The 116,155-nt window shown below is 25.8% G+C and overlaps 7 protein-coding genes across 7 annotated transcripts; 2 read left to right on the top strand and 5 right to left on the bottom strand.

Annotated features, from left to right (window-relative positions):
• The first annotated feature begins 9,078 nt into the window (after positions 1-9,078).
• On the top strand, positions 9,079-23,289 carry LOC145842445 (large ribosomal subunit protein mL65-like). The gene is made up of 12 exons (XM_082949895.1): positions 9,079-9,286; positions 9,657-9,726; positions 9,946-10,036; positions 10,664-10,800; positions 11,264-11,396; positions 12,801-13,001; positions 19,232-19,370; positions 20,215-20,350; positions 21,046-21,217; positions 21,745-21,870; positions 22,429-22,589; positions 22,846-23,289. Exons 1-12 carry the CDS (start codon positions 9,082-9,084, stop codon positions 23,036-23,038), a joined length of 1,764 nt encoding a protein of 587 aa, XP_082806021.1. The 5' UTR covers positions 9,079-9,081; the 3' UTR covers positions 23,039-23,289.
• An 8,304-nt stretch (positions 23,290-31,593) lies between these two features.
• LOC145842498 (dynactin subunit 6-like) lies at positions 31,594-35,761 on the bottom strand. Its single transcript, XM_082949952.1, has 5 exons — positions 35,693-35,761; positions 34,633-34,809; positions 34,192-34,310; positions 32,969-33,111; positions 31,594-32,224 (listed from the first exon to the last, which is right to left on the bottom strand). Exons 1-5 carry the CDS (start codon positions 35,704-35,706, stop codon positions 32,153-32,155), a joined length of 525 nt encoding a protein of 174 aa, XP_082806078.1. The 5' UTR covers positions 35,707-35,761; the 3' UTR covers positions 31,594-32,152.
• Positions 35,762-35,983: 222 nt separating this feature from the next.
• LOC145842634 (ribonuclease H2 subunit B-like) lies at positions 35,984-39,360 on the bottom strand. The gene is made up of 3 exons (XM_082950109.1): positions 39,067-39,360; positions 38,612-38,791; positions 35,984-36,436 (listed from the first exon to the last, which is right to left on the bottom strand). The coding sequence occupies exons 1-3, from the start codon at positions 39,348-39,350 to the stop codon at positions 35,998-36,000; spliced, it is 903 nt and encodes a 300-aa protein (XP_082806235.1). The 5' UTR covers positions 39,351-39,360; the 3' UTR covers positions 35,984-35,997.
• A 5,733-nt stretch (positions 39,361-45,093) lies between these two features.
• On the top strand, positions 45,094-51,518 carry LOC145841985 (regulator of microtubule dynamics protein 1-like). The gene is made up of 7 exons (XM_082949312.1): positions 45,094-45,224; positions 47,306-47,420; positions 49,044-49,119; positions 49,231-49,495; positions 49,808-49,982; positions 50,502-50,635; positions 51,139-51,518. The coding sequence occupies exons 1-7, from the start codon at positions 45,150-45,152 to the stop codon at positions 51,178-51,180; spliced, it is 882 nt and encodes a 293-aa protein (XP_082805438.1). The 5' UTR covers positions 45,094-45,149; the 3' UTR covers positions 51,181-51,518.
• A 9,031-nt stretch (positions 51,519-60,549) lies between these two features.
• On the bottom strand, positions 60,550-69,321 carry LOC145842077 (lysosomal alpha-glucosidase-like). The gene is made up of 6 exons (XM_082949452.1): positions 69,178-69,321; positions 67,877-68,027; positions 67,311-67,631; positions 66,100-66,364; positions 62,621-62,811; positions 60,550-62,422 (listed from the first exon to the last, which is right to left on the bottom strand). Exons 1-6 carry the CDS (start codon positions 69,255-69,257, stop codon positions 60,794-60,796), a joined length of 2,637 nt encoding a protein of 878 aa, XP_082805578.1. The 5' UTR covers positions 69,258-69,321; the 3' UTR covers positions 60,550-60,793.
• Positions 69,322-73,390: 4,069 nt separating this feature from the next.
• On the bottom strand, positions 73,391-89,417 carry LOC145842998 (glycoprotein-N-acetylgalactosamine 3-beta-galactosyltransferase 1-like). Its single transcript, XM_082950467.1, has 8 exons — positions 89,404-89,417; positions 88,900-89,024; positions 83,029-83,157; positions 82,659-82,807; positions 82,290-82,447; positions 81,386-81,514; positions 76,322-76,544; positions 73,391-73,489 (listed from the first exon to the last, which is right to left on the bottom strand). Exons 1-8 carry the CDS (start codon positions 89,415-89,417, stop codon positions 73,391-73,393), a joined length of 1,026 nt encoding a protein of 341 aa, XP_082806593.1.
• A 562-nt stretch (positions 89,418-89,979) lies between these two features.
• LOC145842437 (MAP kinase-interacting serine/threonine-protein kinase 1-like) lies at positions 89,980-100,840 on the bottom strand. Its single transcript, XM_082949884.1, has 10 exons — positions 100,492-100,840; positions 100,211-100,383; positions 99,845-100,024; positions 99,361-99,517; positions 97,140-97,300; positions 96,382-96,584; positions 95,126-95,233; positions 94,762-94,909; positions 93,683-93,829; positions 89,980-93,482 (listed from the first exon to the last, which is right to left on the bottom strand). Exons 1-10 carry the CDS (start codon positions 100,601-100,603, stop codon positions 93,246-93,248), a joined length of 1,626 nt encoding a protein of 541 aa, XP_082806010.1. The 5' UTR covers positions 100,604-100,840; the 3' UTR covers positions 89,980-93,245.
• Positions 100,841-116,155: the final 15,315 nt, after the last annotated feature.

Below are 116,155 nucleotides of genomic sequence, written 5' to 3'. Positions count from 1 at the left end.
TTGTTTAAATCAACCAAGTTGATCATTTGTGGTGATACTTATTTTAACACATTTTTAATTCATACTGTATGTATACTATTTTAAATTCTACCCTAGTATTTAAATAAAAATACAGAGTTAATCGGATGTATTGTGTTGTACATACTTTAATTTTTTATAAGTTTTCATTTGTGATAAGTACAGATATATTTATAGCATAACTACATACAATAATCTAACTTGTTTCTTTTATAAACGTCTAAAAAAATAAACTTTTAAATTTTTATAAACTTAACCTTTTTCCGGTAAGATTAAAAATTATGAAAAAATCATAAAGTACTTGTATTTTATTAAAGCTCGTCAGTTTTCTTATTTATAAAAAAAAATTACTACAACTTTCAAAATTGTAGGAACCATGGTTTTGTTTAATTTAAGTATGGCAGAATTTTTACACCTAAGTTCAAATATTTTGAGAACATAAAAAATAAACAGAGGCCAAGTAAAGCTGCGTTTTCTATTTCAAAAAAAAAAACTAAGTAAAGAAAATAAAATTAAAAAACCGTAACAAAAGATTAACTAAGCTAGTTTCTCAATTAATGGTACAGTAGTAAGGTTCTTTTACCTTTTCGATGTTATACAAATTGGTAGCTTGTAAAACAAACCAGCAAAGACTTTAGGTAACTGTAAGCTTTTTTTTAAGTAGTAAAACTTTTTTTGATTCAATAATATTTTTAGCAAAAACTATGTTTGAATTAAAATTTTTTTAAGCAACCAAGCTTAAGTCTTAATATTTTATTTCGTTCATTATGTGTTGAAAAAAGTTTTCTGGAATTTTACAAAAGCAAAAACTGTAAATAAATCATTACAATCTTTAAAATATTGTAACTTACATTTTCACCTATAACAAATATTGTAGTCTATTATTTGTGAGGCATAAACTAAAAATATGTTTAAAAGTAAAATGCTAATCTTGTACTTTTATTTATTATGTTAGTTCAAAAATGTTCTATAATGCAGAACTAAATAAATTCAAAACGTTAAAATTCTCAAATACTGTTTTTAAAATGATTTTAAACTTTTCATTAAAAAAAGGATTTTCTGTACAATAACTTTATAGGTAAGAACATTTATTTTAGTTATGTTTATACAAAATTACAACTAATGGTTTATTTTATTATAAATTATTTTACAAAATATTTTTTTATAATTACAAGGGTTACAAAAAGATTTTGCAAATTTCTTCAGGGTTTTTAACAAGCTTTTCGATTTACTTTAAGTATAATATTAAACTTATGGTAAAAAAACTGTCTATAATAAAGTAAGTTATTTTACAAAAGCAAAATCTGTAAATAAATCATTACAATCTTTAAAATATTGTAACTTACATTTTCACCTATTACAAATATTGTAGTCTATTATTTGTTAGGCATAAACTAAAAATATGTTTAAAAGTAACATGCTAATCTTGTATTTTTATTTATTATGTTAGTTTAAAAATGTTCTATAATGCAGAACTAAATAAATTCAAAACGTTAAAATTCTCAAACACTGTTTTTAAAATGATTTTGAACTTTTCATTAAAAAAAGGATTTTATGTACAATAACTTTATAGGTATGAATATTTATTTTAGTTATGTTTATACAAAATTACAACTAATGGTTTATTTTATTATAAATTATTTTACAAAATATTTTTTTATAATTACAAGGGTTACAAAAAGATTTTGCAAATTTTTTCAGGGTTTTTAACAAGCTTTTCGATTTACTTTAAGTATAATATTAAATTTATGGTAAAAAAACTGTCTATAATAAAGTAAGAACATATAAAATATACTGTAAAGCTACTTTATATTATTTTTTTAATCAAATTTATTAAATTATATTTGAATTTTTTTGCCCTTTTGATAGATTTTTTGTATTTAGTAGAAACTACGTTACTTTACATGTAAAAATACTTTAAAATTCCAAGTTTTGTAATGGTTTTTGTTTGAAAATCCAGGTTTTTTCAAATTTTATCAAGTTCCAGATTTTTTTGCCTAAATTGTCAATTTCCAGGCTTTTCAAAAATTTTAGAATTTTTGACAATCCTATAACTAAACATTTTAAGCTAAAACTTGTTTGAACACGTTATACATTCAGATAAAAACCATCAAAACAAAAATTTTATTTTTATTTACTATCTGACTATCTTAAAATGAACTAAAATATTTCAAAAAAAATTAATTTGAACAATAAGTTATTTATTGAACGAAAAAAAGCGCTTAAAAAGACTGGTCCAAAGACCTAGTGTACTAAAAACTTTCGTTCTGATTATCGAATCCTACAAAACTTGGATACAGTTTAACAAGTATAATAAGAAGTTTTAGAAACAATCTTAAAAACTTTTTATTTCTCAAAGTGAGTGTGTTAACCAATTCTTACGACATATTTGCTGTTGCTTAGATGAAAGGGTCGCAACTCCTTACCTCTCTGATTAATTCTAATATTACATTACAGAAATTCATAAAACATCAAATCTGAAAACTAATAACTTTTTCAAACTAAAACATAACCTTATGAAAATGACTACTAAATTAAATGCTATTTTAGAGTCTATACAGTTAATTTTCGTAAGAAGGAAAAGTTCTGTTAATCATAATTCATAACCTTTAACAAATATAAAAGTTTATTTACAGTAGGAATATTTTCATGACTTGCTTTTTTTCACCTCTTTAAAACTAAAATAAACCAACAAAAAACATATTTAAGTAAACACCTCAGATGTTAATGTAATGACATATAGTTGAATTATTTTCTAACCACCAAATTACTAAAAACCAAATAATGAAGAAAAATCATAAAGCTAAAGTAACATTTATATTTATGCAATAAGTTATTAAATAAAGAGTTTAGCTGTGTGACTACAGCAACCTAAGTGGTCCATAAATTGACTGCTACAGCACAAAGAATAGTTTTCACCTCATTAAAACTTATAAACAAAGCTGAAGAAATGAACACTGCGTTTAACTTTTTTTAATAATGTAGACTTTAAACAGTTGATACAGTTCTTAATAACATTTAAAACACTTTACTTGATATTTTAGTCATTAAGAAGGTATGTTGCTAACTTGCACACATTTCAGCAGAAAAATTGAAAAAACATTTCGGTTATTGAGTCGTACACCAGGTCCTTAGACCAAACTTTTTGAGCGTTCAATAAACAATAAGTCTATAATACAAGGGGACTTCCCAAATAAGAGATAGAATACAATTGTTAACTTTAAAGACTATAATATCAAGTTAAGTTATGGATATAACATATGCTGTTTCTTCTCATTTAGCTAATAAAAAGCGCATAAGATTGAAAGAAAAAAAATGTGAACACTCACAACTAAGGTTAATGGACCTTTCGGCCATACTAACAGTTATTAACTAAAGCTCTCTCTTTGATTTGTAATTTGATGCTTAGTATAAAAGTTAATGTACAATCTATAATATGTTCATATACTTATATTATTATACATTATTGAACGAAAGACTGAAGCCAAAATGATATGATTATCACAACAGGTAACTAAATAATAATATGAATCAAAATGGAGTCAAAAGTAACTAAACTTAGAAATTATGATATTTTTTTTAATAATTTTCCTAAACAAAGATAAAACCCAGAGCTAAGTATTTAAATGAGTTATAGCCAAGTCTTGTTTTAGGTCTTAATTTTGCAAAAAAAAAAAAAGTTGCTGCCCAAAAAACTGATTTAAACACCAATTATCACATATTTTTTGATTTTTAAACAGTAATAAAATTACTTATATATGTCCTAAACTTATAATTTAAATTGTAAATAAAAGGTTATAATTATAGGCATAAAGAAATTTAAACTGCTTTTGTTGTATTATGACATCATTATTACACTCAATACGCAAATTTTGTCTGTAAAATTGTACTTTTCAGGAATTGTGCGCTTCAGGCTAAATCAGTTTTTTTATTTAAAAATTCGAGAATCTCAGTTTTTCTCAGTTCAAATGCTTCAAAGTTTTGATTAAAAAAAACTGAGAATTCTTTTTAATATCAAATTTAGATGTGAATTTATTTCTAAATAATGATTTAGTTACTAAAGACAAAATCAGTCTATAGTTGTAAAAATAAATGCTTAAAACATTTTGTTGAATCTTTAATAAATATTTGAGAATCTTCATTATTTTGTTTTGAGTAGATTATATACGTCATAGTTATGAAAATTCATAAAAAAATACAGTTTAAACATTACAGTTTTGTTCAACAACTTAGCTGTTTGTTTGAATTTTAATACTCGTGTAAGCGTTTCATTTTAAGTTTTAGTAAAACATGACAATGCAACTTCATTTTATTATAAATCTTCTGGTTATAATGTTTTTACTTAGTGTTTAATTAAATTGATCAATTGTGTTTAGTAAAATATATTAAATTTTTTACAATAGTTATAATAATTATAGATTAGATATAACAGTTAATTTAAAACTTTTCACTGAATTTGCTATGTTAAGGGGGGAGGGGGGAGTCAATCACTTTTTTCACAATTTAGTCTTATTTTATTGAGTTGTAACTAAGCTATGAGTTGTTTTTTGCAGATTTTTAAAGTTCTAAACATTTTTGAGAGAAAGCTAGCTGAAGTCGGAGACTACAATAGTACTAATTAAGGGCATAGGGGGGCGAGGGGGGGGGGTAAACCCCCTTTTTGGTTTTTGATCTTATTTTATATAACTATTACTAAGCTACAAGATGCTTTTTACAGATTAAAAAAATTCAAAATAATTTTTGAGATATAGCCGGTCAAAGTCAGAGGCAACAATAAGTTTCTTATGGGAGGCTCAAACTAAAACGGTAAAAATAGACTATTTCACTAAAAATCTATCTTCTCCTAAGTTTTTAGAGATAACTACCTCAAACTTTCAGGAAATGTTTCTTGATATATTTAGAAAATTCTGTCGGAAGGAATTTAAAAAAAATTAAAAAATAAAAATTTTATATAAAAAATCAACAAAAAAAACAGTTTTTTTTTAGTTTTTTGTTATAAAATTTTTGTTTTTTTATTTTTTCAAATTCTGTTCCGACAGAATTTTCTAAATATATCAAGGAACATATCCTGAAAATTTAAGGTAGATTTCTTAAAAATGTAGAAGGAGATAGATTTTTAGTGATTTCTAGTTATTTGGTGTTTTTGTTTGCGCCTCCCATAAGGAACTTATTGTTGCCTCCGACTTTGACTGGCTATATCTCAAAAATTATTATGAATTTTATAAATCTATAAAAAGCATCTTGTAGGTTAGTAAAAATTATATAAAATAAGATCAAAAACCAAAAAAGGGTGTTTCATCCCCCTATGCCCTTAAGACCCCCCAATATCTAAAATGACTTTTTTAGAGGATTTTCCTTACTTTGAAAAAATGTCAGGCTAAATTGGTCCCAGTCAGGCTAAATGAAAAAAATTTTGCGCACAAACCCTGACTTTTTTATAATATGAAAAAGAAATTCTTCTGCTGTTTTACTTTTAGTTTTTTGATTTAGAATTCAAAAAGTGTCGAGTCAGCTAGGCAGAAAGATATCACAATGTAATGTCTTTTCAATTGTATGTTGATATATATATAAAATAAATTTTAAATCATTTTCCGTTAATAGAAATTATAATTTTTGAGAGCATTTTATATAAGTAAATACAATAACAATTAACTGCTATAAGTTTAAAACTAAAAAAGATTTGATAAAAAGCTTTCAAATTAGAGAATTAAAACATTTAAACAAACTATCAAATTAAGTTATAACTAATTTAGATGTACAATAACATACTTCAAGCTAAAAAAGATTAATACAAGTAAAAATTAATTGTATAATTAAATAAAAATTCTTAAATTTAAAGAGTAAAATTACACTAATTTTAATAAATTTACATGCACTTTATATGATATATAAGCCTAGACCTTTTACTTTTAGACAGGTGATCTCAATAATCATAATTTCTTATAACAGAAAGTGATTTAAAATGTATTTTATATATATATATCAACATGCAATTGAAATGACATTACATTAGTAATATCTTTCTGCCTAGCTGACTTGACACATTTTATATTTTAAATCAAAAACCAAAAGTAAAACGGCAGAAAAATTTGCTTTTTATATTAAAAAAAAAGTACAATTTTATAGATAAAATTTGCATATTTAGTGTAATAATGATGTCATAATACAAAAAAAGCAATTGAAATGTCTTCAATTTATGCCTATAGTTATAAGCTTTCATTTAAGATATAAATAACAAGTCTAGGACATGTTTAAGTAATTTTATTACTGTTTAAGTCAAAAAATCAAAAATTGGTTATTTTTGGCGTTTAAATTAGTTTTTGGGCAGCAACTTTTTTTTTTGTAAAATTATAATTTTTTTTAAGATTCTTTTTAAGTAAACTAAAACTCATCCGAACCATATGTACTTATTTGAATTTTACACTATAACCAAAAAAATGTACTGTACTACCTACCCCTACATTTTACAGACAAAATTTGGACATTTAGGGTGATTATAACGTCATAATACACAGGGTTGCCACTTTACCTGGAAACCTTGAAAACCTGGAATTTGATAGTTTAAGCAAAAAAAACCTGGAAAAACCTGGAATTTGAGGAATTTTGCAAAAAACCTGGAATTTTAACAAATATCACTAAAGAAACCTGGAAAAATCTGAATTTTAACAATTTTCTCATGTTCAGTAGTAAAATTTCGATTTGACTCAAAATATCTATCATATAAATAAAAAACTTTTGTTATCATCAAAATTTTTTTTAGTAAAAAACATATTTTTAGTAGTTTTATGGTATCTTTTGAATGTTTTTATATTATTTAACACAGTTTCTTACCTTAAACTTAACTTTTAACTAAAAATAGACCCAAAAATGTGTACTTTTAAAAACCTGGAAGAAATTTGGAAAACCTGGAAAATTTTTGAAAAAACGAGTGGCAACCCTGAATACATCACAAGCAGTTAATATGTCTTTAAAAAAAAGTATAACCTTTAATTTAAGACATAAATTTTAAATCTAGGACATGTATAAGTGATTTTATTACTGTTTAAGTCAAAAAATTAAAAGTATGTTATTTTTGGAGGTGAAATTAGTTTTTTGGCCTGCAAACTTTTTTTTTTGAATTTTTTCTTTTTTAGATTCTTCTTAATGAAGGAAAAACACATGCGAATCAAATGTACTCATATGAACTTTACAAAATGACCAAAAAAATGTGCAGTACTCCCTACCCTTATATTAACAAAAAAATTAACTTACACTTGATGTTTCACAATAACTTAGATAATTCCATATCACACAATTATTAAAATAAATATAATAAACATTTGAAGGCTGAAGATTTATAGAAAAAATGTTATTTAAGGGCATAGGGGGGGGTAAACACCCTTTTTTGGTTTTTGATCTTATATTATATATTTTCTACTAAGCTACAAGGTGCTTTTTACAGATTTAAAAAAAAAATAGTTTTTGAGATAAAGCCAGTCAAAGTCAAAGCCGACAATAGGATCCTTATGGGAGGCGCAAACTAAAACGGCAAAAATAGACTATTTCACTAAAAATCTATCTTCTCCTATGTTTTTTGAGATAACTACCTCAAACTTTCAGGAAATGTTCCTTGATCTATTTAGAAAATTCTGTTGGAAGGAATTTTTTTAAAAATAAAAAATAAAATTTTTATATAAAAAATAAACAAAAAAAAACATTTTTTTTTGTCTTTTTGTTATAAAATTTTTATTTTTTAATTTTTTTAAATTCTGTTCCGACAGAATTTTCTAAATACTGCAAGGAACATTTCCTGAAAATTTGAGGCAGTTATCTCAAAAAACATAGGAGGAGATAGATTTTTAGTGATTTCTAGTTATTTGACGTTTTAGTTTGCACCTCCCATAAGGATCCTATTGTCGGCTTCGACTTTGACCGGCTATATCTCAAAAATTATTTTGATTTTTTTTAATCTGTAAAAAGCATCTTGCAGCTTAGTAAAAACTATATAAAATAAGATCAAAAACCAAAAAGGGTGTTTACCCCCCCTATGCCCTTAAATTTTGTAACTTAATAAACTTTAGGACATATATAAGGGCATAGAGGGGGGGTAAACACCCTTTTTTAGTTTTTGATCTTATTTTATATAGTTTTTACTAACCTACAAGATGCTTTTTACAGATTTTAAAAATTTAAAATAGTTTTTGAGATATAGCCGGTCAAAGTTGGAGGCAACAATAGGATCCTTATAGGAGGTGCAAACTAAAACAGTGAATAACTAGAAATCACTAAAAATCTATCTCCTCCTACGTTTTTTGAGATAATTACCTCAAACTTTCAGAAAATGTTCTTTGCAATATTTTAAAAATTCTGTCGGAACAGAATTTAAAAAAATTAAAAAATAAAAATTCTTTCCAACAAAATTTTCTAAATATATCAAGGAACATTTCCTGAAAACTTGAGGTAGTTATCTCAAAAAATGTAGGAGAAAATATATTTTTAGTGAAATGATCTATTTTTGCCGTTTTAGTTTGCGCCTTCCATAAGGAACTTATTGTTGCCTCCGACTTTGACTGGCTATATCTCAAAAATAATTTTGAATTTTTTAAATCTGTAAATAGCATTTTGTAGCTTACTAAAAACTATATAAAATAAGATTAAAAACCAAAAAAGGGTGTTTACCCCCCCCTATGCCCTTAATTTTTATTAGTATCATTACTTTAAAAAGATTTACTATTAGATATAAACTAACTTAATTAATTTTAGATTTGTTCAGAAAAAAATTAAAAAATAAAATCACTTATTTTGCATTTGATTTATAATAGTTCCTAACAATTTATTTATATACATTTTTAGGTTTAATCTATTATTATTGAGAGCCCTACAAGGCAAAATATTGTTTGTAGTTAAAATCTGATTAAACAAAATCTAGTTTAGAAATAAAAGTATTGTATAAATAACATTTTTTTCATTATTTGTTTTTTAACACTTCATTTGTTACTCTACTAATGTTTTTCTCTGAAAAATTAAATGTTAGTTTAGCTTTTTCTTTTAAAACTTTCATACAACATTTATACAGGTTTAAACATGATTAATTGTTTAAATAGTTGTAATGCAAATTTAATCCAACAAACAAGAAGGTTTAGTTTGTCATGTAAAAGTTGCTATCCTTTTAGAGGAGATTTTACAGATCCTCAGTTTAAAACACCAGATGCAAGGCGAGCACATAGACCGTTAAATAAAAACGTTTATGAAGAAGTTATTAAAGCTCAGCGTCAGAGAAAACCTTGGGGTCTGTTGAAGTCTTTTCTTAAACTTTCAATTTTTACTTATAGTATACAAAAATATTTTGCACATATAAATGTTGATGCATTATATAGTCATTTAGTTTAGTGTATTAAATAGTGTAATTACTAAAAAAAATTATTAAAAAAAAAATTTTGAGATTATTAAATTTTAAAAACTACCGAGGTATTGTACTGTTTTATATCATTATGTTTTGAAAGTACTTTTGTATAATTAAACAAAATTAGAAATAAGGTTAATTAAATTTTATAGTATTTTATGTGTTTTAAAAGAACCTGAGTTTAAATTAATTTTTTGAATAACATATTTTAAACTTTTATATATGTTTTGTTTACAACTTTACTAATTTTCATTAGAATACACCGTACAGCCAGATCAAAGGGCTACTTGGAAGCATAGCAAATGGATGGAACCATATATAAAAAAGTCAGGATTTTGTTTTTCATAAATTATATTTTTATAAGCTTTATTTCATTAATTCTATCTAATTATTCTCTACTAGTATATTTGTTGTAGTATATGATTTTTTAAGTATATTATATATTGCATTTATTAAAATTTAAGTAGAAATTCATTATTTTTAATATTGTCATTTTTATCTCATCGACTTTTTTGTAAATACAAATTAACTTTGAATTCTAATAGGTGGGTATCAACTGCTCCAGATGGATTTAAAGACAGGTATAAGGATATACTCACAAAAGAAGGTCGAAAACCATTGAAAAACTGTGACAATGTTAGATAGTGTTTATGCTTATTTAATTACCACATTAAAGTGTTATACTTTGTTTTCACCTAAATACCTATACACTTTCTGAATAGTTTTTTAAGCGTACATAATTTTTTTTATGATTACATTTTTAAGTTTTGTAAATTTTTCATATATTTTTTATTGTAAATCATTTAATAAAAATAAATGTATAAACCAAAACATTTAAATAAGTTTTCAGTCTAGTTTATTGATAAAACGAAATTTATAAAAAAGGAGATATAAAACAAGTATATTTTCAAAATTTACAAAAAATTCTTATTCTTTTATTTAGTTAACTGGTAGTTATTTCTGCAATCTTCAGTAACGCTGAGTTTTTTTACAATTATTCAATAGCTACTAGACTACACCGCAAGGTCGTCAACAATTGTTGATGATCCACTGGTGCAGTATATATCCTTTTTTTGATAATAGCTTATTTAATTATTTTATAAGAAAAAAAAAATTAATACAAAATAATAAATGTAAAAATCTTGAACGTTAATATCTGTTAAAACTACATATGTAACTTAATATTTAATAAAAATAATAAACTTGATATTTTAATATTTTTTAAAAGTTTTTTTTAAGTGTGATATAAAAGCAAACTTTTAGTTGAATGAACATTTTAAAATACTTCTTGACAATTATCTGGGAGAAAAATTTGTAATTCCTGCATTTGATCAAGATTTTCCGCAAACAAACCAATCTTATTTGTATCAAAACTTGACTCACACAATTTATGTTCATGGGTTAGTGAATATCTTAATTTAAAATATATTAATTAAGGTTGTATATTTAGTTTTTTTTTTTTAATTTAACTAAAAAGTTATTATATTTTACTATGTGCACCACATTAAATTTAATGTGTTTCTACTCACATTGATACTCATTAATTTTAAAATTGTTTTTTTTTTGTACTATAGTAAAATATTAAACTATTATTATTTATTTTAGAAACTTTATTGTTATCATTAAATGTTTTCTTAATAAAAAAAGTATTTGAGTTTTCTAGTTTGAATCATATTATAATTATGCGCATTAAGTAATTATTAATTACTAATTATTAATTAAGTAAATATTAATAACCAGATATTTTATTAGATTGATAGCAGTTTGCATATAATTAAAAAAAAGAGGTTTTTTTATTGAAAAACAAAAACTTTTTTGATTAGTGTATTGTAGTTGACAAACTGTCATTCTAAAAATAAACAGATTGCCGTACAATGTTGAGAATGCTGAGGTAGGTGATGAAAAATTTAACAACTTTGTGAATTACTTGCAACATTTTCTAGAAGTGCAAGAAATCACCAGTGAAAAGTTTGCCAACATTGAAAATCCTTACGAGGTTAGCTGTAATCAACAACTTATTTTATAGTATTTTATTGTTTACTAAGATTCTTTTTTCACATTGAGATTTAATCTAGTTTTTCCATACTAGATACTAAATAAGTTTTATAACTATATGTCTTATTTTTGATGTTGTTTTTTATGTTTATTTTTTGTGTAATAGATTTTTATTGCAGATGTAGTTATATGAATGCAGTTTTACTATTAGTTAACTAAATTAAACAGTATATTAAACATTCAGCCAAAATAATTTTGTATTTTGATACAGATAAGTTTTTCCATTCAACATTTTTGAAAAACTACTCAAATTACAAAAATTTTTAAATTTTATAAGTTTACTGCTTGAACACTGATTAAAACATAAAGTTAATTTTTTGTGAAAAAATCTTTAGTTTTACTGTAATCCTCTTAAATAGAATAAAATACTTTTTTATTTTTGAATCCTTCTAACTATACTCATACTAACTAAAAATTTAACAGTGTACTAAATATGTTGTAGATCAGTTATTAAAACATAGTTTTTCTCAATGTTTTTAATAAATTAGTATTAGTTTTTAACTTAAATAGAATTTACAATTGTTTTAGGAAAACAGTAGAAATTTTACTTAAGGCCATAGGGGAGGGGGTAAGCCATGTTTTTTACAAATTTATCTTATTTTATAGAATTTTTCTAAGTTTTAAGATGCTTTTTATGGTTTTAAAGAATTCGAACTGTTTTTTGAGATATGACCAGTCAAATTTGGGCCGCATAATAGGTTCCCTATGGGAAAGGAAAACTAAAACAGCGAAAAAAAACTATTTTGTTTAAAATCTATCTTATCCTACATTTCTCAAGCAATCTTCTTCAAACTTTCACAGTCTAATCTTTATACAACACCAAAAAACGTTACTTGTGAATTTAAAAAAATTAAGTAAAAATATATTTTTTATAGAAAAACAAGACTTTATTTTTTATTTTTTGATAATATTTTAATCTTTTAGATTATTAAAATTCATAAGTAGCGTTTTTTTTTTCCTATAATGTAAAGAACATTTCCTGGAAATTTGAAGAAGATTGCTTGAAAAAAGAAGGAGAAGATAAATTTTTAGTGATTATAAAATTTCCGAGAAAATTGACCCCAAAAAATTTGCGGTCCATACATTTGTATCGGAAATTTTTTACAAAAAATAAAATATCACAAAATTTAAATGATATTTTTGAACGCTATAAAAACTGACTTATAGTTTGTAATTAAAGCTTTCATATAAAATCCAAAGTTTATTTTGTAAAAAAAAATTTTTATCTCCCCTATGGCCTTAATCTGATATTTTTCATAAGCCGTAGAATACAATTTTATAACCAAAACATACTAAAAAAGTAAGTTGGAGGGACCATTGAATTATAGCTGAAAAATATCAACAGAAAAAACAAATGAAAAACGAAGACTTGATCAAACACATGACAATGTATTTTTCATCAACACTCTCTATGAACAAATCAGTTCAAGTAAGTTACAACTGTGAAAATTCTATGATGTGGTTGAATGGTGAAGGACACTGGAAAGAATACTGGCCTGAGGATGTGTCAAAAGTTTACCAGACTCATGACAGAGCATTTGTGCAGGTATGTAATAGCTTTCAAATTTTAATACTCTATATTTAGCAATAGACTTAATTGTAAATTTTTAAAATGTTGTATGTTAAGTAAAATTGAATAACATTTTAGGAACAATCTAGCCTAGTAGTACCATTCTAGTTTTACGCAAAACTATGGTGTAATTTTGTTAAACTTTGTCCGAAACTAAGTAATATATTTCTTTTTTGTTTTAAAGAAATCTTTATATATTGTCAGCCAAAAATTTTAGTTAGAAATACGTAGTTACTGATAATACTAGTTAAATTACTTCTATAAAAAGTTTCTACTGTTCTTATGAGCAAACATTTTTAACTAATTTCCTGCATAAAACTAGTACTTAGAAACTTTTATCATAAATTCTTAAAACAAAATACTATTGAAGTTTTTGTTTCAAAAAATATATATCTAAATTAACATACTGCACAGCTGAAAACGGGGATCAAGCGGCCATTGACATAAAACTGTTATAAAAAGCACTATAATACAATTTAAACCTACACTTAGTGTTACAATAAGAATAGTGTTTGTTTTTATTTAAAAAATAGTTAAAGTTTTAATTTATAATGAAACTTAAAAGAAAGAAACTTAAAAAAAAAAAAGAAAATAATAATTGGCTACCTCAAGAGAGTTACATTTACTAGGGGTAGGGAGTACTTGGGTGGTGTTTGCTAGACACATGAGGAGTCTTGATTCGGATGTGTTTTAGTCTAACTAAGAAGAATTTAACAAAAAAATTAAAAAAATTCCTAAAAAAAAAACTGCACCCTAAAAAACTGATCTGGACCCAAAAAATCACATAATTTTTGATTTTTCGACTTAAATAGTAATAAAGTCACTCATACATGTCCTAGACTTATATATTATATCTTAAATGAAAGCTAATAATTATAGGCTAACTTTAATGACATTTCAACTGCTTTTGATATATTATGACATCATAATTACACAAAATATGCAAATTTTGTCTGTAAAATGGAATTTTTTTTATTATAAAAAGAAAACTATACAAAGAACTCAGCAATGGAATAATGAATACTTTGGATGCCTATGTTGTACATTATCCACATATAAAGTGTTAAACCCAACTTCTGAGATATGTTGTAAAATTTGAAGAAGATGTGTCTCCATGCCTCTCAAGTTTTTGATCGCCAAACAGGTAGAGAATATGGTTTTGGAAACTTTCGTTTGTCAAACTCACCACGTGCTACTGTGCTCAACCTATTAAGTAATGAAGAACTGGTTGGACTCATAAGAAACAACTTGGAATCTGAAAGACACCTTGCTGGTTTTGGAAGGCGAGCAGCAGTGGCAAAGTTTAGGAACCAACGATTCACAGCAAAAGGGATAAGAAATGACTGTACATTACTTATATCTGAATCTTTTCAAACTAAACATAAAAAAAAAACTTAATAAAGTTGTTCAATTTCTGAATGAGATGGAGCAAATGTGGGTAGCAGATCAAAAAAATTTAAAGCTCAAACAGATAAAGGAAAAAATTGAAAAAGGGAAAAAAGGGATCAATATGTGCAGAAACGTCTCAAACTGTGTAAAAGTTGGGGTGGGCCTGTAGTGAGCGTGGAAGAACTGCGTTCTATTTTAAAATCTCATCCTAATCGAAATGAAGTTATTGTTCGTAATGAGTTAATTTACTTTAGAGCAGGGGTTCCCAACCAGGGGTGCTTGCACCCCTTGGGGGTGCGAGACAGCATTCCAGGGGGTGCGAGATGGCTTTTAATTTTTGTATGATAAAGAAGGATATTTTCACTCTCTGATAAAGTTTATAAAGTTAAAAAGTACAATTTGTTATAAAAAGAAGTTGGCGCTAATTTTCTGAATAAATAAATTTTATTAATACGTCATAGAGCAAGAGCGCTTTTCTAGAAGTAAATTCATTTTACTATTTTTATTAATAGCTGTTAGTTTATAACTAAAATTTCAGTAAAGCTTTCTTAGAGTTTTACACCTTAAATTTTAATCATTTATTCTTTAAATATTTTATTTTCTTAACTGGCCATTAATTGTTTAAAACATTTTATGAGCTAGCATCTATTTTAATTGAAATATTTAGATAAAAATTAGTATCTTCAGCAGGTTTTTTATTAGCTGTTAAGTCTATTACATTTATAATGTAATCTTTTTTTAAGCTTAGTTGTGCAGAAAGTGGTGCTTAAAGATTTAACATCAGTAAATTGTAAAATTCTCAGCAATTTCTGTGTCTTAAACCATTTAATAAAACTTGTTTTTAGCTTTAGTGAATCCAATTTTTATAAATCAGCAAAAGTTTTCAATACATCAACTTTATTTCTATTCATTCCTTTTTTGAACTTAAACCGTTTACCTTTTTCAATCTACTTTTTTCTATTTATGTTGTAAGCATACAAACTTTTTTTGTATTTGCTTTTATACATATCTTTTGACAACTTAAGACTAAGCACCTTTTAATTTTTTAAAATCTTAACTCAAACCTTTATTATTTTGAAACCTCCTAGCTGCTAATAGTTTTGAAAATAAAAGATTACATAAGCTTAACTTAGAACAGCTGATTTTTATTTTTTAAGTACATATATTCATAACAAAATGTATAAAAAGTTTAGTTTTAAGTTTAAGCCTAATATTTATTACTTTTCTAGTGCTTTTTTCTCACTTCTAGTACTTTTTCAAATCTTAAAAAACTAAATGATGAAGTCATAGGCTGAAGCATTGTTTTTGTATAAACTTTATAAAAAAAAAATTCTTAGTAATTAACTTTTTTATTTTTTTTAGAATACAGTTTATTTAATTAGTACTCAATCATGTCAAAGATAAGGAATAGGATTGATAGTTAATTGATAAATAATTATAGCATATAGTGTTAGGGGTGCGAGATCAAATTAACAGACTTTAGGGGTGCGGGACATCAAAAAGGTTGGGAACCACTGCTTTAGAGAGTCTCACAAATCTGAAGTGTTATACAATCCAGAACTTTTTAAAGTTAATGGTAATACTCACGAAGAAAGACTTCTAAACTTATGTGCTCTTGTTGCAGAAGATGATGAGTGCTCTCTATGTTCTTTACCAACAAACACTGATGCATTATTCATTGTAGGGGGTTGTTCCCCCAATATACAGAAAGAAAAAAATGAAGATATTATGGAAGGGAAATTTTATGTCACATTAATTAAAAAAGGGTCATCAGACACATGGTATATTGCTATGTGTGAAGGTAAAAATGATGATGGGACTTATAAGATGGACCACCTAATGAGAGTTCAAGACAGAAGTAATTCGAAGTGGAAACACCCATTTAAACGTGGTTTGCTAAACTTGCATTTAGATTCTATTCTTGATTGTAAAGTTGATGGGGAATGGGATGTTTCTAATAAAAGATTTATTACTTTTTCACTGAGAAACCATGTCCAAATAGATTTAATAGTAGAACAGATGTCTTGTACATAAAGTTAAAAAGTAGTTTTTTATGTATTTTTATGAGTATTATGTACATATAGTTAGTTAGATTTTTATCAATCATTTGACAGTTATTTTATACTAGCATTTTTAAAAGTATCAGTCATTTTGCAGTAATGTTAAGTTTTAATACTAAATGATACAGTGCAATGTTCGTTTTATCATGCAATGTTCTTTATTTCTTTATTATACTAGTCTCTATTTATTTTGCAATCATTAACTTAATGTTTAATGCCATACAACATTATGTTGCCTATAATAAATTATAACTTTTTTTGTATTTCGTTATGTTGTTGTAATGCAAATTGAATAACATTCTTGGGTTATTTTTAAATACTTATAGCTAAATGAATTATGACATCAAATATCTCATTAATATACATACAACATCACCTAAATTTTAAAGGTAAGTAAGTATATCTACAAAGTTTTATTTTAAAATATTTTGTTTTAATTAGATTAGACAACCAGCTATGCTTCTTAATTTTTCAAAACGCACCATTTTACAGATAAAATTTACATATTTTGTGTGATTATGACATCATAATATTCCAAAAGCAGTTGAAATGTCATTAAGTGTGTGCCTATAATTATTAGCTTTAATTTAAGATATAAAATATAAGTCTAGGACGTGTATGAGTGACTTTATTACTATTTAAGTCAAAAAATCAAAAATTATGTGATTTTGGGGTCCAGATCAGTTTTTTGGGGTGCAGTTTTTTTTTACGATTTTTTTAAATTTTTTTTTCGAAATTCTTTTTAATGATACCAAAACACGTCCAAATCAAGACTCCTCATATGGATTTTACAACATGACCAAAAAAATGTGCTGTACTCCCTACCCCTACATTTACTCCCATTTTAGTTTAAATATGAATGAATTTTCAATATCAAGCCGGGTGAAACTATACTCTAAATACAGTTTATTTTTAATTTAAGACTGATCTTTGTATATCAAAGTTTGTATTATTAATAACGTTACATTTGTACTAGTTTATCAAAAGAAAAATACCACAAACATTTTGAACAATAAAAACATTTATTCGTTGCAAAAAACAAAATAATTTAGCCTGTGATTAGAAAAAAGTACTTTAAATTTACTAAAAAATATAAGTCAAACAGTAAGTTCTTAAAACTTCTTTGAAATTAAGTTTCTAAAATAAATAAAACACTCTCTCTATTCAGTAGCACAAAGCATATGTAACAACGTTTCCCATTCTGAACTACATGATGAAATTTTACCATATAGCTGCAAACAACTTCACGCAGTATGTCCAACTTCTCTACAGTAAGTGCAATTCAGTCTGTCCAAAGTGTTGTTAACATCAAAGTCACTCTTGTCCCATAATCGATTTAAACAGTCTGTTAAATTTTCATACTGAGAAGTTTTCCTTGAAAAGTTCATTCTGTACTGTCTTAGAAACTTGTTGTTAGCTTCCAATCCACTTTCGGTGCAATTTAGCAAACCTCTACCGTTGTTTTGCTCAATTAGTTCAGCACTATGTGCAAAAACAGTATGTACAGTTGGTGTAAAGCGAATCCATTTAACCGACATGACCAGCATCATTGTTTTTTGACATAAAACTGAGTATTTCTCTACATTAATCTTTCTGTTAGAATTTATGACGCATAAAATAATGGAAATATACAAAATAATTTTGTCAATCTTTTCTTTTAAACTAACATCAGAAATATGCTTCGTCAGCAGAGTCCTATTATTGGTGTTTAGCAAAGTTTTAACTACGTTACCTGTTGTAAAAGTTCCACCATGGCCTGTGGGATCTGGTTTTTCAAGAGCAACATTATTTCTTCTTCTACACATTTCTGAATTTTTCTTTGTGACTCAATTAAATTATTTACACCTTGACTTTTAGATATTCCTTCAAACTTCGATTCTGACCAATTAAAATGTCCAGCCACAGCATGATAAGAACCTTTTAGAACATACAAAATGGTCTTTTTTGTCATAGTGAAAAACCAGGGATAGGATATTATATCAATTTTTTAACAGAAATATCGCTTGTAAAAACATAAAAAAATAGTTATATTTCACATGATAGATTTGTCTGTAAATTTGTATATAGATTTCTTGTCATTTTTACTAAATTATTTAAAAAAAATTATGTTGGTTCTAAGGTGACAAATTGAGAAAATTAACCCTGAAGAATGCCCTAAATTGCCAGAAAATCCTCAATGGATTTTTGGCGAGAATAGAAGATTTTTTAAATAAGAAATAATACACTTTTACATTTAAATATTCAAAGAATTTTGACTTTTTTCAATTAACACTAAACCAAAGAAATGAAAAAACTTAAAAAAAAGTATTTGTGTAAATGCTTTAAAGGTGTTTTTTAACAGTAGATGTAGACCTTAATTTTGACAAAAATTTAAGCATTTTTCGAGGCTTTTTTAAACTTAAAAAAAGCAAACTTTGGCTACATTTAAGCTTACATAACTTTTAGTATACTTTAAGCAGAACAGAAACAAAACCAGTTTTTAAAAGACAAAACCCCGCTCTAAACAATTAAATAAAAATCTTGCTTTAACTGTTTAGTCAAGAAAATAGTCAATGGCCACTTGCCAGCCCACTGTGTACTGTCAACATTTTATTTCATTGTTTAATTTATACAAAACCGGTTTTTTCTACTAGTTAAAACATTTAATTTCTTCACACATTATTTATAGTTAGTCCGTCTAAAATTAAGTATGTTTAAAGTTTATACTTTATAAGTTGAACTAAGTAAATTTACTTTTATTTTAAATTTACATAATAGATCTCTACTGATCAAGAACAACCGAAATTTACTGATTTTCATAGCCAATTATCAACTAACAATGAGGTGCCTTCATACCAAATTTCACCATATCTATATGGTCATGAAGAGAAAAAGTACAAAAATATGATAAACACAGGTAAAATTAATTTTTTAATTTATATAATAAGGTTTACTAAAGTTATATAAAAATAAGTAAAGTTAATTGAGTATAACTAGGAAAAAATGTTTATTTTTTTTGATAATTGCCATTTTAATGAGATTTTTTTTTACAATTCGGTTGTATTTTATAAATTTTTAAACCAAACTACAATTTTCTTTTTATCCTATTTTAAGATTAAATATTACTGTTATATAACGTATAAAAGTTGAATAGTTCATTATTTTATTTTTAAATTTTTCAATAGTTCCTAATCAATCTTTTTAGAAAACAATTTGACCTCCTATAGCCAGCTTAATGTTGAAAATAATATTCAAAATTAAATGTATTTCATAAAGTCTAATTTAACTATTGATTCTTTTACTGTTAAATAAGTTATAATATTATTTACATTTAGGAATATATTATTTAATAATTTATTCCAAGATCTTACAAGTTTTAAAACTATTGTAGTTTCAGTGTCATTTAAAAAAAAACTTGCTACTTTTATATTTTATTATTGCATAGCTAAAAATTCTTATACATTATACTTTTTGTATTTTTAGAAAAAAATTGTTTTTAGGTTATTCAGGATTAAATGTATTTACAAAAAAAAAATTAAGTTGTCCGAAAACTTCCTTAGAGAAATTAAAATCACAACTTTTTTATGATAATTTTTTGTAAAAAAGTATCAAGTTGATAAAAACTTGCTTAAGTTTTAAGTAAACAAATTAAAGATGTACATAATATAATAATTAATTTTTCATGATTTTTAGACAATTTTTGTTTGTTGAACAAATCATAGTAAATAGTTTATCATGTTTATTGATAAGTACTATTGCAGGCCAAAAAATGTTCTGCGGTGATCTGGACACGAACTACCAAGAAGCATACGAACAGGACAAGTTGTTGGAGCTGAACGCACCGAAATACACTAACAAGTATCACGGAATATCGCAAGTTTGCCTCCTTCCTCCTACGTTAGTTGAAAGTTGAAAGTTTAAACTAATTACAATTTTTAATGTTTACTGCGAAATACGTACTTAATTTAAGGTTGCTTTGAAGAAAATAAACTGATACTAAAGAAAATTAAATTTTATTATATAAATAGATAAAATATATAAATATGTTAACTTTTTAATTTAAAATAATCTAAATGCGTTTTGGTCGTATAAACTATACCAGTTGTTAGCATTTTTATGGCTTGTTTTCTTGTATCTTGAAATTGAAAATATGTTTTCTTTAGTTTCTAGAATGATATTGTTAATAGTTTTGCTCGGTGAACACTGTACATTTTTGTTTTAGTATACTTAGTTTTCTTGTTGAGTCACTGAATGTAATTTTGTTTACTAAAGAAGCTAATTTTCAAATTATTTTGATAGACTTTTTAGGTCTAAAAAGTAAAGGTTTTTTATCACTTTTGGTTTCTAGTAAGTCTGGAACGTATGTCATAAAAACTTTCTATTTTTCTTCTGAAAAAGTATTGATTTCAGTTATTTGTTCAAGCTAAAAATTTAAACGTTAGTTATGTGTTGAATCTAGAAACATAGCGTGTTTACCTAAACTTTTAGTAAAATATTAGTTGACATCGAAATAATGTGTTACAAAAAGTAACCCATTAAATTCTTAAAACACAATGTTTGAACACAATAATAATTTTCAATTTCCCTCCCAGATACTCGAGAGAGTGGTACGAAGAGGGAATGGAGCACGGAGACATGACGAGCGAGGTGGAGGAGCACCTGAAGGCTTACGGCATCATGTCGGGATTCTGCTGGACCTCGGCGCAGGCTTCCTACGCGGGATTTTACATGGACAAGGACGTTTCGAGGCCTTTCTGCTCGAATGTTTGTTTTAATTTTAATTTTTCAATTAGGTTTTTTTCAGTGTTTTAGTTTAGGTTAGTTTTAAACTTTTTATTTTAAAACTAGCTGTTTGTTGTTTTTTGAAACCTATATGCTTGTTATACTTAATTAAATTAACGTAATCTTGACTTAATTTTGCTCAATACTTTTCAATTATAAAAAAATAAGGTTTTTATATTATTAAGATACGATTTTATTATATTTAAATCCTGTTAATGTTTGTTATTGAAAAATATTCTTATATAAATCAATTATAAGGTAGTGATTTAGATTTTTTTATTTTACTCATTATTTTTAAACCTATATGCTTGCACTTAACTCAGTTATTTTCTTCAGAATTCTTGCGTATAAATTAAGTTATTAATTCAATTTTGTATTTATATGTACACTTCAACTTTTGATATTTTCTTATTTTTTTTAAATATACTTTGAGCTGATCAACTTATTTTATATTATAGGGATGTTTTTAAAATTAATAAGATTTGATACGTTTTAAATTAATACAACAGGTTGTTGTTTTTGATGGGGATCATCTTTCTTTCTTTTCATACCAACTGAACACATTAGCCATTGACAAAGAAAATCTTGAAGAAAACTGCAAAAATAATCTGTGCTTTGGTAAAACAAGTGTTAATGTTAGTACCAACATTATAGCACAAACTTATTGTTTTTTATTAAATCTGTTTAAAAGTACAAAATCGTACATTCTATAAATTTAGTGTTAAAAGCTCTATATTATATATCTTCATGACTAACAATATTTTAAATAAAATTTTGTTGATCACTTGAGATACTTCAACTATTTTAAAACTATTTTCTCTTTTTTCAAAATATGTATATATACCAGTTTTTATTTTAAAAACAAATATGTAGTACTTAAAAGCAATAAAGATTTTTTTTTTATGAGTTTTTTTTACTTTTTTATTCCTTATTTGTAAAAATACGATTGCGATGGTTATTGTAATCCAAGGCCTTTCTAAAACATTGTTTTTTAATTATTTTGAATATTGTTTGTGAATTGAATATTGCCTATATGTGACTTAGTTTTAAAAGTGACTGTTTTTTTTCTAACGTCTTGTTTACAGATAGCTCAAAGTTATCTTCTTAGAATTGTTATTAAACCTTGAACATTTCTAAAATTGTTGCCATATAAAATAAGATAGTGTTAAATTTTTATGCCATACTTTTTACAGTTGTTTGAATCAAATGCTGATGGTGAGAAAAAGTTCAACGTTGAAGCTTTGAAAACTTTATACAAAGTCATGATGCAAAGCTACAACGACATTGAAAATTATCAAGCTGATGAGGTGAATAAGTACGAAAGTGGTCTGCATTTGCAAGTTTCAGAAACAAAGTGAGTTTTCAAACTGCTAGGTTTTTATAAATTTGGTACTTAGAATAAAGTGAATCCTTTATGTTTAAATTGGCATACTATTTTTTTTTTATTTTTATACAAAACAAGCACCCTTCAATATCAACATATCAACAAGCACCCATTAATATTGTCAACTAGTTTTATTTTTATACCAGATTGTGGTAGTAAAGTTTAAAACTGTATCTTTAAAACTTTTACACTTTACAAATGAAACTTACGATACAAAATTTGCCAGCAACGAATTGGAAAGCGAGAAGCCGCTGCATGTGAAGGAAGCAGAAGAGAAGGCCAAGCAGCTGCAGCTTCTCAAGGAGAAAACCGAAAAAGAAGAGTGGGAAAGACTTCCCATTCAGAAGAAGGTCATGACGTACAGCATCCCAAAGAAGATTGCGTCGTACGCAAGAAATATCAGAAAAAAAGGGGTGTAGAAAAAAGTTTTAGGTAATTTTAAAAGCGGCTAGAAGCTTGTTTGTTATGTTAGTTAATGAGATCTGTTAAGATTTTTCTTCATAGAAAATTAATTTACAAGTATGTTTTTCATATTCAATAAAATAAAAATCGATGTCTCTTTTTTTTTCTGTTAGTTTATATTAGTTTGTTTAGTGTTTTATTCAAAAATAAGCAACTTTTTTATTTAATAAACTATATTAATGCTATGGCAAAAAAAAGTAATACTTCAGTGTTCATTTTGTTACTTGTTAAAAATATAAATTTTGTTTTATTCTTCTGAAAACGTACGATCTTGTCCTGTAAATGATCCTGAATAAAAAAGTAATATTTTAATTGTTTGATTTATTCTTGTTTTTTCTATTTACCACGTAAATCTTTGTATGCGTTATGAAAAAAAGTATAAATTTAGAATATTTTAACCACTCAATGTGGATAATTTGACAAAATATTTTTTTAAAACATAAAGTTGTTGAACTATCAAAGTTTTACGTAGCCTTCATAATAATACATTACGACCAAAGTTTAAATACTTTTCTTAAGTATAGTACTGGGTAGTTAATATTATAAAAGAAATTAAGTAAACTGTTAAGTTTTGTTTTTTTGCTAAATTATTTGTTTCATATTTTAACGACTAACTTTTCTTTTTCATTTCAAAATCGATTTTAATTGTACCTTATAGTCTAAATAAGTGTTTGTAAATGTTTTTTATGTCTTTTATATTTAAAGGGTTGCCAAAAAAACCTTAAATTAAATAAAAAAGCTAGAATTTTGAACAAAAATCACTAAGTACTTGGAAAAACATGAAATTTTAATCAATACTTACATGTAAAATTAGTAAATTTCGATTTGACAAAAAAATTCTTTCATATGAATATTTTGTTTTTCATTAAACTTAATTTTGTTCTAAAATTAGACCCAAAAAATTGTATCTTTTAAAACCTAAAGAAATTCTTAAAAACCTTTGGCAACCTATGTTGCCAAAAATAATTTAATAATTTAAAAGTTAGTTTAATGAAAATACCGTAATTAATTTTTTAGGATCCTTGGCAATCATGGTAATAGAACATAAAACAAATCTTTATAGAAAAATATTTAAAAAAAGATTGCATTTTACGCAGGATAGTTTAAAGGCTAATTTACTGGAATAAATGTTCTGTGACATTCAAAAAAATAAAAAATAGCACTAAAAAATTACCTTGAAATAAAAGTCTATAATTACATTTTACAAAATTTAGTAAACTTTTTTTAGATTGTGGTTCACTCGGTTTTGTTCCGAATTTAGTCTTATAATTTCTTTGCAAAAGTTTAAAAACAATTATTTTTTTCCTTTATATATAGAATCGATCGAGATGTTTATGAAATTTTATAATTGTAGAGTAAATATAAATTGCTAACAAAATAAAAACATTAATTACTTTATTCAAATGTGATTAACAGCTATTAATTGTACATAGTAACTTTTAGTTACAGATGTAAAATTTTCGAACACCTTTTTTTTCAATAAATCGAAAACTAATTGTATTTAATCATGCACACTTAGTAGATATCAAGAAAATGAGCGTCCACAAATTACTACAACATTAAAACAACCAAAATTAAGTTTACTTCTTTTTATAAATTGAAAAAATAGTAAAGTAGCGAAAATCTTAGAAGACTGATATAATTTCTGACCTAGATTTTTTCAAAAAATATTTATATTAAAATGGTAGGCCAACCTGATTAAATATAAATCATACTAACTTCTTCTTCAGTTTAATAATTCTACAATAGCAATATTTAGGTCCACTACGCTAATTATGCTTTCATCTGATATCAAAAAAGTATTTAACAAAATTTTCTAAGGTTTTTTGTTGTCATTTTTTTTGAAGATTCTATTTAAAGTTAATTTGAAAGAAAATTTATATATTTTTTATTTGCTTGTTTTGTATTTTTCTTTTATAAAGTGTCAGTTTAAACTTTAAAGTTTACACTATTGATTTCTAATTAATGAGTTAGTGTTAAGATAATGAAACAAAATAAAATAATTCAGCTTAATTGTGAATAACATGTTAAAAACTACATAGTTCATTATGTTTAAACCAAAAAAAAATTATTATAAAACGCTAACCAGGTAATTACTAGAATTTGAAGATTTTAAATACTGAAATATCATTGTTTTTAGCATAAAATGGCATGTTCGAGTAATTTTGTTGTGATTTTCTGATAAATATATGAAAAGTACTCCGATGATATGGCCTAAATGCTGTACTTTGTAAGGATGTGAGAAAATTCGAAAATAAAGTTCTTTCAATTTAAAAATTTGTTTTTAATAATGAAAAAATTAGATTTTGTAATATTTTGAATCTTCATTAAACTAAATTAACGTTGATGTGTTTCGAAAATAAATTTTAATCGTTTTGCGCCAGTAAAAAAAGTCTTACAATGTTGAATTTTTAAGCACCATAAGATAATTTTTGTAAACAAATGGCAAAATTACTTATTAATATCATGAAGTAAGTTTTTAATTAATAAGTTAATACACTTTTTAGTTAATTTTTAAGCTTCATTTTATTGTTTAGTCATCATTGAACTACATGACTAAAACATTTTTGAGTGCTTTTTATCATTGTCTTCTTTTCAACATTTAAAAAATTTTCACAACAAACTATTACCAATCGAATTTAGTGTTATTATTCTGAAAAAGTACTGACCTATAAAAATTCAAAGCTCTTATACAATTTTTATGAACATTACAAAACAGTTTTCTTCTAAAATTTTGTTTGAGTTTAGATAAAAAAGATAGTTAATGGAATTCCCAGTTATTTACCGTCTCAAGTTTTTTATTTGTTTTTGTGTACGAAATATTTAAAATCAATTACTAATATGAACAAGGAATAAATCAAATATACTATAATTTCTTCAAAAATTTTTTCATACTTTTACTTTTGTAGATAGAAAAATAAATAAAACATTTATTCTTAAAAATAATTATCTTTTGTCTATTGTTTAGGTAAACTTGATTAGCACACGAAATCGCCTCAACTGCATATGTTGTTTACCTAGTTTTAAAACTCTCTTTTGTTAATTTTTTATTGAGAAAAAAAACCGCACAAAATATGTTGGTCATATGACCAGGTGGACAAAAAAATTCAAATTATCGGTTATTGAGTCACACACCATTTGGATACCTTGTAACGTCTTCTCCAGGACAGATGAACGATGAAACTCTATAGTTCTGTATAAAAATTCTATATGATTAAATTAACAAAAATTTATTTTAGTAAAAGTAAAAGTTTTTGATTGGTAATTTATTAGTCATGTGTTTTACACTTTTATATCTTAGTTTACAGCTATAAAACTATAAATAACTATCTTAATTAAAATATATTTGTGTCATATATAATCACCACGCTCAATTTATATAGTTTTATTAAAATCAACTACTTTGTGATATGCCCTGTTTTATTAGAAACTTCTTGAATTAAAAATGAAATAAAAAACATTACATTTTTATAAATATTAATCAATACTAACAATAAGTATTACTTTTACTTAATAAAACAATTACTAGTTCAAAAAATATTAATAAAACAGTTATTAGTATAAAGTTATGATTATCTAAAGTTTAATAACAGGTTAATTACTTTTATGAAACTAGGATAATTTAGGTTTTGCTACTTTATGTTTAGCAATTTATCTTTTATAACTACACCTAGTTACTAAAAACGATACTTTTTGGATATATAACTTTATTATATATAATGACTAATATAACTTTTTTATAATTAAAATAAGGCTTACTTTTCTTTTACACCTCTTTTTTGTTTTACCAGTCTAGTAACTTACGAAGCATAAGTTTAAACCTTGCAAAAGAAAATAAAAACATAAAGTTTCAAAACGATTCACTCTAGTTCGATAAAAGTATACAAAAAATCAATAAAACCTTAAACTGTTACTTAAACCTTATACAAAAAATTATATGTATCATTAGAGTTCAAATTTGTTTACATTAATATGTTTTGTAAGAAAAAACTACAACCTCAGTTGTTATTTATCCCTAAGCTAATTTGTTTTAAACTTTAGTATTGCATAAAGCTTTCGTTCATCTACTAGGCTATTTGTAATAAAACCTAAAGTTGTTAACTCATGTTTTTTAGTTAGGCTTAAAAAACTAAAATAAATAATATACATTATCTAGATAAATGTCTTCAAACGGGGCAACGTTTCCGGAGAAAAAATCCAAAAAAAGTCAGTAAGTAATTATAAACTTTTTATAGTCTTAAATTTACTGTTTATGTACTATTTTAGAGGTACAGCTTGAAAATTACATTTAGATTACTAAAAATTAATAAAAACAAAATTGGAAAACAACTTCAAATTACCTGTAACTTTTAACGAAAGTTCTTTTAAAATAGTAACAACGTGTAAGATTAATCTAAAATATAGTTTAAATTAAAAAATTTTAATTATATAAAGTGTTTTGACTTCAAAATTTTATCTTGTAGTCTGTTTTTTGCACAACGTTAATTTTTTTCTATAGGATTAAAAATATTTTAACATTTCTGGTTGACAAAATCTTTGTAAAGAGTAATCTAACTTTTGAAAGACATTTTTTAAAGTCTAGAAAAACTTTATTTTAGTAAAGTCATATTTTGTTTGATCATTTTCAGTTTAAAAAATATATATAACAAAATAGCCATACTTGAAATATATAGCTGTATTTATAGTTGAATTTTAATGTTCTAATTTTGTATTCAACTTTTATAACTATAAATAGTTTAGTTTGTATGCAAAAAACTGCTACAGTTACAAAACAGTACAATACCTATTGCTGAGAAATTTTAAAGTCTTATTCAACGCAGCCTTATCTTTGCAAGGATTAAGGTTGTTTTTATTTGTATCAAATGAGAAAAAAAGTTACTTTTAAGGAATTAAGTTTACTTTATATAAAACTAAGATAAGGTAAGTCAAAAGACTAATTTAAACTAATAAATTAATAATTTTTATCAAATTTTTTCACTCAAATTATATTAAGCTTGCTATTTTTTAGAATTCAAGTGTAATCTTAAAGCAGTGTTTTCCAAACTAAACAACTCAATAACCTTTTTTTCAGGTTAAAAAACTAAACATGCCCCTGAAGGAATGTACATTTAGCTGAATACTAAATATGTATTTACAGTTTTTTTTACTGTTTGTTTTATAATTATGATAAATAGTAAAATATTTCTTCTATCTTTAGCAAGACTGGATTTTTCCGCCGTCATTCAAATCTTTACCACAACACCATTAACAACAGTTTTTTTAAGACAATAATTCCGCTTGGAAAGAATAAAAATGTAGTTTTTAACGAATATGCCTGTTTTATTAAGAAAAATTTGGTCGTATATAGTTGAAGTAAATGTTTTAAATAGTTTCTAGTCATTTGGTTCAGTTAAATGCTTACTTTTGTGCAAAGAATGTCAGTTTTTACGTACAGAAGGCTTAACTCTATGTTTTTTGGTTAGCACGAATAGTTAGAATGAGTGGAAATCTTGGTAGCAATAAAATATATATGTTTAAGGTTTAATTACTTTACTGAGATTTTACTATTAAGAAGTTACCAATGTTTATTAAAATAAGCACATATTTGAATTTGTTCTATGCATACTATATAGTTTATTGAACAAAAAAAGGAAGCTCCAAATTTTTGGTTCTAGGAACTGGTGCACGGAAAAACCTTTCGGTTATCGAGTCGCACACCACGGATACCTTTTAACGTCTTTCTAGGACAGAGATAACAACTAAAAAATTTACTTTCTCAAATTTTAAAAAATTATAAATAAGTTTATTTGATGATAAAAATATACACGAAGTTGCTTACTATTACATAGTTTTGCGCGTCAGGCTAAACAAGGCCAAATCAAGCTAATTATATATTTTTATAATGTCAAAATATCAGTTAAAATACTTTTAAACAGAAGTTTTCTTTTTTGAGTAAAATATAAGTTGAGAATTTTTACAAACAACCATTTGCTTTTAATAGCCTTTATTTTACTAAAATTAATTCAATATCTGCAAAAATTCATTAGAAATGTATTAAAATTTAGGAGCTAGCCCTGGACAAGGCGTTAAAAGGTATCCAGGTGGTGTGCGACTCGATAACCGAAAGGTTTTTCGTGCACCAGGTCCTATGACCAAATACTTTGAATTAAATACTTTGAACACTTTTTTTGTCATTTAATAAACTTTAGCTTCAAATAAACTTAAGACTTATTTATTTTGTGTATAAACTATAACTTCCTTACCAGAATGTATTTTTCTGATAAATATACTCACTTATTTGAAAAAATTCCTGTATGCATTAGTTGTACGACGATAATATCATAAATTAGGTGTATCAGTGTCGTTGTATTTGAAGTTATTTATAACAGTTAAGAACGGGTGAGTTATTAATGGAAAAATAAATTATTAAAAATGTATGTAGCACTAAGTAACTGTTCTAGTTCCTAAAACTAAAACTTCTATGATACTTTCATGAGGTCATATCTAATTAAATGCATATTTAGAAATTAAAAAACAAGTATGTTAAAAAAATTTTAATATTGATAGGTTACACAATTAGAATTTTTTATAATCTAGTATGTTATGCTTTATCTGGTTATAAGCCCAACTATAAACCAATTGATAAAGATTTCAGTCTAAATTTTAAAATTTCAGTTTTACTTTATAAAGTTTTGCGTGCTAACCATGATATCTGCAGCAGTTACACAATAATTTGAGTTACGTAAACTGTAACTTTATGATATTTTTCACGGACCATATCGTTTTAAATAAATTAAAAATGTACTAGAAAACTCTATTATTAATATACTACACAACTACAATCTATCTAATAGTTTATGTCTTTTCATATCTTTATAAGACTAACTGGGCGCCGAATAATAAAGACTAGCGTAGGAATTTGCAAAATTATTTTCATAACAGCCCCTTTTGTATAAATTTAAAAAATCATTTATTTTCATTGCTTTTGCCCTAATACTACTTAGTTACCAACTTAATTCTTTGTCAACTTACTTTTCAGCCTTACTAGTTAACACCCCCTGATAACCAAAATCACCCCTAAGAGTAATATTGCCTACTTTGTGGGAAATGTCAGTCTAAATTTGAATAGTTGTGCGCACTACCCTGTATTAGTGAGCAAAACAACTTTGTAGATTTTTCGTGTTAACAATTTTCTGTAAATTTAAAGGATAAATACTTAAGAAATTAATAAAAATACTTGAGTTCTCCGGGAGCTTTGTTGGGAGTAATTTTTATATAGATAAATTTGCTAAAAATAATGTAATTGCTTTAAAAAATTACTTTAAAGTAACATTCCCTAACACTTATTAATAGTGAAATCTACAAGAGGGGGTGTTATATCGCTTTCCTTTAGGTAAAAATGTTATGGTTTAGTATATTTTAGGTTGAAATAAGTTCCCTCTTGAACATAATCTGCAAATATACGTTCTTTTAGTTTAAGAAATTTTAAATGTTAAATAATTAATAATTTGATTGTTAAAATTTTATTATATTAACTCAATTCAAAAATTTTTCTAATAACTCATAATTATGTAGTTTTCGTGAAATCAAGTAGTAATTTTACAGTTTAAGCTTTTGATTAGAAAAAGACATGTGGTTTTTTATAGTAATACGTCACACATAGCCAATTTTAAAACAGTCAAAATTACATTTTAAAAACTATATTCATTTTAAAGTTTTTTACATGGTAAAAATTTCACAAACATTATAATTCTTTTCAATTACCTTTTCAAGAGAAATTGTTATAATTTATATAGCAAAAAGATACCTTTACTTATTAATTTAAGGTATTGTAATTACCATCATTTACCGAACAGTCTTTCAAATTTATAAGGATTATTAGAAAAAATCAATTTATATAAATTTTGAAAACATTTTGAAGTAGTTATGACAAGCTAGTATATATGTTTGTCATAGTTAAAAAACTATTTATTTTTGAACTTATTTAGAACTTTTCTGAAGATTAACTTTCTAGAATATTCCTTGTGTTTATCTTCATTTTACTTGTTATTCTATTATTGTGATAGTTGTACAAAACTCAGTTTAATTGAAGTATGTTTTCAAATTTGAACAGTTTTTAATTATTTCAAAAGTTAACTTGATTAATTTTTAAAAAACTAGGTTATAAAAAGTAATTTAGACAAAACTACGAATACTTATTAAATAGGTTATCAAAAAGCTTTCATATTTAAACCAAGAATCTAAAAAAATTTATTCTCAAAACTAATTTCAAAAAAAAAACGAAATACCAAAACTTCAATTAAGCTATTTAATTAATCTACTGTAAATTTCAACATTTTTATATTTCATTGTTTATATGTTACGTTAATTTTTTCAAATTTAATAAAAAAAGTACACAGAAGAATATACAAAAGAATTACATTATTAAAAATTCAAGTTATTATTACAGAGAAACAAAAAAGATGACTAAAATAAGTAAACATCTTAAATAATTAAATATTTAAAAAATATATAAAAAAAAAATGAACCACTTAAAAATAATGTTTTTGAGTTTATTCAAAACTAGACCGATATGCTTATTTGAATTCAAACTTCATCAAAAAACTTATTATAAGGTATTAAAATTTGACTGTAGAAAATATTAGTTAAAACTCACAGAAAAATGCTTTATTTTATGAAATTTTATTTAATCAAAACACTATATTCATGTTTGATCAAGTTTGTCGGTCAAATCTTGTAATTCTTGGTCGAGGTTTGAAACAATCTTTGAAATTAAGCTGAAGCTATCTTAACCAAAATTTTATAGTATGTTAACTTTTTAGTTAAACATGTGGTTTACAATAAAATATCAGTTTTAAATGGAAATATATCAATTTAGAAGATGCAAAAAAGTCACTTTGTTTAAAATATATAAGTATTGTTTTAATGGTTAATTAGTAATTAAAATTCTACAATATATTTTAGTCAAAAAATAACATAATCTTTTCTTTTTTAGAAAGAAACAATACAAACGTCGTTTTCATGCCAACAAATATAAAAACCAAACACTCATTAAAAAAATACGGTAAAATAAAAAGTACATTTATAACTATTTACGTAGACTGTTTGAATCTATGGTAGTTTGGTAAAACTTTTCTTAAAAATTCTGACTGCTCTCGTTGACTCTAAAAAATATATTTGTTTAAAACTTTATGCAAAAACACGTTTGTTTTAAAATCTACATAAATTATGTCAATTTTAACAACACCTAAGTAAGAAAAACAACTACTTATTATTTTATACTTGTTTATGAAAACTTAAGTTTAAAATATGTTAACGACAGCTTTTGACTAATTACTTTCTTAAGAGTCTCTTTGGAAGAAAGTTTATTTATTTAAAAATAGTTAATTTTATTTTTTTTAGATACTCACTTATTTTCTATGAACAAACATAATATTTAAGCTTAGTTAACTTATAAAATTTCGAAAGTAATTCCAAAAACTTAATCAATACCTTACAAAACTTATAATAGACTTTGTAGAAAAATATTAAAAGTTAGAATAATTAATGATATGTAATTTTTTGTAAAAGGCCAATAAAGCATCTGAATTTTGGCAAAAAGAAGTGTAGCAAAGTATATTAAATTCTTAATTAATCAACTAGACAAAAATAATCAATCACTTTAAAATATCCTTGTAACATACGGTTTATATACTCAGTTAAGCTTTTTTTAAATAAAGTTTTTATTTTATAATAATAGTAATAATTTTTAATAAATAAAAGAAATCATTAACCTTATATTGTTTAGTATAAAGCGCAAGTTCTTTTACAGTGAATAAAGTTAAAGTCGAACAAATTTTACGATTAAATATGACATGTGAAGTCATCGTAAGGTTATATGCCATTTTTCCTTAATGTTTAAAACTTACAAGTGGATCTTGGGCCATCTTTCTCACTTGGCAGGTATCACCGTACACACAAGTTCTGTCCGGTAGTTTTTCTTTGATGTTCATTTGGCAGTATGTCGCGATCACGGTGCCGTTTCCTATTTCAGTCAGAGGTGACACGCTGGCTGGAAAAAGTATGTTTAATTTTAAATAAAAAACTAACGCTTAATATTAATCTATTGTATAAAAATACAACAAGGAATTTATTATTTTATATTTACCAATTTAAAAAGTTCTATAAAGTTAAAAATAGCTAAGCGAAAAATTGATATAAAATCATTTGTACAACTTATTTTAAAAAATAAAGAGTGTATAGTTTTACAGTGGCTTCAACTAAAATGTAAATATGAAAATTTATTGAAGTTTTAATAATATATAGTTATCTAAATAATGTGCCTCTACTCACAAGTAAAAAAAACATCGGCGAAAATATAACAGAGCATACACTTGAATATACATATACTGTGAGACAACCTCAAGTTAACATAAAGGTTCAATCACACCCACTTCAATCATCAAACCACAAGCTTTCAGTAGTCTGAGACCAGAGTTTCGATTTTATTGAAACTCGTCAGTCAGTCGCAACGGACAGTCATGGTAAAACACGATAAACCATTTGTAGATTGAGGACTGCAGGTTTTCGGTTGCGACTGACTGACGAGTTTCAATAAGAACGAAACCCAGGTCTCAGTCTACCAAAGGCTTTTGATCTAATAATTTAAATGGTATGATCAAATATTTGTCTTTACACGTATTGGATCTGTAAAATACTTTTTACAACAAATTAAGATAAAATGACATGTGATTATTTTAGTATGCAGTTGTTTGACTTAAATATAGCCTATACATATTTTTTAAGGTACAAAATAAATATGGTTATATACTTTTAAATATCTAATTAATGAAAAGTTTTATTTTTGTATTTTTTGTATTTAAATGTTTCAAATACATTGATTCTACTATTTTAATCACTTTGTAGGTAGTAATAAAATTCACAAGTTAAATTTACCCACAGTAAAAATTAAAAACTGCTATCTAAAATTATATTACCAAATAAGTTAAGTTCAAAAAATAAAATTGTTTAATAATTTAATGGAACAAATAGTCATTTTATGCATAAAGGTGAAATGTGAAACAACTTCACTTTTAGACGTTAAACTAAAATTTTTTAAAAAGTTTCATATCATTATGTTTAACTTAATTACCTTTAGCTTCAATGACATTGTTATCACCCATGCTCTTTCCCTCAAATGTGCATCCTACTCCAAACACGTTGTTATTACCAATCACAAGAGGGGATTCACCTTCTACACCATTACCATTTCTGTACATATAAATAAATTAATACATTTTTATATATAACTAAACTTTTAATTGTAGTTAAAGTCGAATTTGTAATAACTTATCAAAAACATTTAGTCAAAAAATTGAAATGAATAAACAGCTTATATAGTATTCAATTTTTTTTTAAATATAATTGAAACTAAAAGAAAACATTTCAAAAATAAGTAAAAATAATTAGCATAAGTGTTTTTGAGATTAAAAAACATTATGTTATTAAATGTTTTTTAACATTTTAAAGCTTTAAATTAAAAATATTTCATATAACTTAAATACAGTAAGAAAACAACTCAATTTCTACAAACTTATTTATGATTGTACTGTTTTCTTCAATTAAGCAATCGTTGCCAATAATTATGGGTCCGTCTTGTGCTATAATCTTTGCCCTTGGATGCACAATAGTTTTACTGCCTATAGTCACTTCACCTTGTATTATTGAGGTTTCGCACACTAAAGCGTCAGCAGCAACTTTTAGCTGGTAACTTTTTAAAATGTAGATGGTTAATTTAAGTAAACAAAGTTAACTTAATTGATAAGCAAATTTAGATTTCCTTGTATATTTTACCTTAAATCTACAATAACTAAATGCTATTAAAAAATTAAAACAGCTTAAAAGTTTAAACTTGTTAAATCTAGTTACAATTTCTTTATTGGCTATATAACACATGCCTTTATGAAGTACAAAAAGTATTTAAAATAAATATTTAAAACTAAATATTTAAAAATTTATTTTCAAAATATTTTTTTAATTAGTAGTTAAGTAAAAATACTTTAATGACTACTTTAGCTTATAATAATTGTGTTTTACATATATCAATGAGAATTATATAAGCACTTTTTACTTTTTCTAAAAACTTTTCTGGTAAACCTTATCATATGCATTAATTATACTTATAAATTAAGAACTAAAACAAAGAATTATAAACATTGTGGACTAAATAGAAACATCAGAACAAAAATTGATTCTTTGTTTTTAATGAAGTGTTAAATTATTACAAAGTTTTCTATTTATACTTTAAAGATTATAAAAGTGTTAAGTATAATGAGATACAAAAAAAATAAAACTGATTCATTAAAACAGTTTTTTAATAAGTACTTCTAAACAGTAACAAGTTAAAACACTTTTCTAAAAACACTTAAAGAAAACGTATAAAAGTATACCATAGTTTTTTTTACAAGTTTTTTTTCATTAGCTTATTGTTCTTCTAAAAATCTATAATATAACTACTTCAACCTAGCTTAACTCTGATTTTTCGAAAAAGTTTTGGAAAAATCACACTAATTTAGTTAATGTTCTACGATTAATCAACAAAAATATCAATATCTTATTTAAATACGGTTAAATGTAACAAACAATAAACTTACTTTTGTTGAGACATACCAATGAACCAGTTATATTATAGAATTATTACAAATTAAATATTTATATAGTCTGAAAAACGAACGTATAAAAATTACTAAACTAGTATATTTTCCTAATAAAATACAATTTAACTTTAATTTGCTCTTGAACATTGAAGAACTTTTTATCTACAAAAACTAAAACAAATATTTTAAAAACACAAACGTAATGACAACAAAAAAGTTTTGACATCTACTTATTTAAACCTATTTACACAATCCTTGTTCTATTTTCAATTATCACCACTTTTTTTTTTGATAGCTAATGATCACTTTTTAGCTACTGGTTTGAAAAATGACATCATACTTCTAGTCTTTTTTGTGGCTTCATCAGGTTTTATTATTTTTTTAGGTGCCTTTGATTTGGCATCTTTCCTTTTTAAACTGCCCTCCTTCACAACATACTTCTTTGTTTCAATTGTGTTGGAGTAATCTTCAGTGGCAGTGACTTCTTTGCACGCTTGTTTTGACCCATTAGCTATTTTGCATTTGTTGGATATTTCCAGCTTGGATCTGAGTTTTTCGCTGAGATCAACAGATATGTAGTCACCAAGCATTCCCCAAGCGCATCTCACCTGACTTTTGCTGTCTGTTTCGTCGTTTGATGGTCCGTTTAGTTTCAACACAAGAAAATTGCTGTCGCTCAGCGCATTGGCTATGTTGAGTGCTTTGGCTTTCAACCATTCCATCGTTTTTTCTTCACTGTACCTGTCATGTGCAGATAATATTACCAAAAATTTATATTTTGTTTTAGAAACTCCTTAATATAACTTTATATACTTGAAGTTGTTTAAAAGTTTTTATTTTAAACTGCCTGATGAGAATGCATTTTATGTAATTTACTTTATCGTTTTTGAAAAGCTTTAAATATCAAACTACACAACCTTCTAACTAATCGATAAAACTAAACAATTTTAACTAATCTAGGTAGCTAAAAATGAGTGATAAGGTGTTTGGATGTTTACTTTTTAAAAACTAAAATTGGTATTTTACTCTAAATAATGAAAACCATTTTCTTTCAATACAGGGTTGCCACTCTTTGAGCCAAAAAATCTTCCCTGAGTGACCAAAAATTTCCCTGAGTAACCTTAAATTTCCCTGAGTTTCCCTGAGTATTTTTCAGATCTTAAAAAAAAAATTTTCTCTTCTAACACAAATTATTAATACCTCATTCTCATTTTTCTTCTTTAATAATAAAAGGAAGGTTGTATGTGTATGCTTCTGCATTAAGTTTATGAAAAAAACCACCAAAATAAGAAGTAATTGCATTATTTTTACTCTTAGAGGCTTTCAATTTAATATGTTTTTTTGACATACTGTGCGATTTCAATGCCCTTATACCCATGTTGGATAAGGCCATTGGTGTATCATCACCACACCACTTACATTTAAACTTCTCTTTGTCTACATCCCCAAGTAACCAATCTTTGAAGTCTTCATGGTTAAGCCAACATTTTTTAAACAAGGTTTTAAACTGTACTTTACTCATAATACTTATAAAAGCTTTTAAATTAAATCTGCAAAAAAGTTGTAAAGTATATTAAAACATTCACACTAAAAAATTAATTACCATTACTGCTACTACTTTTGAAATTATTATTTATAAAAAAAAATTAACCTCTATTTTTTTAACAAAAGTAATACAACACTAATCTGTATTCATTTTAATTTTTTTTACTGAAAACAAGTAGTTGTAAACAAATAACAAATAACTTTATTATTTAAAAAATAAGAACTAATAGTACAACATAGTGTTTTTTAAACTACATAAGTAACTAAAAATAAAAAGTTTATTAGAACTTTTCAATGAATAGTTAACAACAACTTTCATTTCTCTAAACTGTTTGATTTTACTTAAGTAAATATAAATTTAAAACTTAAAAAAACTACAATGTTAATACTAAGAATATTGAAGAACTAGCTGCAAGGCTAAAAAAATTCTAAATAACCACTTAAATAATAAAAAATTACTACTTTTGAACAAAATATTGAAACTAGATTAACTAAACCTCATTCTAGATCTAGAAAAAAATTTCCCTGAGATTTTCAAAAACTTCCCTGAAATTTAGAGAAAAAATCAAAACTTCCCTGAGTTTCCCTGAGTTAAAAGAAAAATGCCAAAATTCCCTGAGTTTCCCTGAGATTCCCTGAGTTTCCCTGAGATTTTCTACAGTTTGAAAATTCCCTGAGATTCCCTGAATTCCCTGAGTTCCCTGAGTGTGTGGCAACCCTGTCAATAACCGAGTTTAATTATACACAGGTGTATATGTAATTTAAACTTGCTACAGAAAAAATAAATGTGAAAAAAAACTAAATATATTTTTAATCAAAAATTTTTAAATCAAATGTATTGTCAAATCTTTTTTTGAAGAACAAATTTATTAAGTAAAATTAAAATAAGTAAACTTCAGTTATACTATCTTCAAAAAGATATAATTAGTGATATACAAAATTATTTGTTTTATTTCAAAATTTAAACAGACTATTTCTATGTATAATTTATTTCTAACTCCATTCCAGGATGCAGTCAGAATGTTTTTATTTTTTTTAAAACTTTTGTAAAATAATTGTTAAGTTAGTTCTAAATTTTTTTAAACTTAAAGATTTTTGCACATTAAAAGCTTAAAATTTTTGAAAATTACTCTTATGTTTAGTAAACTTTAAATAATTTTAAAACTAAAAAATTGATCAAATAGAAGCTTAATAATAACTCTTAATAAGATTTCTGGTAATTGCTTAACAGAAATACTAACAAACAGTGTACATAAAGTACTTTAAAAGCTTGATGAAACTAATTTTGTTCAATTAAACTTCTAGTTTTGTATATAAGTAATGTATGTGATGTATACAATCAACTTTATAAGACGTCTTTTGGTATCCTACCTGTAAGCTCTGTATTCACCAGCTTCAGATAAGTCACAAATTTTTTCAAGCTGTTTGTTTGACTTTAAGCATGATACAAGCAGCTCAAAATTTTCAGACTCAATTTGGTCAATCAAATGGAACTTTCCATCTTTTGAGACTTCAATCATTTTAGGAAGAAGTAAATAAAGCGGATCATATCTGTTGATGATTTCTAAGGATTAAAAGAGCTTAGAATTTATTTTATTGAAATTAGAGTAGTTCAATAAAGTTCAACACACTACTATTTATTTTTATTGATTCTTTTAGTGACTTTTTTATTTAGGTTGCATATGGAACTATCAGGTTCAAAAGTGTTTTAAGTGTCCAACTAATTATCAAATCGCTTGCAAATATATATATTAGTTTTTATAAATTTAGTACTTGTGTTTTTTTTTAACCTATTAAGTTGTTAACACAAGCTAATTTATCATTACCTTGTAACAATGTTTAGGCTTCCATCTGACTTTACAAGAGTGTTTCCAATAAACCAGCTAGATGGCTCCTCATATTGCTTTTTTACTGCATACAAAGTAGTTTGTTCTTCAAATTTAACAGTAATAAAAAAGCACATTTCCTTGGTCTTGGGATGTTTAAGTTTTAATAATTTAGCTTCTGAACTTTTATGAAAAATGTTATCACCATCTGGCAAAACAAACATCTTTAATTGGTCACCTTTGATGTTTTCTGGCAACATTCCTACTGGTTGTAACTGCTTCATGGATTATATATTTTTTATCTATAAAAATTGTTTAAATATTAAACAGTTAAGTTACAAACTAGTTGTGAATAAAAAACTATTTTTATAACTTATTAACGCCAAAACTTTCATTTCAACTATCAAAGTAGTATCAGTCTAATTAATAAAAACATAAATATTAATTTGTGGTATTTTAACTGAATTTGTACATATCTTATTAATTAGGTATTAAAACAGTTTTGTACAAGTTAGAAGAATTAAAGGGCATAGGGGGGTGAAACACCCTTTTATGGTTTTTTATCTTATTTTATATAGTTTTTACTAAGCTACAAAATGCTTTTTACAGATTTAAAAAATTCAAAATAATTTTTGAGATATAGACGGTCAAAGTCAGAGGCAACAATAGGTTCCTTATGGAAGGCGCAAACTAAAACGGCAGAAATAGACTATTTCACTAAAAATATATCTTTTCCTACATTTTTTGAGATAACTACCTCAAACTTTCAGGAAATGTTCCTTGATATATTTAAAAAATTCTGTCAGAAGGAATATTTAAAAAGTTAAAAAATAAAAAATTAAAAAAAAAAAACAAAAAAAAGTTTATATATTTTATAAGTTAGTTATATTTTTTAATCTTTTTAAATTCTGTTCTGACAGAATTTTTTAAATATTGCAAGGAACATTTCCTGAAAACTTGAGATAGTTATCTCAAAAAACGTAGGAGGAGATAGATTTTTAGTGATTTCTAGTTATTTGCTGTTTTAGTTTGCACCTCCCATAAGGAGCCTATTGTTGCCTCCAACTTTGACAGGCTATATCACAAAAATTGTTTTGAATTTTTAAAATCTGTAAAAAACATCTTGTAGCTTAGTAAAAACTATATAAAATAATATCAAGAACTAAAAAAGGGTGTTTCACCCCCCTATGCCCTTAACAAACATTATGTGAACTTTTTATTGAAATAAATACCTGCAATTAACAGGGTTGCTACTTTTTGAGGAAAAAAGTGCCTGAATGATCAAAACTTGGTCTTAGTTTATGATAGAATTGACAAAAGTCATTAAAACAAGCCAAAATCTGAGAGAATACTGTTAATCTGTTAATCAAGCTTAAGTTCCTAAAAATACAATAGCAGCAACACAAGGACAAAAAAAAAATCTTAAATGTTAGAAGTCAGATTCATATTAAAAATATCAAAACTAGCGTGAGTTTTTCAAAAGGGTTTAAGGGCATAGGGGGGTGAAACACCCTTTTTTGGTTTTTGATCTTATTATATATAGTTTTTACTAAGCTACAAAATGCTTTTTACAGATTTAAAAAATTCAAAATAGTTTTTGAGATATAGCCTGTCAAAGTCGGAGGCAGCTATAGGTTCCTTATGGGAGGCGCAAACTAAAACGGCAGACTAAGGCTTAGAAAAAATATCAAAACTAGCCTAAATTTTTCAACTTAGCCTCAGTTGGTATAAGAATTTTAAATAGATTCAAATTAGCTTGAGTTGAACTAATTATTTTAAAAATTTAACCAACCTGAGTAGGTTGAAGGCGCTTTATAAATTTGGTAACATAAATAGTATTCATTTTTTATCTTAGTATCTTACCCAAAATTAATTATTTTTAACAAACAAAAACTGTTTAAAATTCTAGTTTTTTTTTTTGGTTTTTTCAAAAAATATCAAATACTAGGTTTTTCAAAGTAAAATAGCCAAGCCACCCTAATTTAAATACTTTTTATATACAGTTTTTTAGATATAGTTATATTGTTGGTTTTCCATTAAATTATTTAAGTATTTAACTTTATAGTTCACAAATAGTTTAGCTATCTTTGTTAAACATCTTGTAAAGACAAATTGAATATTGGAAGGCTTTCAAGATTTTAAAAACAAAATATGTTTAAAATTTGATGTATTTCCATGCCTTTTGTTTAGTAAGTTTTTTTCAATAAACATCAAATTCCAGGATTTTAGGTTAAATGTTCAACCAGTATACAGCAAATTTTAAAAAGTTAAATTGAATGTTAGAAAACTTTTTTTTTTTTGATTTTTTGTCACAAAATTTTTATTTTTTTAAAATTTAGTTTTGACAGAGTTTTCTAAATACTCCAAGGAACATTTTCTTAAAGTTTGAGGTATTCATCTCAAAAAACGTAGGAGGAGAAAGATTTTTAGTGATTTCTAGTTGTTTGCAGTTTTAGTTTGCGCCTCCCATAAGGATCCTATTGTTGCCTCTGACTTTTGACTATATCTCAAAAGTTATTTTGAGTTTTTAAGATCTGTAAAAAGTATCTTGTAGCTTATCTAAAACTATACAAAATATGAACAAATTGTGAAAAAGGTGGTTTTGGTAAGAACTAGTTTTAGTCATAAAAAAATGAATACCTAAAGAAAAATATTGTTCCAGGAAATACAATAATATATTTTATTAAAAGTATATATTTATATACAACTCTTCTAATTTCAGTATATATTTGTGGTACAATAAATACAACTTTTGTAGTTTAGTTTTTTTATTACATAATATGTTTCATTAGGCAATTTCCACAATAGTATACTCACTTGTTTAAACAGGTAAACATTGTCATGAGAACCATTTTGTAATAAAAAAACTTGTAAAAAATAAACTTAATACTAAATTTTATATTGAACAACAAAAAAGGAGCTCAAATTATACAACAAAAAAATAATAATACCAAATTATACAGTATCCTTCCTATATTACACTAACACATGTTTCTATGTGTTAACTGATTAAGACACTTCAACAGAACTATGAAATCAAGGAAGTACTTCATAATTTGAATACTGTATAATTTATTATTATTATATATTCCAGTGAACTTGTTTTGTTAGGACCTTTTGTTATCAAACCATTAAATTTATACTTTTGAATAGTTATACTAAATTTTATATAAATTAAATTAGGCTTCTAAAATCAAGTGAAACTCTTTTTTAATTAGAAGCAACAGTTCATATTACTATTAAATTTACCATAACTTTTACTACTCCAAGGGTTGCCACTCTTTGAGTCAAAAAATTTTCCCAGAGTGACCAAAAACTTCCCTGAATAACCTTAAACTTCCCTGAGTTTCCTAAAAAAATCTTCAAATCTTTACAAAAAACTTATTTATTAAAAAATTACCATTTTAATTCTAAGAAAATTAAAGAATTTGCCTCAAGGCTAAAAAATTTCTAAATAATCACTTAAATATAAATAAAATTATTTTTTTTGAACAAAATATTGAAACTGGATTAACTAAATCTCATTCTAGATCTAGAAAAAAATTTCTCTGGTATTTTTCTTTTAATCTTAAAATTGCCCAGAAATTTTTAGAAAAAACCAAAACTGCCTTAAGTTTCTCTGAGTTAAAAAAAGAGAATAAAAATTCCCTGAGATTTTCTAGAACTTGAAAAATCCCTGAGTTTCCCTGAGTGTGTGGCAACCCTGTACTCCTCTAATTATTCTTTAAAAACATTAAGTTTAGTGCTTTGTACTTTCTAATATATTAAAACCTTATAATATATAATTTAATTATAATTTATATAAATATAATGCACAGTACACTTTTTAATAAATATTTTATTAAAATGAATTTTTCTAATCACTGTAATAAATCTTACCTGAGTTTAGTTTTTATAAAAATTTTCATAGTACAAGGAACTACAAAGTTATTAAGCATTCAAATTGAATTCAAAATTTTATTTACAAAACAATGCTTCTTTTGTTTGAACCAAATCAAACAAGATCATCATTTGTATAAAATCTGAATAAATTTTACAATCACATGCAAGATGACATTATGCTAAACTTGAAATAAAAAACTAAAACAAAAACCAAATAAAACTTATATTTTAAAGCTATCAGTGTAGGAAAATCATAGTGTCACCAGGTAAGTCGAGAACTTTTATTGTTATCTTTAAAGTAAAAAGTACACAGGCATCCAAATTGAATATATACTATAATTCACAAACTTGAAATTATTAAGTTCTTGACTTAACTATTAGTTTTTGCTTAGCATTTCTGCCTTCACTATGCACAATAATATTTATTGCATTAATGAACACAAAAAAGTGTCTTAATGTAGGGTAAGTTTAATAAAACAAACATTCCAAGTTCAAAACTAACGAAACTATGGTATTGATTTCAAAATTTTTAAATAAAAAACTATTATAATTCATAGATAAGCTATAAAATCAAGACAAATGAACCTGTTTGAAATAAAAATGGAAACAATGTATTTACGAATTGCAACGAACTAGTTTGAAACAATTGTAAGAGCAACTAAATAAAAATTGATCATAAACTACACTTCAAAACTGTCTTTGAAAAGTATTATCAAAATAGTATCAAAGTTAATGTTTTTAACTTCTAAAGCTGTCTTGAAAACTTTTTTCAGAAAATTATAAAATTGAAACCTTTTTTGTTATTAATATTATTGATTAAAAAATCCAAGGCAATTTATGAAAAAAACTGAGTTAGCAAAAAAAAGAACCTTTTTTCAATATAAATTAGTTAGTTTTGACGTCAACTAAATTTAAAAGCCTAAATGAATATAAGATTACTAAAAAAATTAAGAATATAGAATAAGAAAAAAGCAATTATGATTCGCAAAAACAAAATATAAAAATTATTAATTTTAATTAAAGAGAAAAGTTTAAGATAGTGTAATTTTAGTTAGTGTATGTTTGGTAATTTGATATTTTTTTTTGATCAACATGTACTTAAAACTCAAATTTGGTAATAAGTACATTAGTTTGAAAATTTTAACTTTAACGTTTGAAAAATAAACATACTTCAATAAAAGTCTTTATAGCAATACTTATACATGTTTTTTGTTCATTTTATATTTTTTAACCGCTCTAGTAAACGATTAATGTTTTAAATTACATTTGTACTAGCTTTTAGTATCAAATAAATTAGAAAACTTTCTATTATGTGATATAAAACTGACTAATTGCTACAATGTGCTCCGTTATGTAGAAAAAAAAGTTGTAATAAAATTATAATAAATTCTCTATTTGGTTCTTTAGTGAAAAAACAACAATAAATTTATAAAATAACTTGATATTATGATCGTAAATATTATCTTTAGAAAAATATTTTTTACAGCAAGTCTATCAAAATTAATTACAAATGTGCAACAGTTATAGAATCTCAATTTTTTAATTATAATAAAATAAAACAATAAAACTAAAGAAAAGTATAAAAGAAAAAAAATAAATGTTTTCAAATTGTAGAAAATAGGTATGCTAAGTAATTGGAAAGTTCCTAAAAAAAGTTTAGTCAAGAGTTTCAATTGTACTTGACAAAACATCAAATTATATCCAAGTGGTTTACGACTAGCACTCGATAACCGAAAGGTTTTTTCGTACATCAGGTTCTAGGACCATTTTTTTTGAGCACGTTATTTTGTTTTTAAACAAACAATTTACACATAAAAAAAACAGGCATATTTTTGGCTCAGTAGAATCAACACACATTTAAATGCAATATTAACTTTTAAGAGCATATAACTATAACTGTTATTTACTAACTGTTTTAGTTTCATTGTTATTTAGCTTGATTTTGATTACGTTATTAAAAACACTTTTGTTCTTAAAATTATCTAAAACTACATGTTACCTTTAATATTGAGACATATTACAAAATTGATTTCTTTAAAAAATGACTAAAATTAAAACTAAATTTTTAATTTAAAACTTTTTTGCGGTGTAGGGACTAAAGTTAGTTTATGTACATCGTTACACATGAGTAATTTTTTTATAGTTAATCAAAGTGACAAAACACAAAATTACTAAAAGAACTTACCAAAAAAAACCTACATATGAATTCATTAAGGTTGGTGTGGAACAATTCCTTCCGACTTCTAAAAACTAACTTCTTAAAAAATAATACACAGGTAATAATTTTAACAATACTTTTGTTTTATAGAACTAATTATAACTAGTTCCTGTCATTATAACTATTAAAACCATATTATTTGTTATGTATAGTTATATACTTTTAAACTAATTTGTTTATTATTAGTTTTAATGTTTAAAAACAAAAAAAAATATCTACATCAAGAAGAGAATTAATAAAATTATGTAATCACTTTGTTTACTTATTAAAACTTTGAAATAAAATAATTGGTTAAAAAAGTTCTTCAAAGTAACTTATTAATGGTTAAAAAAACTTAAGAAAGGTTTAACTGATAACCTAATGTTCTGAAAATGTTTTTTTTTTAGTTTTTATGGTATAAAACAATCAATCTTATACTTCCTCTTCAAAGATAATAAATTTTTTGGGACTCAAGCAAGTTTATAAGTCATGTGTAATTATAACTGCTTGAAAAAAGTTAACATTAAACGGACCAAAAATAAAAAATATTTATATTAACTAACAAAAACAATACAAGCATAAAACCCTTGTAATTGTATTTTTTCTAAACCCTTGAGATTTATTAGAAATTTCATTTAAAAACTTGAAGTTCTAACATTAAAAAAGGTAGTTAAAAATTGTGGAATATATGACTTAACTTAATATTTAAGTTGCTAGTGATAACTGAGAAATTAAGTACTTTGCTGGTCTAACAAGTAGACACCAATCTTTAAATATGTTTCTTGTATGAACATTGTAAAACTTACAAATATTTTATTTTAAGTATTTGCAAAAGTTAAATTAAAAAGCTATTGTATTTGGTATTGCTAAACAACAGTTTACCAAAGTCATTAACATTATTTCCCATTTGGCAGGAACTTAAAAAATAACCTCACTCTATTAAATATTACCTCTTTACTAGATCGTTATATATTTACATGTTTGCCTTCTTACTAGTTACTGACTCTGCCTCTGATTGTATAAATAGTTCATAAGAGGGTAATATTGCCCATTTCGGAAATTCTTTTCTAGATTAATACAATATATAAATCTAAGAAAAATAAATTACATATTTTGAAAGCTATTTTAGTATTAACTAATTAATCAAACACCAGTGATACTTACTAACACATAAACTGCTGGTGTATGATTAGCAACTTTAAAAAAAAGAATGTTTATACTGTTTACTTTATATTTCTCTGTATTTTTGTACTTGTTTTTGTTTTAAAAGTTTATATTATCTTTATTATTATAATCTCTAGATATTATTGTATATATAACTTTTGATAACTGTTATAACATTTGATTAACTGATTATAATTTTTATTTATTCAAGTAGCTCTGTAAATTCATATAAAAAAAATTAAAGAAAAATCATCTAGCAAGTCAGTAACAAGAAAAACTAAACATACTTTTTTTTTTAATAAATTTATATTTTGACTAGGTGTTAAGACTTAATGTTTAAACAATGCTATGACTTAAAAGCAGTATTGATACAAGAACTTTAAAGACTTGTTTAATAAAATAATACATATTGAGATAGAACAGATTACATAAAAAGTATCAAAAGTCAGTAATTTTAATAATTAAAATAATCTTCATTATTTAAATTTTTATTTTCTACCAAATAAGTCAAGAAGCTTGTCTGTATATATCAAAAATAGAATAAGATCAGAGAGTTGGGAAAAAGTTTAAAAATGAATGGATAATAAAATAAGTTTAAAGGTTCAAGAATTTTTGGTAAAACTTAGTTTTTTTGAAAGCCTAAATATAATACAAGACATACTATGTTTTCAACTTAATATTAATATATTTAAACATCTTATTAACACATAACACATAATAATATATATAAATTGCTTTAGACAAAATCCTTAATTTTTCAAATTTTCTAACTTACCAAAGTTAGTAATAATTTTTAATAGGATGTTTATAAATAATCAAACTTACATTTAAATACTTTTTTATATATTTAAAGTTTAGAACAACCAGGAAAAAATTTTCTTAAGTAACTTAAACTTTTTAATTTATTGAACTGTAGGATTACTGTTTATTGAACCCTTACTGTAGGCTAATTTTTTATTAATATGTTCTGACTAACTCATAACAGTAATCTCTTAGGTCATTGTGGACAAAAAGAAAAAGCTCAAATTACTTTTGATATCAGCTGTTGGTATAAATTATTGGAACTATAAAAGTAGCTCCTTTGAAAGTTTTGCACTTAATGACAACGAAGGTATGCTAAGTTAAATGTAAACTTCAATAAGTTAAGTACAAAGATGCTTCTTTTTATATTTATGAATAATTTTATTTGTTATGTGTTTGATACAACTTTATTCTTTAAGTACTGTTTTTTGAAATTTTTATTTAACATTTACTACTTCAATAGTACATTAAAAAAAGTTTCCCACAAAAATGTATGTTATAGATCATTTAGCTTAGACTGTTGTTCTCTATACCAGTGGTCATCAAGGTGTACACAAAACTTTTTTTGGGGTGCATTAAATTTTTAGGGTACACAAAACTTTTTTAGGGGTGCACGAAATATTGAGCTTACACGTAAAATACATAGAGTTAGATGAAGTATGTAGTTAATATTTAATAAAGTATTTAATAATACTGAACTGGGGATTTTGTAATGATTGTGGAGAAGTGTTCAATTAATAAGTATGTAAGACAAAGCCATATCACTAAAATATCATTGTGAAAATAAGGTAAAACAAATAAAGAGGTCAATTAAAAAGAAGATCAAATAAAAAATTTCAGCTTCAGTTGTTAAACGGTTTTGGAGTTATGACTTTTAAGGAGAAATGCACTAATAAAAGTGTTTACATAGTCCTACCACTAGCCGCTCTTATTAAAATTAGATCTTGGGGTGCACCGATTTTATTTTTTGCAGCTTGGTGTACACAGAATTTAATTAGCTTGACCACCGCTGCTCTATACAATTTTCATAATGTTGAAAAAACTTATTTTCACTTATACTTTATTAAAATTGTGTTAATAAAATGTTTAAATATATTAATATTAAGTTGAAAACATAGTATGTCTTGTATATCTTATTACATAATTACTGATAACTTATGTTCCAATAAGTATTTCTGGTATTTTCTGTAGTTTTAAACAAGCTAATTTTTGGCAAACATTATAAAGAATCTTGACATTTTTTAACTTAAAAACAAAAAAAAAATTTTTGGATTTTTTTACTTGTTGGAAAAACTTGCATAACTTCTGAAATACTCTAAGCAGAAAAAAAAAACAAAAACAATTTTGAAACAAAGAGACAAAGTTCTATCTAACTATGTTAAAACACTTAATTTGATTTTCTAAAAAGCAAAGTTATTTTTTAGTCAATTGCCTCTTGCCCCCCTTTTCAGCCCACTGTGCCAGGTTTACTTAAAATTTTCGTCAAATTAAAGTCTAAAAGTTTTATGCGAACCATAGTAGTTATGAAAAGTTTGTTTTAAAGTCATAAAATACTTTTATCAGCTAATACCTAATCAAAAAAACATAAAGTAGGCAGAACAGTTTACTCACAACCATAGAACACATAGTATTATTTATCAACAAATTTTACCTTTACTTATAAAAATTTTTGTAGTTTTCTAAAACTATTAACAACTTTTCTTCAAATTGATCGAAAAACCTAGTTTTTGTTTTGCTTAAATTTACACTTGTATTTATATTTAATGTCTTTAGATATTATACACAGTTTGAATTTAAGTGTATAATAACATGAATAATCAAAAACTGTTATGATATAATTACAGCTTGGTCTCAACTTAGTAAGTCAAGTTAATTACACTAACAATGAATTTTTTATATAATAATTATAAACATCAATTATAAATTTTTATAGATATAGTGGATATCAAAAAAGCAGACTTATTGTATGAAGAAGGAAATGTATCTGAACTATATGGCTATTTAAAAAGGTACAAGTTTGTTTATAAAAATTGTTAATAAAAAATTTATTTAAAACTTAGTATACTTACAAACATGAAACTAATATATAACTTTAGTTTTAACACAAATATTTATTTTAGTTATGAACTACATGAAAATGCTGAAGTTTTATGGAGGTTATCTAGAGCTGCAAGAGATTATGCTTTGAAGGATAAAACCCTTGACAAAGCAAGAAAAAAAGAATTGCATTACGAGTCATTTGAGTTTGCAAAACGTGCTTTGAATGTAGACCAAGAAAATTTCGGTTCGCATAAATGGTTTGCCATAACAATTGGTGACATTGGAGACTATGAAGGAACTAAAACTAAAATTAAAAATTCGTTTTTAATTAAAGAACACTATGAGGTATACATTGCTAGTCTTTATGTATTTTTTTCCTTACTGGATGTTTAATACTTACTTTAAAAAATTATTCTGTTGAAGTATAAATTTAAAAAATATTTTTTTTAATAATAAAATAAAACTAAACACAAAAATATGAGATTTAACATTTTAAATCAATAAAATTTAAATCGGTAATGTTTTATACAAACTATTTTTATTCCATATCTTTCAAAACAGAACAATCATTCATATAAGTTATTTAATTTATCTCGAGATGCTGTTCACACAAACTGTAGCTTCATTGGTACTTTGAAAAAAAGTTATAAAACACAGAAAGCAATAGAGCTGAACCCCAGTGATGCAACCAGCATATACTGCCTCGGAATGTGGTGCTACACGTTTGCAGACATGCCCGGGTGGCAGCGCAGAATGGCCGCCTGGATCTTCAACACACCTCCCTCTTCCACTTACGATGAAGCTCTCGCGCACTTTCTCAAAGCTGAAGAAGGTAGGTTTTGCCTGTAACTTTTTACTTAAGATGTAAAGCAAATTTATGCTTGAGCTGTTATTATTTATAAATGCAACTTTACAAAGTCTTTTAATATCAAATATAAAATAGTGTTTGTTTTTATGAAGTTTATTTAAATTAATTACAAGTAAAAGGAAAAAGAAAACTTCATAAACAGAAAATTGGCAAAAAAATTAATTATGAAGTTAAACAATGTTCTTCCACAAATTAAGATGCCATTGAATACAGATCTTTTTTTAATCGATATCCAGTCTGAATCCAACTGATTAGAAATTTAAACAACTTTAAATATTAGATTACACTTCGAAATTAATTTTTTACTTGTTTGTCACCTAAAACACGGGCTGGAAAACTTACTTGTCAATGGGCCAGATATACCAAGAACGTTTTTGCTTGCGATAAGTTTTAAAATCTTAAAACAAAAACTTTAGACTGCTTATCACAACAAAAAAAATTCCTAAGTATAAATATTTTAATTAGTTTGATTATTTTTTTCAGTCGATCCAAACTTTTACAGTAGCAACTTATTGATGATAGGAAAAGTTTATATGAAAACAGGAGAAAAAGAGAAAGCAAAAAGTTTTTTGTTGAAAACTTTAAATTACAATGCAAAAACGGAAGAAGACTCTGATGTAAGTAATGTAAAAACTTAAATTAATAAGTAAATAAGCAAGCACTATTTTCCTATATAAAAATACAAACTTTATACAGTTTTTACAGTATGTTTTCTTCCTAACATTACTGTTGTCTTAGAGAATCATCAATTTTTGTTTTTTAATTTTTAATAATATCAGCTATTAATATTAAGTAGAAAAGTAAAAAAAAATACTAAAACAACAAAAAATTGTGATGCATATAAAGCTACTTTTTTTTAATTAATATTTTTTATCATTGTTTAATAGGAACTGAAATTTTAATCACTGCTATTTGTTACTATGCTTTTAAATATTGTTGTTTTAATAAAAGTTTTAAAAACATTAACAAAATCTTTATGTAAAATAATTTTAATAAAAATTTGTAATTGCAAACATTACAACTATAGTCTTTATAAAAAGTGAGCAATTATAAATAAAAAAAAGTTTTCATTAAAACTATGTAGTTTTTACACCTTAAAATTTGCCTTATAATTTTTCAGAACATAGAAGAAGCAAAAAGTCTCCTTAATACTCTTCAATAAAACTTTTTGTAGTTTTAACAAAGTTTCTATACCTAAAGTGGAATATTCTTTGCCTTCATTACATCGTTTTTCAGTAATATATATGTTTTTTCGAAAAATTTTAAAGGGAACATAATAATGAAAAAAAACATTAGTTAATTTTACATAGGTTTAGATAGAAATTTTACAATAATCAAATTAAAAATTAAGAACACATAAAACATTCATGGTTTTTAGGTGCATTTAGTATTTTGTTGACCGAAAATATTTTCTATTTTGTGTTCGATTAAATCATTGTTTTCAAGTTTTTTTAAAAAAAGAATGTCATAAAGTTTGTAGCAATTTAATTTATCATTGAAACTACCATTTTATGTTGTTAACAACTTCGATTTTGTTTTTGAAACCATTTTTTGACAAATTATGTATTTGTTAACCGTAAGTGTTCAGTTTTTGTTATATATTTATTTTTTTTTGTTTTACATATTATCTATTAAAAGTTGTAAACAAAGTTGATTACAAGACTATTTAATTATTAAAATACCATATGCTACTTAACATTAATATAAAGAATTTATTTATCTTTTATTATTTTCTACGTAGCTTTTTATCACAAACTGTGTAACCTTTACAGTTTAAAATAAAGTTAAATTAAAATTAAAAGATAATTACAGGTGTGTATATAAATACAACAAAAAATAATATTTTTCAAGTAAAAAGTAGAGTATAATTGTTCTGTTATATTAAATTTAAGTTTGAAACTTTATTATAAAGTTTGTCTTTAACAAGGTTAGGCGGTAAAATGCTTTCTTTTTTAAAACATAATATCTAATTTTACACACAAAAATGTTTTTACGAAGAAACATTTAAGATTCTAAATTGGTGTTTTATGATAAGGCTAGAAATTTTTTATATATTTTTTTTTATCTATCAATTTTTTCCGAACTTGTACTTTTAAGTATTAAGGATTCAAGTTTATTTTTTTCAAACTTAAAAAAAAAAGACAATTTGAACGATGGTTATACATTAGTTTCTTTGATGCAAGCAAACAAAAAGTAGACAGTTTTAATTTCCTATCTATTTTCTAGCGTGAGAATTATAAACTAGTTGAAAAAATAAAGATAGATCTTAAAATCGATAAAAAACAAAATGCTAACTTACCTTTCAAAAAAGCTTCAAATTATGGCTATTTTAGTCCAGTAGAATATTTGGAACCGGATAATGTAAAGATAATCCACATACTGCTTTTATTCGTAAAACTAACAAAAGTATTTCTCTAGCGTAGGAGTTCCTTGAAGTTGTACAAACTTCTTTAAAAATGCAAAAAGTCAGTCTAATCTGGTTTGTGATTTTAAAAAGTAAACAATAAATAAAATAATTCTGTTGATAAAAGCGCAATGTCAACTTTTAAAAATAAGGTACTGAGTTTGACAGTTTCTGAGAAAATTGTTGTAATAATAGTTTATTGGAACAAGTTAAATCTACTATTTAAAACAAAAGTGGGCCTAGAATAAGCAAATATTATCTATTTGTAATGTTTGAGTAACAATGATAGAATTAATATTGTCAATGTTTTCTTCATTTAGTGATACTAAATTTATTTTTTGTAAGGAATGCAACAAGATTTAAATAATTGTTCATTCAGACTTTGGCCAATTTTTGTATATCAGTATGTTTATGTTCCACGATAATATGTTAAACCTTACAAACAGAACATTAGTTTTTTACACTGTAAAGTCTATATTTATGCTTAAACAGTTATAAAGTTAAACTGTTTAAGCATAAAGGTATTTTGAAAAAATAAACTTAAAGTTTTGGTAAGTTCTAAATGATGGGTGCACGACTATTCAAATTCCGACAATTCAAATTCTTAATAAAATATTGAAACATTTAAAATATAAAAGTAGTCTATATTTGTCTAAAATAAAAAATGTATATGTAAACCATATTAATATCTACAGACAATTTTTTCTTTTTGCAAAAAATTAAATATTTTTTGATATATGATTTTATTAAAGTAAAAAATATAGTTATTTTTAGTATTTTTGAAATATCTTGAAAAATATTTTAGATTAAAAAGAAATATAAAAGTGGCTTGTAGATATTAACAAAATAAAACATTTTTTATTTTTTTCAAATTTATATTATTATTTGAGATATAGTCTTTTAAATATTTTTTTAAGAATTTGAATTGTCGAAATTTGAGTTGTCCGAATTTGAATTGTCATGTAACCCTAAATGATATATAATTTTATCATTTTCTACGTGAAAACTGTGTAAAGTAAGATTGTTTGTCTTTTGTTCACTTTTAACAAATCTAAATAAGAAAAAGCTTTTCATCTTAGAGAAAAACACTTTAATAAGTTTTATATTGTCCGGGACAAAACGTAAAAAGGTGTCCGTGGTGTGCGACTCGATAACTGAAATGTTCTTCCTTCACCAGGTCCTAGGACCAAATATTTTGAGCGTCTTTTTTTGTCGTTCAGTATATATATATATATAAAATAAGGTTAATGTTCAAACTTAAACACCTTCTACTGAGCCCACTTGAAGGGCTTTTAAATAATTTATTGAAATGGTGATTTTAAAAATCCTGGAACATATGTTTTATAAAGACAAAGAAGATTGTCTCTAATCTTCAGCCAGTTCAAATTTAAAATAAAAAGCACTTTTGTAAACAAAGATGCAAAAGTTTACAAAAAAAAACAAAAACAATATGACGTAATAATTGAACATTGTACATTACAAATATTCAGTACAAAAATCGATCTACCATCTAACTAATCAAACAACCAAAATTAACAAAAACAACAGTTAATTAACTATAAAATACTTTAAAATTTGTTGTATTTTGAGAGGAGCTTTTTCATATGTCGACAAGACGATATAAATTTGCTCCTCTTATTTAAACAACCTTCCTTTTTTTAACGCATACATAACGGCTGTAGATTCTTTTAAGCACAGCCTACAAACAGGGTTGTTACCATCTGCTATTGGCTGTGCTCTTTTTATCACCTCCCAAGTTAGTTTAAAATCAATGTTTTTGCGCTTAAGGCCGCAAACATACTTCGAAAGCTAAGTTTCATTTTCGTATACACCACCTTTAAAGGATTTTTTATGGTTAGCATACCGAAATCTGAATTGAGTGGAGCATAGGCCAATGTAGAACTTCTTTTCAAGGTCAGAGTTAACTGTTGCCTTGTAAATAATGTTCTCTGACCGGCAATTGCCCCCCTTCAAGTTATATTTACAGCCACCAGCGCAATTATACTGATTTATGATTAAATTACTTTTGTTTAATATCCTTTGGTTATGTGACTTAATTAATCTCTCCAAATTCGCCATACATAAATAACTGATTCGCATATTATGTTTGTTAAATATCTTTGATAATGGGTTATTTTTGTTGAAATGTTTTTTTACTAGATTTATAAATTCTCTGCCGATGTTTGTTTTAACTGAAGTACAGAATGGGGGATAATACCAAATTATATTTCGCTTTCTTTTACTTTTATTGTTCGTTTTGTTTTTTTGCTCCGTTGTTTCAAAATTAAGTTTATCATTGTAACCGCATTTTTTCATTATTAGTTCGTAATCTTGTTTTGTCTTTAAAAAGTTTTCTTCGTTGCTTGATCTTTTATTTAAACGTTTATTAATTATTTTTGGTGTTTGGTTTATAATATTTTTTGGGTGGCTAGAATATTTATTTATATACATAATTTTTTCATTTTGCTTTTTATAAGGCATATAGGAGAGATCATGCAAGTTGAGCTTCACATCCAGGTAGTCAGTCGATGATTATATATAGTCAGTATGATAATTATACATAGTCAGTATGATGATTAAAGCTTTATGAAAAATTAAAGCTTTATGAATCATATGTTCCAGAATTTTTAAAATCGCCATTTCAATAAATTATTTAAAAGCCCTTCAAGTGGGCTCAGTTGAAAGTGTTTAAGTTTAAACATTAACCTCATTTTATATATATATATATATAAGTTTATTTAAAGATGCAAAACTCAAAGGACTCGAGTTTCGTGACTATTCACTCATCAGCTTCAATTATTATGACATGAGTGAATAGTCACGAAACTCGAGTCCTTTGAGTTTTGCATCTTTAAATAAACTTTTTTATTAATAAAGCCCTCAAGGTGGGCTCAGTGTGAAAAGTTTAATTTATTAAGTTAAATAACTTAATTCTATATATATATATATTAAGTTATAAAGCATTTTATAGTCAATTAACTGTTGTTTTCGTTAATTTTAGTTGTTTGATTAGTTAGAAGGTAGATCGATTTTTGTACTGAATATTTGTAATGTACAATTTTACGTCATACTGTTTTTTGTTTTTTTGCATAACTTTTGTATCTTTGTTTAGTACAGTGCTTTTTATTTTGAATTTAACTGGCTGATGATTAAAGCTTTATGAAAAATTAAAGCTTTATGAAATATATGTTCCAGAATTTTTAAAATCGCCATTTCAATAAATTATATATATATATATATATATATATATATGTACTGGTTTTAAGTTTCTAAAAAATTACTGCAAGCTTACAGTAACAAAATTAAATATTGCTTAACGAAATACAAAGTTGATATTTTTTGTATGCACTAATTTTCTATTAAGATTTTTACATACTGCTTTAAACTTTAGAAGGTTGTATTTTTTTATTTTACAGCTTTATAAAAAAATTGTTTACTTTTAGTTTATATAATTTTTGTATAATCAAGCTTAAAACTTTTTATTATAATAAAGTATGTGTTTAGAGTTTTTGAAACGGAAACAGCAACAAAAGCTTTTAAATACTAATGTACATTTACTAAATTTATTATTTAATTTTTAATTATTAACTAAATTTAAATATTATCATTTTATTAATTTTAAGTAGTTTTGATAGATTAAGTTCCAATTGACCATTGCATCATTCTAGCTTTATAAATACAAATTTTTTACGATCGTAAGAGATAAGATAGTAAATTGAGTCAAAGACCACATAAACCTTGATAATGTATTAGTGTAATTTTAGATGGTAGATATTTGAAAATGCCAAAACTATAAAACTTTATTGATCTTTATGTGTCATTTAACAAGATTTTATAAAATAAAAAAATTGTTTAGGGTTAGATTTACGTTCTGTGTATAAAATGCTCTCTGAATCTAAATTTAATGAAACCTTAGAATTAAAAGTCTTTAAATCAGCAGATGCGAGGTTCATTTCAATAGTAAATAAAGAAACAAACTTGCGAAAAACCTTTTTCTTCAAGTTGGTAATCCTCCATCTAGTACGCCTGCATTAAAAAAAGTTTCAGGCACTTCATCGTATTTCTAAACGACTAAAGAAGGTATTTTCATAAAAAACAAAATCGTTCAAGACAACTCTGGCTTTTATGAAAATTAACTAAATGTATATTTTGCTTCAAGGCACTGTGACCAAAGAATGTTTGTTATACTGGTTTGTGGGGATTTTGGTATCAAACTTAAACGCTATAGTAGAAATATAAGCAGAAAGGATAGTGCAAATTTTAAAATATCTAATGTCTTTGTATTGTCCAGGACAAGACATTAAAAGGTATATGTGGTGTACGACTCGATAACTGAAAGGTTCTTCCTGCACCAGGTCCTAAGAAAATATTTTGAGAGTCTTTTTATATCGTTTAATAAGCTATAGTAACAGTAAAACTAGAAACAAGTTTGAAAGCTGTTTTCATTGACGCTGAAGTTTACTTTTTTGGTACTAAAGTCTGCAACAAGAGAAAGTTAGTGTGCATCAAAAAGAGTTCTATTGTAGATTCTAATAAGTTGGAGTTAGTTGCCTTAAAAAACTGTTACCACATCACTGGCATTTGCATCTGCGCTGTAGTGGACAAAGTTTACGTCATTGGCAGTGGCAAGAGTCACGACTCCTGCTCGAACGGATGCTCGAACGGCGGTTTCAACTCCTGCGTTGAGTTTTGTGAAAACTGGCAGATAGAGAAGAGGCACGCGGCATGCTCTCTGTTTAAAAGAAGAGCTGTCGTTTCGGGGGATCTCCCGACGGAAGTCCCTATATAACGGACACGGTAAGAAGCAAGCTGTTATAATTGACTTTCGACTTAACAAGGTCTTCGACGGTCTCTGCAACCGGTTCCAAACTTTAAAGCCGCCTTTTTTGCTGCAACGTTTAAAGTGCAGCATTTCCGAAGCTGTGTACTGCGGCTGTAAAGTGTTTGTATTTAGAAACGATTCAGAGTTTGTAATTAAGTACGACGTTGAAAAAAATAAACGGACAGAAAACTTTTCGAAGCTACTGAAAGTATTTCTTATCCAGCTTTTTTGAAAACACCTAAGTTCTTATAAAAAGTCAGTTTATGGATTGGTATTTACAGTAGCTTACCTATTTTTTTTTACAACTAGAACAATTTTTAAAGACTTCTAATAAATGTAGGTTTTTTGTTGACTGTATTTAATACGAGCGTACCAGATGTCTTATCTAAAGGACAATGCATTTAACGTTGCACGGCAAAAGACAATTCTGAAGTCACTGATAAATACCAGCAAATGGTTGCTTTATGTGAAAGCATCATAAACCGTTTGTAGATTGCAGACTGCAAGGTTTGCGGTTGTGACTGACTAATGAATTCTAACAAGGACGAAACCGGTCTCAGCTTGTGGTCTGATGATCGAATTGTTATGATCAAACCTTTTGTTAATCTTGAGCTTATCTCACGGCATACAAAAAAGCCTAGACTTCAGCTCTGCAGACTTTTGCCGATGTCTTTGTTGAGTCATGATAAATAACAGCAAAATTAAAAAAAAAAAACATTATAAAGTATAAGTTCAATACACTAATTTTTACATAACAAAAAAAAAGTAGTATATTGTGTTAGGTAATTAGACTTTATAGATTAAAAAGTCCGCAAACTAAATTAAAACTATTAGTATTAGTTATTCTAACTCATTACTTCTAAAACTTTGTTTAAATTTTTAAGCAATGTAAGAGTTTTTCATAATTATTACAGATTTAAAAAATAGAACCTTAACAAAATTTAATTGTGCTAACTTTTTATAATGCAATCAAAAAAATGATCTTACATTAAAAAAATAAGTAGTCATTAAAACTCTATCAGTTTTTTAGTTAGTTTTATTAAAACTGATGTACATATAAACTTATACTAAATTATATTTGTATTAAGGTATTTACATTTGGATTAATCTAATACTGTTATTAGTCTTTTTATATTAATTATCTTCTGATTATGTATGTAATCTATATTTAGAGGTCAAGTTTAAGTCTAAAATAATTGTTTTTTAGTCAAAAGTAATTTGCTTTTAGAAGCCAACGTCCTTTAAAGCTAGATTTTTTCGATGTTTAACAATATCATTCTGCTGTAAATCTAATTGACCATGGTTTACAAAACTGATTTTCATAGTCGCATACTTTGCAGAACTTAAAAAAAGCGTCGAATTATTATTATCACCCCGTCACTACCATTACCCATTTACTTTTTTAACTAGTTATTGCATCCTAACAGCCAAAACTTATATCGTCCTTTTTAGGAAACTCTTATCTAGAAAATGCCTCAAGATCAAATTAACATTTTCTTATGCTGACGAGAACAATAGATTTTAGTTATTCATTTAGTTTATGACCAGTTACACTAATGGCTAGATAGATCTTTGTTGAAATTCAAGTGATTATTATACCTTTCATCTTGACATGTTTACTTCTAAGTAATACCTAAACTTTATAGCAGATCTATTATAGAGTTATCATCTTTAAAAAAGCTTAAAAAACTAATTATTGTACAAATCTTTAGTTTTGTAATTTTAATTATTGTTAGATATTTGTCTTCGAGGAGAACTACACAGCAAAAAAACAAAGATAAACATTAACAATTATACTATGTGTTAATTATAGACTGAAATTAAATTACAAACTTAAACACTTGCATTGTTTTTGAACATGTAACAATATGTAAAATTAAACCTCTAAATTGATAAAAAAAGCTTACAAAAAAGTTTAAATAAATTAAAGTTTATTTAGTATAAATTTTAAAGTCAAATCGAGTGTTAACTACAGATTCACTTTGATAATGACAATTTCAAGCATGCTGAGTTGTTATGGTTTGGTTACGTTAACTTTTCTAGCTTTAACCACAAAGAAACAATTCAGTACTAAGGTAGTTGATGTTGGTGACTATTTTTTAATCATAACGAAGCTGAAACAAGGTCGAAAAGTGTATTGTGGACTGTTGTTGTGAATAAGCTTAGTGTTCAATTTCATTCAGTAATTAATACTGTGTTTAAAAAGTCTACTTTCACTGCATTGAGTTAACAAAGCAGTTTAGTAAAAACCATGAAACTCTTTAAAATATGAAAGGTATAAGAAAGGAAAGCTTAGCTCTATACAGAACCAATTTTCGTAAAATAAGTAACTTACTTGAATAAATGTCTAAAATTTTAGTAAAATGAAGTATACTGTTCTATCATATAAAAGTGTATTACTTTTTACAAAATGGTAGCTAAGTTTATTTTTAGCTCCATATTAACTATTGAAGAATATATGTGCTTAAGTTATAAATTTAGATAAATATTAAATTCTTAAGTCTGCAGAAGCTATTTGTAAATTTATAGTGAAAAGAAGGTGCCTGGTTTACCAAGTAGTGCAGAACTACATAAATAAGTTCTACTGTTAATCATTTTACTTTACGCTTTCAATACTAAATTGTTTAAATTATATTTTAAGTTTTGCTGATTATGATGTATATAGTCTACAAATTATAACCTTAAAACTAATTTAAATGGTATAAAAAATATTTTGGTTTAGGTCATATTTTTAAAAACTCCAGCAAACTTACTAGTATCTTGTTTCGTATTAGGTTTCTATAATTAGGACATGGCCATTTAATTTGATTACTTTGCTTGCTCATCAAATAAGTTATTACATAAAACAATAATATTTTTAATAGATAAAATTTATTATATGTATACTAATCATAACACTTCATCGTAAGACCTTTACTTATGCTTTTTACAAATGTAATCTTGTAAATAATTAAGTAAAAGTAAAATTAAAATTTATTTTTATACTAGAAAGGCTTTGTTTGAGTAAAATTCAAGTTGCAGTGTATGAACAGTTTATCTATACAATTACACATGAGTAATTAAAAAAGATTAACTTAAGTAATTAAAAAAGAACTTAATAAAAATAATTAATTAAGAAAAATTAAGTTAAATTAGGTTTTTTATTTTTAGTATAAGTTGATACTACTAAATAAAAATGATTAGATTTTAAAGACTACAGAAAATATTTCATTAGTTGTAACAGTTATAATCATTAAAAATATAAAAATTGCATATACAGTTATATTGAGTAAATATAGTATGTCGAGGTAAATTTACATGTAAAATATTGTGTATTAAAAAAGTTATAAGTATAAAACGTCACTTAAAATAAAAATAATAATAGAAAAACAGTCAAAGTTCTAAAAATATGCTGAAATTAGTACGTAAAAAAGCTAAACATTACATTTCATCACAATGAAAAAGAATTTAAAGATTCACGTTTTTAGTTATTTAAAATAAAATTCGTAAGCGTAGATCTCTTATGAAATATGATTATCAAGTTTACTGAATTTGTAACTAAAAACTATTTTACCAATCGATATAAAACTCCTTAGTTAGATCGATTTTTAACTTACACAGTTTCAAAACATTATTTTGTAGTACTTCAAACTCTACTGATTTCGAAATAACGTTTAAGCTGGGCACTGTTAACGTAACTCTGAGTGGAATGATGGGCAATCCGTATACTTTAATCTCATCTAACACTGCGTTAAAGTCTCCATAAGACTCTTTCAATGTCGACCTCATTCCTTTCAAGTTTGCGGAAAACCTGATTAAAACTTTTTCATCAGTGAAACCATCACCCTCGTCCCAAAACAAGCTGCCGCCGGACATCATTCTTTCGTCCATAGCAACCAGCAAGCCAAACGGGTTTTTGCGACTTTGAGCGGTCGTCATGGAAACTTGTTGCGTTGGCACAACTCGCCCGCCCCTCAAATGCACCTTGAGAGTTGAAAGGTCGACCTGAAACTTTTTCCACACTCCTGAACTGCTCGATACTTCATCACCCGTCTCAGGATCAAACCACCTGCTCTGAGGGAAATACGCCCACAAGCTGGTAGCAGACGGTTGCAGAACTGGAGATATAATTAGGGAGTCCCCCCACATGAACTGACTATCTATAATTTTAGCGGTTTTGTCGCGGGGAAACTCTAGGTAGAGACCGCGAGCTACCGTGTAGCCGTGCGTATGAGCTTCGTAGAAGAGCGTGTACAAGTAAGGCAGAAAAGAATATCTCTTCTCAATTGCCTTCCTCATAATTTTCATAACGTCAGAGGGAAAATCTGTGGGAGCTTGAGCCGTTGCGTCCAAGGTGTTGTGGTTGCGCATGAAAGGGTAGAACGCGCCCAACTGGGTCCACCTTACGCACAACTCTGGCGAGGTGTTCCCGCCAAAACCGCAAATGTCGGCGCCAACAAGCGGAATTCCGAACAAGTTGAAATTGCAAATTCCCACCACGGACTGCCGCAAATCGTCCCACGTGCTTCTCACGTCTCCCGTCCAGTGGCCGCCAAAAACTCCGCTACCGGCAAATGTCGACCTGGATATAATAAACGGCCTCTTGTTCGGGTTCATACCGAGCAAAGCTTTATGGGTCGCCCGAGCTTCGAAATAACCGTACAAGTTGTGCACGTTGTAATGGATCGTGTCCTCATAATGCCTCGATGTCATGCAGATTGTTTTGTCGTTCAATTTACCGCCGGCAACTCTCGGCAGGTAAGGCGGGTTTTCGTGCTCATCTTTTTCGTCGCAGCCCGACGTCGAGCCGGAGACGAAGTTGGAAGGCTCGTTCATGTCGATCCACACGCCGTCAAACTTCACTTTTTCGCGGTAACGCCTCAGCTGCTTTTCCCACCACGCAGAACTGTTCGCGCTCATAAAGTCAGGGTACACAGTTTTCCCCGGCCAGACCACCCCCTCCAATGGCTCATCCGAGTCTGCTTGTTTGACGAAAACGTCCATTGAAACGCCTTCATCGTAGGGGGGATAGGAGCCGGGCTTTTGCTGGTTCGAAATGCCAGGGTCGATTATCATGACGTACTTTTGGTGGTTGGAATGGAGGTTTTCAACTAAGCCAGGCAGTGTGTCGTATGAGGTATTGTCGTAAGTGAAGTCTAAATCTTTGTCCATATACTCAATATCATTCCACTGGACTTCCTTCGAAATTATGTTATTCAATTTTTAGGTTAAATAAAATAATTTAAACTACAAAAAGTGATTTATAAGTAATAGTAAATTTTTTTTTAAGTTAGTTCTCGTACAGTCTGTGTAGATTATATGTAACAAGATAAAAAAAAGTTTAAAAAAAAAAACAAAAATTTAAATAAAATTTTGTTATGATAATAAACAACAAACTTGTGGGACACCAGCGTCTCTCATCTGTTGCACAACTTTCAACGTGTTGTTGGCTGAACCGTACCCCCACCGGCACAGGTGGTAACCCAACGCCCAGTAGGGAGGCATGTGGGAGTTGCCTATCAGCTGCAGGTACTGCTGCACCACCTGACTGGGTTTCGGACCCATGAAAATGTAAAAATCCAATATTCCTATTGAGTTAAGTTATTTAAAGTTAACAATTCAAAGGCTGTATTTCAAAAGTACTGTTTCGAAAAAACATGTAAATCTTTATTACTATATGATAGTTGATTTCAAGCTAAGTTTTATATACTTTTGTTTATTTACATTTGTTGTAATTTTTTTTTCAACTCTTTTGTATGAACTTTTAAAAGCACAGTGGGTTAAATTTATATTGTTTCAAAAAAGTTATTTGAGTACAAGTTAAACAAAAGTTTTATATTGCAAAAAAGTGCAGCAAGCTTTGTAAAAACAAACAAACGCATAATCTGTTGCTTACTTTAAATAATGTTATAGCTAGCACTAAGTCTTTTAAAACTATAACTATTTAAAACTTTATATTAACAAAGATGTGTCAAAATTTATTACACGGACAAATAAAATGATAACTAAATAAAAACTGTAAGCATAGTTTCTACGAGCTTTAGTATAAAAATGTTTAAATTGCCTTAAAAAAAAACCAAATACATTTGTTAAACTGTATAAGTATAATAACTCTTGAAATAGAATGTCACCGGTCTTATAAATCCGGTTAACTATTAAAAGTTGTATTAGTTTTCAAGCTTTAAAGGTATTTGTACTTTTTCTTTTAGGATTTTTTCTCTGATGAATTTAACTTGACTAAATCATAAAAATACTTTAAATCTACGGTCATTTAACTTAAGCCTAGTTATTATATATTCACAATGGTGGACGTGGTAACATATCTCATTGGTTGAAATTTATAAAAAGATTTTTTTATGTTAATTTCAATGGTTAATTAACATAAACTTGAAAATAAAGAAATGCAATGCTTCAAAAAATAAATTAAATGCTGTTTTGTTTATTTTACATTTTTCTAAACTGAAAAATATATCGTATTTATAGTTTTTTAAATATAAAACAACTACAGTGCTTCCTCGCTAATCCGGTCCTCGCTAATCCGGTTCCTCGCTAATCCGGCCGGTTTTAGTCGAGAAGTCGACTTATTTACTTTAGCGTTTTAAGCGTTTAATTTCATTTTACTTCGAAAAAGTATTCAATTTACGTTTTATAAGTATGCAAGCAATATATTGTTACGTCATAATAAAGTATTATTTGTATAATCTTAAGTTTTTTTTCATAGTTTTCCTGCTCAGTTGTAACAAACTTGTTTATTATTCATTTGCAATTTTTCTGTCTTTGCTAAGCAAGTTACACTTTAATATACTACAATCAACATATCTGGTTAAACAATGGATAAGACAGCAAAGAAACGAAAACGCGTTCAACTAACAATTGAAAACAAGTTAAAAGTTTGCGAAATGGCAAAAAATAATGTGCATAAAGCTCTTATAATGAGCCAGTTTAACATTGGTAATTTAGTTAAAGTGTTAACAGTGTAGTTTTTTTCCATTAATTTTGAACTTATAAAATTATGTTTCGTTTAGTTTTGTCTGTTTTAATTCTTTTTTCTTTGAATGAAGTAAAATAAATTTAATTGACAGAAATTTTATAGTACGTTTTGTTATATACATTCATAATATAACTAAGGTATATAATTTGTAAAAAAGCGATATTTTGTTCTTATCCGGCCAAAGGCAAATCCGGCCAAAGGCAAATCCGGCCGTATTTTCAAAAAAATCTTGCCCAACTTGGCCGGATTAGCGAGGAAGCACTGTACTACTTTGTTTTAATTGTGTCATTTTTATGAAGTTTAATTAATCAGACATAGAACATAGATAACAGTCTAATTTTTAACATAAAACAAAAGCATACTTTTAAAACTTGTATAACATTTTTAGATTATGCAGGCTTTAACTTAGCCTAAATTTACAAATTAACTAATAAAACTAGAATTATATTTATTTTGATGTTTAATTTGTGCCTTAGAAACAATAAATGTTTGTTTTTAAATATTTTGTTTTTATTAACTTAAAATAAAAAGTAAACCCAAATGCATAGTATAGTTTATTACTAACTTAAGCTTTAAAACTTTGAAAATAAAGTTATAACCTACAAAAGAGTCAGTACAATAGTTACTTACGTATTTTTATTTAGTTTAGTTAGACTACAGGTGATAAAATTTCTAATCAGCAAGGTAAATTTTTCAAAAAAACTTTCTACATGCAGGCTACGTATTTTAGAAAACTTATACTATAAGACATAAAAGAGCATTAACATCAGCATTTAATAATAACTACTGTGCAATTAAATTAAAACTAGGAGCGCTTTTAAAATCTTTCTTATAAAACTACCTAAATTTTACTTTTCACAAGTTGTTTTCAGTTCACTGTAGATGAGAAATACCATATATATAGAATTTTACCTCAAGACTAATTAAGATAAATTAAGAAATTAACAAATTTTTAAATAAGCAACACTTTTTACTCACAATTAATTAAAATGCATATATGTAAACTTTCATTAAAAAATTTTGCATAACTCAATATCAACTAAAAATGTGTGGCATGTCAGAGATTTTTGCTTGACTGTAGTTTACCAACAATTGGGTTAAAAAAATAAAAAGCCCACCCTTAATATATGTCTGTAAAAACTTTCTATGCAGTTTTTAAGACTTATCAATATATCAAGGTTATAAAATTTATACTCTAAAAGTGAATTATAATATGTATCAAAACATACCTACATATCAGTAACATTCTAAGGTATAATATAGAAAGAATAAATATGAAGAAGATTTTTATAAACACTTCATTTGAAATTAAGTTTAGGTTTTTATTACACATAAGTTTGGTCATTAGAAAAAATTTTAAGTTTCAAATTTAAAAATACAAATACAAGTATTACTTTAACTACTTTTTATTCTAAAATTTTAATTAATATCTAATACAAAAAGTTGTTTGGTTGTTTTCTTTTATTATAAAACTTTTTTTAATGTGGTTTGTTTCGTTAAGATATTATTATTTAATATAATATTAAATTTGAATCTATTCAATTCTAAACTAGTATAAAAGTACTTAAGAATTAAAAAGTTTAAACTTTATATACAAAGTTTTTTTAAAACAATAAAAGATTACAAAAATTTGAACCTTTTCTGTTTACAATAAAATCTATAGTTCCTAAGTTTTTGTAAAAACAAACTGTATTCAATACATCTTTTTCTAAATTATCTAAAAACTTTATAAGTATTTTGTTTAAAAAAAACTTTATTATTACTTAAAATCTTTTGTATCAACAACAGAACCAAATTTGTATTTCATTACAAAAATACTTAGATATCAAATTATGAAAATGAGAATAATAATTAAAAACAATTAGATAATAAAAATTAAAAAAACCTCCAATGGTCCTCCAGGTAACTACAGGGGCGGGTTGCAGCACGACCTCCTTCGCGTTGCTGTTCAGCAAAAACACTCCGAAACTGTCTCCCTGGTCGTCTATGCAGATGAGAAACGGGTGGTCCCCGTACAAGTTGTCCCCTTTCGTGGGCGGTTCGTCTCTCGCCCACATCACCAACCTGTTCCAATTTGTGCTGACTCGGGATGAAGAGTGCCTCTCTCCGAGTCCGTATACTTTGCAAGTTTCTGGCAGCAAACTTGATATCTGGTTTGATTGTGTGTTTAGCAATATATCAATTAGTTTAACATACTTCTATTATGTTTTACTGAGTATTTTATTTTATATTTCTTTTTAATAAAAATATAAAAGGTTTATTACATAAAAACTTTCAACCATACAATACATTTTTATTTATATGTTTGGAAAACAGTACAACACAAATTTGTTTAAGAAGCTAGTTTTCTAAAACAAAGTCATTGCTATATTCATTACAATTAAATAAAAAAAAAAACTTAAAACAAAGAGAAACTTTTAAAACTTTCCTATTTTATAAGCATTTTTTATAAATTAATGTTTAATTAATTATGGTTGTGACAACAGCACTGAATTTGAAAAGTAAATTACTTAATTAATAAAATTTATTTCCTAAAAAAATCACAATTTCGTTAAAAAAAATTTAGAATTTTTTAATTTGTTCATTTTAAAGGTTTAACTCTATCTGTTACCTAAAATTGGAGTAGAAATAAGAGCATAAAAAAAATCAAAAAAAGTACTTATTTAAATACTATTTTTCTTATTTATAGTTCTGTTCAATATAAAAAAAATGTACACTTTGTGAAACAGTGATAAATTTTATATCATAGTTTTATGTAAGTCTAATATAAAACTTCAAATTTTTAAACTAAAATTAGCGAAATAGTATTTATTTTTACAGCAAAAAAACATTTTAACATAAGATCAACAATGAATTTAATAAAACATTTTTTATAGTCTTAAGTAAACTTGTAACAAAGTTATTGACTGAAGAGTTTAATCTTTTTTGAAGGTTAACGTTATTATATATTTCAAATAATAAGTTATATTCAAAAAAGATCAATTTACTAAAAAAATAAGTAAGAAATATTTTAGTTTGTATTCTAGTTATTTAAGTTTTACTATACTAATTTAAATATTTTCAATTTTATTACAATTTATTTTATCTAATAATCACCTGCAAAAACTGGTTGGCAAAAACTAATGGACCAAGTGTAGTATCAAAAATAGTTTTTTTAGTAAGTTTGTTCGAAATTTTAATTCCAAAATTGCTCTTTGTGATGGTAACTCCATAGTTTTTAACTTTTGGAGTACTATTAGGGTAATAAGTTTTCACTGGTACCATAAAACGTTTTTTTCTAGCATCAGAAAGAGTTACTCTTACACAGTTTTCAGTCTGATAACTTATATTGAGATACAAGCTTGTGATTTCCTCAGTGATTCTTGGTCGATGGTTATTGTGTAACTCAAGTAATCCTAAAAATCCTCTACCTGTGTCCTATTTGTGTATTACAAATTTAACAAACATATTTAAGAGTAAAAACAAACTTGCTTCTACTATTTTTGTATATGCAACTTGTTACTTGTATTTTTGTATACTATTTTGAAAATTATAAATGTTTATTGATGGTTTTAACTGACAACTTTTACATGTTCAGAAAGCTTCATTTAAATGAAAATTTTACTAAATTTATAACACTAGTTGAAAAACTTCAAGGCTAGTTCATAAAACCTTCAAGTAACCTTTAGAGATGTAACATTGTAGGACGAATAGTTTCTAGCATAATAACACCATGGGATATTCTCATCAGAAGTTAATACTGGTTGGTAGCAGCAACCTCTTTGTCTACACACATTCTCTACATCAGAAGTCCGTTCTGGACAGCAGTCTATTCTATAAAATTGAGTGTTTAAATTAATAATGATTTATAGAATGTTGAAACTTACATCAAAAATTCTTAACAGATTTATGTAAAAAATTAGTAACAGTAAAAAAAGGAAATAATTTATGAAAATACTTTTGTTTTAGTTTAAATATAGCTATAAAAAACAACACTACTAAATGACAAGAATGACTTTGTAAAATTTGCACATTATAATTTACTTAGCTATCTTTGTTATTTACTTATTTAAAAGTTTTCTACTGTTATTTAAAAACTAGTATAATCGAAAATGCAAATCAAGGTTTGAAAAATGATATACTAAATGTTAATTAGATTACATAGTGTCTAGTCAATTATCTAACTAAAGAGAACTTAATACAATTTCCTTATTTTAATTTCGAAATTTCTATATATGATTTAAAACTAAATTTCACAAACATATTATAGTTTTTTGTACTACAAATTTACAGCTAACTTAGTTCTAAAACTTTTAAAGAAGTTTAATAGGCAGATTTTACTTAGATTAAATTATATTTAAACAAGCCATTTATTATATATAAGTTATAAACAATTTTCAATTCTAAGTGATAAAACTTTTATGTTAGAGAGATTAATTAAAATTAAAATTAAGTTTTAAGATACTCTTAAAAAAATGTAGGTAATTAATCAAATTTTATTTTATCAAAGTAATATTTTGAAAACAAACTTCATAAATTTGTATTATGTCATTAGCTTTTGATTGACACTACATTTGCAATAAAACTAGTTGTAGTAATAATATCTTAGTTAGAATATATTGTTTGTAAAGCAACAAACTAATTTAATTATTCATTAGAAGTTCTCTAAGAAAAATTACAATTACAAATTTTTTTTTTTAACTCAAAACAAATTAAAAAATAAAAAAGTTTCAACTTTGAATATAATTTGTATATATACTTATAATACCATACTTAAACTTCAAAAACTATTGAGATAAGTGTTTATAACATTTTTTATTAAAGTTTTGGATTAACTATTGTGTAAAGATGCAACTTAGTCTTTTAAAATTAAATTATCTAAAGATCTCATATATTGTAACATCATTATACATGCCTTAATTTTTTATTACAAAACATAATACCATTAAGTTCAACAACAATGTTTAATATTTATTTATTTTACCTTAAGTTTGTTTGTACTTCACAGTCTCCAACCACATCAGTGAAAAGTTTCAAAAACAAGATGAAATATAAACTCTTCATTACGTAAAGCTTCTAACATTAAAAGCTTTAAAGTCTCTATACTATTTTTGTTTTTAATGTATAATATTTACTGTTAAAAAAGTATGAATATTGGATTATATTTATTAGTTTGAGTATAGTTAAAAGACAAAATTATTTCAAGGTACTTAACTCAGTTTACAAAAAATAAAAGGTTTAACATTATATATTTTAGTCTAGATACAATTATGTTTGTACTATTTACAAACTTATAAATACATTGTAATTAAGAAAATAAGCTATTATATAGCTGCATGTTAAGTCAAACTAAACAGTACTTTAGCATAAAATTAAATATAGTAGTTAATTATTATTAATGGATTTTTGATAACTTTATTTTGTTTTATGGTCAATAACTGAAAAAAAATTATAAATGTTATTTAAAAAGTGTGGCTTGATGGCATAGGGGTCCTCTTGACAGCATTGAAAATTGTAATAGTTAAACTTGCTAAATTGAAACCTAGTAGTTGAAACATATACAAAAAAAATATACTTGATCTTAAATAGTTTGATTCAGGGTTTTATATACAAAGATAGAGACTATATAAGGGCATAGAGTAGAAAAAGGTAAATCACTTGATTTAATCTTATGTTTATGTAAATGCAAAACTACAAGTTATTTTTTATAGAATTAAGAAATTAGAATAACTAAAAGATGTCAAATTCAAAGCTTGAGAGTTTCATAGGTAAAAAATTAAGTTAAAAATCATAATCAAAACTACTTAAATAAAAGTATGTCTTCACCTACAATTTTTGATTAATCGTTTGAAAAATTCTTGAGTATAATTTTTTAAATAAATTAAAAAATCTGTTAGAAAGAACTTTATAATTTTATACAGCTTAAGTTATAATTTATAAAACTTTAAATTTATTAAATTAATAACATTCAAAAAGTAAACTTTTTTGGTTAAAAAACTTTAAATAAAAATATATTTACTTATATGATTAAAACCCTTTATTATGTTAGCATTCAAAAAAAAAGCATAAAAAAGTTGTAAAGTGTAGATTTATGTATCTCACTATATAGAATTTCATTATTTCATACTATTTCATTCATATATTTTTAGTTATTTGTAAATAAACAAAATTCACTTAAACTAAACTTATTATTATTTTTTTACTTTGTTGTTTAAAAGAAAGATAATAAGTATCAAAAATATATAAAATTATTAATGAAAAATCTACAAGGTAAAAGTAAGCTTAAACTTTTTCAAACACAATCCTATACTTTTTGAAAAACCAATTGGCTTATAAGCTAAAATTAAACAAAATAAAAGTTTTACACAAAAAAAATCATTATTAAGGAGCCATAAAAACTTTTACATAATTTTTTTTTTACATAGTATTAAGTGCTAAAGTAGAGTTTGAATTGTGCTATTTATGGTAAACTGTGTTATTGCTTTGTAAGGCAACTTTTTACAAAAAATTTCAATGTATATTTATGAATAATTTTAAAGACATTTCGTTTTTTTTAATGGTATATTAAAAAAAAAAAAGATTTATCTAAAAAGTATACAAAAAACATCATGCAATAATCTTGTTTCTGCCTTACAAATTAATGAACATTTCATTTCATTAAATACTAAGTATTGCCACACATATGTAATTTTATGTTGCTCATTACATTGTATTTTATTGTTTACGTAAACGTATTTGCAAACTGTTCGTTTATAAACAAAAACGATGACCTAATTTTATACAATATTGAATTTAATTACTTTTATTAAACATATCAAATTTTAATATTTTGCAACATTCAATTAAACATTGGTCAAAAGAAGCTAGCAAGGGTAATTACTAAGTATTAAAGCTTTAAATTTTGTTGCTGTAAAATAAAAAAAAGTAGGCAAAAACACATTATTAACTTTTAAAGACACTAAAACTTTGAAAAGGAAACTTGATAATGCATTTATTAAAATGTTTTAATTATTTGCATCTATATAAATGGCATTTAACATCATCATATGCTATTGGTTTTTTGTGTGGGGAAGTCCCTAATGTATTGCTTTATTTAATTTTAGCCAAAGACAGACAAACATTTAGTATTACTTTAAAGGTGCACGACTATTAAAAATCTGACAGTTCAAAATTATTGTTAAATATATCTTTTAGTAAATATTGAAAATCAAAAAAATTACCACTATTATCTTACTGACCTATATGTGGTTTTTTTGTTTCCTAAGAGTATAAAATATTTTTGGAAAGTAAACCACAAGGTCAGTCTGGTTTGCATATTTGCTGAGTCAGCAAATTTATTAAAGCTTAAGCTTTTTTTTTCATTTATACCGTTATTCCTAATCCACATGAATTATTAATTAGTACTTTCCACATAAATCCACATGTATTCAAAGCTACATAAGTACTTTTACAAATAGATACTACTTTTTGAAATTTGGCTACTTTTTTTTAAACTGAATTATCGGGATCTGAACTGTCAGAATTTAAATTATCATGTTACCACTTTACATATATTATTAAACATTAAAGTATGCTATGCAGAAATTAGTGTGTATTCACCAAGTGTTCAAACTTATATTAAGTACCTAATTTTTCTTCTAGAAGTTTCTTAAAAATAATTCAAATACTACTATATGTCTCTACAACGTCTAAACTTTCAAAAAAAAAGCTTTTTATTTTAATTTTTTTACGAAACAATATTAATCAAGTTTTTCAGAAGTAAAATGTCCTAAAAAATTAAAAAAAGCTCTTTTATAAAATGCAAAAAATATTTTTAGAAATTAGTATAGGCGTCTTCCTAAAGGTTTAAGTCTTTTAATTTAAAATTTATTAGTCTTTTTTTTACTATAAAGTAAGTATAAATTTCACAAAAAGTAAACATAAATCTACTGATTGAAAAACTAGTTATGTTGTGTAAGCTCATACTAATCTATGTAAATATTTTATATGAGTAAGAGATTTTTTTAATATAACAATTGTTTCACTGTTTTGTTCAAAAGAACAGATCCTTAGTCCTTTTATTATAATGATTTGTATTTTATGGGTAGCTGGCAAATTTGCACGAGCGTACAAAAATGAACGAGGGGACAAAATTTCAAGAGTGCACAAAATTGCACAAAGATAATTTTCCACAAAGACACTTTTGCACGAACAGACAATTTTGCACGGGTTTGTTTTTTTTATTTTAATTTTTTTGATATTTAGTTTTTTTATTTTTACTATCAAAGAACTAATCAAACCCTAACCCTTACCCTCGGTCGGTAAGTTTTTTTTTATACTAGCTTTTTATTTTGATATATTTTTATTTCTTTTTTGTTTTATTTTTTCTTAGTTCTTTTTTCTTTTTATTCATCACAATCATCCCTAACGCCTAACCTTTCCCTCGGCCAGTAACTTTTTTTTTTTTTTTTCTGTTTTGTTTTTTATTTTATATTTTTCTGTATTTTTTACTCTCGTGCAAAATTGACCGTTGGTGCAAATTTGGCTTCGTGCAATTTTGTGCACTCGTGCGATTGCAGTTTTGAATAATATAAATTTTCAAATAAGGTATCTTAAATGTTACATAAACCGATAACAATATCCGTTTTAGATGTTTGTTCGTTTTTTGTTGTTTGAAATTTTTGTTGATTAATAAGTAATATTGACTTCAGTTTTGTACTTACAAACACAAACTTTACAAACTTTTGATTTTACACAAACTCTTAGATTGTTTTTCCTTATGATTGTACAATACTTGTAATAAATAAAAAAAAAATTACAAGTTGTTAGTTCTATATTTAGTAACTTACTATATAACAATATAAGTTTAAAAAGTTAGTTCTCTTTGCAAACACGTAGTAGATATGGAAAAAAAATATGCTTATTCCTTTTAGCAACTTAAAACGAACATCTTGGATACTTTAAGTTTTAAATATTTATTTTAGAGATATTTTAAGTAGCTTACAGCTCAAAAAAGGATCAAATCTTTATCATTTTTCTATGATTATAATATGACGTGAAAACTTAGTTTTTCATAAAACTTATGTCAGACAATTAGATTAGACTACTAAATCACAATACAAAATGTTTATTTTGATTTAACTTTAAACTTGTTACTTATAAAATATATTTTTTGGTTGTAACTAACAGAAATTTACTTTATAAAAAGTTTTAATTTTTTATGGGTCGCGAAATGTTGAAGTCAGAATTTTGCGTACAAAGTTATTTGCTTTGATCTTTCCATTGGCTTTGCTCCATTGGATCTCCAGGTTTTGACGCTTTTAATTATTTTGCGTGAATTACTATAACACTTAAAGTAGAATTTATTCTAAATTTATTTTAAATTACATTTAAACGATCGTTAAAAGAAGAGTAGTTTAGTGTCGTGAAGGTTTATATTTTCATAAAATAAGTAACATTTCAAATAAAACAGATTATTAGAAAAGGCTTAATCCTAACACAAACTTAATAAAAAACATACAGGTTTTGAAGCTCTAAAATTTTGAAGCTATATCATGCAAAAAACTCAACTTATGTATTGCTTAATTTTTTTATTTATTTTAGCTTATTTTGTCTTTTATAAATATTTCAAGCATTATTAAGGGTAATCTTGTTTTGTTGAACAGAATATCTAATAATGTAAATAGTTATAAAAAAAATGAATTTAAAAACTTAGTATTTCTTACCATAAAGTATATTTTAGTTTATTTAATTTGATTATCAATTTGAATTGAAGTATAATTAGTTTCAGATAAATCTTATCTTTGAGAGTAATTTCTTTGTTAACAAAAAATAATGTTTATTATTACTTTAGTTTAGATATATATTGTAAAAAAACATCAAAATAGTTTTTATTTCTTATTATGACAATAATATTGTAGTAATTCTGATAACAATGACATGTGCATGTTGTTTCTGTATATAATAAGTTTTTATATATTAAGTTAATGTAAAGCAATTAAAAGTAAGTTTAGTAACAAAGTTTATTGGATTTGTTCTTCAAGTTTAAATATGAATTATGGTTTTAGTAATTTTTAAAATTTGTTTAAAGAGTAGTAAAATATTTGCTATTATATTTGTTTTTACTTTTTTATAAGAACATTTTGATATAAAATTGTAAAAGCTTGTAATAAATAGATTTCATGAGAAAACACTACATGGTTAAAAAAAAAAATTAACATATAAGAGTTTTTAGTCTTTTTTTTATCATTTGTTATCAATTTTTTTTTTCTTATCTTATTACTTTAATTTGAATTTCATTCGTTACTAAATCAAGTTTGATAAATAATGATTTAGTACTTATTTGTTAAATTAAAAGAGTAATAATAAATTATAAACGTAATTTTCATTGTTTAACATTTTTAAACTGCTTATAAATTTGAATCTATTAACCTACTAAAATTTTATAAAAAGTGTAATATGTTCAAAAACATTCAATTAAAGTTCTAAAACTTTAACACACGACTTAAATATTTTTATTTGGAAACTTTTGCAGATAGTAGTAACTTTTCAATCGAATGTTGGTTTAAAAGAAAATCGACCTGTATCTTATACTTAAAGTTTTTATCTACTTATACTTAAAGGTATCAACACTTACAACTCTATGAAATAAAATAAACACTAAATTATTTTTAATAAAAGTACATGCTCTACCTTAATTAACTCCTTTTTATAATAGTAGCTAATATTATTTTCCTCTATTCATCTTTGAGCACTACTTTATTTCAACAACATCTCCCATCAACAAACGTTGAAATTTATTTTTTAATATTTTTATGCAATGAATGTTATATAATAATTGTTCATGTTTTAGTTATGAGTTCCAGAAATTTACATATCAAAAAGTATTTATAAACGTATCATCGAATTTCAAGGAAATAATACATTAACAACCTGTTTAAACTATTTATCTAGTCTAGATCTCCCTTAAACTAGCTTTTATATTTAAACATTTATAAAATTTATGCATGTTTATTATACATATTTCAGTTTACTTAATGTAGACTTCATTATTATAAGTAATTAACTACGAATCAAAAAGTTTACTATATGCAATTTGAACTAAACTTAAAGTACGATAAGACTTCATTAAAAATACTAGTTTATTTTCATAAATTTTATGCTTTAACATTATGAAATAACACTTTGTTAAGTTATGATTTTAAAAATTAAACTTTACATTTAAAGTTTTTTGTAAAACAAAGTACTTTTTTACTTGAAATTAGTAACGAAATTTAAAATATCGGGCAAATTATATGTACACTTTTCTATAACTAAACTAGTGTTTAAAAGATTTTTAGAAAAATCGAAAAACAAAGAATGTACAACAAAATTACGTATGTATATTTTTGCTTTTAATTTTCTCGTTACTCAGATTTCGTAACCTTGTTAGCTACGCCTTTAATAATTTAATAAGAAGCAAAAAAAAATATTAAGGAGAAACAAGTTTAAAGTCATATACAAAATAGTATAATACATGCATCATCTCAGGAGTGATATAATGGAAAGATATTGTGTAACTTGAACAGCAGTCTTCGCCCTAGAAATTTTTTTATAAGTTACTTGCGTGTAAAATTTATAATATAGTATATGTTTGAAAGAAAACATTTACTTAGTCAAAAAACAGGATGAAAGTAAATCGATATCCTAATATTTTAACAAGCAATATAACTTTAAACCAACTTTAAAAATACACAAAGCTCACAAAGTTAATAAAATAACATTATACTACACAGCCAAAATATATACTATGTAGCTCACCATATTGTTTTTTAATACTTTTAAAATCATTCTTTTGAAATTAAGTTTTAAAAATAATTAACTTAAAAATTCTATTAATGCTAATGTCTTTATTTTAATTGAACCACTATGACAATGATCTGTAATGTGTTTTATCGTCATTAACTTCAATCTCAATTTTATTAATTTATAAAACGACCAATGTAGTCTTATTAAGATAAAACAGGAACCTTTTCTATTTTAAGTTTTTAAAACTTTTAATAACATTTATAACAAAATTACTTAACTTAAGAAGTTTTAACTTAAGTAAAACTAGAAAAGTAATTATAATTTTCTTTGGGCTGCTTTACGATATAAAGTTTGTAAGCTACCGTTTCAGGAGTGTAGTAGCTGTGATCCCAGAACCAGCTGTTTCCGTTTAAAAGTCCATCTATCAAGTGATATTTCGGCTGAAATGGGAAAAACCTCTGTTTCATTTTGACATCTCTCGTATCAACAGCGCGTACATTCATGCGCTCCAAACAAGCACCAACCAAAATGTCTTCGGGAAAACTAGAAATCTCACACTTACTCTGCTCGATTCCTTTGACAAATCTGTTACAATTGTTATATAAAGCTTCTTTTTTAGTAGTAGTACAGTATTGTGCTAAATGTTTTTATCTTTAAAGCTTGACGGTTATTTGGTGATTTTAAATATTTTAAAACTCTTATTTATATGTATTACTACAATCATAACCTCATTGTATCAGATAAAAATCATTATGATAGTGTAATTAAGGTACACTTTTTGTATGGTATAGCTCTTTGAAAAACTAATTAGGTAAAACATTTTGAATCTGTTAAATTTTTTATTCTAAAACAGTTTTTGTAAAAACCTACAAACTTAGGTAACGAAACAGTATGTTTAATATTATATGGCTGTAATACACGATTTGTATTAGTAGTGTCATAACTTTTTTCTATAAAAGGCTTATTATTTTTCATAACTACATACAAACCTTCAAACTTCTTTTGAATTACACAAAAATTAATCATAGTGTTAAAAAACATATGCTTGCTTGTATTAGTAGTACATTCATTACCATAAACCTATAAATATTCGAACAGACGAAAAAAGCTACACTTATGTAAAAACATATTAATACATGAGTTAAGATTTATTTTTTTTTTAAAGATAATCATACGATAATTTCAAAACCTGTATACAGTTATTAATAAGTTAAATTATAATGTATGAGAATAATTTGTCTTTGGTATTATAAGTATATATTAACATTAAACTACTTCACTGTTATTAAACCAAAATAAAAGGCACTTAAAACTTAAAATTACAACTGAATTTAAGGTAACTTTGTTTAGTTTTACATGGTTTTACGTAAAAAATAAAGTTTCAAAACAGTTCAAAACACATTGAAAGATCAAAACAACTTTTTTTATACGCTGCTATTTCATTGTTTTGAAGTCTCACTACCCATAAAATGTGAACACGTTTATAGTGTATACTGTATTATGTCAAAAAGTGTGCCAATGCACGTTTTAGATTTTAAATTCTTTTTTTGTTATATACAATTATTTAGAACAGAATAAATCTAGCATTTACAGATATAATACTGAAATCTTTGATTACGTAGTTTAACTACCAAAGTTTTCATGTTGCATTATAGCACATATTTATGTAACATCCATTATACGGTAAAAAATTAGGTAGTTTATACGACTAAACCTTATTTGAAAAATATATTATTGAAGGTATTTAGTTATAGGTGCTAGAAGGAATACAGTTTTTTTTATCCTGAAGTAATTGCGTAAGAAACCAGGTGTTCTATTTCTAATATTTAATTAGTCACCAAAGAAACAAATTACAATTTTAGAACAACTTCACACGTTTATTAGTACATTATTTTAAGTATTATACAACCACAACTAAAAACAAAAGGAGTTAGTAAACAAAAATAGATATAACTAGAAACAAAAATGTAAATAATACTTATAAAGCAACAAAAAAGTAGAGTAACAAAAAACGAGAAGAGTTGTTAGAAAAAAGGTTCACCGATTGGAATGAACTTCAAAACATAAGATTGGACTTAAAGCTGTGTTTCAAACATTTGTTTGTGCACCCAAGTATTAGCGTTTTGAATATTCTCCGCACAATAAAATTCACAACGCGTTCGACCTTTTCCAAAAAATATTTCATCGCGGCTTGACTCCAAAATGTAAAAATACTTTTCTTTTCCTTCTTGCATGAGTGACACTTCTCTGTAACGTCTTTTTAAAGTAGAAGGCCACGTAAACTCAAAATCGTTTTCAGTGTTTTTTGAAAAATCGTAGACGACTCCTTTGAAAGTAGTTCTATCAGATTGTTTGAATGCAAATAACTGCGGTTGATTTTCAAAGGCAAAGAACCAACAGTATAAGCCATGCCTTTTCAAAAACGAATTAAACTTTGCTGCAGGTAAGACGTCCAATGTTTTAATATTTACAGCTTTACAGCACCATATTCTGTTATAACCGTCATGATAAATGACATAAAATACTCCTTTGACACAGTAAACTGCAAACAAACGAAGAGTTCCACAAGTTATAAAACTATCAATTTTCGACATAGAGCTCCATACACCATTTGAAGGGTTGTAAACAGCAATCTGAAGAGAAAATGATTTACATTTTCTCGTTTCTGGCTCACGAGAGAAACCAAACACGTACAGCTTTTTCTCATACACACATGATATTGTCATATCACTGTTAAGTTTTGGACAGTTTATACTTTTCCAATGACCAGAAAAAAGATCATATTCACTTAAACTAAATTGATTATACATAGAGTCGTTGTATAAAAGAATTTTGTCATCAACCGTTACAAGTTCACATTCTTTAGCTGAAAAGCTGCCTTTAGCTGGAGCCTCTAAGTCTACCATTTTGCCAGAATCTTTATTGAACATCTTAAACGAGAATCTACGTTCTTCAACAGGATAAAACCATTTTTGCAGACGTCTATTCTCTTCTAACTTAGTGTCCGGTACTTTTCCTACAACTTCATCAACAAGCATGTAAAATCCATTTAAAGACGGCCTCTTACTCTTTTTGAATTCTAACGCTTTCTCTTTAAAGGAGTATAGGCAGTTATCTTCTTGGAATAACTTTATCTGTTTATTAAGCTGCTCTTCTTTTAAACTATTTTTGAAGTTATCCCAACAAGCCTTTTCCAACTCAGGAGAAGATATCTGTAAATAGCAGGCAAGCCGGTAAACATCAAATGTGATTTGCTCCTTAAATTCCCATTTATCGTTTACCATACAAGTTAAAACTTGTTTGAATACGTCATCGTCAACATCATAGTTCACTTGTATCAAATCACCTGAAGACTGTTTAAACGAGTCACTCAGCATAGCTTGAAAGTACAAAGAATTCATCATAACACTCTCTTTGTCAACATTTATGACAAGGTGATTATTGAAGAGAACTTTTAAATTGTCATTGCTAGCAGTATAAGGCGAAATATTTATTTCCTCTGTTTTTGAACTACTTTCATTTACACCCATAATTTTTAAAAGTTATATACCTTCAAAACACATAATTATAAATATGATTCAAAAATAAGCAGTTGTAAATCAGTTTTTATCAAGTCTATTCTAATTCAGACTTTAAAAATCTAACAACTATTAATTAAAGTATAAGTATCACTAAAAATATGCTTGATTTTTAAATCCTCAAGCTAATATTGTCTAGTTAAGGATAAAACTTTTGATTACAGCATATTATTTTGAACATCACCCTTGTTAAAAAAGTTTAAAAAAAGCTCAATTTTTACATGATAAGTATAGATTAATGAAAACATATATTGTTAAGTTATTAGTTATTTGAAATTTTAGTTCAATACTTATACACTTTGTTAATATGCACTTATCTTTATTACTAAATTTTATCCAAGTTTTCATACCAACTTTATATCTTTATCATACTTAATTTGGTCTTTAATAAAGTAAAATGTTATTAGTAATTCAAAAAATAATTGTTTTTTAAAATTTCCAAAAAGTTTAGATAATTAACAGATAAACAAAACCAGATTTTAAACAAATCTCAGTTGCTAAAAATAACTTTGAAGTATGTTTATATTTTTTAAGACCTTTTTTTTCTTCAATATACCAATAGTGTTGTAGATAAGTAATTTTAATAAATTAATTTTAGAAAGTAGTTTTATTTCAATCGAAACCAAGTTAATTTAAAAAAAAATTTAAGAATGAAAATATTGGAATACAAACGTATATACATTTATGAATTTACATATTAAAGCTAGTTTTTTAATCAATAGTTTAATATCTACTTTTTGTATTTTATACTTATAAAAATTAGTAAACTTAAAATCAAAGACGAAACTGCAAAACCACAGACCTTTAAGAAAACTCCCATACTAATTTTTAGGACTCCTTTGATTCTTTATGAAAGAGTTCTATGGAAACATGCTTAGGGATATTTAAATTGTAATAAAAATACTTTTGTTTCAAAAAAAATTTAAATCTAAAACTACTTTTTTTAAATATAGAACCTTGTAGAAACAGATAGTACTATTTAAACCTGTTTTTAACAACCTTCGGTAAAAGTTTTGTTTGTATAATATAAGTTTAAATACTTGGTGAATGCTACACTAAATTCCTCATGTACTGCAATTTATGACGAGTAATAATATATAAAAAGCGGTAACACGACAATTTAAACTCTGACAGTTCAGATTCCGACAATTCAAATGCTTGAAAAAATCTTAAGTTTAAGGGCCTAAATATTTATTTTTTTTAAGTTGTAAAAAGTAAAAATACTCATACAGGTTTAAACAAGGGTTTCTCAAACTGGTTTAATATTCTAGGGGGCCATTAGCAGCAAAGGGGCCACAGGGGGCTATGAGGTCATGAATTAAAACTTACACTAAGTCTTAGGCAGTCTTAATGGTAGTTTTTTGAGAAATCTTGTTTGGGCCATAGATTTTTTATTTTTTTTAAAGGGGGCCTTTTGAAAAAAAGTTTGGGAAATCCAGGCTTAAAACAATTAATGAGATAATTATGGTACAGAAAAAAAAGTAATTATAAAAACAAAAACTAGTAATTACCAAATTTTTCTTTTGTTTAAATCTTTTTATATTTTAGCCATATCTCAACAAACAGTTTAAAACAAAAAAACAACAATTAGGTCTACCACAAATAATTTTGCAAATTGCGGCTCGCGAGGTACTAATAAGCTCATAACGTACCTTTTTAATAACAGTATTAATTTCATAAAATATTTTCTGTAAAATAATTATGGTTTAACATATTTAAGTACGAATCTTTAAACTCCGTTTGAACTATTTTAAAAGAGTTTTTACTTATAAAAAACTAGTTTTCGTTTAGTATTCTTAAATTTCGTCAGCTTTATTAATTTATCTTTTATAGCTTTATTAGGCTTACTGATGAAGTGCTGTGTTACTGAGCACGTATCCAGCTCCGCCGCTCATATAACCTTGCTTCACATACTCACTTTTGAAACGGTGACCAAGATACAACCCGTCATCGCTTGAGAATTCGTTTAGCAGGAACCTTGAAAATATAAGCAATGCTTTACAAAACTGTAATTTCAATGACGTTAAAACAAACTTAAGTTATGTTAAATATTCGGTTTAGTTTGTACATACTAACAAACTACAACCATTTTGTGTTTAAATAACTTTAAAGTACATTAAAGTTAAATTTATTACTCAGTTTTACTTTAAGTTAAAAAAATATTGTATTTTCAAAATATGTACAAGTAGCAACTTCATTTAGTTTTGTCCGTAGTTGCTATAATTTTTATTTTTGTTTAAATTGCATACATGACCAAAAAATTCTATAAGTTAGGGCATTTTTGTTTTGTATATAATCAGAAACTAATTCTTATTGTTCAAGTAAAACATAATGAACCTTTTTAATTTCTACTTTCTATTTTATTTTTCAACTAGAATTATTGATTTCAGTTCTAGTTTGTAATACTGAGTTTTAAAAATTATATAACTTTTTGTTTATTTATAAAGTACTTATACAACTGAAATATTTTTTTTATGCTTACGTAGTAGTCAGTATATTAAAAAGTAGTGTTAAAGTAGAATCACTACTGTGAAATATAAAGTATAGGTATCTAAAAACGCTGTGATTCAAATTAAAAATAAAGTATTTAAATCTTAAATAAAAAATCAAATTAGTTAATACATCTACATTCATTAGCAAATACAAAACTATTAAAAGAAATCAAAAATATAACTGTGATATTGTTTACATAAAGCTTTTCTTTTTTTTTTAAACACTTAGTTCAAATGTACTTATATATTACTTGACATACCTCAAGTTTTCAACTATTATAAATGTATCATCATCAGCCTTAACAAACCAGTCCGCTTCATCTTTATGATTTTTTAACAAATATTTTAATGCCAGCTGTGTTTTCATAAACAAGTTATCTCTACCTTCCTCAACAGGTAGTCCTATAGCTGGTAAAACCTATTTAAAAGTTGCATAACTTAAAATGCTTAAAGAAGAAAAATTTTCAATGTAAATTATTTTTAGACTTTTTAAAATTACTTGTATAAAATTTAATTTTTAGATTGAGAATTTTTGTAAACAATCTTTTTTTACAAACAAAGAGGTGTTGACTCAAAAAAACTTGAAGACTAGAGTATATTTTGTTTTTAATAGATATTTTACTGCTTACTTTGTCATGTTTTGAGCTAAAAAACAATGTTTTATTGCACTTTTTCCCCCATGTATCTCTTACATGAACAGCTTTTGTGAACAAGGTCTTAGGTGAAGTTAAAACAAAACACAGTATACGACCTTTTAGTTCATTTTGATTCGAAATATCTGTTTGTTAAAAAATTTGGTAAAATATGAAAAGAATGTTATTGACATCAAGTTTAATAGTTTATTAACAATTACGTAAAGTTTGTTATTTACTTTAAAAACAAAACGAATTTTATTGTAATTTTTATTTAAATTATAAGTATATTAAGAAGTACCATGATTTTATCATCTGCGTTAAAAAATTAGTTTAAACAAACTACATTTATTTTAACTTAACCTACTACTAAGCTTTGTTGTCTCTTTGTTTTTGAGCTGATGTTCAACTGAAATTCTGCGAAAAAAAAAGTAAGTAATCGAATGAAATTTAAATATTAGTTTTAAAAAAGCAGAACTACTTTTGTTGAGCTTTTCTATTGATAAGAAACTTTTCTAAATTTATATTAAACACTATATACGAAACTATAAGTCCCGAAACAAAGCCATATAAGTATGTTTGTAAAGTTTTCATTTTATATTTAGTTACACAGTCAAAACGTTAAACACAGTATAAAGTAAATTATTAACCTAATTAAAATAGTAAAAAATGCATGTTTTAGTAAACAAAAAACTTTGGTAGTAAAATCTCAAATAGAAATAATGTTTACTTAAAAAGTTATACTATATTTCTATGAAGAGAATAAAAGCTGTATAGAAACAAAATAAAAAATTAATTGGTTAATTTCAACTATTAAACTACTTTTCGAAAAGTTCATAAACAACAAAGCAAAAGGTTATTATACATAATCTTTAAAGCTTTTGTTAGCTACTGTTACCTTAAATATTAAAACATAATTTAAAATGTGATATCTTGTTGTCCAAGCTTTTTGGCATAAAGTTAAAAACACAGTGTTATACGAATTGAAAAAGTAAAGTGAACTTCTTAAGTCATAAATGAAATTACTAAACAGCTATTTGTTTTCAAAATATGATTAATTTCGTAAAGTGTTATATAAAACTTTTGAGCTTTATAATAATACTATAACAAACTAAAGATATGCATAAAATTTAAGTTTAGTTAATACATTTAGAATAACTCTTTAGTCAAAAATTATAGTTGTTTAGACCTTGTAGCATGATTTTTAAATGAACTAACTTTTTTTCTATATGTTAAGTAACGAAGTTGCTCGAGAATGAAATAATTTTTTTTGTAAATGATTTTTGACTCTTGTAGTAAAATATTTGTCTTAAAACTAATCAAATTGTATATCTTAAGTTTACTTATATTCTAATTTTGGGATATTTAGCATTGGTGTAAAGATTATTTTATAAAACAATACTGTTTTTTTTTATACAACTTTATATTCCAGGTAAATTATTTAAGTTTGTTCTGATAAACGAAAATTGTTGTACAATAGTTATTTCTTAGTGTCCTGTATTTAAAAAAGCAAACTATTATATAAAACAAATTTAAAAAGTTTTAGTTTACTTAGAAGATTTTTAAACTTTGAGAATGTTACAAAATACATAATAATGTATTGTTATAGATCATTTTTGCTAAGTGTTAAACAATTATTAAAGCTCTTCAAATATATATTATTTCTTTCATATTGTAAATATTCTAACTATATTATAAGGTAAAACAAGCCAAGAATACATTGACTTATTTTTCTACGAGATGCTTAAAATACTTCGCTTAATTAATTTTTGATAAATAATTTTAAATAAATCAATGATCAAAGATTTTGACAGCCTTATTTCTATTATTTTTGCACTAAACAAACAAAAGTTACAAAAGAATAGCAATCAAATAAAATAAATATAACGAAATCACGCGCTAGTGAATAAAAAAGGTCAATTTATTTGCTTTAATAAAAAACTGTGTGTTTTATTTTTACAAAACAAAACTATGTGTTAGAGAAAACCTTCCAAAATAAAAACTATGTCTAAATAAGTTTACAAAAGTTTTTTAACAACACAAATATTTTTCTTAGTTAAACAAAAATCAATTAGTTAACCTTTTTCAAAGAAAATAGTCACTTAACAAAACTTATATGTATAAAAAGTTTATATATAACTTAGTCAAATTCTTACGTGAACTTTTATATATGTTAAATTAAGTTTTTCAAAGCTCAATTAAAACATTAAAGCAGATTTTGTGGTTTTTTTAGACCTTTTTTTTATTGTTAAAAGTTTTTGAATAGTTTTTTTTAAATAAAATATTTGTAAACATAATCGATTTATCCTTTATTACTACTTAGATAAGGAAATTCAAAAAAAAAAGAGATTACTGTAATGTTCCATCAAATTTAATTGTCATTATTTTTTTAAAGGTTTTGTCTAAATATTTTGATAAAAAAAGTGCAAGTTTTATTAGGTTTTTTTTACATGCTTCGACAATTTCATAATTAAATTGTACCAACATATTTTATATTTACTACTTTTTATTTTACTGTCCAAAATTTTTTTATAAAGTTTTTAAAGAAAGTACTTTAAGTAAATGTATAGTTATAATTAACCCTTTTTTATGCACATATAACCAACTTTATTAAATTAATTGAGAACATGGTAAAATATTCAACTACTGTAAGAATTTCAAAAAAGTGGTAAAATTTTCTGTTATGATAAAAAAAAAATTAGAAAAGTTTAATTAAAAATAGTTAAAACTGTTGCTAAAATGTATGATGTTTTATACTATGTAAAACTAAATCATTTTAATTTTTTTCATTCATCTTAAATTAATTAAGTTAAAGAACAAAACTAAATGTTTACTTAGAGTTTTGTAATCTCCGCATTCTTTTGAAAAAAATTAAAAAGAAACTTCAGAAAAAACGTTCAAGTGACTTGTTTAGATGTAACCAATCTTAAAATATTGTGTAATTTAAAAGGAAAAGTACTAAATAAAGTACAAAAAGAACAAAAAGCTCTAAGGGCTGCAGAGGACCATAGAAGGATGTTCTCGAACACAAGTGTTTTTAGGATGTAGTTCAAAAAAGTTCTTTTGCTATTTTAATGTACCGCACAATAAACTTTTCAATGCTTCTTTTTGTAATATACATTTCTATGCTTGAATTTGTTGAACTTTTAAGTACAGAAACATAAGAAGCATAAAAACTTAAACTGTTATTCGTAGAATTTTTCACTTGTTTAAATTAATAACTTTTATAAGTACTTACTGCTATATCTGTTTAAACAAATTATTACTTTAACTTAAGTTTATTAAGGTAAATCATTACAATAAATTACTTGAAAGAAAAACCACTTTTTAGATTTAGCTTTTTTATCATAATTTAGTTATCTTAATTTAAATGACAAAATAGTTTATATACGAGTCTTATACTTTTACAATTTGTCAGTCAATAATAATATTTTAACTGCTTTATAATGCGTCCCGATAGTTATTGTTATATTATTTGTATTTTTTTTCGAATTTTTAGATCTAGTATTTTTTCAAAACTTTTTCTTAAGAAAAATGATCCATCCTGTATTGATTTAATAATTACAACTACCCTTTAATAATTTGAAGTTTTGTAAAACAAAGCATGTAAATTAGTTGTGCGTGAGAAAATTTATTGTTTTTTTTTTTTTGCTGTAACTAAAGTTTATCATATTTGATGAAAAACTAAAACTAAACTGGGTGTTTAAGTAAAAAAAAACTTGTAAACAATTAAACGTAACTCAATAAGCTATAAGAGGATTTTATTCAAATAGCTTTTATAATTTCCTGGGCATGACTTTAAACTGTTCTGGTGTATGACTCGATAACCGAAAGGTTTTTTGTACACCAGGTCCTTTGACCAAACCTTTTGAGCGTATGTTTGTCGTTCAATAAACAATAATGAAATAATGGTAACTATGTAAATGCACAAGCTCAAAATTTAAAAAGATACTACGAAGTTTTTTAAAAACTGACGGCTGTAATAACTAATTATTACTCGAAAATAATAAGAAATTATAAAATACTCTGAAGTTTTTCATTAAGTTATGTTTTAAAACGCTCTTCTTCACTTAATTTTTTTTATCTTTTTTGGTTTATTTGTTAAGGTGATATTCTATAATAACACTATTTTAATCTACTTGTCATTTTAAAACATTATTTCATATCTAAAATAATTATAAAATTCTCTCAACGTTATTCTATTGTTTAAGTGTTTTATAAAAACTTGTAGAATTTGAAAAATATATTTCAAACTTATTGCAAAAGTTAAGATTGTAGCTTTAAAAGTTATGAGCTTTCTAGTTATAGTTATCAATTTGATAAACCGCAAAAACTCTAATTTCATTTTAGGTATTGATAAAATTTCGTTGAGGTAAATACTAAATACTTTTTGGAAAACTGTACTAACATTACACTTAGTTAGTAGCTAGTAAAGTTTTGTTAAAAAACTAAAACTATACCAATAAAACCAATAAAAAGACATTTTTGTGAGAAACAAAAATTGATTCCGACAATTTTTTTGGATCTTTTGTTACTTAAAGTTTAAAAAAAATAATATATATATTTGAAATTAAAGCTTTCATACAATAACAAAGCGATCAGATATTTAAAATAGATAGTTTTAATAAAAATTTTATCCCAAAAATTATAAACTGACAAAGCAAAAATAGTCTTAATTATCAGACTGATACTAAACTTATGTTTAAACGGTTTTATTTTACTTGTTTGAAGTGAATTTGTTCGTTATGTTGGTCGTTCAAACGTCAAACACTAATACTTGTAAAAGGATTACTTGACCTTTAGCTTTTAAACTGTGAATCATTTTTTTCTGAATTCTGCAATGACTTGGTCTTCAAACATTCAATTTTTTTCTACTTGTTTACTTAACTTAAACGTAACAGTTTATACAAAATAATATTTTGTTAAAATTTAAGTATTTTGTTCAAAAATTACAAACCTTAAAATTATTGTAAAAAAATTTTACTCTACTTTCTGGTTTGAAATGCACTTAAACGAAACTAGTTATTGTTTATTTTTTCAAATAAAACACACTTTTTAGTTTTCATAGTGTATTAAAATCCACATAGTGTATTGAATAATTGAAAAAAAAAAATTACACAAACTTAAAAAAATCGGTTTTACAATTTTTGAAGTTATTGCAATTTAGAATTATAAGTTTTTTTGTTACGTCCTAGGCTTTTGTGTGGTTATTTAAGTTTCGTAAAATCCTTCTTCTTTTTCGTTTTTATTGAATAATTATAAAAAAAGCGTCATTATCTAACATTTTATAATACTATTTAGGTTATTTTTTATTAAATAGTTATAAGTCGAAGTTTTTAAAAGATAAACCTAATCTAGAAATGAAAGTTCTGTATTTCAAATTTTATATTATCGTTGCAAAGCAAACTAAATATATCATTAATAATTTTCTAAATTAAACTCTGTTTTGTAAAAATGTATATATGTATGTAAATTGAAATATTCTTGTTAACTAAATTGTAAAATTTCATAGTTGTATGTTTTTTAAAGTTGTCCATTAGTAAAATTTATTTTATGTTGTGTTTCAATATTTAAAACGTATTTCACTATAATTGGTGCAGTAAATTATAAGTTTGTGTATTACGACATAATGTATGTCTGTTATCCATTGAAAAAACTGTAAGACCTTTGTTTTCATTCAGCACACTTAACACAATAACTAACTTATCCTCTTTAAACGTTGGTAATGCAAGCTTTGTTGATAACTTTTTTGAAACTTATGTAACTGTGTTTTTTCTAATTGCATAAAAAACAATTTCACTAAAAGGTCTTATAAATACAAAATTCTACAATTAGAAAATCAAATGTCGTTAGTAAAATTTTATATGTTAGTGTTCTTTTAAGTTTTTTTTAATGTTCACTCACCAGTTCTTTTATTCAACTATGTTTTTTGTGTATTATAAACAAAAATTAAACAAAAAAAAATTAAAGCACCATTTGAAAACAATGGTATAAGAGGAAGTTCGTTTATATAAAAGAAGTCAGCATATAACTTAAAATTTGAAAAAACTGACACACAACATTTAATTAGTTAATAGTATACAGCTTTCACTAAAACTGCTACGCCCTAACCAAATCTCGAAGGAAAGGAATTGTTCTTATATTTATGAAGTGACAACGAACCAAGTTAAATGCGCAGTGTGTTTGTTTAGCAGCATAAAAACTTCTGCGAAACCGCAAAAGCCAACACTACGTTTACCCACAAAACTACAAATGTACAACCTCGGATGAACCACTAACGAATAGGCAATGTATTTGTTGTATTGCAGAACTTTGCAAACTAGCATTCTCACGTCACAACTACCCTTTTCAGCTTTAACACCCCTTCAATTGAAACTTCGTTAGTCAAGTGATAATTGACAGTTTAACATCTTGATGTGTACTGTGTGGCTAAGTTTAATAAAAAGTTGATAGCAACAAAAATAAAGTTACTTTTTATTAAGATGGATGTTTCAGAGATTTTCAAGGTCATCTTAAAATTTTGTTGATTAAATAACTGAATGGTTTCTTTTAAGTTTACCGTAACTTAATATGAAACAAATATTTCTTACAACTGTTTTGAAATTTAAAAGCTGTATATGTTTTCTTTTTCAAAGAATTTGCTTAGGATTTGACTTATCTTTAATAATTTTTATGTAAGCAATAAATCATGATAAGTCAATCACGCAACTATAGTTTTTTGAAACAATTTTTATTTTATTACCTGTAATCAGCCATTTATCAGTACTAAAATCCGAAAATTAGTTAAATAGGTTTAAAGGTATTAAATTTGCTAAAAAACCGTCGGACTGTGTTGTTAATCTAACTTCAGAAACGTCAGTAGTTTGTAAAACTTAAGTGCTAACAAAATCCTTGTTTCAAGAAACCAACAAGTTACTTTGATTATTTTTTGAAAAGTTTTTTTTACATCATTATAACACGGTTTTTTATTCACGCATCTAAAGCTTAATTTGCATGTAAAAAACCACGTACTAAAATTTTCAAAAAAAATTATTTAATTTAACAAGCACGTTTATTAATATAATTGTTTATATTTAAATGCAAAAAAAAAATTCAATTGTGTAAAATCAAAAAGACAATTAAATTAGTCCAAGTTTTCTTATAATTTTATAACTATTTAGCTTAAACTGTTAATTTAACTGTCAATTTAGCATAGTTTACAAATATTTTAACTCAAAACTTTCTATAGTTTACAAAAAAAAACTTAAAAAAGGTATGAGAAAATTCTAGTAAATATTATCAAACAAATAAAGCTCATTTTTATTTATAGTGACTGGAAAATAAATATTAAATTACTTCTTTACTTTTAATTCGAACACCATTAGATTTTGTTTTAAAGATAAAATAGCATACAAACTATTCAAAACGTTTCTTTAGTTTACAATAAAGCTGATAAATAATTCAGCAACAGCTTAAGGCGATACAAAAGTCGAAAAAATGCACTAGTTCTTCTTTTTTGTAAAGTTTATTGAGTCAATTTTGAATTCCAAAAATCACGTTAATTACGATTGAATTAATTTGAACACGTTTTACGTAATTGTTTTTTTTTTCAAAAGTACAAAAAAAAAATTAATAGCAATGCATTTAACTCTTTTTAAACCTTAAAAAATGTTTATGTTTCAAGTTTTTAAAACATTGAAATAAAAAAATACATTTTTTAAAGTTATTGTTTAAGTTTTACTTATTAGATGCAAAATAAAAATGTTTAATTTTACACAACATAGAGTTTTAACTTGAAAAAAACCAAAAGCAAGAAAAAATAACTACAAGTTATATATTTTTCATTTAACTTAATAAAAATGATACAACTTCTTTCTTTTTTTAATAAATTCATTTAAAAGTATGTAAACTGTTTTTACAATTAAGTTTTTTTTTGTATTAGTTTTAAACCACAAATTATATTTTTCTTGCCATTAAACGTTTTCAAAACAAACAACAATGATTAATTGTACAAAACCCCATAAACATTGAAGGTTTAAAAAACTTCTGAACATAAACTTTAAAAGTTCTGTTTTTTATCTAACTATTCCAAATGCAAAACCAACAGCAAATGCATGCCTCTTCAGACTGATACCAACTTTTTAATAAATTTAAGCTCGTTCACACTGAATGTACATATAAAATTTGTTTTGGTTGAGGGCAGAGTAAAGGTTGGTTTAAAAGGTTCGCAACAAAAAGGCCGAATCGAGTTCAAAAAGCCACTTCTGTTGTAGACGTACATTTTTCCGAAAACAAAATAACAACAATGGTGTACATGTGGTAAAATGCTAGAAAAGCAGCTTTCAAAGAGATGAACAAGATTCTTAAACGGTAATACAGTATATACTTTTTTTGTCTAACCATGAAAATAAAGAAAAAATATTTCCAAAACCACAAAAAAATATTTTATACAAAAATTTTACAACATGAAATTATTTAGCTCATGATAAACGATTTGAAATGTAACAATACTGATATATATATATATACATATTTTATATATGTTGGAAAGGCTTATAGTATGTAAAACGATCAACTATATTCAGCTATACAAATACTTTATACAACTAACACTATATGCATAGACAAACACTGAACCTTGCCTCTGGTCGTCGGCCTGTCGTCGTTACCTCACATAACGAAATCCGAGCAGTGTTTCTGACATTTTGCAGTATCATTTAAGTTTGTTAGAGAGACCGACACTAGAGAAAACAATTTTTGTGGATTTAACAACGGTGATATTGATATAAGAGAGTGTGGGCGCGTTGGTACCGCACTTTCACAGTGGCATCAATTCCCAATATAGTTTGCAGAGATGAGTGTGAAAAAATCGAACAGTTGATTTGTATAAATTTTACCTGAAAACCGTGGGAGTCAAATACAATGAGACGACCTTTTCAAAGATGAGTTTTAAAGTCCGTTGAAACTTTTCACGAGTTTTTCCTAATAATATTTTTTACTGGAATGACTCTGTTGTGATTTACAACGGATTGCTCCAATATTCTACCTTTTTGTTTATTTGTATACACAGCGTCAACTGAAGACCATTCAATATAAGAAGTTTATTGTTAAGTTTTAAGAAAAAACGTGCGGGAATGGTTCAGAAGCATAAATCCTATAAAGTCTTCAACCTCAAATAAACGCAAGAATCTCAATACTCTACATTTCAACCCTTCTAGGTGAGGTAGACACACTAGCAATGATTTACATCTGAATTTTTACACATTCTTTATTTTTTGTTTGATTTATATTTAATGTTTCAGTAGTCACACCGACTTTTAACGAATTCGTTCGAAAAGCACCAAGGTCTCTCTTGTGTGGCTTGGCGCACGTAGAAAATAAAAACACAAACGTCGCGGCACGAAATTAACTAAGAATAAAAACTAACCGGAAAACACCAGAAGCACCAAATATATAAAGTATTCACAACAAGAACATATTAGGTTATTACGGACATGCCTATATTTAATCATTACTTTTACTATGTTGCACAAGCAGTTAATTATTTCAATATTAAGTTACTTTTTAGAGAGTACTGACAACGTGGGGAACTTGTATAGAACTGTCGAGCAACATCAGAAAGACGAAAAGCGAAATTTTATAAAAGTAAACTACCATGTAAAGCACGTTAAGAAAAAAAGAGTTGGAACATCAAACAAACAAAAATGAGTATTTGGTTTGCGTGGTCGATCTATGAAAATATAACTCTGTTGGCAACTAGCTGGTGCTCAAAAATTATTGATTCCAGGCAGTCGCGAATTAGCTTTATTTTTTAAACCTGCCATTCAGACACAAGAGAGATTTCAGTCAAGTTTACTAAACAGAATACATGTTCAAAACACCCAATAGTGACAATGACAGCGTTTAACATCAAGTAGAAGCTACTGGTAGTTAAAATTTTGCATGACTAAAACACCAGTAATACCTGAACAGTCGAGACAATCACTGAGTCTTTTTAAACACTTACAAAAACTTTTTTTCGCAAACAGTATAATTTTCAACTATGTACAAGAAAATATAAAGATGTCAATCTTATTATTTTCATCAAACAGTAATCCTCAAGTTTTGACGCTTTTTGGAAAAGTACTTTTAAGACTGCTCGTATAAACAAAACAGACTGCAAAGTTGTTAAAAGTGAAACAACATCGAAAATAAACTTAAAAAATTAAAGGCTCTTAAACGTATGTACAATTTAAACTGCTTTTAGGCATAACAATTAACTTCCAAAAAAAAAACGAAACAGATCAATAGAAATCAAAAAGTAACGAAAATGAACAAAACAAAAACTACTGAGTGCCTAAACAGCAAATGGTTGATAATCAAAGCCTGTTAAACGACACCTCCGACACGGGAGTCAACTATTAAAAGTTAGTAAAGCTGCAATGAAAAACACCGACAACAACAACCTATTTACACCTCTCACAACAAGAAAAAGTCTCTACACAGCGAGCTTTACAACGCGCCCGCAGAAAAATACCAGCTATAAGATGGCTAGCGATAGTGAACGATTAAAGTAGTATGATGAAAAAACGAAAAGTAAAAAATTCAAACACTCCACACATGTGATCAGACGCCCTGCAGCTTGCTGAAGCTGGCAACGACGTTCGCACAAGGGTTCGGCGACTTCATGAGGATGCTTCGGGCCGCCCGAGTGCACGACTCCAGCTGGTTCTTGCAGCACTTCCTGGCCGAACACTCCTTCTTTGAAGCTTCAAATGATGATTGCTCGTTTGATGATTGAGTTGGAGTTTCAGCCGTTGATGGTTGCTCGGAGTCGAGAGAGACTTGCAGCTTTTCTTTCACCTGTTTTAATGTTATATGTAATTATACAAATATTCAAAATAACAAACTAATGGTTTGTAAAAACAGATCCAAGCGAAGCAAGTTCATAATTTTTGTGTAAATAAAATTAAATTTATAACAATTATTAGTTTTACCAATAAAACATTACATCAAACTAAAAAATATATAAAAGTCATAAACTTTGAAGCACCGCAACTTACAAGTTGGACGAGTTCGCTTGGGTCCTGCTGTGCGAGTTTTCTTTCGTAAGCCACAGCGCTTTCAGCAAACTGCGTCAGATCGTAAGTCGACGAGTTCCGGCGAGTCAGGACTTTCGACTTGTCCTGCGAACTGTTTTCAGCGGTCGCCTGAGTGATAAAAATAGTATTCAAAATTAACACAGCAGAAGTAAATTTGTTTGTATGCTTCATTAATAAAACACGAAGCTTCGAGTACTTTTAAAAGTTATAATTGGAAAAGTTTCAAAAGCTATCAAAGATCTGCAAACCAGCACGCTTGTTAACACTAAACAATTGCTACTGTTTTTACAACAACGATGTAACGTCGTGATATGACAAGGAAGGAAAATTTAAGTTGTTCAATGCGTCATCGTGCAGCATTACATGATGGCAAACATCTGCTGAATGCACAAGCAAAAAACTATCATTTGCGGTATATAGTTCAGACTCGTAACTTTTACAACAAAAATAACAGATTTTCTTTTTTAAATTTTGAAGCACTTAAAAGTGATTTAGCAAAAAAAAGTAAAAACACGATTAACATTTTTCATTTTCATTAGTCAACTTTTTTTTAAACAAGTAAGCAGTTGTGTTTAAATTTTAAATATTAATGACTTACTGCAGACTTTAGTTGCAAAAAATATTTTTAGACATTGTTGAATTTAAATGAGAAAAAAGTTAGCATGTATCATTGAAATACCAATATTTAAATTATAACTTTGTAACTGTTTTGAATTTAATATTAGCTTTATTTTAAGCTCTTACTTCTGTAAAGTTGTTCAAAGAATTATTATCAAAATAATGCACTTGAAAAAACACTTATTACAAAATTCTATAAAACTAATTTAAAATAATTAATCTAATAATTGATTCATTGAAGTATATTAAAATACAACTTGATTGTTAAAACCGATATAAACTGTAATAAAAGGTACTTCAGTGTATTACTAAGTTTATTTTACATAACTATTACGTAACGGCAATACACAAGTACTTTTGTTTAAGCACACTGTCGCAACAAAATACAACAACTTTTAAACACAAAATATTACACAACTCACTTTGGTGATCCACGGGTGGTGAAGCACTTGCTGCGCGGAGTATCTGAGATGCCGGTCTCTCATGAGCAGGTGGCTGATCAGATCCTTCGCCTCGTCGCTGATTCCCGACCACGTCTCATCGGGAAAATCGTACTCCCCGCTCTGAATGCTGCAAAAAAAATTAACAATTTCAACTGATTTGTATCCTTTTATTTTATATTATTGTATTTGATAAATACGAATTTTAAATTCAGAAAATGTTAATTCAATATCGAAATTCTTTGATTTAAAATATTTCAATCGTCTCCTTGAACCAATAAATAGACAAAAATATAAATAAAAATATTTAAAAATTAAAAAAAAACAACTAATAATAATAACAAACCTCGAGAAGAGCATATCCTGGCAATGCTCGCAAGCCTCGCCAAAGTCCCAGCCACAGTCGGCTCCGCAGGCACCTATGAAAGGCGGGTGTCCGCTCAGCATGATGTACCTAAAAATTCCGTGTTCAAATAAAAAAGTCTAAACTTAATAAAACGTGACTGAAATGATCGCTAATTATGTAATGAACTTGAAATTTTTTAAGCTTTATCTGTTACATGCATAAATAAATAAATACATGACAGTTTTAATAAATTTGCTTATTTGCATAGTTTCACTTGGTATTAATGGAAAACGTTTAAAATACTTAATGTAAAAATATAACAAATTTAACTAAAACAAAACTTAATTCAGTCCAAATTTTAAAACACATAACTTAAACAAACAGCAATGTGAAAACAAAAGTGATGTGCAGCATAGAAAATCTCCCATGACTAATAAAAAAATCAATAAAATTTACTTCCTCTCCCTTGAATACTAGCACAGTGTACATGAACTATATATCAAAACTTTATTTTACATACTATACAATAACTAGCATCGACATTTCCTTTTTGTATTTAAAAATAACACATAAGTGTAGAAAACAAGGATGTAGAAATGTAAACATTTTATAAAAACTACAACTAAGGAAATAACAATTTTGACAACTTAACAAATAAAGCTTTGATATTTATCAATATGTAATTAAATCGGCATTATAAAAAAATTCAACTTCTTCAGATCAAACAACAGTTTTTGTTTTAAAGCAAACATAACTATCAACTGTTGAAATAGAAAGTCTACACTACTATATAAATTGCTTACACCACTGTTTTAATTCAAAACAGTAAGAAACTTAGTTGTCAATTACAAGCTTAACTCAAATGCTGAGGCAATAAGGATACAATAAAGAAGATTTAGCTGCAAAGCAAACAACTTTCCCTATGTGTGTGTTTTTAAACAAAAAATAGTTACGTAAAGCAAAAGTTAAAGGCTTACATAAGCAAAAAGTTCAGTGTATTGCGCTCATGTATTGCAGCCTTTCGCGCGTCACATATTCATAAAAAGTATCAATTATTCATACACATACAATCAACATAATTTACAACAAAATAATTGTTTACACGTGTATCGGGCTCGATGCTTTACACATCAAGACAGTTTAAAACACACAAAGCATGAAGCCCGAAACGCGTGTAAGTAGTATAAGTTTTATTTTATACATACATGCTGCTCTTTACAAAGCTCACAGCAACTAGAACAACCGAATCAACTCACATGATGACACCGAGGCTCCAAACGTCGCACCTCTTGTCGTAGTGGTGCGAGTCGTCGTACAGGAAAGTGTTGACCACCTCGGGCGCCATGTACTCCGCGCTCCCCACCGGCGACGTCATCTCCGGCGTCTTGGAAGCGTCCTGGTAGTCGTGGCAGTTGAGACCCGACGCCAGGTCGAAGTCGCAGATCTTGACCGGAGACACCTGTGCGAGTTTGTTGTGATATTGTCAGACATGTTTAAGAGTTGATCAAGCTGAAAATTTCACACTGGTTGAAATTGTTGGCTCAGCATTTGAGCAAAGTTAACTAAATTTAATAAGATAACAAAGATTAATCTGATAAAACTATTTTTGCTTTATTCTCATGGAGTTTATCACGTAAGAAGAGTAAAAGTGCAAATATAAAATTTAACAGACAAATAATTTGTGTTTTGACTGGTTTCCTCAGTATAACGTACAATATAAGGTTTAAAATACAAACAAACAATAGAAATTAACAGAAACACTTAAAACTTAAATATTTGTGTTTAATTCATAGAGAATTTAACAACACTAGTTCGTTGAAATAAAAAATAAATATTTTATATTTAGCACTTCTATCAGCACTTTAAATTAGCAAAAAAAATAAAGAGTCAAATATAAACACTTATTAAACGATATAACACGTTCTATTACTAGAAGTTTGCTTTTGTTTTTATTTATAATTCGTAAAACAGTAAAAACCTTCGTACAAACAAAAACAAACAAAAAATGTCAAACCTTGTCGTTGGTTTCACACAAAATGTTAGCAGGTTTGAGGTCACGATGAGCGATTCCGTTGTCGTGGAGATACGCAATCGCCGTTGCTATGTCCTTGACCACCTTCGAGGCTTCAACTTCGTCAAAATGAAAGCAGTTTTCAATTCGATGCAACAAGGTACCTGAATTTATGTTTAAAACTATAAACTGATTGATTGGAGAACCTAGTAAGCAAAAATTTTACAAAAACTTATTAGTAAACTCACAATATTTAACAGTAGAATTTATAATGCAATTGTAGCTTTATCGAACATTTTAAAACTTTTTACATAACTTAATTTATAAATAAAAAAACAGTTGAAATAATATTATATTACATAAACTTGTAGTTAAATTTAGTTGTAAATCAAAGCTTTAACTTTACTAAATAATCAATAATATACAAAACATATTTATTATAAAATACTTTACATTTAAAATAATATTTTAACGTACAATTAAAAATCAATAGTGCTTTATATATAAAGCACTGATTTTATTTATGCAACCTATGTTCTGAATCTTAACTTGAACTATTAATTTATACCACTGTTCTTAGTAAAAATTTCTAATATCGAGATAATGTGGCCTAAATCATTATAAATGCAATAACTAGATATATTTTCTAAAATTTTAAAATACAATGTATAAAATAGAATGAAAATAAAACTATGATAGAAATTTGACTAAGTTTTTGATGCAAATGTTTTTTAAAAAATGTGACTAAAGCATTATAACAATATGCATGAAATTTCAACTTCACGTTATTAACAGCATTCAAAAGGACACTGTAAAAGAATCGTACTATCAAAGGTTATGTTTATGTAAGCAAATATGAGTAAGCAAATCTTATTAGAAACTAAACAGGCTGATACGTAAAACAGCTGCCGAAACAGTCTTGGATAACCTTTAAAGCAATTTCTAAACAAACTTCCTCGGCAAACGAGATTGAAAGCATTCAGGAAAGTTTACAGCAAAACTAAATTATAACCTTAATGCGCCTTCACAGAAAACATTGCAGAATTCCTTTTAAATGGCTGCAGGCATAATCGCCTTATCTATGGTTAAATACAAGGTTTTTTTTACCTCCCTACACTAAACTCAAAAGTATATTCTCAATATGGATTTACTTGAAACTTGGCTTAACTTCAAAAATGTTAAGATAAAGCCTTATATAATAATTATCTATGTTTTGATAAGTTACAATGTTAAGTTATCAAATAGTTTATTTTAGCTTCAATAAATAACTAACATGATAGTAGTTTAAAGAAAAGATAAACAATATTTTATGGAAATTTTTTTTTTTGGATTATCTAATTCTATTAGAATATTTTTACTGAAAATTACCGTTTAAGACAGATTAGAACATAATTTACTTTAAAAATCTTCCGTAAGTTCCACATGCAGATTATATTAATAAATAAAAATTTTCATTTACACAACTGTTAGTAAATTAGAACAAAAAACATCAAAATACAAATTATTTATTGTTACAAGAAACACTTATAAATTCAATTAGTTTATATAAATTAAACGCATAAATATGTTGTTTTTATTATTTAAGTATTTAATCAATATTAAGTGATTTTGTATTTTATTTGTTTAACTAAATACTTATAACTTTATCATTTGTTTAAAAGCCTGTGTAATGTAAGAGCATACTTTAAGCTTAAATATACGATAACAATTTTAAAGTAAAAGCAAGTTTTCAAGTTATAATAGCAGTAAACGAAACGTTTAGCTTTACTAAAAAAATACTTTTAAAAAATAACAACAATAGTCATGCACACACGTAGCGCTGTCCGTTATTGAGTCATTGTACAGTGGAAAATTTTGCGTTTTCAGCCTAGCACTGCATTGTTTAAACTGTTCAGTCAAGCATTGAAGTGCTTTCAAATGTAAGGCTAGTAGAGAAAAACTATTTTGTTATCATTTGCTTACACAGTGCGATTGACAAAAACAAATCAAAATTCGTGTTTGCTTTCTCGTGAATTCTAAGTTTTAACCCTAAATAATACGCTGCAAAAAGAATGTTTGCAGAGTGCATATATACTGCTGCTCAAAAACGCCTTAGGTAGTTGTGCTTGTGATTAAAATCACGTGTTTGAGTATCGCCACTTTAATCAGCCAATCACAGATTTATGCGACTACAAATTTTCACCACACTTTTATTTTAAAAATTCAAACACTTTTTTACACCAACCTCCATACATTTTCTCAAAAACCAAGTAGAAGTAGTCTTCAGTTTCAAAGTATTCGATGAGTTGCAAGATATTGGGGCGGTTGGTGCATTTGTGCAGCAGCTCTATTTCTTTGAAAACACGAACTCGGCTGTGGCCATTAATATGCTTGTCAATGATCTGTCAGTTTTTACATGAATTTTATAACCAAAAATACATTATTTTTGAAACTTAATTTGATGCAAATAAATAAAGTTTAACTATAATTTATAAAACTAACTTTTTATAACTTAGTATAACTTTTTAAAATATATTTTAGGTACAAAAAATGGTTCTGTATAAGTAAGTCTATTTCAAACGCATAACAATTCTAAATTCATGAGAAAATATTTTCAAAAACTGAGAGCATTAAAAATCTTGTAATATTCCAACATAAATGTTACTGACCCAAATATTACAAAAAACAGTCAACTTATATTTAAAAACTAAATCAAATAATGTACAAACCTTTACAGCATACTCATTGTGAGTGAACTTGTTAATGCAAGTCTTCACAGTTGCGTACGCGCCCTCGCCCAGCTGTTCCTCACTCACATCGTACAAGTCGTGGAAGGTTCCAGTGCAGAAACTGTCGCCAGCCCTCGTCCTTCGCTTCTTGCGGCGCCGCTTGCGAGCTTCCATTTGAGCCTGATAATAAATGATAAAAAAATATGTTCATGTTAAATAAGTTAAAATTATTTAAACAAATTAATTCATGTTCAGCTAAATAAAATATATTTGGTTTGTTTTAGTCTTGTAGAAATAACTGTAAGTTGTGTTTGAAACTACCAACACATAAAATCTGGTAATTCAATTAATTTCCAGCTAAGCTACCTGGTTAAGCTTGGTAACATCGATTTCAATGGGACTACTAGTAGCAGCGTTGTTCTCAGTAGTTTCTTCCTCGTGTATGACGTCTTCCAGCAAATTAGTGGAAGAAATCAGACCAGTAGAAGCTTCCCGGGAAGAGTTGTTGTTTACTTCCATGTTGTACACCAGCATAGAGTCTAAAACATTAATATTTAGCAACTACAATTAATATATGAGGCTGCAAAATTATTTATTGTCAAGAAATAAAGCAATTAATCAAGATGAAATAGCTTAGTTAAGCTTACCTGATGTAGCACTGCCAGAAACTGACTCGTCAGTAACATTCGAAATGGTAGTTCCATAAGAGCCAACAAGGTTGGTTACGCCAGATGTATTCATTTTGCTTGTATCTATCATCGTGCAACAGCTATTGTTGATTCTTAAGCAGCAAATATCGTTTTGTAAGGATTCTATAGCAGAATGAAGTTTAACACGCTTAAAATGGTTTTAAATGCAAAATTTAAACCACTTTAGTAACAGATTGGTAGTTTGACCGATTTGTAGATTGTATCCACGTCCGAGATTTAAACACTACTACTTTATTATCTAAAACCTAAAGCCTTCTGAGCATGTCAGGTACTTTATGCACGATATTGCACTGCAAAAATATTTCTATTTGTTATTATGGTTTTAGCATAAACAGGCAAAATAAAAGTATATCAAAAATATTATATTAAGTATACTAATAATTCATATACTTTAACATTCATCAATGTCAAAATGTATAAAAACAAACTTTACATATTTAATTTTTCTATTTTTTTTTGTTCTATATTTACTGTTTTGAAACATTATAAATAACTTTAAAACTATATTCATATATCAAATAAAACTTTAAAGTTTAAAGTTATTTTGAAACTAAATAAATATTTTTTCATATATTTATATGAACATTGTTGTTTTAATTGAAACAAGTTAGTTGCTACTTTAAAATTAAACTAAGTAATTTCAAAACTTTGGAAAGCTAAAACTAAATCAACAAAAACGTATTTACTGATGAAGTAAGTTTTAATTTACAATACTATAAAAAAACCTTAAAATAAAAATTATTAATGATCAAACTAAGTTTATTTCACAAAAAATGTTTCAATGAATATTATTAAATAAAACATCTGTAATTTGAACACACCTCATTGGTTGAAAAGCTAATATGAAATAAACTTAATTTAAGTATTAATATCTAATAATATTAATGTTATCTTATATTTGTTTTCAATATGCTAATTAATCCTTACTGGTTTATTTGTCTACAAGAAAGATACACTAAATGCTAAACTCAAACTAAAATGAAAAAATCATTTTAATGTTAGCATATGTAAACAACAAAAGAAAAAAAAAAGCTTTTCTCGCTCATGATATTTTAAATCTCTCTTATACTGATGCAACATCACGCCACCATAATGTATGTAAAAAAAAAAACAGTCACAAGATCTCAAAAAAGAACTTGAAAGTAATGTGAAATGGAAGTGAGGGAAAATGAGAATGAATAAAAAAAGAGAGGAGAAAATCTTCATTCGAGCTGCTTATTTTAACTGCCACGTTGTTCGAAATGAGAGAATTTTAGCAAGCTTGCAGATATTTTGCTAACTGAATCATACATCGGTTAATAACATCACATGATTTTCAGCAGCTCTTCTGTTAAACTTTTTTTCTCTACTTTCAACTCATTGGCATATTTTGTGTAGTTGTTGAAGGATGTAAATGCCGTGTATGATAAATATTGGCGTCTCTAAATAAACTGTTCAACCAATAGTATTATAAAGCTATTGTAAGTTAAGATATAACACTTCAGTGAAGCATTGAAGAAAACTTAAATCACAAGAAGCTAATAAACTGTAAAATACAAAGCACAACTTAATCTTAACACAGAGATTTATTGTTACTATCATACCACAGCAACTCCGACTATGTATATTTTTATTACAGTGTATAATGTTAATAAAAACTATTTAAATTAAAAACGGGTAGAAACTAAATCTTTATAAATTAAAGAATTTTGAAAGTATTACTTAATAGAATGTAAAAATAATTTCTCATTGTTTTCAAATTTTGTAAAGGCATTGTAAAGTATGTACTAAGTTAGCATTTTAAACTATTCTGTTCTATAGTTTTATTTAAAATTTAACCACACATATTTTACAGTACATAATGTTTATATGTGATTTAAAACAGCTTAGAAGAAAGTTATTTTACTTAAACGTTATTACAAAAAGAACTAAGTTTTTTCTATTGTAAATCATAATTAGAACTACTGATTTTATAGTTTATTCATTTATAAACTTAAAACTGAAAACTCTAACTTACACTTCAACAAATAAAAATTATAAAAATATAACATTGAAAGTTGATAGTAGCGAAGTTTCTGGAAGCATTTTATTTAAAATTTACTTTTGTACTCATGTTGACTGCTAGTGGTAAAAATATTCTTAAAGGTTTTTATTTCAAATGCTATATTTTAAAGCATATTTATAAAAAAAACAACTGAATTTTATATAAAGCAAAACTTAATTGGAATAATAACTTATATAAATATAAATTAGTAGACTTGAATAAACATATTTATGCTGATAAGTCAGCTAATGACTATTAAACATTGATTTACAGCTATGAGTTTTATAAAACTTGTTAGCATGTAATTAATTTATACAGAATATTTATGCACTGTAAGATTACGTACTAAAAATTAACAATATAATTCAATTACAATACTCAACAAAAATTAGACTAAGTTTAAAAACGCTTAATTAATTAACAAATTAAAACTTGACTTTCAGATTAACTCTTGGGTTGGCAGGCATTTGGTGGTCGGGCTAAATTTTATAAATAAAACATTTGGGCTCAGTTTTTACTCTTCATTACAGACCCAAAATATCTAGTGTTCATATCGAATTTCCTGAAAATCGTATATAAAAACTCTGCATTGTTTTCTATTTATTTCAAACCCAAGAACACTTAGTGTAAGTTTGCAGTTGTACATAAATGAGTCACCAACTTTAAATAAAAGTTTGCTTGCAGGCTGCAGTTTACTGACCCCGAAATAACTAAGTGTATTTTTTATCAAACTTTAATCCATCTGCAAAGGTTGTGTTTAATTGTAGATTTATGCCCGGGCAGTCAAAATTATTTAAGAATTATTATAAAGAATTTGCCCAGGCAAGAAATCTATAATTTTACACAACTATTGCAAATCTAATGATTTATATAAAAAATGAAAACTTTGATATTTATACAAAGCACAGAGTTTTTGCAATCTAAACTATTCTAAAAAATTTAATTTAATTAAATACACCATAATAATTAAAAATAATGTTTAAATTTTCATTTGCATTAAGTTTTTACAGTTTTTTAAGATAGTTTGATTGTAAAACATTAAACTTTAAACACACTTAAAACAGCATTTGTTTTTATTTTGAATTTATTTATAGTAGAACAGGGGGTGGTAGCCTTTAAAAATTAACAGCTAACTTTCTCTAAAATAGTTGCTGAAACACATAGTATAGAAAAAAGTCTTCCATGGACTGCAAATATTGAATATGTGCAGCAGACAATAAAAAATACTGTTTAAACCAAGCATGTTATATAACAAACTATTACAAAGTACTATCAATTACTAATTATAACAGCCTATTTATAAATACCAACCCAAAACATTTTATTTTAAGACGTTTAGCTAAATAGTACATTGCAAACCAGCATAACTCCTATAATATAATATACTTGCCTGCCAAGTCTATAGCTTATGATTATGTTGAAACTGATAAATAAATTAAACTAGATAAACAAATTGTAGTCTCTTTTTTCAGTTAATTTTTTTTTTCACATAACAGGGGTAGAGTTGAACCCACAAAAAGATTTTAATATTCAAAAATTTCTCTATACAAATCATTATTTCTATAATTTAATATTTTCTAGTAGTAATATATAAATTAATTGACAGAAAACTTTGGTGCTTATTTCTTGGTTATAACTATATACAGTAACCTGTCAACTACGTACCCACTTTGAACACAGCACAAAAGTGCTACCCAACAGGCAGTGTACCTAGGTAATGTTGGTCTTTAATTAGCTACATTGAGCCTAATACAAACAGCCACTTAAAGTTTACAAATGAAAGCAAAATCCTCAAAACTTTCATCATAAATACAAAACATAGTTATTGAAAAATATTAGAAGTCTTTAGTATTTATTCATTTTATGGATTTATACATAAGTATTCATTCATGTATGTAGTTTATGTTCAACCAACTTTTTTTTTATCTAAGTAGTATTCCCTTGTACCTTTAAAATTTACATAGTACACACAATTTAAAATAACTAATTTCAAATAAATAAATATTTATGAAAATATTGATCATGTTTTTAATTTAATTTTGTTTATGCTAAAATGCTAGTTGAGGGTTCTAATTTTTTTTAGGCAACAAAAAATGTTTGCTTAAACAGACACAATACACTACTAATTAAACTGACAAGCTACACTAACATAAAAAGCTGTTTTCAAAAGCATCTAGTTCTAAACAAATCTTAATTGCAATGTTCTTCATTTTCATTAATATTGCTTTTTTTATAAAATTATTACATTTATGTTTCAACCATTGGGTATGTTAGTGACAATTGCAATGTTCTTTAGTTTCGATAATATTTCTTTTCACATATATAATACAACTTTTGGGTATGTAAACATTAATTTCATTGTTTATTATTTTTGTTTATCTAAATTTGTATAAACTTATAAGTCCTTTTATTCATATGTTTTAGTTATGGGGTATGCAAATTTAAATTGCACTGTTCGTTATTTTCTTTAAATCGAAAAACTGAAACATGTTTGTTTTAAATATTGAATTTGATATACAGTTATGCAAAACACTACAACAATTTAATATTGAGCTATTGGACTCTAAGAATAATAGAACCTGTAATTGTACATTTATAATTAAAAATTACGAACTAAAGATCATAACTTATTTTCAGGTTCCTATTGCTTAGAATTACTTTAATTTAATACAGTGCAACTTATTTTAAAATATAATGCTTCTGAATATAAAGTTCAAGATTTTACATTTTAAATCGAATAAAAATTCTATTTTGAACGCAGCCTTTTTTATTTAAAAAGTTTACCATACCAAGCAGTTTGAATCCTAGCAAGTGAAGTGCTTACCTAGTTGGCAAGTTACTGTAATTTAGTGCAAAAATATTAAAAGCTCTTTTTTTATTGTAGTTTTGTAAAAGTAAAGTTTTTTTCAAATAAATCCACCCTATTATGAACAATAGACTACCACAATTAAGTCAAAAATTAAAAAAGTTTATTAACTCTTTTATAAAATGTTTAAAAATATACAAAATTCATCTAAAAACAAAAAAATATTCACTTGGTTTTAGACAGAACAAGAAAAAGAAATGAAAACAAAATATTGCTGTGTCATGGAAACATAGTTGCAAAATTACTATAAAACAATAAACATACTAATATTAATAAAACTATGTAAAAATTCTACTAACAGATAGCAAATTGATCTTTTGGTTTTGGACTTGTAATTAAACATTTTTTTAATTTCCATAGCAACGAAAAAATATTTATATATATTTGTTTACCTACAATCAACATCAATTACATTTAGTAAAACTACCTAAAACTAAGTATTTGTTTATGATTTATGGTTTACTTGTGTCTTTTCAAGGAAGTTTTTTGTACTAATTGAGTGTTTTTTTTTTTTTAATTGTATACATTAAAAAGAAATAGATTACTGCTGATTAAGTCATTGAATTCAGCTGAAACAGGATTCACACCTATATTCAAAATAAAGATTCCAATCCTTTTTTGAAATTGCAATTGGTTGTATCCAGATCTTTGCAAAAAAGGTTGTATCTTGCCAGATCTTAATTACAAATCCAGTAGATCATTGATTTTGTATTTAATAACCTATTTTTTAAGGTGCAAACAAAAAAGAAACAAAATAAAATTCTATTTTTTGTTAATTTTAGTTATTTTTCCAAACTTTTATCTACTTTTTATAAATCAACAAATAAAATATTGTATGTAGGCTTAACATTTTTAATTAAGTTTTGCACAAGAGACTCTTTATTTGTAATTATTACTGCTACAAAAACTTTCTACTCTTTTCATGAATCATTTGAAACCATGAAAAGAATATTTTATGAAAATTTGAGATTCTTTGCTTAGAATGTTAGATAACATAGATTTTTAAAACTTTCTTAAAATATTGACAGGGTTGCCACTCTTTGAGTCAAAAAAAAAGTTCTGATTCATCTTGAGTTATTTCAAATCTTAATTTATTTTTATTCAAAGTTATATAGTTATTTGCCTTAACTAAAAAAGAATGCTCAATTTACTAGTTTTTGTTATACAAAAACAATTTAAGTATTTGTTTATATTCTCACGCATGAATAAGTTTTTAAATAACAGGATAGATGACTTATATTGTTATGTGCAGTTCAATATTTTATTTTTGCTTGAAAAGGTCGCAATTTCTTGCCACCGGAAACACAAACCGGTCTTGAATAAAATATATAATTTGCATAAATCTATTTATTCAAAGTTAAAATCAAATTCTTCAACAAAATTACTTATGAAATAACAAAATATTGAAACAAAATTAATTAAATCTCATTCAAATCCTAGAAAAAAGACTGTCCTGAGATCTAAAAAAAACTAAAACTATTATGAGACTTTAATAATAAATAAAACTCTCAGCTGGAGTTTCAAAATAAATCTCAAAATATACTGAGCTATTCTAAATCATCCTGATATTTTCAAAATATCTTGAGTTACTCTGAGTGTGTGGCAAAACTGTATTGATAAATAATTAACTGCACCACACGACCAACAACAACAGCATCTTAGACAACCTACGACCAGTTTTGTCTTTATTAAGACTAATCAGGCAGGCATAGTTGCAAGAAATCATTGTTAAGATCAAACCAAGCTTATAAGGAACCTATTGTTGCCTCCGACTTTGACCTGATATATCTCAAAAATTATTTTGAACTTTTTAAATCTGTAAAAAGCATCTTGTAGCTTAGTTAAAACTCAACACTAAATTGTGAAAAAAGAGCAGTAGTTAAAAAAAGCTTTTATTTATAGGAAATCTACTACAATCAGAAGAACATAAAATTACTTATTAAATTGTATTGAACCAAATATTAAATCCTGTAAATCACTATAAAGCAATAACTTTTAAGCTTAAGCTACACTTTCAATGAGGAAACTCACATTGGACTTAAATTAACTGAAATGAATTTTGAAATCTACATTTTTTAAATTAAGTAATTAGAAAAAAGTAATTAGGATGTGACAACATATATCTAAATAATTAGTCAGGTTAAATATAAATCATTAGTTATCCTGAACAAGACGTTAAAAGGTATCTGGGGTGTGCAACTTGACAACCAAAAGGTTTTTACGTGCATTAGGTCCTAGGACCAAATATTTTGAGGCTTTTTTTGTCTTTTAAAGATAGAGTTTTAAACTATTTTTGTTTATGCTTTTATCTATTGAAAAACAGCTATTTTTCCAAAAAAGAGGTAGCAATAACTCAATTTCAAGTTTATTTTAGTGTAAAACATCAGTACTTACTGACTCCTCTTCAAAGATTAAAAATATGCACAAAAGTCAAGCAAGCAAGTTATCTTGTGTAGTGATCTACAGGATCTTGCCAGATCTTAATTTTTAAAATGGATCGAATTTTCAAAACAGACCTGGTTCCAGCCATATCCTAAAACTGTGGATCTAGTAGATCATTAATTATGGTATATGTTATCCAAAAATAGATCTGGTTTGAAATATTCAGAACAAGGAACATCAGTAGTTTTAACAAAACTTATTTTGGGTGTACAATAAGTTTAGGATATATGAAACTCAGGTAAGGGTCCACAAAACCTATTATGTTACTCATACTAGATAATCCAGGGTTAGTTGTGTAAAACATAAAAAAGGTCTTAGGTACATCACAAGGGAAACATGAAACTTGCACTACATTGAGTCTGAAATAAAGAGCAAAAAGGAATATTTACATGACCATATAATAAAAAAAACAAAAAATAATTTACAAGTGTAGTTTAGCACATCAAAAGTTTTGAATATTTTCAAATTACTGGATCTTAATTCTGCCAGTTTTTGATTTGAAAAAATTAACTTTTAGGTCCATTATATCACTAGTTTTGTATTCTAAAAACTTAATCGTTTAAAATTTTACTTTTACACCAATAACATATTTATTGAAGTATATATTTTGCTCATCTACATAATATATCTATTTTTAGAATTTTTTGTCATATTAACGTTTTGTTTTATTATACAGTATACACAAGTTAGTTTTATGGAGTAGAAAACTAAAAAAATTATATTTCAAATTGTTATGTTTAACAATCTTTAAAAACTATTACTTGTTAGTACATAAAGACACTTCAAAACAGTGTGCTTTTACAAACACATCAGGAATAAATTGTCTTGTTGTTATTGTTTTCTTTTTATGTTTATCTTCAACAAATAGTACTATGCTACTATTCTAATGATGCAATAATTTGTCAATATATATAGTGCAAATTCGCCCTTTGTTATAAAACTTTGCGGTAGTTTAGTTTGTATATGTATTAAACTTAAACTAATGAATGATTTATTGTTTTGTGAACAATAAAAGAAAAACGCTCAAAAAGTTCAGTCTAAGGACTTAATGTAGGAAAGATACACAAAGTTTTTAATAAATGATTGTTTAAGATCTAAAATTTAAACTTGAAAGTAGTAGAAGCTCATTTTCAAATCTATTAAACTATAAATCAGAAAATGCCATCATATCAGAGCTAAAGCTTGGACTTTAATATGTCATGAAAGGAACTTTAAAATTGCTAATAAAAAGTTTTGATCATGACATTTTGGTCTTGGCTTGGGTCATCACACCAATTAATATTTCTATCAGTCTTAGAACAAGTTAGCATGAATTACTAATAAGTTTTTAAATATATGTTAAGTTTAAAGTTGAAAATACTAACCAGTATAAAAGTAAATAACCATAGTTTACGTGAAATAATCTACAAAACTAGACATTAAAAAAAATTGTTTAATTGATTTATTTAACTTTAAGTTTTTTTTAATCTCCCATGAAATATGATTTTATTGTAATAAGTTTGTTTCTTATGATATTGTCTTAGTTTCAAATAAATTTAAGTAATAAACTTTTAGCTGGCAAAAAAATAATATTTCTCCCTTATAAGTATGTGCGAATTTTACTAAAATTAGAGGAATCCCAATAACAAGTTCAAGTTTTTTTAGCTACCTCACGCGTTTGCTAAAAATTGCAAACTTTTATAAAATTTTATCATGACAACTTTTTTTGAATATACCATATCAAAGTCTATTTTTTATAACAATTTTTTTTTAAGCAAAACAATTTGGATAAAAAAATAAATTAAAAACTAATAAAATATAAAACTAGCAGTTTAATTAAAATCAAAAAGGTATAAATATATACAAAACAATTATTATAAATACAGTTTTTAAGAGTAAATAAAAAACTTGTTTAATAATGTTTTAATTGGTATTTCCTTATTACTCTTATCTTTGGTCAACATCGATGCTTTTATTTTACTTTTCTAATTAGTGCTTAAAAATAAATGAAAAGCTTTTTTTTAATCAACTACCAAAAAACAGTTTTATTTTTTGAAAAAAAAGTACTTTTTTATTGTAGAAAAAAGGTTAATCAAAGTTTGAAACTGATCTGTGCAAACAAAATAAAAAAAGTTATAACAGTTCTAAAACATAACACTTTATTGTTTGAAAAAAAGGTTGTGAAAATCTAGTATACTACAGTTTGTTTATTAAATAAATAAATTAATTTGCAATTTGATTACACGTTTTTTAAATAAATTTTGAGTCTAAACAGCATTAGTCATTTTTTTGTTATAATTTTTTAGTTTTACCTGTAGAATTTATTCTTAAACTAAAGTTTCTAATTTTTAACGTTAATAAATGCCAATTAAAGGCTGTATTTAAAAGTATTAATGAACAAATAGTATGTTCATAAAATATTTATATAAACTAAGATGAATACAAACTTACAGCTACATACTTTAATACTAAAACGGAAATATAAAAAAAGCATATTAAGTTTTAGTTAAACGAAAGTATAGAAAAGTGTAAGTGAATTTAAATTAGAACTAGAAACTTTTGAAACCATGTTTAGTCTAAAAGTAGCATGTCGTTCAAGTCTTGCAAACACATTTGTTGTTCGTGGTAGGTTTTTTCAGCTATTCAAAGCGGATTGCAGATTTACGTAGATGTTGCTAACAATAGTTTTGATGAAATTGTCTTTTTAAGAATGAAACATGTTACGAAACATTTATCAATAATATTGTTATCGTGTAACATTTGACTATTATTTTGAACACCCGTTCCCTTAAAATAAATTGGTATCTCACCTCCAATTACAGATTCCTGCTCTGCATAATATGGATTGCTTATATAAAATTTCATATCTTTACATGAATACTTTTATCGTTAATAGCTAAAAGCTCATTAATATCTTCCTATGTAGGAGTAATACTGATTTTTTGAAATCTTCGAAAATACTTTTTTCTGAAGTCACTGTTTCAGCACTGTTTTAAGTGAATCTAAAGTCTGTCTTTATTGGAGAATTTTTGATATTTTCTCCGATAATTTTGTGCTAAGCTTTTTTTACATAGTTAGGGCTTAATAAGTGTTAAGTAACATATTCTTACTACTACTAATTATACACTACTAATCAATCTTTTACTTTTTTACAAGTACACATAAATAGGACGCTCATTGTATGATGAACTTATTACACGTTGATCTTATCTAAAATACACTAATTAAGTCTTACAATATTTTATTTTTAATAACAAATTTTTTTTTATGGAAAAACTAATTCAAAAAAAATCATTTTTCTAGAAGTAGGGAAATATGTGTTATATATTTTTTAATAACGAAGCTGAAAACTTTGAAATTTTTAACTTTTTGAATTAAAACTTTTATTTCTATAATTTTATACATAAGGTTATATTTCATCATCATTTTTGAAAAGATTTAAACTAATTTTTATTTTTTTTATTTTTAATAAAACTTATTTTCAAACTCTATAAACACGCTTAGAATGACAATTTTACCACTTAAGTTTTATTCTTTGCAAGTTGAAATTTCAAAACTAATATGATATGTTATTGTATATATTATTTAAATAAACTACATATAAATACTATGAGTAGCTGTCAAATTTGCACGAAGAAACAAAATTGCACGAGGACATTTTTGTGTGAAAAGATAAATTTGCACGAAGATAAAATTGCACAAAGAGTCACTTTTGCACGAGCAGACTATTTTGCACGGAGAAATTTTTGCACGGGTTGAATTTTTTTTTTCAACTTTTTTTAATTACTTTAATGTTTTTTACTTACTATCACTGTTACCCCTAACCCTTACCCTCGGTCTGTAATTTTTTTTTTTGCTTATTAATTTCTTTTTTTTTTTTATAAATTTTCTTAATTATTCTTATTTTTTACCACCACTGTTATCCCTAGGCCCTAACAGTTACCCTCGGTCAGATTTTTTTTTCTCTTTGTTATTTTACTAATTTATCTTTTAGTGTTTTTTAATATTATTTTTACTATAATGCAAAATTGACCATTGGTGCAAAATTGTCTTTGTGCAATTTAGTATACTCGTGAAAATTCATCTTCGTGCAATTTAGATCCTTTCGTGGAATTTTGTAACCTCGTGCAATTTTGTCTTCGTGCGATTTTGACCCTTTCCAATATAGTATTAGGGTAAACCTTAGTGTTTAAAATTTTTTTATAACTGCTAAGTGTGTAGCAGTTATAGAAAAATTTCAAACACTAAGGTTTACACTAACTTTTATTAGATTATAGTATTTAACTTCTAACAGTTTTAACCCAAGCAATAAAATAGTAAAGCGATCCTATATACCTCAGAGCTTTTTTGAAATTTGAATACTTCTTTTACGTACTTTAAGAAAAGAACAGCAATGTTAAAGTACGATGAATACTGTTTTTTATTTTTTGCAATTACCGAAAAGTCTAAAAAATGTTTTTTTAAGTTTTTGCCATAGCTTATAAAATGATATTATTTTTGCAGTAATTAATGTGAAATTAATTTAACAATTGTGAAGCAAGTGTAAAGCTATATTGTTATAATAAACAAAGTTAATCACTATGAGTATGCTTTGTAGATATTGTTAGTCATTTAAAAAGATTAAAAATGACTAACTTTTACTAATATCAAAACAATAAACTAATCTATAGTTTATTCGTTTAAAAGTAGACAGTTTCTTTGTTTTTAATCAAAATTGTCAAGCTAAGAAGGTATAAACAAGTTAAAACATCTTAATCCAGTAGAAAAAAAACTTTAAGGAATAAATACTTTTTTTGTATGCTATGCAATATATGTCCTTAGTTTTACTGAGTGTCTAAAAACTATCTAGTTGAGAAATAAAAAAATAAAAATTCAAATTTTAAAAATACTTATTTTTTTTTAGTTTTTGAGTTACAAGAAGCATAATATAATATTGATTTAGTTTAGTGCGTAAACTTTATTTTAAACTATTTTGGTTTAATTTAAAACTTTAACTGTGAAATTCAAACTATAAAAAATATTTTTTGAGTCAAGCAATAAATCACACTAACTCAATCAAAATAATAAGTACTTCAAAAATTGTATCAAAGAACTGCAGTATATAATTAAGCTAAGAAATAATTGTCATTTCGTTAACGTTACTCATTTTAAGTATGTTGAATTATTTTATTGCAATAAAGTCGTTTTCTAATAAAACTATTAGTTTAATCTATGTGGTTATTTGAAAAAAAATAAATATATATAATATTGTTTTTGCGTAATTCTCATGTTATGTACTACGCAAATAAATTATAAAACTATATATATTTTTTTAAATTTAAAACATTTTTTGTCTGTTTACAGAGTAAAACAATAGTTTACATAATAAAATAAACTTTTCAAAAACGGAAAAAAAGTTTAATACATAAAAAAAAGGTATAGCTTGTTTAAAAAACAGTAGATGTTTTACAGTAAAATCCGCTTAGGTACAACCTTAAACTCGTACACAAGAAGTGTAGGTGTAAAGTTTTATAAACTAAAGCTACAACTATAAAACGTTACAATCCATTTTTAATAACTTTTATAGTGTTGAAATAAAACTGGTTAAAATTAAAAAGTGTCTGCTAAGACTAAACAATTGAAGTATTTTAGCAGAGTTTCTAGTTCTAAGAAGTATTCGTTATTTTTATTAAACTAAAATATAGCATGAACTTTTTATATTGTGTTCTAATCATCAAAATTGTTAATGTCAATTGCACTCTTAGTTATTTTCATTAGGTATTTGAAGAAAATACTGTGTGTACGTTAGTACTTTAGTATGTACATACTTTGTTTTAATTTTGCTTATTTCGTTAAACATGATAGAAATAGATCTTTGTTAAATTATTACTTACAAGCGGAGGTTGGTAAATAATATAAATTAAAAAAAGTACCTATTGAACAAAAACGATTTTTAGCCAAAAAGTGCAAAAGGTCAAGTGGGAGATTAGCTTAGCTTTAAACTTAATAAATTAGTTTGTAATTTCAAATTAGCTTCTGATATACAACTTCGTGTTCTTAGAGCAACATACTAAAATAAATTGACAACATTTGCTGAGCTTGCTATTTTTATCTGTGAATTATATCGATTTTGCTTCGATAAAATTATATGTCGAGTCATATCGATGTTGTCTTCCTCAGGCAAACAAAATCTACTGACAAAGTACGAAGTAGAAGACCCAGACTATTAAAATAAAGTATCAAATAATTCACAAAAAAAATACTGGCATACTAGGAAAATTTAAAGAACTAACATACTGTTTTTATTACTGCACAAATGAAGTAATATAAACTTACTTTGCAGACTTTAAACAACAAACAATGAAAGTTACTTTGGCGCTACTCCTCATCGTGGCGGTCATCAGCGGATCAAGCTCGCTGAAGTGCAACGTGTTCGGCGATTGGCATCTTTGGGTAAATACTAGTAATACAATTGTGGAGGACGAAAATATCGTAAAGGATATGGAGACGTGCGGTGCCGATATGTCCTGCATGAATATGCAAGGAACGGGGAAAAACCAAATCCTTGAATGTAAGTTTTAGCTTCTCAATTACCATTGTTTTGAAATGTGTTGAGTTGTAGAGTAGATAGCATTTTGTTGACCCAAGTTTCCGATGCAATCGCGTTAAGTATTAGATTTGTTTTTACAGATCGAGTCAAAGACGTTGGATCGTGCATTCCAAAAAGTAACTGTACCGATTTTAGTAGTGAAACCCCAGAAAATAAAGCGACTCTTATGATTAAACATTTGGGCCCGATTGGAAATTTTAGACCATTCACACTAACCGAGAAGTAAGCTAAATATTGTTTGTAAGTAGTCTTTTAATTCAAAGCTTTTTTTTTTCAAAAGACTTCTGTTATAGTTAGTCATAAATAATACTTGACAACAAGCAAAGCTAAAACTTTAAACAAGCAATAAAATGGTCGATGTATATTCAAAAAGCTTTTTATATACTAAATTCTTAAAAAAATTTAGACCTGAAGACCCGATTTCGATTAGGTGTTGTGAATCAGATGGTTGCAATAAAATGAAAAGTTCTCTAGAAAACTCGTCCGGAAGAAACAATGCTGGCTTCCTCGCGCTTCTTTGTGTTCTTACGGCGATTTTCATTTTTTAAAGTCAACTGAAGCTAAACTACGTAAGGAATAAAAATATAACACAATATCATCTGCTTAGTTCTAAAAAAAATCAAGTCAAAAAAATGTGTTTTATCACTAAAAAAAAAATTTTAATATTTTAGTTTTATCGGTCTAACAGTTTGTATAAACTTTACAACTACTTAAAATTCAACTTATTTCCTTTTATTTTTTACGACTTTATAAACTAAAATTTAAGTTTTAAAATTTATAGTAGGTTTACTATTTACAAAATTAATTTGTTTTTTCAACTAAATATAGAATGTTTAAAAGTAATATTGCATTAAAACTAAAAAAAAAAAAAATTTTTTTATAAATTCTTATAATAAATATTACGCCTTGATTCAATGTTTGATCGTCTTATAACAATAAATTTTATGCTATATTTTGTGATTTATATTATAAGTACTTGTAGATAACAACTATCTAAGAACTTTTAATATTTAAAAAAAAAAACTTTGTGTTTAGTTTTTTTTTGCAAAACTTTATCAATTATTAAAAAACATTTGTCATAGAATAGTACTTGTAAAACTATTTTTGCTTATTACCTAGTTTTAAATGTAATATGATTTTTCAACATGTATATTTTTTTATTTATATAAAAAACAAATTTAAATTATACTTTTTTGTTTTTTATTTAAAACAATGCAGACTTAGCTTTTAACTTCAAATACGAAACATTTATACTTATAAAAGTTAAAAAGTAGAAACTTATGTATTAAAAGTTGAACCTTAATGTTTTTATCGCACAGTTCTTAAATAATAGTTTAAATTTCAAAAACAGCTTTAAGTAAAAACATGTAGATACTTGTATCACATGGTACCTTAAACTGTTATTACTAGTTCGTGAAATAACTATGTTCTGTACTTATAAAATAAAATATATTTGATAGTTGACTTTTTAAATTAACATTTTAATTGTAGTGACAAACAAAGTAACAAAAAAAAACATTTGAAAAATTCTCGGCATTTTTAAAGTTTGTAACAGAAAACTAGTGATTAAGAAATTTTGATAACGATTGCTTAATTGTTATTAATTTTTGGTCAAACAATTAAAAGTCATTACAGTACAGACTATAAATCTACAGCAAAGTATACAAATATTAAAAATAATTTAATCAAATAATTATATATT

The sequence above is a fragment of the Thalia democratica genome, chromosome 8 (assembly GCF_965202585.1).
Source record: "Thalia democratica chromosome 8, ktThaDemo2.hap1.1, whole genome shotgun sequence".
Taxonomy (NCBI): Eukaryota; Metazoa; Chordata; class Thaliacea; order Salpida; family Salpidae; genus Thalia; species Thalia democratica.
This window is presented reverse-complemented; position numbering and strand designations above follow the sequence as displayed.

What these genes read in the sequence shown, in the direction of transcription:
- LOC145842445 (XM_082949895.1), top strand. Translation starts at nt 9,082, where the DNA reads ATGATTAATTGTTTAAATAGTTGTAATGCAAATTTAATCCAACAAACA. An exon ending in GTTTGCCTCCTTCCTCCTAC is followed by an intron (nt 20,351 to 21,045) that starts GTTAGTTGAAAG and finishes TTTCCCTCCCAG; the next exon opens with ATACTCGAGAGAGTGGTACG. An exon ending in TTGCAAGTTTCAGAAACAAA is followed by an intron (nt 22,590 to 22,845) that starts GTGAGTTTTCAA and finishes AAAATTTGCCAG; the next exon opens with CAACGAATTGGAAAGCGAGA.
- LOC145842498 (XM_082949952.1), bottom strand. An exon ending in AACAGTACAATCATAAATAA is followed by an intron (nt 34,311 to 34,632) that starts GTTTGTAGAAAT and finishes TTATATGTACAG; the next exon opens with AAATGGTAATGGTGTAGAAG. An exon ending in AGATGGCCCAAGATCCACTT is followed by an intron (nt 32,225 to 32,968) that starts GTAAGTTTTAAA and finishes TATATTTTTTAG; the next exon opens with AGTCAACGAGAGCAGTCAGA.
- LOC145842634 (XM_082950109.1), bottom strand. Translation starts at nt 39,350, where the DNA reads ATGAAGCAGTTACAACCAGTAGGAATGTTGCCAGAAAACATCAAAGGT. An exon ending in AGCCTAAACATTGTTACAAG is followed by an intron (nt 38,792 to 39,066) that starts GTAATGATAAAT and finishes AATCATCAACAG; the next exon opens with ATATGATCCGCTTTATTTAC. An exon ending in GGTGAATACAGAGCTTACAG is followed by an intron (nt 36,437 to 38,611) that starts GTAGGATACCAA and finishes TGCACATGACAG; the next exon opens with GTACAGTGAAGAAAAAACGA.
- LOC145841985 (XM_082949312.1), top strand. Translation starts at nt 45,150, where the DNA reads ATGAATTCATTAAGGTTGGTGTGGAACAATTCCTTCCGACTTCTAAAA. An exon ending in TCTTAAAAAATAATACACAG is followed by an intron (nt 45,225 to 47,305) that starts GTAATAATTTTA and finishes GTAATCTCTTAG; the next exon opens with GTCATTGTGGACAAAAAGAA. An exon ending in CTATATGGCTATTTAAAAAG is followed by an intron (nt 49,120 to 49,230) that starts GTACAAGTTTGT and finishes TATTTATTTTAG; the next exon opens with TTATGAACTACATGAAAATG.
- LOC145842077 (XM_082949452.1), bottom strand. Translation starts at nt 69,257, where the DNA reads ATGAAGAGTTTATATTTCATCTTGTTTTTGAAACTTTTCACTGATGTG. An exon ending in GAAGTACAAACAAACTTAAG is followed by an intron (nt 68,028 to 69,177) that starts GTAAAATAAATA and finishes TCAATTTTATAG; the next exon opens with AATAGACTGCTGTCCAGAAC. An exon ending in TACCTGGAGGACCATTGGAG is followed by an intron (nt 62,812 to 66,099) that starts GTTTTTTTAATT and finishes TTAACTCAATAG; the next exon opens with GAATATTGGATTTTTACATT.
- LOC145842998 (XM_082950467.1), bottom strand. An exon ending in GTACATTTGTAGTTTTGTGG is followed by an intron (nt 83,158 to 88,899) that starts GTAAACGTAGTG and finishes TCTTATCAATAG; the next exon opens with AAAAGCTCAACAAAAGTAGT. An exon ending in GCTACTACACTCCTGAAACG is followed by an intron (nt 73,490 to 76,321) that starts GTAGCTTACAAA and finishes AATAATTAAAAG; the next exon opens with CGTCAAAACCTGGAGATCCA.
- LOC145842437 (XM_082949884.1), bottom strand. Translation starts at nt 100,603, where the DNA reads ATGATAGATACAAGCAAAATGAATACATCTGGCGTAACCAACCTTGTT. An exon ending in TGGAGCCTCGGTGTCATCAT is followed by an intron (nt 95,234 to 96,381) that starts GTGAGTTGATTC and finishes CGGAATTTTTAG; the next exon opens with GTACATCATGCTGAGCGGAC. An exon ending in CAAGCGAACTCGTCCAACTT is followed by an intron (nt 93,483 to 93,682) that starts GTAAGTTGCGGT and finishes ACATTAAAACAG; the next exon opens with GTGAAAGAAAAGCTGCAAGT.